We start from the raw sequence: 144,179 nt of genomic DNA, 5'->3' as shown, positions 1-144,179 counted from the left end.
ATTGGATATGATTGTACACAACAAGTCAGCAGTTCAAGGTCACTTATTTATCAATGCTGATATATATGTGATATCCAAATGCAGTGCAATAAGCCTCTGCCAAGCCAGAGACATATTGGGAAAGTGTGCATTAGGGAAAAAACATCATAGGGGAAGGAAGAATCAACATGGCAGAAAATCAAGCAATGGCACATCAATCAAAACAGTGGTACATTAAACACATATAAAAGACTACAATATTTTTTTAATAAAAGCTCATGTTTCCCTACATAGGAACAAAATGTTGAAGTTCTGCTTTAATAAATGAACATTTAATTACGAAAAAAGACAAATGTATACAACAATCATCATAATTTGTTTCATGTGTAACATTTGAAATGCATAGGTTACATGGCTGAAACGTAAATTTATTAAAACCAGTATCATTTGAAAGGAACTCTATTTGTGAGCTTCTATTATATTACAGAAATGTGGAGGAAACCATGCCATTCCTGACCTGCCATTGTTCTAAGCCTTTGTCAAATTCATCAGCCTGATATCCTTTTTGCCAGTGAATCTGGCACACAGTATTTACAAATTTTTGCCCATTATGGCAGCTATAAAATAAGCCCAAAAAACATTTTTTTTAAAGAACTTTATATTTTATAATATAATAATGTGTATTCGACATACATTCTATAAGATCTATACATTAACTACAAAGCAATCAAGGAACAAATAAAAGAACATACCTCTATTTAATAAAGCTTTGCTTTAAAGGGCAAACTCCTATCTACCTTCAACAAAAGGCTTTTATAGAAAACAGAATCTTTTTATACGTTACTCACTTTGTGATTTAAATTTGTGTTGTTAGCTTTGCGAGTGCACCACTCTACCACTTAACCTCAAAAAGTCAAAAACAATTTGTATCAGTTCTGATTCATTGCAAATGCTTGATTTAGTAGCTTTGTGTAAATTAGAGACAAGGGCAGCATGGGTATTTTTGAATAAGTTTTATTTCTTATAATCAATGTACATTGCATCTTTCTTAAAATTTGTTTTTCTTCCTATGTACATTTAAGAATTTAATTGACTTTTACTCTTCATTGGGTTTGCTCATTTTAATTAATTTAAAGGAAATTTATTATATTCATTATTTTCTATACCGTATTAACTGAATTGTTTAATTGGACTGAATTGGATATCTATTTAAAAAGTAAAAAGTATTAAGTTGTCAACAAAATATAAAAGCTGTCAACAAAATATAAAAAGAACGTATATCAAAAGATAAAATAAAACAGAAAAAAAACCTGAAGAAATCATATACATCTACTAATACAAGGCAGTTTGGTGCTGTTTTGATGTAGTTTTCTTTCTCTTGATCAAAGCAAAGAGAAGTTTGTAAGATCTGAACAACAAAACAAGCCCTAAATGCAATTTTTATGTTAATTTGAAAGTACCACAGCCTGGGCCTTGTTCATACCTGCAGTTTCAACATAGGGTTTATTTTATGTGATTTTCTTTATTTTCTTTATTTTTTTTTTTGGGGGGGAGCAAACAAGAATTAGATTACAGAAATAATTTAAATATTTTCTTTATACCTGTCTTGCTTTTGAATTCACTTATTTTCCACTGCACGAAAAAATGGAGTGTACAAGGAATCGATAACTTAGGGGGCTTTACACACTGCGACATCGCTAATGATATATCGTCGGGGTAACGGTGTTTGTGACGCACATCCGACGTCGTTAGCAACATTGCAGCGTGTGACAGCTAGGAGCGACGATCAACGATCGCAAAAACGTCAAAAATCGTTGATCATTGACACGTCGCTCCTTTTCATAATATCGTTAGTGGTGCATGCCGCTGGTTGTTCGTCATTCCTGCGGCATCACACATCGCCATATGTGACACCGCAGGAACGACGAACATTTCCTTACCTGCGTCCACCGGCAATGAGGAAGGAAGGAGGTGGGTGGGATATTCCACCTGCTCATCTCCGCCCCTCTGAATCTATTGAACGGCTGCCGTGTGACGTCGCTGTGACACCGCCCAATCCGCCCCCTTAGAAAGGAGGCGGTTTGCCGGCCACAGCAATGTCGCAGGGAAGGTAAGTCCGTGTGACGGGTGTAAGCAATGTTGTGCGCCACGGGCAGCGATTTGCCCGTGACGCACAACCGACGGGGGCGGATACGCTCGCTAGCGATATCGATAGCGATATTGCAGCATGTAAAGTGCCCTTAAGAGACAGTAATAAATTAAAAAGTCACCCTTATACATTTGATGAGTTAAGACAGTGGAACCCCATACCTTTAATTTTCTTCCAGCTTGCATTTATGTTTTTTTACTTTTTGTACCTCAGCTCGGATAATCCAATTCCTTATTAATACCTGTTCCCCAATTGAGAAATAAGGAAATTATTGGCCTTGAAGAACTCTGACATATAACCTGTTCTTGTATACTGGGCACACAACCCAGAAAATATAACAAAGGATAGTCTGTTTTCAAGTATAAATGCTGGTAAATATCTCTTTAATGCTGTGTATTAAAAAATAGAACTAGAAATAGCTAACTAAAAACCTATATCCTTCATCCTTTCCCACAGAGGATTCTTTTGGAAAATTTGGCAAATCAACTTAAAGGGGATTTAAGGCCAAAAAAGAAACAAAATATCTGACTATCCATCTAATGAGTACCGACAACCTTATCTTACCTTTATATCTTATCTTTAATTATGTAGTAAATAGTTTACGTTCTGAATTTTCTGCCAGTGCTACCTCTGTGCTTTTAGATTATGCCTTAAGAGACAGAGAAATATGTGTTCAAGAGGTCTCTTACTCCCACACTATGTTCCCCCTTATAAAGAAATGGAAATGAGGACTAAACTCCCCTTAAGGCCCGATTCACACATCAGTGAAAAACACTGACGTTCTTCACTGACGTGTAAAACACGCACATGTCCCTCCGTGTTCCGTGATTCACGGCACACGTGGGTTGTCCATATGCAATCCGTGATTGCAAATTGACATTAATCACCTGCCTTCGCTCCTGCTGTCCATGGTGCTGAACTCCTCGGCTCTGCAGCGTCCACCCACCGCTCTCTGCAGCTACTTCTGGGTCGGCTGTTCCTGCTTTCATGAATATTCATGAGCCGGGCAGGAGTTGCAGAGAGCGGAGGCTGCACAGCGAATCGCTGGAAAGGTTAGTTGAAAATGTTTATTATTTTATATGTCAGTATTCTTCTGGTACATGTTTCACAGATCACACACGGATCGCACCATAGTGTGGTCCGTGGGTAATCAGTGATGCCAGAACAAAACGGACTTGTCTCCGTGCAGAATCACGGACACGCGTGTATGCTGCACGGAGACACGTTCAGTGAAAAATCACTGATGTGTGAGCAGACCTATTGATTATAATGGGTATGCATATGTCAGTGATTCTGGTACATATTAAACAAAGCACATACGCACCTGAATCACTGACGTGTGAAGGGGGCCTAAGGCACAACAATCACCAGGATTTTCCTATATAACCTAAAGCCAGTCTATACAGGTACTATCAGGCTGATTCTCTACATACCTTTAGTTGTTAGCGAGCATGTATAGGTTTTGAAGCACAAGCAAGTAAAGTTTGTAAAATGAGCAGCTTTATGAATGGCAGCAGCTGCCGATCAGCTGATAGCTGGGGTGGGTTTTGATAGTGATTCCAGCCCCCCTGCCGGTCAGTCCTCCCTTATTCATACCACCCATCTGTTGAAGAATAGAAAGAGGGACAAAGTCTGCAAATTTTGACCATGCCCCTAGCCAAACCCCTAGCCACAACCATTTGGCAGTAAGGCAGGCTTTGCACACTACGACATCGCAGGTGCGATGTCGGTGGGGTCAAATTGAAAATGACGCACTTCCGGCATCGCATGCGACATCGTAGTGTGTAAAGCCTAGATGATACGATTAACGAGCGCAAAAGCGTCGTAATCGTATCATCGGTGCAGCGTCGGTGTAATCCATGATTACGCTGACACGACAGTTCGATGTTGTTCCTCGCTCCTGCGGCAGCACACATCGCTGTGTGTGAAGCCGCAGGAGCGAGGAACATCTCCTACCAGTGACACTGCGGCTTCCGTAGGATATGCGGAAGGAAGGAGATGGGCGGGATGTTTACATCCCACTCATCTCCGCCCCTCCGCTCCGATTGACCGCCTGGCGTGTGACGTCGCTATGACGCCGCACGACCCGCCCCCTTAACAAGGAGGTGGGTCGCTGGCCAGAGCAACGGTCACAGGGCAGGTGAGTCCATGTGAAGCTGCCGTAGCGAGAATGTTCGCTACGGCAGCTATCACAAGGAAATCGCTGCTGCGACGGGGGCGGGTACTATCGCGCTCGGCATCGCAGCATTGGCCTGCGATGTCGCAGCGTGCAAAGTGCCCCTAAGGGACATTCAGCAGATGCCCTGGACTGTTGATTCATAGTCGTAGCAACGAAAATTTTCTTATATTTCTATAAGCGTCACTATATGACATGTTGCTTATTTGTGCCTATAAGGCCATGTTCACACGTTGCATAAATCAGATGATTTTTGTTTCTGCCGCTGTCTGCACCAAACTACACAATAACAATCTTCTCTGGTTATTCCATTTTTGCTGCATTTTTTATTCATTTTCTCCATTATTTAATGCGGTTTTGGTTCAGATGTGAATCTGCATTTTTAAGTGTTTTTTTTTATAGTACAGTAAAGCTTGGATTCTGCTCTTATAAAAGTTTTCTGCTGCTTTTTTTTTAATTTCCTCATTGAAAATTGTAGAGGAAAAAACAGCACTAAAACCACAGAGTTCAGTGTACATCTTTTCATGAAATCACTTCCACTTTGCTTGGACATTTAGGGCGGCTTTGCACACTACGACATCGCAGGTGCGATGTCGGTGGGGTCAAATTGAAAGTGACGCACATCCGGCATCGCATGCGACATCGTAGTGTGTAAAGCCTAGATGATACGATTAACGAGCGCAAAATCGTCGTAATCGTATCATCGGTGCAGCGTCGGCGTAATCCATAATTACGCTGAAGCGACGGTCCGATGTTGTTCCTCGTTCCTGCGGCAGCACACATCGCTGTGTGTGAAGCCGCAGGAGCGAGGAACATCTCCTACCGGCGTCACCGCGGCTTCCGTAGGATATGCGGAAGGAAGGAGGTGGGCGGGATGTTTACATTCTGCTCATCTCTGCCCCTCCACTGCTATTGGCCGCCTGCCATGTGACGTCGCTATGACGCCGCACGACCCGCCCCCTTAGGAAGGAGGCGGGTCGCCGGCCAGAGCGACGGTCACAGGGCGGGTGAGTGCGTGTGAAGTTGGCGTAGCGATAATTTTCGCTAAGACAGCTATCACACGATTTTGTACATGCGACGGGGGCGGGGACTATCACGTGCGACATCGCAGCATCGGCTTGCGATGTCGCAGCGTGCAAAGCCCGCCTTACACACAGCAGAATTTATTTGCAGCAAAATACCCGGCATTTGTGCTACATGTGAACACGAACTAAATGTCGAATCAAAGTGGATGAGACGTCATGAAATCTCCACCCACTGAGCATCTAAAGACGCCACTGAACTGTGTGGATTTGAGGTTTTTTTTTCTTTATAAGCTTCAGGATTCACATCTGCAACAAACATTTATCAAATAAAGGTGACAGTGCATAAAAAATAAGGCAAACATGCAATAATCAGAGAAGATTGGAATTGTGTTGTGTGGTACGGACACCTGCAGAACAAATGTAGCATTTATGCTAGGTGTGAACACGGCCTCAGCGATACATTTTTATTACATTTTTTATGGGTTTAATAGAGAAAAATAATCAATTGCGGTTCTTTTTTACTCCATTTACCGATCTACCATAAATAATCTGATTGCTTTGTTGTTCGGGTTGTTACGATTACAGGGACACCAAATCTGTCTATGTTATTTGATGATGTGTGATATTTATTATATTACTAGCTGTAGTACCCGGGCGTTGCACGGGATAGTAACTGTCTCTCTGTCTCTCTCCCAGTCTCTGTCTGTGTGTCGCTGTCTGTCTGTCTCGCTGTCTGTCTCTTTCCTTGTCTGTCTGTTTCTATCTCTGTCTGTATTTGCATCAGTCTATCTGTCTCAATCTCTGTATCTATCTGTCTGTCTCTCTCTCTCTCTGTCTCTTTGCCCATCTGTCTCTTTCTCTGGCTGTCTTTTTGCCTGGCTGTCTCTTTCCTGGTCTGTCTCTTTCCCGGTCTGTCTCTTTCCTGATCTGTCCCTTTCCTGGTCTATCTCTTTCCCGGTCTGTCTCTTTCCCGGTCCGTCTCTTTCCAGGTCTGTCTCTTTCTAAGTCTGTGTCTTTCCAGAGCTGTCTCTTTGCCGGGCTGTCTCTTTGCCAGGCTGTCTCTTAGCCAGGCTGTCTCTTTCTAGGCCTGTCTCTTTCCCCGTCTGTCTCTTTGCTCGTCTGTCTCTTTGCCCATCTGTCTCTTTGCAGGGCTGTCTCTTTCCCCGTCTGTCTCTTTCCCCGTCTGTGTCTTTCCCGCTCTCTTTCCCGGTCTGTCTCTTTCCAGGGCTGTCTCTTTCCCCATCTGTCTCTTTCCCCGTCTGTCTATTTCCCACTCTGTCTCTTTCCCGCTCTGTCTCTTTCCAGATCTGTCTCTTTCGAGATCTGTCTCTTTCCCGGTCTGTCTCTTTCCTGGACTGTCTCTTTGCCCGTCTGTCTCTTTTCCCATCTGTCTCTTTCCAGGGCTGTCTCTTTCCCCGCCTGTCTCTTTCCCCATCTGTCTCTTTCTAGGTCTGTCTCTTTCTAGGACTGTCTCTTTCCAGGGCTGTCTCTTTCCAGGGCTGTCTCTATCCAGGTCTGTCTCTTTGCCCGGCTGTCTCTTTGCCCGGCTGTCTCTTTGCCTGGCTGTCTCTTTGCCTGGTCTGTCTCTTTGCCCGGCTGTCTCTTTCCAGGGCTGTCTCTTTCCAGGGCTGTCTCTTTGCCAGGCTGTCTCTTAGCCAGGCTGTCTCTTTCTAGGCCTGTCTCTTTCCCCGTCTGTCTCTTTGCTCGTCTGTCTCTTTGCCCATCTGTCTCTTTGCAGGGCTGTCTCTTTCCCCGTCTGTCTCTTTCCCCGTCTGTGTCTTTCCCGCTCTCTTTCCCGGTCTGTCTCTTTCCAGGGCTGTCTCTTTCCCCGTCTGTCTCTTTCCCCGTCTGTCTCTTTCCCGCTCTGTCTCTTTCCCACTCTGTCTCTTTCCAGATCTGTCTCTTTCGAGATCTGTCTCTTTCCCGGTCTGTCTCTTTCCTGGACTGTCTCTTTGCCCGTCTGTCTCTTTTCCCATCTGTCTCTTTCCAGGGCTGTCTCTTTCCCCGCCTGTCTCTTTCCCCATCTGTCTCTTTCTAGGTCTGTCTCTTTCTAGGACTGTCTCTTTCCAGGGCTGTCTCTTTCCAGGGCTGTCTCTATCCAGGTCTGTCTCTTTGCCTGGCTGTCTCTTTGCCCGGCTGTCTCTTTGCCCGGCTGTCTCTTTGCCTGGTCTGTCTCTTTGCCCGGCTGTCTCTTTGCCTGGCTGTCTCTTTGCCTGGCTGTCTCTTTGCCCGGCTGTCTCTTTGCCCGGCTGTCTCTTTGCCCGGCTGTCTCTTTGCCTGGTCTGTCTCTTTGCCCGGCTGTCTCTTTCCAGGGCTGTCTCTTTCCAGGGCTGTCTCTTTCCCGCTCTGTCTCTTTCCCGCTCTGTCTCTTTGGGCGTCGGTCTCTTTGCCCGGCTGTCTCTTTCACTCTATATGTCTCTTTCCCCATCTGTATCTTTCCCCGTCTGTCTCTGTCTTTCTCTATCCGTCTCACCACCGACATCTTTTTACCTCACACATAAGCTTCGTATACTAACAGTTTATTTTGTTCCTATAGCAACCACTGACAGTTACTATTTATAGCCTGGAGCTCCCAGCTTCATTCAAATTAATGGAGGCAGGATTTTTGTAGAGTAACTGGAAAGGACAGGGTTAAATTTTCCCTCCCAACATAGTCTATGATGTTCTCTGAGTCACATGGGGCGTCTGTGCAAAATTTCGTGATTGTACATGCGACGGTGCGGATTCCTTTAGCGGACATACACACATACACTCAGCTTTATATATTAGATAAAAAAGCGTAATCAAAATTACATTGTTATAATTTTTTTATTATTATTTTTATTAATTTTATTAGAAGAAAGAAAAAATCCCTTTTCCTCTCCCTCTAGAATACAGGACACAGAGATGCTACTCTGTTCAATGGATCTCTATCTCCTGTGTGAGAGGCAGCATTTTAGGTTCATCTACATAAAATTGTCCCTCTGACATTGTCATTCCTTGTGGCTCAACAGCTATGGGCTGCAAGACACATGTGTGAAAGTTGCTGGTTTGAATCCAAGGGGGTGAAAGTGAAGATGATAAATATTTGTATTTTTTTCTCAATTCTTTATAGTAGTTTTATGGGAACAAATGAATCTGATTCTTACCTTCACCTATACAGAGAGGCAGTATCTATCTATCTATCTATCTACTATCTATGATTTATCTATTATCCATGTATTAGCTATCTATTATCCATCTATTACCTATGATCTAGCTATTATCTATTATCGATCTATCTGTCTATCTATCATCTATGATCTATCTATTATCTATTTTATCTATCTATCCCTCTATCTATCTAGCTATTATTTTTCATCTATCACTCTATTATCTATCTAGCTATCTATCTAGCTATCCATCAATCTGTTATCTATATATTATCTATCTATCTATTATCTATCTATCGATCTATCTCCATCCATCTATCAACTATCTATCCATATATCCCTCTCTCTAACTATCTATTATCTATCCCTCTCTCTCTCTATCTATCTATCCATCCAGCTATCTATAAACTATCTATTTATCCATCTATCTATAAACTATCTATCCCTCTCTCTAGCTATCTATTATCTATCAATCCCTCTCTATCTATTATCTATCTATCTGATATCTAACTATTATGTATCTCAATAATCTCTGCTTCTGGTTTCTCTGCTGCAATACAAAGGTCAAGATTACTAAATCTTCCTATGTCTTTCATTAGAGGCAGCAGCTCAGTGGTAGAGCTGCTGGCTATGGTCCATGAGTTCATGAATTTGAGTCCTGGAAAGCCAGAGCAGATGAGAATTTAATTTATTCACTACACGGGACGAGCCGGGACAACAGCTGTGAGCCGCAGGACTGTGGGAGAGAGCTCTCAAATTGGGACAGTCCCGCAGAGTCCGGGATGATTGGGAGGTATGCCTTATCTGTTATTTATGATAATTCTATTATAGAATCATTTTACAAAGTGGCTAGAAGGACCTGTGCTGATGTCATGCCCATGTAACAAGAAGGGGTGGGGCCTAAGCCAATATAGTTGATACCAGGAAGCAACATTTTTTTTCTGTTGGCTGAGGCCTTGCTCATTCTGACTTCGGTCCCTAGTAGCTCCTCCTGGCAGATCTGTGTTCTCTGCCAGGAGGAGCTGCCGAGACACCCCAGGCAGCTGACAGCAGATTGCAGGCTGTGATTACCACTCTCCCTGGATGGCATTTTCAGTGTTGAAGTGCTGGCGGGGAGTGGGACACGGCACCGCAATTTAACAGTGACAATGCTGTTCAGGGAGCGCGGGCAGCCCACGCCTCCTTGTTGGCATGGTCACTGTTAAAGTACTGGCAGGGTGTGGGATACGGCCCCACATTTTAAGAGTGCTTCAGGTCACCCGGATATGAGCTCTGATGAACTGAGTGACATCCTTGCTGCCAGCCGGGTCCTTATTTTCAGTGTTTCCCGGGGCCTGGAGAGATTAGACATGTTTTTTGTCTCTCCAGGTACGGATGTAGCAGATCTAGGACTGTCGTGGGACCTTGTGTGGATTACGTCTGACTTGGGTGTTGTTAGGGTGTGGTGTATTTTATTCCAAATAAAGGATTTTTCTCAGTGTATGTGTATTTCTTTTTACTTATAGGATTAGTGATGGGAGTATCATAGAAGACCCCTTCGCATCACGAATTCTGTGCTTGATAACAGCTGTGCTCTGTTATTAACCTCTCATTACCCCAACTCCCACCGCACCAGGGCAATCGGGATGAGCCAGGTAAAGTCCTGGGACTGTCACATCTAATGGATGAGGCAATCCGGGCGGCTGATGGCTGATATTTTTAGACTGCGGGGCTCCCAATAACGGCAGTCTCCCCAACCTGAGAATAGCATCTCTCAGCTGTGAGGCTTTATCTTGGCTGGGTATAAAAATTGGGGGGAAAGCACATTGTTTTTTTAAAATGATTTATTTATTCATTTTACTGTACGATATAGACCCGCCCACTGGCGTCTGTGATTGGTTGCAGTCAGACAGCTGTCACTCTTAGTGGGAGTAGGTCTGACGGCAACCAATCACAGCCACTGGTGTGCGGGGGAAGGAGTGAATATGTATCAGCCTAATGACCAGGTGCAGTAAATACTGTATGTGATGAGGCTAATGAGCGGGTAGGGAAGAAGAAGAGAGGCAGCGGAAACATTGTGACAGCCGCGCCGTGCCATGAACGGTGAGTATGAACCTGAGACAGAGAGAGAATAACTGGCATAATACTGTGACATCCTCATTCCCAGAAACCATATGTGAGTCAGAAATGCATGCAGGCATATTCTGAATGCTCTCCCAATTCACTTTCATCACTTTCCCATACATTTCAGCCTTTTCCTCAGGCCCCCAGACCTCTTTGTTGGGTCCAGCAGAAAATGACTCACATTTCCCATTGACTTGCATTATACTCACTATTCGTAAGAAATATGTGAGTATTACAAAGTACTCGTTATGAGTATAGCAATTACGACTAATATGGTATGCGCTTATCTCTAGTTACTAACAAGTGCCTTGAAGGGGCAACAATCAAACAGTGTGTTCACGGCAGTGACTTTTGCAATTTGGCTTTTATATATGTATGAAACACCTAATATTCCTCCTTGCATGAAACAGCTAATATTCCTTCTATTCCTCCTACTTTTGATTCCTCCTGAGTCACAACGACCGGCCCTGTCTGTTGCATGACCCATACTTGACTGCTATGCAAAGGGACTATGAGTACTGTGGGTCAATTGATGCCACTGTCCTACTGTCTGCCTCTAATTTTTGGAAATGTGGAGACTCAAAGATGTCTCTCCAAGCTGTATCTTGTCTGTAGTGGCAGGGATCTCAGAGCAACAGGCCTACTCCTACCACTCATCCACCTCTTGATTTGAAAGCTCTAAATGCTAAGCCAGACCCTGTTTCATGTATGACCCATGCTTGACTGCAATGATAAAAGATAATGTCGGGCACTTCCAAGATTGTATTCATTCAGAGGAAATTTTATTTGTACAGTAAGTCCAGTAAATATTAAAGATGTTTTGGTCTTGAATCAGACCTTCATCAATTTAACTGGTAAAAAAGTGAAATGGTACTAAATATGAATGTGAAGAACATGATGTGTTCAATAATAACAAAAAGGAACTGTATTAATATAATTGAAAGCAGCAGCAGCTATATACAACTTAATGTACAAAGGTATATAAAAATAGAAATATTAGAATTCCTATCAATGTATTCTATACAATAAACATATGCCTGGCTTGCTAAATTCTCAAAAAAAGGGTCTGAAAGCCCGTACTTATGAAGCGCTCACTGATATCCTAATCAGGCACGAATACTAAGATTCTTTATAGCAAGATATTATTTATTTAAATAGCACATGTATAATCAATGGTACATAGGCATTAGCACTACTTTACAGTCAAAGAATCTTATACAATAACAGAAATATGCATCAACATTACCGTATGTTGTAGCACGCCTTTCTCATCAGAGGGACTCGATTAGTGGAAGGAAAACAACCCGGCCTCTGCATCACAGGAACAGTGCGTCCACTTGAGCGTCCTGGAAATGTCCCTATCTCACTGAGCGAGCCCTGTATTTTTATACCAACTTTGTACATCGTGTGCACCGAGTATTGCAATTGGTGACCAGCATGTGACTGCTGAGTCATGGTCATGTAATCTGACAAGCTGCTGTGGGCAGGGCCGGCTCCAGGTTTTTGTGGGCCCCGGGCGGAAGAGTCTCACTGGGCCCCATCCACACGCAGACACGCACATACAGACACGCACACACACATACAGGCATACGCACATATACATATTTGAAGACAAACTCACAAAAATACTTATAAACAGACAAATCTATAGTCATACACACTGACATACATAGATACACATCATTGCATACAGACACATACCCGCTTGTCTCCATCCAGCTCCTCCTAGACATGTGGCTGTGCTGCATGATGGTCGTAACAGACATGGCTGTGCACAGAGCACACTGACACTGCTGTATATACATCACAGGAGGGGCAGGGGGTATAGACATTACTGGGGGGCATAGATGTTACTGGAGTAGCAAACAGCTCTGGGGGTATACACATTACTGGGGTGGGTTGCACATACGGCTCTGGGGGGCTGCACACATGGCTATGGGGGGGGCGCACGCACAGCTCTAATCCATACATACACACTCACACAGCTCTGCTACACACACCCCTTGATAGCACTGTTGCACACCTCTGCTGCATATGTACAGACACAAACACACACACAGCTCTGCTGCATATATACACATCCCTGCTGACCGAAGACTATATACACACAGCTTTGCTGCACACATCTCTGCTACGCTGCCCAAACAGCACATAGTCATAAAGCTCTGCTGCCCAGAGTAAATACACACTCTGCTGCCCAAAGAGTATATATACACACAGCTCTGCTGCAGACACACACTCGGCTCTGCTTCACCCGGACACACACTCGGCTCTGCTTCACCCAGACACACACTCGGCTCTGCTTCACCCAGACACACACTCGGCTCTGCTTCACCCAGACACACACTCGGCTCTGCTTCACCCGGACACACACTCGGCTCTGCTTCACCCAGACACACACTCGGCTCTGCTTCACCCAGACACACACTCGGCTCTGCTTCACCCAGACACACACTCGGCTCTGCTTCACCCAGACACACACTCGGCTCTGCTTCACCCAGACACACACTCGGCTCTGCTTCACCCGGACACACACTCGGCTCTGCTTCACCCAGACACACACTCGTCTCTGCTTCACCCAGACACACACTCGGCTCTGCTTCACCCAGACACACACTCGTCTCTGCTTCACCCAGACACACACTCGGCTCTGCTTCACCCAGACACACACTCGGCTCTGCTTCACCCAGACACACACTCGGCTCTGCTTCACCCAGACACACACTCGGCTCTGCTTCACCCAGACACACACTCGGCTCTGCTTCACCCGGACACACACTCGGCTCTGCTTCACCCAGACACACACTCGTCTCTGCTTCACCCAGACACACACTCGGCTCTGCTTCACCCAGACACACACTCGGCTCTGCTTCACCCAGACACACACTCGGCTCTGCTTCACCCAGACACACACTCGGCTCTGCTTCACCCAGACACACACTCGGCTCTGCTTCACCCAGACACACACTCGGCTCTGCTTCACCCAGACACACACTCGGCTCTGCTTCACCCAGACACACACTCGGCTCTGCTCCACCCAGACACACACTCGGCTCTGCTTCACCCAGACACACACACTCGGCTCTGCTTCACCCAGACACACACACTCGGCTCTGCTCCACCCAGACACACACTCGGCTCTGCTTCACCCAGACACACACTCGGTTCTGCTTCACCCAGACACACACTCGGCTCTGCTTCACCCGGACACACACTCGGCTCTGCTTCACCCAGACACACACTCGGCTCTGCTTCACCCAGACACACACTCGGCTCTGCTTCACCCAGACACACACTCGGCTCTGCTTCACCCGGACACACACTCGGCTCTGCTTCACCCAGACACACACTCGGCTCTGCTTCACCCAGACACACACTCGGCTCTGCTTCACCCAGACACACACTCGGCTCTGCTTCACCCAGACACACACTCGGCTCTGCTTCACCCAGACACACACTCGGCTCTGCTTCACCCGGACACACACTCGGCTCTGCTTCACCCAGACACACACTCGTCTCTGCTTCACCCAGACACACACTCGGCTCTGCTTCACCCAGACACACACTCGGCTCTGCTTCACCCAGACACACACTCGGCTCTGCTTCAGCCAGACACACACTCGGCTCTGCTTCACCCAGACACACACTCGGCTCTGCTTCACCCAGACACACACTCGGCTCTGCTTCACCCAGACACACACTCGGCTCTGCTTCACCCAGACACACACTCGGCTCTGCTCCACCCAGACACACACTCGGCTCTGCTTCACCCAGACACACACACTCGGCTCTGCTTCACCCAGACACACACACTCGGCTCTGCTCCACCCAGACACACACTCGGCTCTGCTTCACCCAGACACACACTCGGTTCTGCTTCACCCAGACACACACTCGGCTCTGCTCCACCCAGACACACACTCGGCTCTGCTTCACCCAGACACACACTCGGCTCTGCTTCACCCAGACACACACTCGGCTCTGCTCCACCCAGACACACACTCGGCTCTGCTTCACCCAGACACACACTCGGCTCTGCTTCACCCAGACACACACTCGGCTCTGCTTCACCCAGACACACACTCGGCTCTGCTTCACCCAGACACACACACTCGGCTCTGCTCCACCCAGACACACACTCGGCTCTGCTTCACCCAGACACACACTCGGCTCTGCTTCACCCAGACACACACACTCGGCTCTGCTCCACCCAGACACACACTCGGCTCTGCTTCACCCAGACACACACTCGGCTCTGCTTCACCCAGACACACACTCGGCTCTGCTCCACCCAGACACACACTCGGCTCTGCTTCACTCAGACACACACTCGGCTCTGCTTCACCCAGACACACACTCGGCTCTGCTCCACCCAGACACACACTCGGCTCTGCTTCACCCAGACACACACTCGGCTCTGCTTCACCCAGACACACACTCGGCTCTGCTTCACCCAGACACACACTCGGCTCTGCTTCACCCAGACACACACTCGGCTCTGCTTCACCCAGACACACACTCGGCTCTGCTTCACCCAGACACACACTCGGCTCTGCTTCACCCAGACACACACTTACTGTTGTAGTTATCTCCTTTTAATGCAAGGGGTTTTAGATTATGATGGGACATGATCTGAGACATGTGCAAACGCGGCTCTGGGGGCCCCACACACTCGGCTCTGGGGGGCCCCACACACGCGGCTCTGGGGGACAGCACATAGTTGGGGGCCAGGACATACATCTCAGGGGGAAAAAAGCCCATGCAGCTCACTGGGGCCCATAAATCGGGGGGCAGGGAGGGTTGTAGAACATACCACTCAAATCACTGTGGAGAGGGGGCCCACACAGCGCTGGAGGGCAGCGTTGTGCTGGGGGTCGCTGGCTGCCACTGTTCCTTATCTTCATCTGTGGGACAGTGACTGGAGCAGGACGCTGTGTGATAGCTCCGCCCACAGATGAAGTTCAGAAAAGGAGTTTACAGGGAACGCTGTGGACAGCGTGCCTTAAAGGGACAGCACCTGCAGTTTCCTGCAGAGGACTGTGGTTCCCAGAACTCGCGAATGGGCCCCCCCGGCTGTCTAGGGCCCCGGCATTTGCCCGGGTATGCCGGGTGGTGACGCCGGCCCTGGCTGTGGGCACCAGTAGCTTCCTGCACATGTTGCCAACTGACCACTGGCTGACCATGAGTTTTCTGCATATGTTCAACTGTAAGTGTTCCTTCCTCATAATCAAGACCTTCTCATCATGGTGAAATTGGGTCAACCAGAGGACACCTCTCTGATATTGAGTTTTGGATGGCTCAAATAATACCTGTGATCACTATCTTTTGATTAGGATCCCTATCTAATCACACTCATTCTTCAGTCATATCACATTGGTATCACAATGCCATATAGAGTAAATGATGGTTGAAGAACCAACATCCTATAATGCGTAAATATCTGAGACGGCAATGCGTTGGAAGAGAGCACACACTATTTTAAAAGACTGTAAGAAGAGAAGAAGAGGGAGAATGGAGAGAAAGAGAGAGGGAAAGTAAGAGGCAGTCAGTGCAGAAGGAAAGATATGGTGTGAGGAAGGAGGGAATAAGAGGCTGAAGTGGAAGAAGAGATTACAGCTGAAACCAGAAGTTTACATACACTATCTAAAAAGACACATCTGCATGATTTTCTCCCTATCTGACATGGGAAATCTGAATAAACCTTTCCAATTTTAGGTCAATTAGGAACCAAAATTATTTATAGTTGCCAAATGCCAGAATAATGAGAGAGAGAGAGAGAGAGAGAGAGAGAATGTATTAAGGTATTAAGGCATTTTTATTACTTTCTGCAAAGTCAAATGAAAAAAAACATTGGTATGTGACTTAAGAGGGTTGTTCAAGACATTTATAGAATAAGACACTGACTGTAAACTTGCAGAATTCTATTTGTGTGTAATGTACTCGCTGTGTGAGTTCCACACTTTCCAGACTTGTCATGTGACATGGAGTGGTCACATTAAAAGAGCAGGAACTGTAGAAAAATTGAACTCTTAATAGTGAGTACATTACAGTTGTAGAATTCCACACAGTTAAAGTCATTGTCAAATTCCAAACCTACACCAAATAATCCCTCTAATAAGACACTATAAACTTATTGTTTGAGAGCTTGTGATATTAGAATGAAGAAGACACCTTAAGGACAATGCTGGATACCTGAATAAGATTTCAGAGTTGGAGAGCAAATAGAAAATTGAAGAAATCGCTGTGCATTAAAATATTTAATTTTTGCTGGAGTTTCAATGATGCTCTTCTATGTGAGTAATTTCACTCCCCTGTGTAAAGTTTGATGATGGTAAATTACTCATTGAAATGTTTTCGAACTACAGAACAGGAGAAGGACTTGGGTATTCTTATTACAGATAAGCTGAGCAGCAGCACTCAATGTCAAGCAGCAGCTGCTAAAGCAAACAAGATTTTAGGGTGTATAAAAAGAGAGATTAGATCCCATGATCCCAACGTATTGTTACCTCTCTATAAATCATTTGTAAGGCCATATCTGGAATATGGGATCCAGTTTTGGGCTCCACATTTTAAAAAGGACGTTCAGAAGTTAGAGTCAGTTCAAAGGCGGGCAACTAGACTACTACAAGGAATGGAAGGCCTCCCATATGATGACAGGTTGAAAAAGTTAGCTATGTTTAGCTTAGAAAAAAGACGTCTCAGAGGAGATCTCATTTATATGTATAGATACATGTGTGGTCAATATAAAGGACTGGCACATGACTTATTTCTTCCAAATACAATACTAAGGACCAGGGGGCATACACTGCGAGTGGAAGAAAAGCGATTCCGGCAGCTAAATAGGAAATGGTTCTTTACAGTTAGAGCAGTCAGACTGTGGAATGACCTACCACAAGAGGTAGTAATGTCAGATACTATAATGGCTTTTAAGAAAGGGCTGGATGATTTCCTCAGTACACACAACATTGTTGGTTATAAGTGACTTAGGGACAAAATGTAGAATTGGTGGAGGAAGTTTGAACTAGATGGACCTAGGTCTTTTTTCAACCTTAGTAACAATGTAACTATGTAACTATGCAATGTGTCACTAATAATACAAATATTGGAAAGTATTTTACTGCACCACTTTCTCTTCAATGAACCTTTGTTCAGCTCTGCAGTGCTGACATCTTATCCAGATATCCAACAGCACCCTAAACGTACGACACGGTACGATATATCGTGCAATCGCATGAGCGATCGCACCCGCCCCCGTCGTTTGTGCGTCACGGGCAATTCGTTGCCTGTGGCACACAAAGTCGTTAACCCCCGTCACACGTACTTATCTCCCTAACGATGTCACTGTGGGCGGTGAACATCCTCATCCTGAAGGGGGAGGGGCGTTCGGCGTCACAGCGACGTCACACAGCGGCCGCCCAATAGAAGTGGAGGGACGGAGATGAGCAGGACGTAACATCCCGCCCACCACCTTCCTTCCACATTGCCGGCGGGACACAGGTAAGCTGTGTTCATCGTTCCCGGGGTGTCACACATAGTCATGTGTGCTGCCTCGGGAACGACGAACAACCGGCGCGCAGAAGGAGGAACGACATTATGAAAATGAACGACGTGTCAACGAGCAACGATAAGGTGAGTATTTTTGCTCGTTAACAGTCGTTCGGAGCTGTCATTCGCTATGACATCTCTAACGATGCCGGATGTGCATCACGAATTTCATGACCCCGACGACATATTGTTAGATATATCGTAGCGTGTGACGGGGCCTTAAGGATGCTGCACCTGTACAATGTGCAGCAACAACGGAAACTCCTGTCCTCCGCCTTATGTGGAATAGAAACAATTATACGTCTTACATAAGGTAACCTACCCCAATTTAATCCTAATAAGTATTTCCATGCAGCTGACTGCTCTTGTTCTGAGAGCGTCATGCTTTGTTGGGTGATGCAAATCTAGACGCAAGTGCAATCATACCCTCACTGTCGGCCTGCTTCTTATTATATACGTAATGTACACAATATATAGTTGTATAAAAATAAATTAAAAAAATTACATAGTGCTCTGCAGTATTTTTGATTCTTAGGGCAGATAAAGCGGACGGCTATGGGCTATCACCCCTACCCCCATCGGCCTGGCTTTACCTTGGCTGTCAATCAAAATACAGGAAACCCATTCATTTTTTTTAAATTATTTAAAAAAATTAAAAAAAATGCATGGGCTCTCACCGTATTTTGATCGCCAGTCAGGTAAAGCCAGGCAGCTGGGGCTGGGATTCTCAGCAGCCCACAGCTGCCCCTGGAAATGGCGCATTGTTTCTTAACACCATTTCCAGGTGCGTTACCTGCGTTACCCAGTGGTTTTATGCAGATTTGTAAAGTACTAACCACAGTATATGTAATTAATTATTTACAATTAAATGTCGAGGATATGTAAGTACATTTTGTAGAACTGAATGTTTTTAGATTAAGGGTGTTACTAGATTGGTGGAGGAGAAGGATACAGATACAATTGACAATAATGACACATGATTGTCATGAGATGCAAAACACAGGATAAGTCAGGATAGTCAAAAGAAAAAGTGTGTTACGTTCTGTTGCTCTACCGTGACCACAAAGATGGAAATAAATGAAATATATTGGTTTTTAAAAATGTTCAATCTATAAAATAAGTAAAAATTCACATTATGTAGCACATATTTTTTAAGTATATCCATTTTACTTAATATAGACTTGTATAAAAGTTGTCATCTAATGGTAATAATGTGTAACTATTGTCTTCATAAATGCATTTACCTGCACATTACATCTTATGTGAGGAGTAAGGAGAAGTAAATTTGATTTGTTTTACAGATAAGGAAAGAATGAGATATAATATGAGTGATGAGCTGGAGAGGAACCTTTGTAACCTCCGGAAGGTTAGCTATAGAGGTTATAGGAAGTCAGAAGCTGACTAGAAGATAGTATGGGATGAAGGTTTCATGTTGAGAGGGTTTGTTTAGCGATAAAAACCTGGCTGCGGCATTAGAAGAAGAGGTATACCTAACAGTGAAATATAGATAATAACCCAAAGAATAAAGCATACTGGCAGTGTAACATTTTCTGGTGTAATAGAGGAGAGCTACCTGCAATAAGTCAAGCTCTAGAAAAACATACTGTAGTAATGAGATAGAGAAATCAATTTGGAGAGATGATAAAGGGACAATGATAAATGGGAATTGTTCAAGCAGACCAGTGAAGAGGTGCACAGAGGTATTAGAAGACTTTACAATAGATGCACACTATAAAAAAAATATATATATACTTTATTCTCATTCAATAGTTATTTCTCCTGGTGCTGTCCATTCTATCACGGCACTGTACTTTGATGCATTCATAAACTTACAAAGGAATGACTTGCTTGAACTTGAGTTTTTAAAATATTTATATTCACAGTTTCATAGTGTTATAGTTTCAAGGTTAAAAGAAGATACAAGTCCATCATTTTCAACCTATGCCCTAACATGTTGATCTAAAGTAATACAAAACCCCATGAGTCAGATGTCAATTGCCCCATTTTATAAAAAAGAAACCCTCCCTGACTCCACAAAAGGCAATCAGATTATATCCCTAGATCATCATCCCATCATAGAATCTAGTACTCATACCCTGTAAGGCTATGTTCCCATGTCCTATAATAACGGATCAGTTGGCTCCCCAATGACTTTAGCCATAATTGCTCTGTTAACAGATGTGACAAAATTTGTCATCCGTTAGGTTCAATCCTTTAGCCATCTGTTGTTAAAGATGGACGAAAGGTTCTGCTTGCAGGACTTTTCTCCAATGGATCCAAATACTGATGTCTAACGGATCCGCTAAAGCATAATGGGAGTCTATGGGCAACAGAACCATTAGTAAAGCATTTGTTCACCAATCAGTTAACGGATCTGTTGCCCATAGACTCCCATTATGCTATAACGAATCCATTGCCCATAAATGCTAGATAGAATAGAATACAAAAGAATAAAATAGGATAGGGTAGAATAGAATAGTATAATTGATAGATAGAACAGATAGAAAACATAGAGAGATACCTAGATAGAAAGATAGATAGATAAATAGATAGATAGAATGATTGATAGAAAGATAGATAGATACAGTTAGGTCCAGAAATATTTGGACAGTGACACAATTTTCGCGAGTTGGGCTCTGCATGCCACCACATTGGATTTGAAATGAAATCTCTACAACAGAATTCAAGTGCAGATTGTAACGTTTAATTTGAAGGTTTGAACAAAAATATCTGATAGAAATTGTAGGAATTGTACACATTTCTTTACAAACACTCCACATTTTAGGAGGTCAAAAGTAATTGGACAAATAAACCAAACCCAAACAAAATATTTTTATTTTCAATATATTGTTGCGAATCCTTTGGAGGCAATCACTGCCTTAAGTCTGGAACCCATGGACATCACCAAACGCTGGGTTTCTTCCTTCTTAATGCTTTTCCAGGCCTTTACAGCTGCAGCCTTCAGGTCTTGCTTGTTTGTGGGTCTTTCCGTCTTAAGTCTGGATTTGAGCAAGTGAAATGCATGCTCAATTGGGTTAAGATCTGGTGATTGACTTGGCCATTGCAGAATGTTCCACTTTTTTGCACTCATGAACTCCTGGGTAGCTTTGGCTGTATGCTTGGGGTCATTGTCCATCTGTACTATGAAGCGCCGTCCGATCAACTTTGCAGCATTTGGCTGAATCTGGGTTGAAAGTATATCCCGGTACACTTCAGAATTCATCTGGCTACTCTTGTCTGCTATTATGTCATCAATAAACACAAGTGACCCAGTGCCATTGAAAGCCATGCATGCCCATGCCATCACGTTGCCTCCACCATGTTTTACAGAGGATGTGGTGTGCCTTGGATCATGTGCCGTTCCCTTTCTTCTCCAAACTTTTTTCTTCCCATCATTCTGGTACAGGTTGATCTTTGTCTCATCTGTCCATAGAATACTTTTCCAGAACTGAGCTGGCTTCATGAAGTGTTTTTCAGCAAATTTAACTCTGGCCTGTCTATTTTTGGAATTGATGAATGGTTTGCATCTAGATGTGAACCCTTTGTATTTACTTTCATGGAGTCTTCTCTTTACTGTTGACTTAGAGACAGATACACCTACTTCACTGAGAGTGTTCTGGACTTCAGTTGATGTTGTGAACGGGTTCTTCTTCACCAAAGAAAGTATGTGGCGATCATCCACCACTGTTGTCATCCGTGGACGCCCAGGCCTTTTTGAGTTCCCAAGCTCACCAGTCAATTCCTTTTTTCTCAGAATGTACCCAACTGTTGATTTTGCTACTCCAAGCATGTCTGCTATCTCTCTGATGGATTTTTTCTTTTTTTTCAGCCTCAGGATGTTCTGCTTCACCTCAATTGAGAGTTCCTTAGACCGCATGTTGTCTGGTCACAGCAACAGCTTCCAAATGCAAAACCACACACCTGTAATCAACCCCAGACGTTTTAACTACTTCATTGATTACAGGTTAACGAGGGAGACGCCTTCAGAGTTAATTGCAGCCCTTAGAGTCCCTTGTCCAATTACTTTTGGTCCCTTGAAAAAGAGGAGGCTATGCATTACAGAGCTATGATTCCTAAACCCTTTCTCCGATTTGGATGTGAAAACTCTCATATTGCAGCTGGGAGTGTGCACTTTCAGCCCATATTATATATATAATTTAGTGATGAGCGAGTATGCTTGTTACTACTCGGTACTCGCACGAGTATCACTGTACTCGGGCTACTCGGCGGGGACCGAGTAATCTCGCGATACTCGTGCTGTACTCGTGGTCTTCATCCCTGCATGTTGGCGCTCTTTTGAGAGCCAGCCCTCATGCAGGGATTGGCTGGCAGACCACTGCAATGCCACAGCCCTGTTAGTTGTGGAATTGCAGTGATTGGCCGGCCTGCACAGCGTGACCGAGCCTTTATACCGGCGGGCGCGCTGTGCTCTGCACACAGCCATCCAGACAGTGAGTGCAGGGAGAGTGTTGCTGCTTCAGGGAAAGGTTTGCGGCCCTTTATAGTTATTTCCGGAGCAGGGCTGCAAACAGTGTGACCAGAAGTCCTTCTCAGGACTATTATAGTTGTATACAGGCAGGCAGGGTATAGCCAGGTCGGAGTACAGTAGCAGAGTCCTTCTCAGGACTATTGTTGCTGTATACAGGCAGGGTATAGCCAGGTCGGAATACAGGCTAGTGACCAGAAGAGTCCTTGTCAGGACTATTGTAGCAGTATACAGGCAGGCAGGCAGGGTATATAGCCATTCCTAGTGGTCACCGTATACCAGCCTTCATCATATCTGGGGCTGGTGTACACAGTCTAAAACAGTCCTGATAGTGTCAGACTTCTCAGTAATCGTCGCTCCTAAAAACCTGTTAGGTTCTTAGTGCGTCCGTGCTTGCATTTAAAAACCGCACGTGTGTGCCTGTCGGTGGCAGCGTACAGGTGCACGTTTTGCACAAACTATTATATAACGCACAAGTCTAGTGTATAATACACGTCAGTCAGCAGTGTCTGATAGTGTCAGACTTCTCAGTAATTGTCGCTCCTAAAAACCTGTTAGGTTCTTAGTGCGTCCGTGCTTGCATTTAAAAACCGCACGTGTGTGCCTGTCGGTGGCAGCGTACAGGTGCACGTTTTGCACAAACTATTATATAACGCACAAGTCTAGTGTATAATACACGTCAGTCAGCAGTGTCTGATAGTGTCAGACTTCTCAGTAATTGTCGCTCCTAAAAACCTGTTAGGTTCTTAGTGCGTCCGTGCTTGCATTTAAAAACCGCACGTGTGTGCCTGTCGGTGGCAGCGTACAGGTGCACGTTTTGCACAAACTATTATATAACGCACAAGTCTAGTGTATAATACACGTCAGTCAGCAGTGTCTGATAGTGTCAGACTTCTCAGTAATTGTCGCTCCTAAAAACCTGTTAGGTTCTTAGTGCGTCCGTGCTTGTATTTAAAAACCGCACGTGTGTGGCAGTCGGTGGCAGCGTCAGGCTCCATATTGTCCCTGGATAGAGACGTGCATGATGGCCTGTAAACCTGAAGCGCCCATTGTAAGGAAGTGGGTCTATTGTAGTATAGCCCTTAGGCAGGGCAGCCAAAAATTTGGAGGCTCCACATTGTCCCTGGATAGAGATGTGCATGAGGGCCTCAAAACATTGTTCCCATTGCAAAGGAGCGGGTCTCCTGTCGTTGTAATGCTCATTCTGAAAGAATGGGCGAAAAAATTTACCACTGGGGGTATACCTGAAATAACGGCCTAACTATTGTAACGATCATCATGATGGCGCATGAGGAGAAGGAGGAGCAGTCCAGCGATTAGCCAAAGTCCAGAAGTGTGTTACCATGTGTGAGTGGAGGTACATGGCAAATTTCCGTTACAAACTTTAAATTCCGCTGTCATTTGCTGGTGGTGTGGTGAAGTCTGGCCACATCCAACCCTTGTTCATCTTGATCAGAGTCAGCCTGTCAGCATTTTCAGTTGACAGGCGGGTGCGTTTATCTGTAATGATTCCACTAGCGGCACTAAAAACACGCTCTGACAAAACGCTAGCGGCAGGGCAGGCCAGGACTTCCAAGGCGTAGAGAGCCAATTAATGCCACGTGTCCAGCTTGGATACCCATTAATTGTAAGGCACAGAGGAATGTCGGAGTACAGTTGTTTGATCTGCAAGGTACTCCTTGAGCATCTGGGCAAACTTAGGATTTCTTGTGGCACTATCCCGCACCTCAGGGGCTGTGGTATGTGAGGGGCTGAGAAAACTGTCCCACATCTTAAAGACTGTTCCCCTACCTCTGGCGGATTGGACTTGTGCCCCTCTTGGCTGTACGCCTTGGTTGTCCACTGATTCCTGACCTATGCCGCTAGCGTTTTGTGAGGGGAATGCTTTGCCTACTTCCGTGACTATGGCCTTCTGGAACTGCTGCATTTTGCCTGACCTCTCTGCCTTGGGAATAAGAGACATAAAGTTCTCCTTTTAGCGTGGGTCTAACAGTGTTACCAACCAGTAATGATTGTCGGCCAAGATGTTCTTAACGCGAGGGTCACGAGACAGGCAGCTTACCATAAAGTCAGCCATGTGTGCCAGACTCTTAACAGCCATCACTTCAGTATCCTGACCAACACGATGACTGAACATGCTGTCCTCCTCCTCCTCCTCATCATCTACCCTGTCCTCTGGCCAGCCGCGCTGAACCGAGGATATGACTGCATGTCATATCCTCAATTTGGCCGGAGAGTTGCTCCATGTCTTCATCCTCCTCCTCGTCATAGTCCTCCACTGCACGTTGTGATGAGACGAGGCTGGGCTGTGTGTTATCACCCACACCCACTACTGTTTCTTGCTCCAACTCATCGCGCTCCGCCTGCAATGCATCATGTTTGTTTTTGAGCAGAGACCATTTTAGAAGGCAGAGAAGTGGTATGGTGACGCTAATAATGTCATCATCGCCGCTCACCATCTTGGTGGAGTCCTCAAAGTTTTGGCGGATAGTACATAGGTCGGACATCCATCTCCACTCCTCAGGTGTTATGTGTGGAGTTTGACCCATTTCCCTACGGCTTAGGTGATGCAGGTACTCAACAACTGCCCTCTTCTGCTCACATATCCTGACCAACATGTGCAGAGTTGAATTCCAACCCGTGGGGACATCACACACCAGTCTGTGAGCCGGAAGATGCAAATGGCGCTGAAAGCCGGCAAGGCCGGCTGAAGCAGTAGGTGACTTTTGAAAATGTGCAGACAGGCGGCGAACTTTTACCAGCAGATCAGACAGCTCTGGGTATGACTTTAGAAACCGCTGAACCACGAGGTTGAGCACATGGGCCATGCATGGACCATGTGTCAGCTGGCCTCGCCTCAAAGCCGCAACCAGGTTCCGGCCATTGTCACACACAACCTTTCCTGGCTTTAGGTTCAGAGGTGTGAGCCAGTGATCTGCATGCTATGCATCAACAAGAGAAAAGAATGTGCGAAAAAAGTGGGATCACCACAATGAATAAATATACAAAAATATCTTTATTATAGAAATAGGCACAAATACCAACAACCGATTAAAATCAATTAAAAAAAGCAAAACAGCTTATGGGAAACACACATACTGAGAGTGCCAATGGTCTGACACCCAAAGAATACCTCACACCCTCAAAGAGCCCCAACCCCACAAACATATAATAATGCAATGATTAAAGACACAGTGTCCATAAACTGGGACCACCAAATAAGCAGATGGAAAATGCAAAATCAATCAGACAGATCAGAGTCCCAGTAGATGCCGTGGTGGTTTGGCAATGCAGCAATATCGCCACCAATAAGCATGATTTAAAGCAAAAATAGCCCATACAATACCACCTACGGATGGACACACAACGGGGTGCAGGCAAGGAGTGGAGGGGTGAGGTATGATCCCCACGCGTATCGCTACAAACAAGGTGTAGCTTCCTCAGGGGAGATGTGCAATGATGGAAGCAATGTGCCTTTTTATTTAGTACAACATAATTAGAACATAATTACTAAATTGCCTACCAGCGTGTGGAGAAAGAGGCAAGGAGAGGTTGCTGTGGAAATGGAAGACGCCCGATGGAAGCTGCCATTTTGCCACGTGATCTTTTTCTTCAAAAAATTTTTTTGGGGGTTTCCATTGTTGGCCTCTTCTTGTTGTTTTCTTGTTCCAGCTCTACTAAATTATTCTTACATTCTATCCTAGTTGGCAGTTTTCCTGTTTAAAAATCGATAGGATGGATTGCTGGATCGCCTGCATCTTGACATTTCCATGGTTACAACGTTAAGAAGAAAGGAATTGGATTGAGTCTTCTTGTTTGACCTTCATGTTTTTTTGTATATTTTTTTTTTTTTTTTTTTTTGTATTACTGTATCTGTAATGCTTTGTCTGTATATATATCCCCTTCACCCCCTGTTTGTCTTTTGCCACGTGATCCGGTACATTATATATATTTTGGGTAATGCATGTATGTGCAGCAGCCTATGTATGTAAACAAACTGCTTGATTTTCCGGTTTGCCTGGTCCTGTATGCAGAAAGGGTGCAGGCTTGCACATATTTTCATATCTCTCTGTCATTGGTACATTATATGGTTCTATATAGCATTACATGCTGCTTAATGGCCCTTTAGTGCCTGTAATATGACCATGGTTGCACCATATGATAAGATTTGGTGGGCTTTATATGGCAAAGAGAAAAAAAAAAAAAAAAAAAAAAAAAAAAAGGTGATTCATTCCATGTTTTATTAACCACTGAGTTATATTTTGTTGATATTACATATTATTTGTATTGATCCATTTGTATTTTTGATTTTTGTTTCTTCTCCCAAATAATGTAAAACAATAGCCTATATGGCACCTGTGTTTAAATCTAAATATAGCTCGTGGGTGGTTGAATATGCGCAGTAACAACTTATCTTGGCATTCTGCTTGTTTTCGGCGTTTCAGCTTATTGCGCATGCGCCGGTTACGATATTTGCGCAACTAGTGGTATTCTTCACACTAGTTGGTGGAATATGTGTGGGGACCATCTATTTCAGCATCTGCTTATTGCGCACGCGCCGGCTACGATGCTTTACGCTGTTAGTATGATTATCTACGCCGCCTGCTATTTGATGTTGCTAACGCATGCGCATACTACATTTCCTGTGGCTCTTTCCCATTCACATGACTGTGATCACGTGGCAAAATGGCAGCTTCCATCGGGCGTCTTCCATTTCCACAGCAACCTCTCCTTGCCTCTTTCTCCACACGCTGGTAGGCAATTTAGTAATTATGTTCTAATTATGTTGTACTAAATAAAAAGGCACATTGCTTCCATCATTGCACATCTCCCCTGAGGAAGCTACACCTTGTTTGTAGCGATACGCGTGGGGCTCATACCTCACCCCTCCACTCCTTGCCTGCACCCCGTTGTGTGTCCATCCGTAGGTGGTATTGTATGGGCTATTTTTGCTTTAAATCATGCTTATTGGTGGCGATATTGCTGCATTGCCAAACCACCACGGCATCTACTGGGACTCTGATCTGTCTGATTGATTTTGCATTTTCCATCTGCTTATTTGGTGGTCCCAGTTTATGGACACTGTGTCTTTAATCATTGCATTATTATATGTTTGTGGGGTTGGGGCTCTTTGAGGGTGTGAGGTATTCTTTGGGTGTCAGACCATTGGCACTCTCAGTATGTGTGTTTCCCATAAGCTGTTTTGCTTTTTTTAATTGATTTTAATCGGTTGTTGGTATTTGTGCCTATTTCTATAATAAAGATATTTTTGTATATTTATTCATTGTGGTGATCCCACTTTTTTCGCACATTCTTTTCTCTTGTTGATGCATACTAGTTTTCTAATGTGCTAAGTGGCTTTGATCCCCTCATATTGTTCATTAATCTGTTTTGGTGCCCTCCCCTCCCACTGTTGTACACAGTTTTAGCTGTGAAGGTCTTTCTCCTTCTTTCCTGGGAGTGTGGCACATGTGTTGTTGATTGTTGTATTTGCCTTTTGTACAGCATGGATTTAGAGGCTAGGGAGGCTGCTTGGAACAATCAGTCTGTTGATTTATTTGGGTCAGCTCCTGACGTGGTTGTTCAGGATTCTTTCCAGCAGCTCACTATTGAACTTACTAATTTGCATAAATCAGTCACCAAAATTTGGTGGAATATTAAGACTCTTGAGGAGTATTTGAAGATGGGGATTGTGCCCAGGGGTTTACGGGTGCAAATCTTTCCAGCATGGGAGCCCGATGGGGAGTTCAAGAGTATTTGGGAAGCTGGACTTTTAAAATGCTCAGCTATTATTCTCAACATGCTCATTGAGCATGATAGGGTTATCCTTAATAACATCAAGGATAAGATTAGAACCAGCGAATCCAAGCTTAAAACCTTTGACTTAAATGTGCAGGTTCTTCCCTTCCAACAACAACTTAAGGAATCTGTCGATAAGTATGAAAGGGATATTATCAAGGGCAAAAAACAAAAGTTTTTTAGGGATAAGAAAGATTTTGAGAATGGCTCCGCCTTCAGGTGGACACACCATGGCAACCAGAGGTCCCGGAGGCCTGGTGGAATGGGTCACATTCCTTCCAATATGTCATCTAGGGACTTGTCCTCCAGTGATTTTTTGTCCTCGGACACCAGCGATCGAGAAGGCCCACCCGACGAGGCAGACGCAAATCCAGCAAATCCATCAGGTGCTGTGTTGAACCAAACGAAACGCAAACAGTGGCTTCCATCGTCCAACAGGGTGACCAGGCACAATACCAGGAAGAAATGGTGATGGAATCAAGCACTTTGTGTGCTGACCCAGAGATTGATCCACAAGGTAACTTGCAGATCATTAATTTGACTGATTACCATTTGTCTGTTGATGAAGTCAGCCTTCTATCCAAAGGCCTTTCCTTTTCGCCCACTAAAGTGCTTGACAAATTTGAGCTCACCAAGGATGTATACCTCTTCTGCAGGCAATTGGTCTTCAAACTTTTATATCATCAACCAGGTGTCGTTGATACTCTACCTGCAGAGGATAGACAAGTCTTCCGTGATTTGCTGGATCTGTTGGAAGAAAGTGGGGACCTAGGAGGTAAGAAGATCCCGTTTACATCCCGCTTACCATCACAAGCCACACCCTCCTTCTCTCTGTTCCCAGCAGTACAAATTTTCTATGAGACAACATGTCGTGACATACAGAAACTTAAGATTGTTCCTTTCCAGCAGAACAATCTTACTGCTGCTGAACAGAGAGCCTTGTCTGATCTTAAAAAGAATAACACCTTCATTGTAAGAGAGGCTGATAAAGGAGGAAATGTGGTGTTGTGGCCTGTTGATCTATATACCAAGGAAGCCCATAGGCAGCTTAAGAACTCAACCTCCTATGCGGTTCTCCCTTCGGATCCCACTGATTCCTATAAAAAACGGTTGGACAGACTATTGGGTCGAGCTTTTGATTTGGGCATAATTTCTAAACGTGAAAGAGAATTTCTCACAACACGTTTTCCCATCACACCCACATTTTATATGCTCCCCAAGGTGCACAAGTCCTTGGTGGACCCACCTGGTAGGCCAATAATTTCGGGCATAGGGGGTCTTTATGAACGTGTGTGTGTTTACCTGGATTTTTATTTGCAGCCTTATGTTTTTGCTCTCGACTCTTACGTCAGGGACTCTTCACATCTCATCACCCAATTGGAACAAGTTGAACTGAATGCTGGTACTTTATTGGTCACCATGGACGTCGAGTCATTGTACACCTGCATCGAACATGACTTGGGGCTTCAGGCAGTCACCTACTTCTTTGATCGACGGTCCACAGGTGACAGAAAGCATGATTCTTTTCTTTTGGATTTGTTACAACTTGTCCTACACAATAGTTTTTTTGTTTTTGATCGTGTTTTCTACAAGCAGGTTTCTGGGACCGCGATGGGTGCCCGTTGTGCCCCCTCCTATGCCAACCTTTTTCTGGGTTGGTGGGAGGGGACACATGTGGCACTCACCGCCCCCTTCCAGCACAACGTGGTGAAATGGTTTCGTTATATAGACGATATCTTGTTTTTTTGGACAGGTGATCGATCATCCTGTGAAGAATTCATCGCTCAACTCAATGATAATCCATGGCACATTAGGCTCTCATCGAGTATTTCGACCATTTCTGTGGACTTTCTTGACTTGAAGATCTCCTTGGAAGGAAATCGTGTTGTTACCTCCCTGTTTCGGAAACAGACTGCGACCAATAGTGTATTACACTATTCATCTTTCCACCCCAGGCATGTGCGTGATGGCATACCCAGGGGTCAATTCCTCAGGGTACGCCGCAATTGTACTAATTCCATCACTTTCAGGAACGAAGCTCAGGCACTCACCACACGTTTTCTTCAAAGAGGCTATCCCCGCAAAGTGGTTACAAAGGCTTTTGAACATTCTGCCAATATTCCAAGGTCTGATACCTTTCGGGGCAAACAACGCAGTGAGCCTTGCACCATCAATCTCACCACTGCGTATAACAACCATTGGGATAAGATTTGGCGGATTTTGGAGAAGAATTGGGATATACTACTGAGCGAACCCAGGTTGGTTCCATTTATCAGTACCCGCCCTAAGCTTACCGCAAAACGGGCCAAGAATTTAAAAGATATCCTCTCCTCCAGCCATTTTCTTAGGCCTACCGTCTCCTTGGGTCGAGGGCACAGATTGATTGGCTCTTTTCCCTGTGGAGACTGTACTATTTGTCCCTTTATGGCTGCCAATAGACGCATTGAAATTTCCATCTTTCCAGGGTCCATAACGACTAAGATTTATTCCAATTGCCGGACGAGGAACGTGGTATATGTCTTCACATGTGGTTGTCCGAAACTATATGTGGGGCAGACCACTCAGGAGCTTCGACGGCGGATACAGCACCACTTCTCGGATATTGGACGAGCAAAGAAAGATCAGGCCCAAGGTAAGCCTATCACATCAGTGGCAAAACACTTTTTGGAAATGCATAATGGCTCACTACAGGGTGTCCGGATTTTGGTGTTGGAGTCCGTGCCCTCTAACATTCGTGGAGGTAGATTGTCGGATGAATTGTTGAGAAGAGAGGCAAGATGGATCTACCAATTACGGAGCCTTTCTCCTAACGGACTAAATGAGGAGCTTCTGTTCACAGGCTTCTACAAGAAATAAGAATGGCGTCTGTGATTTTTTCATGGACGGCACCGTGGACAAGGGGCCTTTTTATACATTATTCGATTATTGGGCCTTTGTCCACGTTGCCACATTGTTTTGCAGCATTGGTTCAACGCTCAGTTTGGGTTTCGGTGTTCTTTTCTGGCCTTCGGGTATGGCCCATCTCCACATGATTGGATGGGTTTCTCTGGTTATCTTATTCTATCCAGGGTGGTCGGGGCGTCTTTCTCTTTCTTTTTCTTCAAAAAATTTTTTTGGGGGTTTCCATTGTTGGCCTCTTCTTGTTGTTTTCTTGTTCCAGCTCTACTAAATTATTCTTACATTCTATCCTAGTTGGCAGTTTTCCTGTTTAAAAATCGATAGGATGGATTGCTGGATCGCCTGCATCTTGACATTTCCATGGTTACAACGTTAAGAAGAAAGGAATTGGATTGAGTCTTCTTGTTTGACCTTCATGTTTTTTTGTATATTTTTTTTTTTTTTTTTTTTTTGTATTACTGTATCTGTAATGCTTTGTCTGTATATATACCCCCTTCACCCCCTGTTTGTCTTTTGCCACGTGATCCGGTACATTATATATATTTTGGGTAATGCATGTATGTGCAGCAGCCTATGTATGTAAACAAACTGCTTGATTTTCCGGTTTGCCTGGTCCTGTATGCAGAAAGGGTGCAGGCTTGCACATATTTTCATATCTCTCTGTCATTGGTACATTATATGGTTCTATATAGCATTACATGCTGCTTAATGGCCCTTTAGTGCCTGTAATATGACCATGGTTGCACCATATGATAAGATTTGGTGGGCTTTATATGGCAAAAAGAAAAAAAAAAAAAAAAAAAAAAAAAAAAAAAAAAAAAAGGTGATTCATTCCATGTTTTATTAACCACTGAGTTATATTTTGTTGATATTACATATTATTTGTATTGATCCATTTGTATTTTTGATTTTTGTTTCTTCTCCCAAATAATGTAAAACAATAGCCTATATGGCACCTGTGTTTAAATCTAAATATAGCTCGTGGGTGGTTGAATATGCGCAGTAACAACTTATCTTGGCATTCTGCTTGTTTTCGGCGTTTCAGCTTATTGCGCATGCGCCGGTTACGATATTTGCGCAATTAGTGGTATTCTTCACACTAGTTGGTGGAATATGTGTGGGGACCATCTATTTCAGCATCTGCTTATTGCGCACGCGCCGGCTACGATGCTTTACGCTGTTAGTATGATTATCTACGCCGCCTGCTATTTGATGTTGCTAACGCATGCGCATACTACATTTCCTGTGGCTCTTTCCCATTCACATGACTGTGATCACGTGGCAAAATGGCAGCTTCCATCGGGCGTCTTCCATTTCCACAGCAACCTCTCCTTGCCTCTTTCTCCACACGCTGGTAGGCAATTTAGTAATTATGTTCTAATTATGTTGTACTAAATAAAAAGGCACATTGCTTCCATCATTGCACATCTCCCCTGAGGAAGCTACACCTTGTTTGTAGCGATACGCGTGGGGCTCATACCTCACCCCTCCACTCCTTGCCTGCACCCCGTTGTGTGTCCATCCGTAGGTGGTATTGTATGGGCTATTTTTGCTTTAAATCATGCTTATTGGTGGCGATATTGCTGCATTGCCAAACCACCACGGCATCTACTGGGACTCTGATCTGTCTGATTGATTTTGCATTTTCCATCTGCTTATTTGGTGGTCCCAGTTTATGGACACTGTGTCTTTAATCATTGCATTATTATATGTTTGTGGGGTTGGGGCTCTTTGAGGGTGTGAGGTATTCTTTGGGTGTCAGACCATTGGCACTCTCAGTATGTGTGTTTCCCATAAGCTGTTTTGCTTTTTTTAATTGATTTTAATCGGTTGTTGGTATTTGTGCCTATTTCTATAATAAAGATATTTTTGTATATTTATTCATTGTGGTGATCCCACTTTTTTCGCACATTCTTTTCTCTTGTTGATGCATACTAGTTTTCTAATGTGCTAAGTGGCTTTGATCCCCTCATATTGTTCATTAATCTGTTTTGGTGCCCTCCCCTCCCACTGTTGTACACAGTGATCTGCATGCTATTTCAGAGCTGTCCACACCTCTTCTGCATTGTGGGGTTTGTCACCTATGCAGATTAGCTTCAGCACAGCCTGTTGCCGCTTCGCCGAGGCAGTGCTGCAGTGCTTCTGTGTCGCCCTGGACAAGCTAGGGGCAACAGAGCACAACACTTACACACCCCACACTCCCTGCAGGCACATCATAGTCAAAACACAAAATCCTTGTTGCCTTCCCCAGGGGCTGTTGTCCACACCAGGGGGTGGAGCCAGGCGGTTGGTCTCCACCCACCAAGGAGTTCACAGTCCTGGAGGAGGGAAAACACAGGCAGTGAGAGTTAAGCTAAGGAAGTGGAAGGAGGAAAGTAGTAGAGAGGAGAAAAGTGACAGAAAAGAGCCTGAAGTTGGTCCGGGTGTGTGGCCCGGACAGGACAGCAAGGTTGGCAGGATGTGGTGACCGTCTGCAGTGGAGGCCGATTGGAGTCTGCCGTAAGGACCATGGACGGGTGGTGACCCGGCGGTACCGGACCGGTATACAAAGAGAAGCCAGCACCATTGGCAGGGGCCTTTCGGATCCCGGCAAGGCTTGGAGTCGCCGTGAATTTGCCAAATCCATTAGTGAAGGGGACCTCCGGGTTTCCAAACAGCCAAGTCCCGATAGAAGGCAAACGTCCAACCGTGAAGGGGAGACACCAAGGGCAACCGTCTCCCAGGGCCAGCGCCTGTGGGCAAAAGGGGCTCCTCCGGCCCATATCCAGGTCGGGGAGCGGGTTATCGGTGGGAACCCATCGCTACCAACACTGAACTTAGGTGCAGGGAGAGACAGTCATCACTAACCTGCAGGGAGGAACAACCGCAGCCGTCCGAGGGACCCATCCATCCAGCCGCTTGTTTTACCGTGAACTGTGTCATCATCATTGGGCTGAGTGAGTACCTCCGTGCCGTGCGGCACAGCGCTGCCCCTGCGACCCTGCACCTCATCAGGCCCCGCAACCCGCCTGTCATCCATCTCTACCCCATAACCGGGCCCCGGGACAACCAACCCCCCCTACCCACGGAGGGGAGAAATAACAACAAAGCTGCTCCCTGTCACAGGCTCCCGGGATCCCCGTCCAGAGCAGCGGTGGTGTCCACACAATCACCACAACCGTGGGTGGCGTCACGGACAATATGCCCAAAACCCAAACCACCCCTTTTCACTCACGGGCGAGGAGCGCCGCTTGAGTCCCCGGGATCCGGCCATCGCTCGAGCCACCGAGCAGCAGCAGCCGTAGAGCAGCGGCAGCCGGACCCGAGCAGTGGGAGAGCGCAGCGTCCCCTCCTCCGCCCGCGACACTTCCAGCTTGGGACTGGTGTGGAGGGTAAAGTGGATGAGGATGCGCAGGAGGAGGAGGAGGCTGAGGAGCATGACATTCCGGAGCTGTAGAGTGTGGGTGAAACCCTGACTGAGGTAGGGCCTGCAAAACTTGGTGTGGGAAGGACGTGTTCTGTCCCTCGCTCAGACTGGGTCCCAGCTTCCACAATATTACCCCAGTGTGCCGTCAACGAGATGTAGCGGCCTTGCCAACAAGCATTTGTCCACGTGTCTGTGGTTAGGTGGACTTTGGCTGAAACAGCGTTGTTCAGGGCACGTGTGATGTTTTGTGACACGTGGTTGTGCATTGCGGGGACGGCACACCGGGAGAAATAGTGGCGGCTGGGGACCGAGTAACGTAGGACAGCTGCCACCATCAGGTCGCGGAATGCTTCTGTCTCCACCAGCCTAAAAGGCAACATTTCCAGCGCAAGCAGTCGCGAAATGTTAGCATTTAGAAGTGTGGCATGTGGGGCGTTGGCAGTGTATTTGCGCCTGCGTTCAAAGGTTTGCTGAATGGATAACTGAACGCTGCACTGGGACAAGGACATGCTTGACGATGGTGTTATTTCTGCATGGGCAACTGCAGGTGCAGGGCCGGAGGAGGCTTGTTCACGGGCAGCATGGACAGGGGATTGGCTCGCATGCACAACAAGCGAAGACGTAGCAGTGACATCAGCAAGCACTGCTCCTCGACTCTGTTGTACATCCCACAAAGTCGGGTGCTTGGCTGACATGTACCTGATCATGCTGGTGGTGGTCAGGCTGCTAGTTTTGGTACCCCTGCTGATGCTGGCATGGCAGGTGTTGCAAATGGCGTTTTTAGAATCATCTGGAGCCAACTTAAAAAACTGCCAGACTCGGGAAGACCTAACATTTGTACAGGCACCTTGTGTCGTATTGTTGTTCCAGGGAACGGTTGCCTGACGTCTGCCTGGGGCCACCACCCTGCTTCTTACTGCTTGTTGGGATGCTGCGCCTCCCTCCCCCTGTGCACTGCTGTCCTCGCTCTGCATATCCTCCTGCCAGGTTGGGTCAGTTACTGGATCATCCACCACGTCGTCTTCCTCTTCCGCACCCTGCTCCTCCTCCTGACTTCCTGACAATTGTGTCTCATCATCGTCCACCCCTTGTTGAGACACGTTGCCAACTTCGTGAGAACGTGGCTGCTCAAATATTTGGGCATCTGTACATACAATCTCGTCATGGCCCACTTCAACAGGAGCTGGTGAGAGGCCAGAATGTGTGAATGGAAACGTGAACAGCTCTTCCGAGTGTCCAAGTGTGGGATCAGTAATGTCCGTGGACGTGTACTTGGCCTGGTGGTAGGAAGGAGGATCAGGTTCTGAAATGTGCGGTGCAGTATCACGGCTACTGACACTTGACCGTGTGGAAGACAGAGTGTTTGTGGTGGTGCCAATCTGACTGGAAGCATTATCCGCTATCCAACTAACAACCTGTTGACACTGGTCTTGGTTCAAGAGCGGTGTACTGCTGCAGTCCCCAACAATTTGGGACAGGATGTGCGAGCGAGTAGATGTGGCCCTTTGTTGTGGCGAAATTAGAGCTTGCACACGACCTCGGTCTCTGCCTGCACCACCATCACGTCCACTTCCTTGTTCGTTGCCAACGCCATTGTGCATTTTGCAATGCTGTGCTGATGTGTATTCACTAGACTTGTGCGTTATATCCAAGTTTGTGCAAAACGCACACAAGTGCACCTGAACGCTGCCACCAACAGGCACACACGTGCGGTTTTTAAATGCAAGCACGGACGCACTAAGAACCTAACAGGTCTCTATCCAGGGACAACGTGGAGCCTCCCAATTTTTGGCTGCCCTGCCAAAGGGCTATACTACAATAGACCCACTTCCTTACAATGGGCGCTTCAGGTTTACAGGCCCTCATGCACGTCTCTATCCAGGGACAACGTGGAGCCTCCCAATTTTTGGCTGCCCTGCCAAAGGGCTATACTACAATAGACCCACTTCCTTACAATGGGCGCTTCAGGTTTACAGGCCCTCATGCACGTCTCTATCCAGGGACAACGTGGAGCCTCCCAATTTTTGGCTGCCCTGCCAAAGGGCTATACTACAATAGACCCACTTCCTTACAATGGCACTTCAGGTTTACAGGCCCTCATGCATGTCTCTATCCAGGGACAATGTGGAGCCTCCTAATTTTTGGCTGCCCTGCCAAAGGGCTATACTACAATAGACCCACTTCCTTACAATGGGAACTTCAGGTTTACAGGCCCTCATGCACGTCTCTATGAAGGGACAACGTGGAGCCTCCCAATTTTTGGCTGCCCTGCCAAAGGGCTTTACTACAATAGACCCACTTCCTTACAATGGGCACTTCAGGTTTACAAGCCCTCATGCACGTCTCTATCCAGGGACAACGTGGAGCCTCCCAATTTTTTGGCTGCCCTGCCAAAGGGCTTTACTACAATAGACCTACTTCCTCAAAATGGGCACATTAGACTCAAGAGGCCTTCATGTCCGTCTCTTCTCAGGGACATCGAAGTGCCACACAATGTTTTCACGTAAAATCTTTCATGTAATCTCCAAAAGTAACATACACCAGCTCTATCTCACTATTGGGTATGTGCCATTTCCGCCATGAAAATTCATTTTGGTGTCATTTTGGAAGGTTTTCTGGTGAGTCCGTAAAAATGGCGTAAAACGCGGAAAAAATTGTTCACAGCTGTGACTTTTGAGTGATAAATGCTTCAAGGGATCTTCCCCATGCTGTTGCCATGTCATTTGAGCACTCTTCTGAGACTTTTGTGACATTTTTAGGGTTTCTACATGCTGCCGGGGGTCATTTCATAAAAATACTCGGGTCTCCCATAGGATAACATTGGGCTCGGTGCTCGGGCCGAGTACACGAGTATCTAGGGATGCTCGGCCTGAGCCTCGAGCACCCGAGCTTTTTAGTACTCGCTCATCACTACACACGCCACAGTAGACAAATACCAGTTCCCTGTCACTCCGCTGAAGAAGCCCCTCTGGTTCGCCTCCGTAGATGGCAAACCACTCTACGAGCCTGTCCGGTATACCACCGAACCCGTGAAACTCCAGGTTGGTACTTCGCATGCAGAGACCATCGCCTTCTATGTGATCCCGAGGATGGCTCCTGAGCTCCTGTTGGGCCTGCCCTGGCTGAAACTCCATGACCCTGTTATTAGTTGGCGCTCTGGCACGATTACCCGCTGGAGTACCTTGTGCCACGAAACCTGCTTGCAGCCTGTTCCTCAGCCCCTGGCACTTGACTCAGTCAAGCTGCAGGATCCTGAAGAAAAGACGACGCTATCTAGCGATGTTCTACCACCCCAGGCATCTGAGACTTTGATTCCACCGCCTTCTGGAGTTGAGACTTTGAGTCCACCGGCTACTGAGGATGAGACACTGTCCTGTACCTGGTCTGAGACGCTCGATCCGGTCGTCCAAGATTCCAGTCCTGCTTCTGACTGTCCTTCCCTTTCCGTTGCCTCCCTTGCCGCTGACATGGGTTCGCCGATATGGGACATAGTAGCCATGAAAACGGTCTGGGGTAAGCAGTCCTTCCTGGTCGATTGGGTGGATTGCGGTCCTGAGGCCCGATCCTGATTGTCCCAGAAGTACGTTGCTGCCTCTCTTCGGTGTGCCTTCATGTCCCGGCCGCGGAGAGGGGGGGCTTCAAGGGGGGGGTACTGTCATGCTCCCGGTGTCCCAGCAGTGCTCCTTACCTACTGAGCCAGTTTCACCATCCAGGCACCGCTCCGTACCCACTGATCCGGTCGCACATGCATTACACCGCTCCATGCTCACTGATCCAGTCTCGCCATCGCACCACCGCTCCTTGCTCACTGGTCCAGTCCATGCATCCACCGGTCACGCCTGCCGCTCCCGCTCTTGCTCTCCTGAGTCCTGTTCCAGGTCTCAGGAGTCTGACTCTGACTGATGCCTCTGTATAGGACCGAGCCGCGCCCACTCACCTGGTCTTATGGATCCAGTGGATCCACCTCCTGGGCCTACCAGCCCTCACAGGGTCTCATGCTTATTTTGTTAATTATTGAATAATTTAAAAAAAAGGCGTGATGTCCTCCCCATTTTCCCCAAATCAGCCAAGGGACAGCAGACAACCGGGGGCTGATTTTATTAGGGTGCAAAGGGCCATGGTTATTTGGTCCTTCCCAACCTAACAATAGCAGCTTGCAGCCACCCCAGAATCAATCAGATGTGCCAATTCTGGTGCTGTACTCGGCTCTTCCTATTGCCGTGCCTTGCTGGCAAATGGGGTAATACATGGAGTTGAAGCTAGCTGTCAATTGCCAGCTGGCATCAAGCCCTGGTATAAGAAATGGGTGTGCATCTAGCAGACACTGCCATTAGTAAATCCAGTTGGAGTTATAAGAATTTTTTTTTTTATTTGGACAAAAAAAACCTCGACTCAAGCCCTTGTTCACCAATTTATTAAAAAAAAAATCAAAAAATTTCCGACGTAATCCATAGCAAAGTCCCATGGTGACCTGAAAAGCAAACCTGAAACACATAAAGGGAGAAAATTAGTAAAGAAATAAAGACAAGAGACACTCTTTTTCGCTAATTTATTTCCCTGTCAAATCCCTAATCCAATGTAATCCAATTAGGGAGTCCCAGGACCATCCCATACTCATTGTCACAGTCAATGAAGACTAAGGGGTGCTTCACACACAGCGAGCTCGCTGCCGAGATCGCTGCTGAGTCACGCTTTTTGTGACGCAGCAGTGACCTCATTAGCGATCTCGCTGTGTGTGACAATGAGCAGCGATCTGGCCCCTGCTGCGAGATCGCTGCTCGTTACACACAGCCCTGGTTCGTTTTCTTCAAAGCCGCTCTCCTGCTGTGACACACAGATCGCTGTGTGTGACAGCAAGAGAGCGACAAATGAAGCGAGCAGGGAGCAGGAGCCGGCGTCTGACAGCTGAGGTAAGCTGTATCCAAGATAAACATCGGGTAACCAAGGTGGTTACCCGATATTTACCTTAGTTACCAGCCTCCGCAGCTCTCACGCTGCCTGTGCTGCCGGCTCCGGCTCTCTGCACATGTAGCTGCTGTACACATCGGGTTAATTAACCCGATGTGTATAGCAGCTAGGAGAGCAAGGAGCCAGCGCTAAGCAGTGTGCGCGGCTCCTTGCTCTCTGCACATGTAGCTGCATTACACATCGGGTTAATTAACCCGATGTGTACAGCAGCTAGGAGAGCAAGGAGCCAGCGCTCAGTGTGCGCGGCTCCCTGCTCTCTGCACACAGCGCTGGTAACTAATGTAAACATCGGGTAACCATACCCGATGTTTACCTTAGTTACCAGTCTCCGCAGCTTCCAGTCGGCGGCTCCGTGCAAGCGCAGCGTCGCTTGCACGTCGCTGCTGGCTGGGGGCTGTTCAGTGGTCGCTGGTGAGATCTGCCTGTTTGACAGCTCACCAGCGACCATGTAGCGATGCAGCAGCGATCCTGACCAGGTCAGATCGCTGGTCGGATCGCTGCTGCATCGCTAAGTGTGAAGGTACCCTAACCCTAACCCTAACCAGCTGTCCAAATTATCTCTCTTTCTCCCTTTCTTGACCTGTTAAACCATTTTTTAACTGATTAACAACAGATCCGTTTTTGGCTTCATTGACTTACATTATAACGGATCCATTAAAAATGTCATCCATTGTAACGATTCATTAATGGATCAGTTATTAAATTTTTTAGAACGTAGACAAAGACAAAATCAGATTGAACAAAGGACATGGGAACCATGTTATCCAGGCCCTCCTTGTGCTTGTTTAGGTTATTAACTAGTAAAGAATTGACATTTATGGTGATGATAAATGTTCTTTTCTCTTGATTTCATTATCGCCTTCACACTGTTGAAGGACTAGGTGTAAAAATATCATGAGAAAGATACTTGAACTGACTATTCATATATGAGTACATTGTATTAAGGTCAGCCTTCAACTCTTATTTTTTCCAAAATGAATAACCCAAGATTGATCTGCTTTGGTATTTTAGTCAACTTATTCCCTTAATAACCTTGGTTGCTCTTCTCTTTACCTGCTTTAGTTCATGTCCTTATATGCTGGAGCTCAAAATTCTACACAGTATTCAAAGTGTGGCCACCCTAGTGACTGGCAAAGCTCGACGTGAGTGTCTATACCTCTTTTAATTGATCCCATAAATGTATTTGACTTGGCAATATCTGCATGACACCGGTCATTAAAGTTGAGTCGTCTGTCCGCCAATACATTGTAGTATTTTTAGTGACAATTCTACTAAGCAGGTTACTATTCATTGCATAACTGTAAATTTGGATTCATTTAGTCAAGTACTAGTGATGAGCGAGTACTAAAAAGCTCGGGTGCTCGAGGCTCAGGCCGAGCATCCCAAGATACTCGTGTACTCGGCCCGAGCACCGAGCCCAATGTTATCCTATGGGAGACCCGAGTATTTTTATGAAATCACCCCCGGCAGCATGTAGAAACCCTAAAAATGTCACAAAAGTCTCAGAAGAGTGCTCAAATGACATGGCAACAGCATGGGGAAGACCCCTTGAAGCATTTATCACTCAAAAGTCACAGCTGTGAACAATTTTGTCCGCGTTTTACGCCATTTTTACGGACTCAACAGAAAACCTTCAAAAATGACACCAAAATAAATTTTCATGGCGGAAATGTTAAGGGCACATACCCAATAGTGAGATAGAGCTGGTGTATGTTACTTTTGGAGATTACATGAAAGATTTTACGTGAAAACATTGTGTGGCACTCCGATGTCCCTGAGAAGAGACGTACATGAAGGCCTCTTGAGTCTAATGTGCCCATTTTGAGGAAGTGAGTCTTTGTAGTATTTTCCTTTGCCAGGGCAGTCCAAAATTGTGAGCTTCACCAATGCCCCTGCATACAGACGTGCATGAGGGCCTGTAAACCTGAAGTGCCCATTGTAAGGAAGTGGGTCTATTGTAGTATAGCCCTTTGGCAGGACAGCCAAAAATTGGGAGGCTCCACATTGTCCCTGGATAGAGACGTGCATGATGGCCTGTAAACCAGAAGTTCCCATTGTAAGGAAGTGGGTCTACTGTAGTATAGCCCTTAGGCAGGGCAGCCAAAAATTGGGAGGCTCCACATTGTCCCTGGATAGAGACGTGCATGAGGGCCTGTAAACCAGAAGTGCCCATTGTAAGGAAGTGGGTCTATTGTAGTATAGCCCTTAGGCAGGGCAGCCAAAAATTGGGAGGCTCCACATTGTCCCTGGATAGAGACGTGCATGAGGGCCTGTAAACCTGAAGTGCCCATTGTAAGGAAGTGGGTCTATTGTAGTATAGCCCTTTGTCAGGAGAGCCAAAAATTGGTAGGCTCCACATTGTCCCTGGATAGAGACGTGCATGATGGCCTGTAAACCAGAAGTGCCCATTGTAAGGAAGTGGGTCTATTGTAGTATAGCCCTTAGGCAGGGCAGCCAAAAATTGGGAGGCTCCACATTGTCCCTGGATAGAGACGTGCATGAGGGCCTGTAAACCAGAAGTGCCCATTGTAAGGAAGTGGGTCTATTGTAGTATAGCCCTTAGGCAGGGTAGCCAAAAATTGGGAGGCTCCACATTGTCCCTGGATAGAGACGTGCATGAGGGCCTGTAAACCAGAAGTGCCCATTGTAAGGAAGTGGGTCTATTGTAGTATAGCCCTTAGGCAGGGCAGCCAAAAATTGTGAGGCTCCACATTGTCCCTGGATAGAGACGTGCATGAGGGCCTTTAAACCTGAAGTGCCCATTGCAAGGAAGTGGGTCTATTGTAGTATAGCCCTTAGGCAGGGCAGCCAAAAATTGGGAGGCTCCACGTTGTCCCTGGATAGAGACGTGCATGAGGGCCTGTAAACCAGAAGTGCCCATTGTAAGGAAGTGGGTCTATTGTAGTATAGCCCTTAGGCAGGGCAGCCAAAAATTGGGAGGCTCCACATTGTCCCTGGATAGAGACGTGCATGAGGGCCTGTAAACCAGAAGTGCCCATTGTAAGGAAGTGGGTCTATTGTAGTATAGCCCTTAGGCAGGGCAGCCAAAAATTGGGAGGCTCCACATTGTCCCTGGATAAAGACGTGCATGAGGGCCTATAAACCAGAAGTGCCCATTGTAAGGAAGTGGGTCTATTGTAGTATAGCCCTTAGGCAGGGCAGCCAAAAATTGGGAGGCTCCACATTGTCCCTGGATAGAGATGTGCATGAGGGCCTGTAAACCAGAAGTGCCCATTGTAAGGAAGTGGGTCTATTGTAGTATAGCCCTTAGGCAGGGCAGCCAAAAATTGGGAGGCTCCACATTGTCCCTGGATAGAGACGTGCATGATGGCCTGTAAACCAGAAGTGCCCATTGTAAGGAAGTGGGTATATTGTAGTATAGCCCTTAGGCAGGGCAGCCAAAAATTGGGAGGCTCCACATTGTCCCTGGATAGAGATGTGCATGAGGGCCTCAAAACATTGTTCCCATTGCAAAGGAGCGGGTCTCCTGTCGTTGTAATGTCCATTCTGAAAGAATGAGCGAAAAAATTTACCACTGGGGGTATACCTGAAACAACGGCCTAACTATTGTAACGGTCATCATGGTGGCGCATGAGGAGAAGGAGGAGCAGTCCAGCGATTATGCAAAGTCCAGAAGTGTGTACCCATGGGTGAGTGGAGGTACATGGCAAATTCCCGTTACAAACTTTAAATTCCGCTCTCATTTGCTGGTGGTGTGGTGAAGTCTGGACCAATCCAACCCTTGTTCATCTTGATCAGAGTCAGCCTGTCAGCATTTTCAATTGACAGGCGGGTGCGTTTATCTGTAATGATTCCACCTGAGGCACTAAAAACACGCTCTGACAAAACGCTAGCGGCAGGGCAGGCCAGGACTTCCAAGGCGTAGAGAGCCAATTCATGCCACGTGTCCACCTTGGATACCCAATAATTGTAAGGCACAGAGGAATGTCGGAGTACAGTTGTTCGATCTGCAAGGTACTCCTTGAGCATCTGGGCAAACTTAGGATTTCTTGTGGCACTATCCCGCACCTCAGGGGCTGTGGTATGTGAGGGGCTGAGAAAACTGTCCCACATCTTAAAGACTGTTCCCCTACCTCTGGCAGATTGGACTTGTGCCCCTCTCGGTCTGTACGCCTTGGTTGTCCACTGATTCCTGACCTATGCCGCTAGCGTTTTGTGAGGGGAATGCTTTGCCTACTTCCGTGACTATGGCCTTCCGGAACTGCTGCATTTTGGCTGACCTCTCCGCCTCGGGAATAAGAGACATAAAGTTCTCCTTGTAGCATGGGTCTAACAGTGTTACCAACCAGTAATGATTGTCGGCCAAGATGTTCTTAACGCGAGGGTCACGAGACAGGCAGCTTACCATAAAGTCAGCCATGTGCGCCAGACTCTTAACAGCCAGTACTTCAGTATCCTGACCAACATGATGACTGAACATGCTGTCCTCCTCCTCCTACTCCTCCTCATCATCTACCCTGTCCTCTGGCCAGCCACGCTGAACCGAGGATATGACTGGTGTGCATGTCATATCCTCAATTTGGCCGGAGAGTTGCTCCATGTCTTCATCCTCCTCCTCATCATAGTCCTCCACTGCACGTTGTGATGAGACGAGGCTCGGCTGTGTGTTATCACCCACACCCACTACTGTTTCTTGCTCCAACTCATCGCGCTCCGCCTGCAATGCATCATGTTTGTTTTTGAGCAGAGACCGTTTTAGAAGGCAGAGAAGCGGTATGGTGACGCTAATAATGGCGTCATCACCACTCACCATCTTGGTGGAGTCCTCAAAGTTTTGGAGGATGGTACATAGGTCGGACATCCATCTCCACTCCTCAGGTGTTATGTGTGGAGTTTGACCCATTTCCCGACGGCTTAGGTGATGCAGGTACTCAACAACTGCCCTCTTCTGCTCACATATCCTGACCAACATGTGCAGAGTTGAATTCCAACGCGTGGGGACATCACACACCAGTCTGTGAGCCGGAAGATGCAAACGGCGCTGAAAGCCGGCAAGGCCGGCTGAAGCAGTAGGTGACTTTCGAAAATGTGCAGACAGGCGGCGAACTTTTACCAGCAGATCAGACAGCTCTGGGTATGACTTTAGAAACCGCTGAACCACGAGGTTGAGCACATGGGCCATGCATGGAACATGTGTCAGCTGGCCTCGCCTCAAAGCCGCCACCAGGTTCCGGCCATTGTCACACACGACCTTTCCTGGCTTTAGGTTCAGAGGTGTGAGCCAGTGATCTGCCTGCTGTTTCAGAGCTGTTCACACCTCTTCTGCATTGTGGGGTTTGTCACTTATGCAGATTATCTTCAGCACAGCCTGTTGCCGCTTCGCCGAGGCAGTGCTGCAGTGCTTCCAGCTTGTGACTGGTGTGGAGGGTAAAGTGGATGAGGATGCGCAGGAGGAGGAGGAGGCTGAAGAGCATGACATTCCGGAGCTGTAGAGTGTGGGTGAAACCCTGACTGAGGTAGGGCCTGCAAACCTTGGTGTGGGAAGAACGTGTTCCGTCCCTCGCTCAGACTGGGTCCCAGCTTCCACAATATTAACCCAGTGTGCCATCAATGAGATGTAGCGGCCTTGCCCACAAGCACTTGTCCACGTGTCTGTGGTTAGGTGGACTTTGGCTGAAACAGCGTTGTTCAGGGCACGTGTGATGTTTTGTGACTCATGGTTATGCAATGCGGGGACGGCACACCGGGAGAATTAGTGGCGGCTGGGGACCGAGTAACATGGGACAGCTGCCGCCATCAGGTCGCGGAATGCTTCTGTCTCCACCAGCCTAAAAGGCAACATTTCCAGCGCAAGCAGTCGCGAAATGTTAGCATTTAGAACTGTGGCATGTGGGGCGTTGGCAGTGTATTTGCGCCTGCGTTCAAAGGTTTGCTGAATGGATAACTGAACGCTGCACTGGGACAAGGACGTGCTTGATGATGGTGTTATTTCTGCGTAGGCAACTGCAGGTGCAGGGCCGGAGGAGGCTTGTTTGCAGGCAGCATGGACAGGAGATTGGCTCGCATGCACAACAAGCGAAGACGTAGCAGTGACATCAGCAAGCACTTCTCCTCGACTCTGTTGTACTTCCCACAAAGTCGGGTGCTTGGCTGACATGTGCCTGATCATGCTGGTGGTGGTCAGGCTGCTAGTTTTGGTACCCCTGCTGATGCTGGCACGGCAGGTGTTGCAAATTGCCTTTTTAGAATCATCTGGAGCCAACTTAAAAAACTGCCAGACTCGGGAAGACCTAACATTTGTACAGGCACCTTGTGTCGTGTTGTTGTTCCGGGGAACGGTTGCCTGACGTCTGCCTGGAGCCACCATCCTGCTTCTTACTGCCTGTTGGAATGCTACGCCTCCCTCCCCCTGTGCACTGCTGTCCTCGCTCTGCATATCCTCCTGCCAGGTTGGGTCAGTTACTGGATCATCCACCACGTCGTCTTCATCTTCCGCACCCTGCTCCTCCTCCAGACTTCCTGACAATTGTGTCTCATCATCATCCACCCCTTGTTGAGACACGTTGCCAACTTCGTGAGAACGTGGCTGCTCAAATATTTGGGCATCTGTACATACGATCTCCTCATGACCCACTTCAACAGGAGCTGGCGAGAGGCCAGAATGTGCGAATGGAAACGTGAACAGCTCTTCCGAGTGTCCAAGTGTGGGATCAGTAATGTCCGAGGACGTGTACTCAGCCTTGTGGTAGGAAGGAGGATCAGGTTCTGAAATGTGCGTTGCAGTATCACGGCTACTGACACTTGACCGTGTGGAAGACAGAGTGTTTGTGGTGGTGCCAATCTGACTGGAAGCATTATCCGCTATCCAACTAACAACCTGTTGACACTGGTCTTGGTTCAAGAGCAGTGTACTGCTGCGGTCCCCAAGAATTTGGGACAGGACGTGCGAGCGAGTAGATGTGGCCCTTTGTTGTGGCGAAATTAGAGCTTGCCCACGACCTCGGCGTCTGCCTGCACCACCATCACGTCCACTTCCTTGTTCATTGCCAACGCCCTTGCGCATTTTGCAATGCTGTGCTGACGTGTATTCACTAGACTTGTGCGTTATATCCAAGTTTGTGCAAAACGCACACAAGTGCACCTGTACGCTGCCACCGACAGGCACACACGTGCGGTTTTTAAATGCAAGCACGGACGCACTAAGAACCTAACAGGTTTTTAGGAGCGACAATTACTGAGAAGTTTGACACTATCAGACACTGCTGACTGACGTGTATTATTCACTAGACTTGTGCGTTATATACTAGTTTGTGCAAAACGTGCACCTGTACGCTGCCACCGACAGGCACACACGTGCGGTTTTTAAATGCAAGCACGGACGCACTAAGAACCTAACAGGTTTTTAGGAGCGACAATTACTGAGAAGTTTGACACTATCAGACACTGCTGACTGATGTGTATTATTCACTAGGCTTGTGCGTTATATACTAGTTTGTGCAAAACGTGCACCTGTACGCTGCCACCGACAGGCACACACGTGCGGTTTTTAAATGCAAGCACGGACGCACTAAGAACCTAACAGGTTTTTAGGAGCGACAATTACTGAGAAGTCTGACACTATCTGGACTGTTTTAGACTGTGTACACCAGCCCCAGATATGATGAAGCCTGGTATACGGTCACCACTAGGAATGGCTATATACCCTGCCTGCCTGCCTGTATACAGCTACAATAGTCCTGAGAAGGACTCTTCTGGTCACTAGCCTGTATTCCGACCTGGCTATACCCTGCCTGCCCTGCCTGTATACAGCAACAATAGTCCTGAGAAGGACTCTGCTCCTGTACTCCGACCTGGCTATACCCTGCCTGCCTGTATACAACTACAATAGTCCTGAGAAGGACTTCTGGTCACACTGTTTGCAGCCCTGCTACAGAAATAACTATAAAGGGCCGCAAACCTTTCCCTGAAGCAGCAACACTCTCCCTGCACTGACTGTCTGGATGGCTGTGTGCAGAGCACAGCGCGCCCGCCGGTATAAAGGCTCGGTCACGCTGTGCAGGCTGGCCAATCACTGCAATTCCACAACTAACAGGGCTGTGGCATTGCAGTGGTCTGCCAGCCAATCCCTGCATGAGGGCTGGCTCTCAAAAGAGCGCCAACATGCAGGGATGAAGACCACGAGTACAGCACGAGTATCGCGAGATTACTCGGTCCCCGCCGAGTAGCCCGAGTACAGTGATACTCATGCAAGTACCGAGTAGTGACAAGCATACTCGCTCAACACTATCAAGTACATGACCTTACATGGATCTATGTTAAACTTCAATAGCTTTGTCTTGGCCCAAGCCTCCATCTTATCCAAATCTCTGTAAAATGAAATTATCTCTTCTGTGTTGATTATCATGCAGAGTGCATTATCATATGCAAATATTGAAATTCTATTTTTTTTGTCCCCAATTAGGTCATTAACACCTTCACCCCCCAACCTGTTTTCACCTTCATGACCAGGCCATGTTTTACAATTCTGACCAGTGTCACTTTGTGATGTAATAACTCTGAAACGCTTGGACAAATCCCAGTGATTGAGACTTTATTTTTCCGCCACATATTGTACTTCATAATAGTGGTAAATCTAGGATTATAGTTTTGGTGTTTATTTGTGAAAACATTGGAAATTTGTTGTATATGTAACATTTCTTGCAATTTTCAAACTTTGAATTGTTATGCTCTCAAACCAGAGAATTATGTCACACAAAATAGTAAATAAATAACTAGTGATGAGCAAATATATTCAACGCTATACATTACTCACACGAATATTAAGGCATTCGTGATATCCGTTACTTGCCGAATATTTTGGTATTCACCTTTAGAGATTTGAGACCCCTTCCCAGCATGTTTGGCGCCTGATTTTCAGAAACTAAACATACTGGAATTGCCTTTCAATCACAGTAATGTAAGGTTTGCTACTGGTATTACTTTGATTAGGAGGTGCAGTGAAAAAAAAAAGACTTACTGAGATTCCCCGTGGCTGTCACACTACTTCTGGGTCTGCTCATTAGATCTCATTAGATCTCATGCTTTGCTTCACCTGCCCACTGTCTCTGCCGGCATCTGTGACTGGCTGCAGTCAGACTCTTGGTGTGCTGGCATCTCTGATTGGCCACCCCAATTTTGATACCCAGCCAAGATAAAGCTAACAGCTGGGGGCTGTTATTCTTAGGCTGTGGAAGCCAATGGTTATTGCCCCCCAGGCTAAATATATCAGCCCAAAGCCACCTACAGTAGAATAGTCTCATCCCTTAGATTTGTCAATCCCAGCGCTTTAACCAGCTCATTCCGATATACCTGATGTGGTGGCAATAAGGGCATTTTTAGGGGTTAATGATATCCGTGATTTGTCAAAAACCACAGCTGTCACTAAACTCTGGATCAGTAATGTGGAGGGATCTACGAGACCTCCCCATTACTGAACCTGTAAGTAAAAATCCTTTCACCAATTTATTAACCCCAAAAACACCCCCTGCATATCCAACATAATCCATACGAGGTATCATGATGATAGGTAACTGGAGATTACAACCACCAGGTCTTGCGTCAGCTGTCAATCTGGAAACTTTAAGGGAACCTTTAAGAGAGCCCTTAAGAAAGCCTTTAATTTCCTTGAATTTCCAGCTTCCGGGACACCTGGAGGCTGTGAACTGTTACCAGAATTTACAGTCTCCAGGTGTCGCAACAGCAGGGAACTCCAAGAAACTTAAAGGCTCTCTTAAAGGCTCCTTTAAGGTTTATGGACCTCACATATACCAGACTCCTGGGCCGCCGTGTCCTGCAATCCGACAGTCGGGCAATCCGGCAGTAAGTTCACTGAAGTTAACACTCGAGGCCTCCCCTGCTGTTCTCTGTGAAATCAGTTGACCCTGCTGCGGGATTGCCAGATTAGGCAATGTGCGCACATTGAGTATTTGGTTGCAGACATTTCTGCACCAAATCTGCATCTCCTGGCAAAAAAACCATCAAAACTGCATTGTGGTTTGATGCATTTTTTTTTTCCAGAAGATGCAGAATTGGTGCCAGAATTTGGTGTATTAATTTTAGCACCAAAGCTACATCTCTTAGAAGAAAACTCCCACGGCTTTCTGCCAGGAGATGCAGGTCTGATTGAACTCAGCTCACCTGAGGTGAGGTCACTGAGTTCAATGAGGTCACCTGAGCTGAATTTACTTGCAGTTTCAGGTGGAGTACTGTGGGAATCTCCAGCTGTGACCATACATTAACTCAGTGACATCACCCCTCACAGCTGTAGCTCAGTCAGCCTACCATATCATATCCATAGTACTCCTCAGTTCCTGATGCACGGAAACAACCAGGGCTTGGACTCCCAGAGGTAAGTAGCTTCAGACACCATAAGACAATAATCCAGCACCAGGGAAAAAAGGCTTCATCATAAATGAAAATGTAACTTTTATTGGAACTCATATTAAAATCCATAGACAGATATATTAAAATTCTAGGAAACTTAGGTTTCATGTTTTCTAATGTGCCCTGCAACTTTAGCATGTAGCAAAGCTGGGATCATCCTGGGATGTTGTGGTAGGGATTATTTGGACCTTAGTGTTTTGGGTTAATTAATGGAAAAGGAGGATGTGGTTTATTTAAATAAAGGATTTCCCTCTGCATGTGTTTATTTCTTTCTACTTACAGGATTAGTAATGGGGGGTCTTATAGATCCCTCCCCATTACTAATCTGGGGCTTTATCTGTGATTGGTATCAGGATATAAGGCAACATTTTTTTATTTATTTATTTTTACATACCATTAGGTGACTCAGAAAGTTACTGTGAAGGCAGCCAATCAGAAATGACGGCACGCCAGTATTCTGACTGTAGCAAGTCACAGACGCGGTCAAAGATGGTGGGTGGGGAAACAAGTGCATATGTATGAGATATAATGAGCGGACCCAGATGTAATGTGACCAATGCGGGAAATCTCAGTAAGTATAATTCTATTACAATATTATTCCCAGAAACAAAACGTGAGTCGGAAATGCTTCCAAGCATCTTCCTCATGCTACTCCCATTCAGTTTCAATACTTTTCCATCCACTTCAACAATTTTACAGCCCTCACAGACCAACTTCCAAGGTCCTCCTGAAAATTATTTGCGTTTCCCATTGACTTACATTGGGGTCGTTATTTGTGACGAATACACGAATAATAGAAATTATTTGGCTTGAATAATCCAAACCCAAATATTTCACTATTCACCCATCTCTATCAAAATCACTTACCACATCTCTACTTTACATCAGCCCAAGTTTTGAAAAATCTTTTTTTTTTTGTTGTGAAATTAGAAGGCTTAAAAGTTTGTCAGCAATTTCTAATTTTTCCTACAATATTTTGAAAACAATTTTTTAGGGACTACATTTGAATTCACTTTGAGAAGCCTAAGTAAAAAAATGCCCAAAAGTGACACCATTTTAAAAACTGCACCCCTCAAACTGCTCAAATAATGTCCAAAAAGTTTATTAAGCCTTAGGTGCTTCACAAGAACTAAAATAATTTGGAAGGAAAAAATTAAAATGTTACTTTTTCCCACTAAAATGTTACTTTAGCCCTAAATTTTCCATTTTCACAAGGCTATCAGGAGAAAATGCTGCATAAAATTTGTTGTGCAATTCCTCCTGAGTATGCCAGTACTCTATGTGTGATGCATGGCCAATGTACAACATGTCACATTTCGAGAGCCTCCTTGGGGTCAAGTGATCTCCCACACATGACCCCAAGGAATTTAACTACATGTTTGTTGAACACCTTGAAGCACCAGGTGCTTCAGAGAATTTTATAATGTTGAGACGTGAAAATAAAAAATATACATTTTTCCCACAAAAATGTTGCCTAAACTCCAAATTTTTCATTTTTAATGGGGGTAATAATACAATGTGTTGAGCAAATTCTCCCGAGTTTTCCAATACCCCAAATGCTGTTGAAAATTACCTTTGAGGCACAGTTCAAAGTGAACAAGAAAAGGAGCACCATCTTTGAGTCCAGATTTAGTTAGAATGGTTTGGAGTTGCCATGTCACATTGGCAGAGCCCCTGAGGTGCCAGAACAGCAGAAATCACCAAAAGTGATCCTATTTCACAAACTGAGCTCCTCAATATGGTAAAGTGAGCATACTGACACTACAAATGTGTCACAAAATGTTATACTACTAGGTGGCGAAGAAAAATAATTACATTTTTACCATTAAAATTTTGTTTTAACTCCTGATTTTCAATTTTTACAAGCGGAATAGTTAAAAAGGGCCCCATAAAGTGTTACATAATTTCTGCTCAACGTGGCAATACCCCACATCCCCACATGTGATTGTACAGTACTGTTTAGCTCGGGAGGGAAGTAGCGTCATTTGACTTTTGTAGCATAGATTTTCCTAGAATAGATTGTGGACTCCATTTACAGAGTTCATAATTACCGTAACAGCAGAAACCCCCTCAAGTGACCAAATTTTGGAAATTACACCCCTCTGGGAGTTCATCTGATAATGTAGTGGTGATTTAGTATGTAAAAAATACCTGTGGAGTCAAACGCAGTGAATGTTGCAGAATTAAATTTGAAAATAAACCCTTGTAATGCTCAGTACATTGTAATGCCTGAAAATTGTGACCAGCTCTTGCTTCTGGAGACACACACCCCATTAATGTCACAATAACTCTGTGATAGCAGGAATTGAGGCCCCTAAGCTGTCACTCAAGCTACGGGGCCCTTTGCTATCCCTATTCTCAGGGATACACCTTTTGATGGGGATGCCCGAGTCTTCTTCCTGGCTGTGCTTCTGACCAGTCCTAATCTGTTTTTCCTCCCCATCACCCCAGAGAGGGACAGGACAGGAGTGTAGTGAAAGTCACAGACATGGGAAAAAACAAACCTCTGTCACAAAAGGAGCACACACATGGTAAATACAATAAGAGATTCAGAGGAAACACCAGAGAAGGAATGAAGATACAAACAAATGGGGTAGACTTACATAACCACAACAAGCAAAAAGCAGAATTTTCACCAGAAATTTGGGAAACCACACCTCACAGACCAAGATAGAATCTTTAGCTGGCATGAGTAGAAGATTTCATCCAGCATAAATAGAAAGGGAGTAGATGTGATTGGCCTCCCCACCATATGTGATGAAATGAACCTAAAAAGCAGACTGGCAGAGATTAATTCTTGCTAGCCTGCCTATGATTCAGCACACAGCAGTTTGCACCCTAGTCTGTCTGTGTTGATCCTAGACACTGGAGAAATCATCTGGTGGAGTCTCAGAATCTGCAATGTGAACACAACCTGACACCACCATGAAAGTCAGTGACGTTTGTGCAAAACTACGTGTGACAGTAAATTAAGGGGGCTTCTTCACTACAACAATGCCAAACATGTGGACAATAATTGTGCTTTACACACACTGTGGTGCTCAAACAGGATGGGGACATTTAGATTTGGGTGCACAGACTTTCCTGGATTTCTTTGGGGCGGGATGTGGGAGGCATAGTGCTTTTCCAGAGCATTTGTGCAACTAGCAATATGGAAGCCCCCAATATTTCTGTTAACAGATGATAGATCTAAGTGGTTCTTGTTTTTATGTGGGGTGAGTTCAATGCTATTTTGTGGCAAATTGAGTACAGAACATTTTGGATCAGTTCACAGTTATCCTGTCCTCTTCCCTGAGCACTTATATTGGGGTTTCCATCTACATCTACAAGATATGTGATTCAGGTGAAATCCCTGACTGATCCATTTACTAATGAGGCAGCAGAGTAACTCCAGATGACACAAAAGTCTTTTCAAAGGTGCACAAAAGTGTTGTTGACTGCACGTTTGTGAGCGCCTAAAGAGACATGTTAAGAGATAGACACTGCTAGATCACATGCCAGACAGGAGTTCAAAGTGACTTCCTCTGCCTCATAACAGTGAATTTTCCATTGGGAATTTTCTCTGAATCACATTTTTCAGACATTTGCACATAATCCCCAGTGTAAGCGCTCAGCGTAGAGCACAGACAAAAATGTGAGTCCCGCCTTACTGCTATCTTTGGGAGGTAGAATAAAAAAAATCAACAGTAGTTGAAGATTTCAATTTATGACTATTTTTTATGCTTTACACCATCTATTAGATGTGATTAGGTGACTTTATTCAACAGGTCACTATGATTACAATACCAAATTTTGATAGGTGTTTTTAGGCTTGGCTACTATCACACTGAAAACACTTCTTACAATATAAACGTTTTTTGCATCACCATATTTTGAAGGCACTAGTTAGAGTTTTTTGTGGGATGAGTTGGTGTTTTTAATGGTACCATTTTGGGGCACTAAATATTTTTGGATCGCTTTCTATTCTGCTTTTTGTGAGGCAGAATCAAGAATTAACAGCCACTTAGAAATTGTTTTCTTTCTTATGCTGTCCACTGTGTTGTAAAAGTGATAAGACAGCTTTATTCTTTGGGTCAGTACGATTACAGCTATTCTACCTTTATATATATATATTTTAAAATGTTTTGACGCTTTTACACCATAAAAATATTCTATAGAAAAAAAATAGTTTTTGCATGAGTGCATTCTGAGAGCTATAGCATTATTATTTTTTCACTGATGGAGCTAAGTCAGCCTTTTTTTGAGGGACAACATGATGTTTTCAGTGATACCATTTTTTTTACATCTGACTTTTTGATTGCATTCTATTTCACTTTTTTTCTGCTGTATCATGAAAATATTTGCTTTTTTAATTTATTTATTTTTATGCTATTCACACAAAGGTTTAACCAGTCTTACAGATTTATAGACTGAGATATTACGGACGTGACAATACCAAATATGTGTACTTTTTTTTACATAAATATACATATTAATTGGAATAATATTCTTTATTTTTTGATTTTCTGACTTTTTTTTACAATTTTTTAAAACTTTTTTGCTTAGCCCCTATATGGGACATTGCTTTTTATTGTCCTAGTTGCTGATCTAATGTATTGCAATGCACTAGCATTGCATTACATTAGATATTTCATTACAGCACTGACAAGCCTCTGTGATCATGCTTTCCATAGCTGAGTGACTCCTAGGTCATCATGGGGGAACCAATCGTAGTAGGGGAGAGGGAGCACGATTCCTCTCCAAGCGTCATAAGTACTGTGATTATTATCGATCACGGTATTCAGGAGGTTAAACAGCCAGGGACAGCCTGGGTCTGTGATTGGTATAGACACTATTTAAGACTTTGGACACTGTCCATCTTGCCGCATGACATTAGTATGTGCTTTTACATTGCAGTTAGAGATATAGAGGAAACTTGTCAGGAATGCTATCTTTAATGAACAAGTTACATTGCTGAGTAACTAGAGAAAGACAAATTACAACATATCTTCCTGGCCACAAATGGGTATTTCATTAACTAAACAATCAGTTTTGACTAAAAGATGTGAAAGGCTAAAAGTAGATTTAACAGGACTATTCGCAGTCAGCACATCATTCCTTCTTATCATTCCCCACCTAGTGTCATCCCGTATTTGACATATTGTCATTGTACAGCTATCAGTTAAACTCATGAGGGCAGTGTTAGGTGAGAAATAATGGAGAGATTGGGTACATTTTCCTTCATGAACAAATATGGAGTTTGAGCTCGCCAGGTGAAAGTGCACAGTGCAAAAGAGCTCCAATAACAGTCGAAGGGATAATAATAGCACCAGCACAATTTCCATAAAATCTAAAAATATTCCATACAAAAAGGCATAAAATCAAAAGGTAAGTGACTAAACATAGAAAAAAAAACTGTCCAGAAATGCGTTACCTGTCTAGCTAAAGTTTTTCCTATTGTTATTCACTTACCTTTTGATCTTATGCATTTTTGTATGGAATAAAGATATCTTTGGATTTAATGGAAATTGTGCTGGTACATTTTCCTTCAGCACAGTTTGTATAAAGTTTTAAAAGTTAAATTTCTTATCAATGAAATATCTTTCTGCAGACACAAAGGTATTGGTGAATTTGTCTTTTAATACACAGCAATACAAATATTTTGTTGATTATGAGGCTCCAGACAGGTTTACCAATAGGTATTAGGTATTTAGATAATATCTTAAATTATGCCTCAAGAATTTGTGGAAAGTGTTGTCTAGTAAGTCATTTTGAAAATTTGGCGTGCCTAATAAGCCTTGTAGTAAGCAGGAAAGAAGTCTGATGGTATGTTCAACAATGCCACCACTAGAGTAATAATGATAAATCTTGGCCAAGATTATGAAAATACTTTCTGAATCCAAATAGAAAAAACCAAAAGTACAAACATGGAACATATTGTATCATCCAATTGCCCAAACAACATAAAAACATTATATATGTTTCATGCTTGCCGGGGGTAGCAATCATGGTGAGGTGCGTTTAGACCTACATAAATCTGATGCACAAGAAAACAGAAGAAAAGAGAGGCACTGGGGACGTAAAAACAACGAGAGGCCCTGGAACTAGTGAGCAGGTAGATTGGCTCCTCTTGACTTCACCTGAGCTGTCCCTCCCCTCCTCATCAGTCCCTAAGCAGTCTCTAACTGTTGCCAAACAGGAACCTGAGACCCTCGGAAGACCCTATAGTAGTCTTGACTAGTGAGGAGCAGGTGGGGTTCACTAGACCTCAGTGCTGCACTAACAACATACAAGGGAAGTAAAGACAAACAGGGGGGAAAAACAACCAAAAGGATGTAACCTGAACACAGGAAACTTCTACTGCAGAACCTTCCTCCAAGGCAGCCAGAAACCAAATGATTTTGTATCTTCAGCAGGGATTGCTGGGATACACCACTATTTAACCCGAAAGAGTGTGACTACAAAGTAAGTGCAGCTGAAAAAAACTCAGCAGGGAACTGCTTGGAATGGCTACAAGAGAAAAACTGACACTTAACCACTTTAGTGCTGAGAGAAATGAAACTGATTTAAATGTAGAGAACCAGATGAAAGGCTCCAGCCAAAAGCTGCCACTGGTCCTTTCATGCAGGGTGACGAATATAACAATATGTAATAAATTTCATAAAAAGAAGCATAAGGAAATGGTAAAAAAATGCAAAAAAAAATAGAGAAGTATAATGAGAGAAAATGTATTAATAGTATTAACAGGTTTACAGAGAACACATAACTAAGACAGCAATGTGGAAAATGGGGAGAATTTTTAAACACAATTTCACATCATTTTTTTGGCCTGAAAACATTCTCCGCTTTGAGTCTTGCTAAAAATTAAAGTCATTTCTGCGAAAATTATTCCTTTGTCTAATTTTACGTGTAAAGGTTATAAATGATTCAATATGCAAATCATAAAATATGGGGAACTAGCACTGAAAATGTCTAAAACCATCCGGATCTTAAACAGAAATTCATTGAATACCGACAAATAATGTAACAAATTAAATTCAAAACACTGTTAAAATATTATACATAATCTTACTTTTCAATCTTTCCCATTTAAATCTATGCTACATTTTATATTCCTTTACATCTGCATTTTCTTTAGAAAATGCATTTGAATAATAGCAATAATTGGTAGCAGAGTTAAAGTTTTCAAAGGTCTAATCTGTACAACCATCAAACCAATGATGACTCACATGCTTCAAGATGCACCTCATTTAATGTAACAGACCTTTCATTTCTCAACTAACAATGAAAGATAATGGATTTTGTCTCAAAATGTATAAAGATGAGCAATGCTCTGAGCCGAGTTGTCAATCAAAAGAGAAATCAATGCATTTCTTTCTACATTTTCCATTATAAATACATTTGCAGTTAAGCAACATTTTTATGATTTATTTGTTTCTGTATTTTATGTTCCAGCCAGGTTCTATGGTTTCACATATTGAACACAATGGCCAAAATGATACTAGGCTATGACATGACAGTGTCATTTCAAGGAGAGAACTATTTTTTAAATATATTTTTTTACTATTATTATTGCTATTATTATGATACAGCCTAGTCAAGGTCACCTGAAGCTGCCGAGAAAATTTAGCATTATCATTTATGTCTAAGTACACCAATAAATCTAAGCCACTCAATTAGAATTTTAAATCTAGAAAGACATATTAAGAATGATTGTTATGTTTGACTTCATACAAAATTAAACATTCTCTTCTTTTACCTGACATAAAACATTTTTTACAGCAACTGAATTTGTTCCACGCACGTAAATAAACATTGACCTTCAATCTGAGTTACGATATTGTTCTCTCTTCAAAAAGAAATAAAAAGCAAATATAATATGACATTACCGTTTTTTGTTTAACATTATAACTCACTATATATTTGGCAAACCAACCTGAAAATTTAATATTATAGCACAGTATTCTTGCTTATGTCTTTCCATCAATCAGTTATATTACGCTCATGTTATGTCAGTCTCTTTAGAGAGCAAAATGGATTGAATGTAATGGTTTTACATTTCACAAAAATGTATTGGGACTTTTTTTTTAAATCAAAAGTTTACATTGTTTTTCTAAAGTAAATACAAAATATTGAGCAGTGACTGATTCCCAACAAGTGTTTGTTATATCAGATTCATGGAAGGCAAATTTTTCCAATACAGTAAATGAGTTAAGGCATTAAGATTCCCAATTAGCAAGGTGACTCTGAAGCTGGTCATATTACTGGCTGGAGTACAGGCACAGAGTAATTTGATATTACAAAATGTGTGATCACTTCACAGAAGATCATATTACAACTGTTTTAGACTGAATTTACACTGTGGAAAGATTGAATATGTGTAAAGCCATTCCCATACTGTCTCACCTGCTTCTTTTTTGCCTCAAATTGATATAATCTGGAATTTTTAAAAATATTTTTTTGTGCTACTGTATGTTTTGATCCACCTTGGGCCTCATTTAGATGGAGAACTAACTGACTGCATTACTGAGATCAAATCTGGATATGCCTCATCCCACTCCATGATTTTAGTGATCCAGATTTACAGAACATATCAATGTGTAAAATAATTTCAGAAGAACTAAGGACAACTGGGTATAGGATGTCTCTCTGAATGAAGCCTGCACTTCTGTGATGTGTTAGTAGAGTGTCCTGCTGAGGCAGTGATCAAATGGATTACTAACTGACTGCATTATAGAGGTAAAAACTGGATATCCCTCATCCCACATCATGACTTTACTGATCTAGATTTACAGAACCATATCAATGTGTAAAGCCATTTCAGAAGAACTGTGGACGACCGAGTATAGGATATGTTATGGTTAGGAGACCGCTGACATTCCTGTAGATATCCCATTCAAGAGTAAACACCTTTCCTTATCCAGAGATAGTGGCAACCCAAGAACTGAGATCCACTACCCCAAGAGTCCAGGAGGAAAAGACAATGGGAAACCCACAAAAAAGAGCACAAGAGTGGTTGGTAACGAACAGACGGCAACCCCCTGACTATTTATGCACAACTAGAAGTTGTGGTGGAGCGTGCCTACTCTACCTAGACACCTCGTCACCGCCTAAGAGGCTAGCTAGCCTCAAAGATGAAGAAAGGAATTCAATTCTAACCTGCCTCAGTGCAGCCCCAAAGGAATAGTTAAAGCCCCCAACACATATTGACGATGATATGAGAAGCAAACAATATACAGCTGGTTAGAGATAGACTTGAGCAAAGAGAGGCTCTGCTCTGCTAACTAAGACACCAAAGGATAGGATAGATCACTGGGTGCAGCCAGCAAAACCCTAATATATGCCAACTCCTGATGATCAAAATTCTCTTAGGAACACACGATCCTCCATCAACTATATCAAGGAACTCTTGTGCTGGGCTCTAAACAGGATTAGCATCCAGGAAACGTTATCTCAAAAATCGGCTAAATAGCGACTGCCATAGGCAGAAAAATATTAAATGTCCAACAGGACTAATAGTGAGCAGTCCATTGTTGTAGTATAATAAACTGTATACTATGCACAACAAAAGTAAATATGAAAAAGTAATGGAAAAGGGTTTTCACTAGATTCTCAGCAATATCCTTTTGTTAAAGTACATCAGCGGAAACCCAATGGAGCACAAAATGCATATATGACCCAAAAAACGCAGAACCATGTTCAGACAGAGAGAAAAAACTCCACTATGCATTTTTTCACTGAGAATGAACAGTCTTCATAGCATTTCAAAGCTAATTAAAGCAGAATCAAAATAAACATTACACATAAAAGAAAATTACATGAAAACTATTCAGTCACAGGCTAGAAAACAAAGTACTTATCTCAGGCTCCAAAGTCTAGAACAGGATGACTAGGGAAAAGGCAAAACTTGAATCCACAGAAACAAACAAACTGTAGCAAACAACACTCCAAGAGAAAAAGACAAGCTGGAACATGTTGGAGACGTGTCCGGTGGGTCACAGGCACATGGCCGACATCACAAGAGGACCTGGTGTTCAAAACATATTCACTGGAGAAAAACTGACACAGGAAATGATATCACCAGCATCAGCTTGAAGCAGGATCTCTTCCTTTATACACCAAAGCCCTGCACCTGTTCCACTGACAAGCAGAGAACCTGATTCACTTCCACCACTGGCCACTAGAAGGAGCCCAGAAACATCCTTAGGAAGAATCTTCAAGGAAAAAAGACGCCGGTCTGATGGAGCGCTATTTCTGATTAAATGTTTCACCTGCGGAAGACAACACTGTTGCTGAAACACGCTGTGATTATAAGGGACTACTAATAAAAGGATTGTTTTTTAAAAACATCTCTAAAAATACATTCCCTGGTTTCCCTTTAATCAGAAATAGCGCTCCATCAGACCGGGGTCTTTTTTTTCCTTGCATATAACTATTCCCATGTGGGAAGCCTGGCAGGAGCAGTTTAGATTAAGGGAGATCGTAAATCTAACCAGCATTATACACATCGGACACCAGACGTGTACTTCGAGACCAGAGAATCACACTGCGTTTGGTTACATGGAGTCTGGACGTTAGCATACCACAGATATAATACTAACCTGTGGTCCGAGGAGGAACTCTGCTACTAATATCAAGCTTAATACTGGGGTTGTGCGGGGGCGCACAACCCTTTAAGGTGAGCAATATAATAAAGAAAACTTAATTAATTACCACTGGTGCTTTTCATTTTGCACCCTATTTTCTTATTTTGTTTTGTTAGGAAGAATCTTAACCCCTTCACAGCCAGCAACAGCTAAACCAACAGAAGCACCATCTATAACAAGGATGTCTCTCTGAATGAAGCCTCCACCTATGTGATATGTTAGTGGATTGTCCTGCTGAGGCTGCTTTCAGATGGATAACTAAGTGCATTACTGAGGTAAAATCTGGATATCCCTCATCCCACACCATGAGTTTACTGATCCAGATTTACAAAACCATATCAATGTGTAAAACCAATTTGCAAAGAACTGTGAAGGACTGGGTATAGGATGTCTCTTTGAATGAAGCTTCCACCTTTGTGATATGTTAGTGGATTGTCCTGCTGAGTCCGTGGTCAGATGGATAACTAATTGACTGCATTACTGAGGTAAAATCTGGATATTCCTCATCCCACACCATGAGTTTACTGATCCAGATTTACAAAACCATATCAATGTGTAAAACCAATTTGAGAAGAACTGTGGAGGACTGGATATAGGATGTCTCTTTGAATGAAGCGTCCACCTTTGTGATATGTTAGTGGATTGTCCTGCTGAGTCCGTGGTCAGATGGATAACTAATTGACTGCATTATTGGGGTAAAATCTGGATATCCCTCATCCCACACCATGAGTTTACTGATCCAAATTTACAGAACCATATCAATATATAAAACTATTTCATAAGAACTGTGGAAGACCGGATATAGGATGCCTCTTTGAATAAAGTCTCCATCTTTGTGATATGTTAGTGAATTGTTCTTCTGAGGCCACAGTCAGATGGACATGGATTCTCTAATGCCATAGAATCAGACTGATTATGATAATAATAACTCTCTAATAAAACTCTGATTGGAGTTTAATTAGACTGTCAGCTTAGTGTGATCCGATCCTCTATCATGAGAAGATCAGAGTACACTCTCAAGAAAAAATGGAGAAGAAAAATTCTTCACTTTCTCTGTTCTTTGAGTCGCCCAAGTGAAGTCCGGTGATTTCCATACACCCATAGACTTGAATGGGTGCACACTGTCTGATTTGAGCTGCCACTCACAGCATGATGTGCTTATTTTCTCATGCCGAACCGGCATAAGAAATAAAGTGCTGATCGGCACTGCCCAACAGTGTAACATTGGCTCAAGTGCTATCCGATAAAAAACTTTGAACAGCACTCATCTGATGTATATGCTCATGTGAGAATTTTCTTTTCAATTCATTTCAGTTTAAATAGAGGTGTTTACCAGCAACTCCTGCTGAAGATACAAACTCATTTGTTCTCTTGCCTCCTTGGAGGAAGGTTCTGCTGAGGAGTTTCCCTGTTCTTAGACTTTATCCTTTTTATTGCTTTTCCTCCCTGTTTGGGTTATCTTAGTGCAGCAGTGGGGTCTAGTGAACCTCACTTGTCATTCACTAGCTTTGCATCTATAGGTTCTTTTCAGGGTCTCAAGTTTCTGCTCGGCAACAGTTATGGAGGCTGTATAGCGACTGACTTGGAGAGTAGGGACAGCTGCAGGTGAGGTTAGGAGGTGTCCCATCTACCTCTCTCACCAGTTCCAGAGCCTCCCACTGTTATTTGTCCCAGATCTCTCCTTGTTTGTTGTGTTTTTGTTGAGGGTCAGACGCACGTAAGTCTGTAACGCCCCTACCACGCTTTTCACACCTGGTAAGCATGACAGAAGGTCTACCAGAAATAAAAGCACATAATACATATGTGAAGAGAAATAGTTTTCATATGTTTTTAACATTCATTAGAAATTTAATTTTAAAACAAAAGAGAAAAAAAATAGTTAAAGATAACATCATACACAATGGAAAGTGTAAGCAAATAAATATGATACAGAAAACCCAAATTTACATCAAAACAGTTAAAATGGGGAAAACATTTCTAGTCACTGCAATGTAAACTGATGTAAAGAGATTATCTGAAGTATATTAGAATAGCTGAATAGAGGAATAAGGGAATCCATCTTTTACAAAAAGAAAAGTTTAAGATGAGGAAAACATAAGAGCAGAGAAAATAAAATCTGCAATAGAAACCTTTTAAGGAAATTATAAATTATGTAAAATACAGGCAGGAAAGTTAGAGGCAATGAGAGTCATGAAAAAGAGTAAAACTGATCCTAATATGTCCTTCAATTTTATAAATTGTAAAAATAAGGTAGAATTGTTCTCTTCAAGAATAATATAGAAGGGTAGATAGATTGTGTATGATGGTTATTTATAAGAAAAGAGGCAAATACCTTCTTCTCAACTGTGTCTAGAAGAAAAAAATAATACGAGGTAAAATTAATGTCTCCATCACCTGTTAGAGCTAAAGCTGGAGGAAGAACAGGGCCACCTTGGAAAGATTGATATTCACAAGGGGCCCAGATTGTTTACACCATTGAGTTATCACAGAGGACCTGTCACCAGGTCAAATGTGGCCAGCATTTGCTCTTCCCGTTGCTCCTCTGAGTAATCTTTTTTTAAACTGCCATACAGTTTCAGAGCTTTTTATTTTCTGCTCATTTTTATGGTCTTTTCCAAGGGGTGGTTCTCACAGGATTCTTTGGGGAAGTCTTTAGGCTGCTTTGTACGATTACTCGGTGAGCAATACTCCCTCGGTAAAGAAAAGTAAAAAGGTTTTTTTCAGCTCACCCGGTAATCAGTAGAACTGGTTCCTCTGTCCAGGACGGTGCAAGAAGGTGGGCTCCGTGTTCAGGAGTGGAATGGCAATAGGTTTTGGAAAGGTGTTTCCTGTCCAGCAACACGTCCAGAGATGGTTTAATTAAAATTTTATTTTATTTTAGAAAAAACATAAAACTAACATGATGTTAGATGGACATCCAGAGAAGATAAAAAAAGTCTTACGCGTTTCAAGCGTATCAATTTTGTCAAAACATCCTCTAGGTACCTACCGGGGTCTTCCTGGATTCTGACCAGGTTTATATGATACCACTGTGATTAGGACCTATTTATGAGGATTTGATTTGGGCTATATCTGATGCCCTTTTGTAGAGCATGAGTTATATCATCGCTTCACGGTTTTTAATACATCCTTGAGCGTTTAGCTCTTTTAATTGGTACTTATTAAAAGTTACGTTTTAGGTCTTATTTGTGTTCAGACCATTTGGCTCTTCTTGGATCCAGCTATTTACTTTGTGGATACTGTGGGTCCCCCTGGTATTTTGCTAATTAAACTACTGTTTTGAATTGAAATGGGCATTGACTTGGGTAATAAAAGTTTTTTTTCAAACTTTATTTTGCAAGGGATTATACTGTACCTCCAATGTATGTCATATATTGGACCACCAGTAGACGCAATTGTTCCATCCATTATCCATATTCTTCCAGCACAATAAGTCGTAAGCATTAGAATCTTAATGAAGATCACCTCATCTGAAAACTAAAACTAAACAGTTTTAAAGTATGAAATGTAACTAAAGTAAATAGAATGCACCAATTTTAGTGCCAAGAAGATTATCAATATTGTATTTATTCAGTATGGAGGGTAGACATCTTAATCCTCAACTGGTGAGGTGGGGTTTGCAACACCCCAGGGAAATTTTGTTCAGCTGGCATTCATTGGAAAATGCTGGTATGAATCATCAATGTATTACATTTTCCGATACTTGTGGGTGTAAAAAATTTGGTATACTCATGTGTAATCAATCGCCAATAAGAAAATGATTAAAACAAACGTGATCCTTGCATTTTCTGTAAAAATTAGAGATTTCTAGACACTGGGGTATAGGAAGCCCCACATCACCAGTTGCGTGACAAAAATCCCACCTCACCAGTTGAGGGTTAAGGGGAAGCCTAATTGCAATGTATACATTTATTAACGATCAGTACAACGAGTTGTCTAATTATCAATTTACACCCAGAAGTGTAAATATGAAAGGGTATAGCATGAGAATTTGTTGAATTAGGTGGACATTTTTCAGCCTTTCTAACTACCGTATGCTTCTAGCTCAAGGATAGGAAAAAGCAATTAAATGGCAAGTCTCACATTCCTTATCTTTCGCTGCATTCCTTCTATGGCTCTGCAAAATGTATTGGCATATAAATAATAAATACCTATAGAAGTATTATTTAAAATACAATCATTCTAAAAATATATTAACTTGGCACTTTGCCAGATCTGAACAATGCAGAAGTTTTTACAGTAGCTTCCTTGTTAGTGAACATGCATTCATTTTCTGAATTATGCTATTTATCGTAATACTTTAACAGTAATGTATCATAATATTGCTCATTTTGCTGCTATGTTTTGTGTGCTGTCATGAGAAGTAGGAATACTTATTCATCACTGCAAACCTACTAGTGATATTAATGTAATATTGTTCGGATTTATGCTGTAAACTAAGGAATTCATTTTTTACATAAGATAATAGGCAGTATCTTGAAAGTGAAAACTTAAAGCTCTACCTTTTTTATTGCACCGCTGGAGTGGTGCTTTATATCTAAGTCCCCTGACCGCTTTCTGATTCTCACCTTCCAGCGGCATCGCTTTCTATTGCCGCCACTCTAGTCAGTCTCTGTGATTTGTAACCGGCCGGCTACTCCAGTGTTTCATGGAGCGCACGGAGGTCACCTTAATGCATCTCTATGAGAGCTTCATTCCAGCTTTGTTTTGTCTCTCATAGAGATGAATTGAGTTCTTGTGATGTAACTTCCAACTTCCGGCAAGTCAGAAGTTACTGTCACAATATGGTTCCTCGGACTGGAGCAGCATCTGTAAAAAGTGAAGATGCCAGAAAGTGAGTATACGTCCAGGGGCAGGGGCTGACATTTAAAGCACCACTTCAGTAGTGAAGAAACAAAACACTGGAATGGGGCTTTAAAAGATGTTTCCCACAAAGTTCATTTTAAGACCTTGGAATAATAATAAATTCTATAACTGGATGTGTTTAGAAAAAAAATATTCCCGTGCTGAGAAAATCTTATATGTGTGTCCCTGCTATGTACTGTGTTAAGGACGTGTCTGACCATACAAGTACATCGTCTGATCCCACAGCTCCTGGGCAGGGGAAGAAGGAAAAGAGAGTATACAAACAGCACAGAATGGGGTCACAAATAATTCTTTCTTTGACGGAAAACGTTTTCTTAAAACAAGCAGGAAAATGTTTTATCTTACAAAAAGCATCAGCTGTGATCCCATACTATAATGTCTTTATAATCTTTTATGTTCTCCCCTGCCAAGGAAATGTGGTATGTTCAGAAGATGTCCCTGTACGGTCAGACACAGCCATTAGACAGTGCATAACAGGGGCACATATTTAAGATTATCTCAGCACAGGAACATTTTTATTAAACACATCCAATTGTAAAGCTTATTATTATTCCAAGATCTATTGATTAAAATTAACTTTAAAATTAACTTTATTTATGGGAAAAACCCTTTAAGGCTACAACTGACCTGGCACTGACTACAATTGGGATATGGCATCTAAGGAATCACGTAGATCTTCTCCAGGAATGGCCAGAGTAGGTGTGTATTTAACACCTTGATTTCTCAGATTGCAGTCCTCAGACCAGTTACTTGTTGTTGGCGGCGTATAGCTGCAATATTAGAACTTGATGTAGCCGAGGATCAGAAACATAAGTTTAACCGGGAGCAACTGTCTGTTAGTATAACAAAAAACATTTAGAAACCAGGGTGTAAAAACCATATAAGGCTATGTGCGCACTTACCGGATTTTGCCGCGGATTTTCCGCGGATTTGCTGCATGTTTCGCTGCAGAAAATGTGCATAACATCTCTGCAGTGAATCACCAGCAAATCCTATGGAGAAAAAAAATCCTGTGCGCACTGGGCGGAATTTGACAGCTGCATGTTTTGCTGCGGGAATCCCGCAGCAAAAACAAGTGCATGTCAATTCTTTCCCGCACGTCGCTGCGGGATTTCACTCCATTGACTCCAATGTTAATCATGAAATCCCGCAGGGAATAATGCAGGCAGCAAATTCTGTGCGGTTCACTGCGTTTTCCTGCGGCATTTCGCGGTTTACCTCCGGTAATGTGCATCGCTTGTCTGCGGTTTTGCAGGGAAGTGATGTCATTACAGGAAGAGGAAGCCGTGCAGAGTAAACACACACAGATCACACACACACAGACATCACAGACACATAGAACACATAGACACAGACACATAGAACACACATAGAAAGAAAATGGAAATATAGAAAACAAAGAACGTGGGCTCCGCTGCATATTTACCTTCCAGCCGAGGTAAGCACACAGCGGCGGCCCGGTATTCTCAGGCTGGGGAGGGAGAGGGGCAGGGTTAATGTCCCCCGCCTCACTCCCCCTCCCGCAGCCGAGAATATCAGCCGCAGCTGCCCCGGGACTGTCGCATGCATTATGCGGCAGCACCGGCATGTCCTCGGCTCTTCTTGCCGCCGTGTAGCAGTGGCAGCAAGGTAATACAAGGGGTTAATGGTGGTGGGGGACCACCGCCATTAACTCCAGGCTTGATCATGGCAGCGTCTATGTGACAGCTGACATGATCAACCCGTAAGTAAAGTGAATAAAACACAGACACCGAAAAATCCTTTATTTTAAATAAAACAAACAAGCCTCGTTCACCATTTTATTAACCCCTCCCGCACCAAAGCTCCGGCGTAATCCACCGCTCCGGCGTAATCCACAGGTCCTGCGCTGCTTACATCCAGCCGCGACTGTCACAGACACAGCTGAATGAAAGCAGCAGACAGCAGAGGTAATTACCGGTCATTTCCCACGGCCGGTAATGTGAACTCACTGCCGACCGTGGGAAATGCAGCAATCTGTCCTCTATCTATCTATCTATCTATCCCTCTATCTTTCTGTCTATCTATCTATCCCTCTATCTATTCTTCTGTCTATCTATCTACTATCTCAGGATTAAATGACTTTTTTTTTTTTTTTCTTCAATGTGCTTTATTGCATTGAATGCAATAAAGCACATCCCAACCCGAACGCAGCAAAACCGCGGCAATACCGCGAACAATACCACGGTAAAACCGCAACAAACCGCATGCGGTTTTTGGGTGCGGTTTCCCGCGGTTTTTTACCGCGGGTGCGGTAATCTTTGAGAGCATGCGGAATTTTCTCAAGAAAATTCCATTTCCCAGTGCGCACATAGCCTAAGAGTGATAATTCTTAAGTGAATTTTCCCCCTTCAGCATCCTGTACACCATCACTATGCTTGAATTAAAATAATATAGAAGCAGCCGGTACTCATCCTAGTGCGGCATCTCTGCCGCTGCTCTAGTAACATCACATCAGCAATGCTGCAGCCAATCACTGGGGTCTGTGCTCCTCTAAAGGGGATTGATGGCTATTTTTATTATTTGGAACACAAATATGCCAATATAGAATGCTAAAAGGGAAGACCACTTAAATGGCAAGTCAACAGGCAGAATTTAGGAAGACAGCAGTGTTAAAAGACAAACAGTCAGTATGAAATATAGCTAAAGACTGTGACAAGTACAGAAACTTATTCTCAGGCAATGCCAGGAGATGCTTCTTAAATAGGTCTCCAGTATAGGTTTCATTTGCTACGACAGAATTGTAAAGGCTGCAGTTGATCAGCTGCTGATGATTGGATGTATTTGTCCTGTGACATAACAATGTCTAGGGACCAATGGGGGACACAACGCTATGATCAATGGAACTAAAAGAGTTGGTATAGGAAGTGAATATACTATTTTTATTATTATTTGTTAAGAAGGGGTTGTCCAGTATTGAATAATCCATGTTCTCATACAGCATAGATATAATGTTACTTGCAAACAAAGTCAACTGCACTTTACCATTCAGGCAAAGTCGTTGTGATTTCCTGATTAATCATGACTATCGTGGGTTTAAAGACATTATTGAACTATGTGATTTTTATTTATTTTTTTATTATGTATTTTGTTGTGGACATCTGCAGTAAAACAGACAAAAAAGCAGGATTTTTTGCATGTTGGAACATGGTCTTAAAAAGATGCATTAAACAAATTTTTACTACTCATGTAGATTAAAAAAAGTGCTATAAAACATAGACTACAGTCCATTACATGAAAAAATAAGAAATGCTAAGTACAGCAGGTACACCGTTAAAAAGCCAGCCCCCGCAACTGGGTGCAATATTCATGCAGGAAGTACAGATGCAAAATTTGACTGGTAAAGCAGATAAGCCAAAATGAAAATATTGTGTACAACATAAATTTGGTGAGATAGACAGTTGCATTTAATTGTCTGGATTTTACGAAATTTTCTTTTGTATTTTAAAAAAAAAAATAAAACATGATTGCACAAAAAATGCCAAAATTCTGTACAATCACGTATGACAAGCAGGTACACCATTTTTGATTGACACTTATTTCAGTTATTATTTTCTGTAAAAACTAATGTGTTGTCTTGTGCCTGCTTTTTAATGCATTAAGAATGAAGAAAAAGAGGTATAATTGAAATTCACATGCAACAACACAGATGCCAGCTATACAATATCAATCACATGAAATCTGGCACTGCTGCTGACATAAAGTATGTACTATCTCTTCTCTCTCCCTATCAAACCTCTTCTTAATTGCTGCAGCTATGCTACACATTACTGTTTAGGGTATTTGTCCAAAATTTTAGGGCTTTCTCTTTTTGTTTCTATTGCTGAGTTGTGAGCACTGACACCTGGTCACTGTCGTAAAACCACACTAAAATGGTCACTGCTTTTCCTGACTTTCCTGCATTACCTGCTTTGGCTTTTATACAGGCTATGATAGTCCATCCTGATTCAATGTGCTATGCCACGTGATGCTGCAACTGACATCATGTAAATCTTCTATGATTTATGGAGCCTATTGTAATGTGTAAAAAAACGGTAGCGCATTTTTTGGCAAATCACACTAATCAAATTGCAAATTTTTTGAATTTGCTGCAACTTGGGAATTTTATAAAATTCAACTCAAATTTGATATGCAACTAATTTATTTGATAATCTCTACTACTTATACTGTTCCTGGAAAAATGCTAATGGCAGTGTTTGGAATATAAATAAATTACTTTTTACAGCATTTATCTCAATCTCGAGCTATGGCAACTTAATAGATGAATGCTCTGTAGGAAATTTGATCTTGGGCAAACCTAGATAGGTCCACTAGAGTCTTCTACTCCGTTATCATGATAGTTTCAAGCCCTTGGGTTACTGGACATCCTCTACATCTTGTTCTTTCTATTCTTCCGACCATGATGTCTTTCTACATTGACTGCTCTTTCTATCATATGTCCAAAGTAGGCAAGTCATAGCTTGGTGATCCTTGTTTCGAGTGACATGTCTGACTTGATTTGTTCCAAAATTGTTTGTTTGTTCTTCTAGCCATCCAAGGTATTGAGAACATCTTTCTCCAGGACCTAATTTCAAAGGTGTTGATTCTTCTATTGTTTTGTTTTTTTATCGCCTAGGTTTCCCATCCATATGTGACTACAGAAAATACCAGACTATGTACGAGCCATGTCTTTGTCACCAGTGAAATGTTCCTCAATTTGAGGACCTTGTCTAGTGACTTCATTGTTGATTTGCCCATAGCTATTCTTCTATTGACTTGCTGCATCTTGAGTGATCATTGATCCGAGTAGGTTGAAGTCCTTTACAACTTCCAGTTTGTCGCCATCCAGATCAAATGTGTCTCAGTTGTACCTAGCAGTAGTCAATATCTTTGTCTTCTTTGCATTCAGAAGACCCTTGTTTGAACTTTTTATCTTGACACTCCATAATAAGTCCTTCCTTCCATCTATTCTTGTTACTATCAGTGTTGTATCATCTACATATTTAAGATTGTTGATGATTCATCCAGAAATTTTGATTAAAAAAACACACGCAAAAAAATTCCACAACAACAAAAATACACATTGATTCATTCGAAAAAAGTGATGTGCACTTTAATCCATTTTGGAAAATTTTCTTTCTGCATGTTCTAGTAAGAAAAATATGCAATTTACATAAAACAGTTATATGAGATGTTATTTCCACTGTATTTCTCAGTGGCATATTTATTCTCAACAGACATGCAATTCATAGCTGAAAAACAAAGTGAGTTGTTCTGTTCTCATTGCAGTTTATTTTGAAACTATGGAAACATTGTTCAACATTATAAAGCTCAGTTTGATTCTATAGGACAATTTCTTTATTCGGTGTAGAACATGTCATATTTCAGAGTGACTCATGTTGTACAGTAATCTTTATATTAATTAATTTCTAACAGAAGAATAACTTTTCATTTATTATGGTTGGTAGGTGTGATGCAGTATTCTCCCTGTTACATCGGACAATGCAGGCCACATCAGTCATACAACTGTCATCTAATTAACCTTGACAGGTATTAAAAAAACAACAACAGATATTGACAAAAAAAATGACAGACATTACACTAAATATAAGTTGTATGCAGATTTATCTGAGAAGCTTGTATGGGTAAAGTATTGCATATTTGTTTCCAAACATTAACTACATTTGCTCCGCTGACAAGCGAATTTTCAATTTTTTGGTTTGCTTTTTCCCTCCCCCTCTTCCCAGAGTCACACTCTTTCATTTTTCCATTGATATAGCTGTACAAGGACTTGCTTTTACAAGGTGGTAAGTTGTAGTTGTGAATACTACCTTTCACTCTATCATATTGTCACAGGAATGACACGGTAACCAGGGGTAAGGGCACCTAGACCCTGAGACAAAGGGTCTTAAACTGTCCCTTATTCCAGGGGTAGGCTTGAGGGTAGCTAGGCTTGGACCGCCAATGTGACCCTAACTCCTGATCAGCACTGTTCTAACACCCCCTCTCTTCCACCCCGTTGATGGCTGGGACCGTAGTAAAGAATCCCACAAATACCGACAGACAGGGGAAAACCAAAGCTCAAACTCACTGCAACCACACACAGTGGAAGAGACAATAATAATAATATTTTATTTCTATAGCGCCAACATATTCTGCAGAGCTTTACAATTCAGAAGGGACATGTACAGACAATATGAGACAATACAAAATAACAAAATTAAGATACCAGGAGGAGTGAGGGCCCTGCTCGTAAGCTTACAGTCTATAAGGAAATAGGGGAGGCACAAAAGGTAAATGGGGGGGAGAAAAGCTTATTATTATATGGTCCAGCCATATGTGCTCAGGGAGAAATAAAGTACAGGGAGGAAATAAACAAACAACAAGAATGTTTGTACAGAACACCAAAAAGCATACAACTGTTCACCAATGACTGGGTCACCAATAATGGTGGAGCAGAGCTAGAGCTATCTTTGGCTTGGGAGGCTAGGTTCCACCATCTTTTAAATGGTGGAGGCAGCTGTGATAGGACGTCAACAACCTGTGACGCCAGCAGCCATTCACCAGCCAGCAGGAATGAATTCCTGCTAAACCGAGGTGCAGAGAGCACAAAACAGTCGACGTCTAATTCTGGCTGAGCAACTAAGAAGCATCATGTTGCCTGCCAGACTCTGCAATGTGAATAGCGTTTGGAGTCGCCATGACACAATGTACTGACAAAAAAATTCTAAGTATGTTGAAATGATTAATAAACTGCAATTACGCCATTTTTTTGGGGGGGGGGGCTTTGTGTTTAATGCCATTAATTCTTCAGTAGAAATGACATTGCATGATTCTTTGCTCCAGTATGATTATGATTATCAAACTTATATATTTTTTAATCATTTTTTGTTTGACCCTTTTACAACATGCATAACTTTATTTTTCTGGATATGATATATTGCTAATTTTTTTTTCACAATTGTGTACAAAGTGTGGAAAACAGCACTTTCTAAAAATTGCTCTTTTGGTTTTTTATTTATTTATTATTTTTAAATGGCATTTTCCATTGTGGTTTAACAATACAATTTTGTTATACATTAGATTATAACAAATTTGGCATACTGAATATGTTTTTTATTTATTCATTATTGGATGGAGGAATGCGTATGATTTAAATTTTATTTTTTAGATTTTTTTTACAATACACCGTATTTTTTATTTCTCATTGAAAAATTAAGTCTACGATCATTAGTTTTCTTGTACTACATACTGCAATACTATCAATACTATATTTTCACTATATACTGCACCACTTAAGTACTTTAGTATTGCAGTTATAGTAATAATCATGTTCTCCTGCAAAGCATAGCTTAGGGATAAGCTTCAGATGGCTATATGGATGTATGATGATGGGTGTCTGGATGCCATAATAGCATTTCACCGAGATTGACAGTGGCATATAATTAGTTAAACAGCAGTGAATAGAGCCAGCTCCACTTGCTGCTGCTAGGGGCAGTTCCGGGTTGTATTACACAGCCAGAACCTGCTCTGTACACTTGTAACTGCTCCAACATGTAGGATGGGGTTAAGCAACATTTCCTACTTTTCTTATTTTAAGAAATTGAGATAGAGGATCAGTTTCACACAAAACTGCTATGGGGCCTGAGCTGGATGGGTGACAATGTGGCGCCCCTGACCTGGTCAGGCACCACTGAGTACTGCACCCATGCTGGGGACAGTACAATACAGGTAATCCAGAAGGCTGACCGAGGTGTGACTACACAGGCGCATAGTGATCAGGTCTCACACATGTACCTTTGAGAGGACCCCTGGGGATCCCAGGAGGGGGTAAAAGCCTTCACCTCCACTTGAGGAGTGGAGGGGGCGAAGCCTCCATCTCCACTCAAGGGGTGTGGTAGAGAGCCTGGTTGCTAGGTGGCGTAGGCAAGAACAGGAGAGGAGGAGCAGTGAGCCGGTTCAGTGTGCAGTTCAGGGGGAGCAGACGTCAGGAGCAGACCCCTGGGGCTGTTGCAGTCTGACAGCGTCCGCGCAGTGGCTACCGACGGGGGAGAACGGTCACCTAGTAGTGCTACCCGAAATCCATCTTCAGCTAAAGAGAGAGCAACGGAGTGGGAAGTAAGGAGACTGCTAGGGAGTTACCAGGCCCAAACGGGTAGTAGGTCCCAGTGCAGGGATAGATCCACCTTTCCTTGCCAAACCTGCTTGAGGGGGTACTTTACACCCCCAAGAACACACTACAGAGTCCGCAGCCACGTAGCCACAGTTAGGGCCCATAGTTCACAGGAGGCAAGCAGCCGGAGTGTCCTGGTCCAGGCTACAAGCAAACGGGCCAAACGAAGGGGAGAGAGGCATCAGCAACTTCCCTGGGTGACCCCCATAGGGACTAAAAGTCGGGGTTACCCCAAAACGCAAAGGGCTAAGGAAGGCGAGTCGGTAGTCACCCTCATCAGTCAGCCTGAAGGACACCTGGTTCCAGCCTGGTTCATCCCAGCTACGCCCGGGTTACTCACCCTGCCATCAACTGTGAGTAAAACCCCTGAAAGACATTCTGCTTGTGTGGAGTTATTCTGCGCCTTGTGGTTCTACACACCTACACAGGGCCCTGGGGCTTGCCTCACTCTCAGGAGGCTATTACAACCGACTGCACCCACCATCAGCCCCAGGCATCCCTTAATCTGCAGTGGCGGTCCCCACTGACCGCAATTCTGAGAGTGGCGTCACGACAAAAAGAAGATCTCCTACCTGTGACAAGATCCAGCCGAGTGGAGTCCCTGAAGGTAATGCACCGACACTGCACTTGTGGGGCTACACATCTGGCGTCACGAACAGGATAAGGACTAGACCTGTTCAGACAGGTGACCATGTGCCTGGGCGGTCCGCTTGGAAAATTGGAAGCGCCGCCATATTGCCACCATGAAAAGCGCGCTGAAAAACAACAGCAGCCCGCGCTGGGAGAAGTTACCGCCCACGAAGAGGTGTGGCTACCCAGAGATCCCCTGCAGAGTCCTGACCTCGCCAGTGAAGAGAGCGGAGGCGTTCAGAGACGTCGGGACAGAAAGGGAGCCAGAAGCCTGCTGTTAGAGGAAATGGCGTCTGGATGCAGAGATCCCGAGCCAGGCTCCGCTGCCTGGTGGGCCCGAGAGCTTGCTCAGTGCTGCAACCAACTAGAAACCAGGGTTCTACGGCAGCTCAGCGAGGGACGCAAGGAGCTCCTGGGGATGGCTACGGCGGTACAGGCCTACGAGGAGAGGGCCACGCGACGAGTGCCAGACCGAGCGGCGACGACTCAGACCCCGATGCTGCTACCGATGGGTGAGTCCAGTGTTGCCCCTGCCAGCACGAGTGCCCCGACCCCTGCTGCCACGCCCGTAGTCCCCGAAGAGGCGCCCGCCGCGGCGACGCTGAACCAGGCCGCAGCCACACCAGGTGCGGCCCGCCAAGCCCAGGCCGCCGCAGAGATGCCCTGCCCGGCCCGTAAAGATCCGGCTGCCACCGCGACCCTCATCCATGCCGCGGGTGTGACGCTGACCCAGGCCGCCGCCTTGCTAGGCCCGGCCCGCCAAGACCCCACCGCAGCAGCGACGCTCATCCACGCCGCAGGCGAGGTGCTGAACCAGGCCGCAGCCACGCCAGGTGCGGCCCGCCAAGCTCCGGTCGCTGCAGCGACGCCCAGCCCAGCCTGCACAGATCCCATCGCAGCTGCGACGCCAATTCAGGCCGCAGCAGCGATGCCCTGCCCGGCCCGCCAAGAACCGGCTACAGTAGCGATGCCCGCTAAGACTTCAGCTGCAACAGCGACGCTGATCCAGGCCGCCGCCATGCCAGGCGCGGCCCGCCAAGACCAGGCCGCCGCCATGTCAGGCGCGGTCCGCCAAGACAAGGTTGTATCACCATTTACCCTGGCCTGCCAGGCCAGAGCAGACACCGCTCCCCAGTCCAAGGAGGTCCCTGCTAGGAAGTCTACGCTGGGGGAGGACCCCGAATACCAGAAGCTGAAGGCTGACCTAGAGGCCCAGTTCCCAAAGGAGATGGTGGACCGGTATCTGCTCCCTCCACATACCCCTCAGAAGACTCTGGAGATGTCCACGCCAAAAAGTCCACCGCCCGGGCCAGCTGATGAACACTCATCCCCAGCGCTGCCACCAAAGGAGTGCTCTGAAGAACTAAGGGGGAGAGGAGGCCAGGAAGCTGAGGAGCTGACCCTGGAGCCATCAGCAGTGGATCCATGCCCAGAGCCAGAGATGCTGCCGTATTCCCGCTGGGATGAAGAGGAAGATTTGTCCAGCAACCTCACCTGGGAGCCTGCCAGCAGTGAAGCAGCCACCCAGCAGAATCAAGCCCGCAAAACACGGCGCCGCAGTAGAACCAAGTTTTCCCCTGCACCGCAGTCTCCAGAGAATAAAGATGAAGTCACGGCCAGAGACTTGGAGGAGAAACGGTTCCTGAGAAGAGCCAAATCCCAGGTCAGAGGCCCACTTTGTCGTGGAGTTGTGGAGGATTTCAGTTTGAAGAGTGGATATGGCTTCATAGTAGCTCCTGGTATGAAGGAAGGCATCTTTGTTAATAGAAGAGACGTTAGAGCCCATTTGCCCAGAGGACATCCAGGAAGGAATCTACGGACAGGAGATTCAGTGGAATTTACCATGCACCAAGGAGAAAGGGGATGGTATGCATTGGATGTTGCACCATGTTCCAGAAATCCCTACAGTGAACCTGCTGTCTCAACAGAACAAGAAACAGATGTAGAAGAAGAAGGAAAAGACAGAGATGGAGAAAACAACAGGTGCCACAGCCCTACAGGCCCAAGCCCTGGTGAGGAGGAATCTGCATAAAGTAAAGAAAGAAGTACAGAAGTTACCAGTTTGACAAGTTTTGAAAAGTTTTGCAACGTTAATGTTCAAGAAATGTGCCCACATGAACTAATGTGAGAAACCCATGAACATTAAGGCTATGAACTGGCTATAGCCACAAACTCTCGCAGTGTAAATAGTTACCCCAGAGGTACCACCACCAGAGCCAGCCTGTTTAGGGGCCTGGCTCGCCTGCAACCAGGGAGCATGCCTGTTTATGGGGCCTGGCTCTCCACCACAAACAGGGTACCTGGTCAGCACCAACTGTGGAGGCCGCCTCTACATCCTGCCAGAAGAGGCTGAAGGCGCGGATCCACCAGGCCAGGTATACCCTGAAAACCACCAGACCCTGGAAGCCGCCTCTACATCCTGCCAGAAGTGGCTGAAGGCGCGGCCAACGGGAGAGGCAGATTGGAGGAAAGGTCTGGGGAAGTAGATGGCCCAGATCTGGTTACCAAAAGGACCGGTGACCTGCCTCCTGAAAGGGTTTGGGTGGGTTAACGGACTTGTGGGTGGAGGGTGGTGATGTATGGTACCTGGTGGTTTTAAAATGTTTTACCATGTTTTACTGTTTTATGCATTTTAAAATGTTGTCTTGCAGCCCGAGGACGTGCTGGTGATAACTAAGGGGGAATGTGGCGCCCCTGACCTGGTCAGGCACCACTGAGTACTGCACCCATGCTGGGGACAGTACAATACAGGTAATCCAGAAGGCTGACCGAGGTGTGACTACACAGGCGCATAGTGACCAGGTCTCACACATGTACCTTTGAGAGGACCCCTGGGGATCCCAGGAGGGGGTAAAAGCCTTCACCTCCACTTGAGGAGTGGAGGGGGCGAAGCCTCCATCTCCACTCAAGGGGTGTGGTAGAGAGCCTGGTTGCTAGGTGGCGTAGGCAAGAACAGGAGAGGAGGAGCAGTGAGCCGGTTCAGTGTGCAGTTCAGGGGGAGCAGACGTCAGGAGCAGACCCCTGGGGCTGTTGCAGTCTGACAGCGTCCGCGCAGTGGCTACCGATGGGGGAGAACGGTCACCTAGTAGTGCTACCCGAAATCCATCTTCAGCTAAAGAGAGAGCAACGGAGTGGGAAGTAAGGAGACTGCTAGGGAGTTACCAGGCCCAAACGGGTAGTAGGTCCCAGTGCAGGGATAGATCCACCTTTCCTTGCCAAACCTGCTTGAGGGGGTACTTTACACCCCCAAGAACACACTACAGAGTCCGCAGCCACGTAGCCACAGTTAGGGCCCATAGTTCACAGGAGGCAAGCAGCCGGAGTGTCCTGGTCCAGGCTACAAGCAAACGGGCCAAACGAAGGGGAGAGAGGCATCAGCAACTTCCCTGGGTGACCCCCATAGGGACTAAAAGTCGGGGTTACCCCAAAACGCAAAGGGCTAAGGAAGGCGAGTCGGTAGTCACCCTCATCAGTCAGCCTGAAGGACACCTGGTTCCAGCCTGGTTCATCCCAGCTACGCCCGGGTTACTCACCCTGCCATCAACTGTGAGTAAAACCCCTGAAAGACATTCTGCTTGTGTGGAGTTATTCTGCGCCTTGTGGTTCTACACACCTACACAGGGCCCTGGGGCTTGCCTCACTCTCAGGAGGCTATTACAACCGACTGCACCCACCATCAGCCCCAGGCATCCCTTAATCTGCAGTGGCGGTCCCCACTGACCGCAATTCTGAGAGTGGCGTCACGACAAAAAGAAGATCTCCTACCTGTGATAAGATCCAGCCGAGTGGAGTCCCTGAAGGTAATGCACCGACACTGCACTTGTGGGGCTACACAACAACACTGAACTTCTTCCTCTGCTTCTAATAATGCTGGTAGTGTGGCTACCTGCAATTATAACTTGGGAAGTATACTGTACACAAATTTATATTAAAGCCGCTGAAATGCCCTGCAGATCACCGGGGGTCTAAATTCTGAGATCCCCCTGCTGATCATTCCAATAACTGTGCAGAAGTGCTCAGCTAACCTTGCAAAACTGCTCAGCTCCTGCTTGATCAAGCACACAGTGATGTACTATTGAGCCCATACTCCCCTGTCCACACAGTGATGCAGGAGCTAAGTGCTTCTGGCTTGAGAGTCTCAGGACCAATCTAAAGGGCATTTAAAGGGCTAGATTGTATACACAAACTTATAAAAGTTTACTCACACTTTATAATAATAAATTAACTGTTATTCAATTGGTAAATATTCTGCTGCTCCAAATCCACAGCACCTATGGTCCCAGCAGACTTTTGGAGCGGTTCGGCAGTGTTGAGCTATTGACATTACATCATTAATAATCAGGTTATAATCACTACAGACAGATACCCTAACCCAAAGGCCAGGGGTTTTACAAGGTCAATATAAAGTATTTTATTATTTTAATTAATTCTGAGGTTTTCACTACTTTTCTAAAATTTAGAACAACCTTTATAATATAAGCTGTATAAAACCATGCACCATTAGCCTCCCCTAAATGCAGTCAACATGTCCTGCCCCCGCGTCAGCAGCCGGACTGCATGGAGTCGGATCCGTGGTGGCTCGAGGGGTCTCCGGACCCGGGGGTGATGTGGCCGCTCAATACAGGAGGGCTATGTACAGAGGATGGTATGGACAGTTTGTGATGAAATCTGTGGTGTGTGGTAGGATGGAGTACCACCGCTGCGATTGGGAATACCCGGTGGCGATGGTATGGGCAGCCAGGTGTTTAACCCCTCCATGGGTAGGGGGGATGCCCCGGGACTCTGTGATGGTAGGGGGAGCCGTGGGCTGTAGGTCTGGGAGACAGGGAGCAGAGAAACTCACAGTTGGTAGTCATGGTGCTGGATGAGGCTGTGCTGCTTGGGAAGTCAGTAAACACACAGACTGTGATTAAACCAAACGTCCTGCAGTATCGCTGCCGCTGTGGGAAGCACATCCAGGTGACCATTCCCTATGATGTTGTTTGGTGTGTTCCAGTCTATTCCAACTCTCCGGGAGCTTCTACACCTCAGCCCCTCACTCTCTGAAGGCTGCTTTCTTACGCTGTTCTGGGAGCTTCAACTTCCCAGCTTGCTCTCCTCCTGAGAGCTACTTGAGAGCCCACTGCTCTCCTTGCTCCCCTGCCGATGACTGCCTAGTCACCTCCCACCCAGTCTGCTTAACCCTTCGGTGGGCGTCCTTTTCCTCACTGGACCTAACCACTGGTGTCTGTGACTGGGATTTTGCATGCTGGTCTTAGCAACATTATTGGGTGGCACCTGGAACCAAGGAGGAGATGGATACTGCACGGAAGGGAAAATTGTGCAATACCCTGTGATGACCTGATAGGCCAGGGTGTCACAAAAATTATATAAATCATTACATAATAAACATAGATCTCCCTATATAGACATATAATGATATGATGTTGCTTACAATTTTTGACCTAAAGTGTAATCATATTTGTGAATTGAGCATTGCTGATGATCCCCTTTGATTTATTTGTATGTGTATCAAGTTAAGCAGTTGTTCGGTGATTCCGGAAATTATTAAACGTCTTGTTTAACCTTATTCTTGTATCTCACATGGTTGACACAAAGAAGACAGCACCAATGAAAGCCGCTGAGGAATCCAAACGGCTAAGTGAATGTTTTCACTGCAGAGCTGTACTGAGACAAAGAAATAAATTATGGATATTTATTTTTACATATAACATTTGTGCTTTTGTGTTCCTTAATGTTAAACTCTGTTTATTAAAGGTGTGGTCCGAAGGCAATAGAAAATTTAATTTAAATCCTTATCTATTGGATGCTATATTCTAAGCTATTTTCTAATATGCTTGTATTATAAATTCCCTACCGTTTCCTAACTACAGTTTCTAACTAATATGCTATTTCTTTTTCTATTTCCTGTCTGATGATGGTTCATTTGGTCAAACAAAGTGTCATCAGGGGGCAGAGTCTGTGGCAGTGACTGCAATATCTTTCCTGTCCCTGAATTGAAACCTGCATGCTATGCTCATTTCAGGGGCTGGTCTGTTGCTCTGTGACCCTCCCTGCTCTGTTCTTGCTGTCCCTCCCTGCGCTGTACAATGTGTGATCTGCACTGTGCACAGGGTGCGCTCTATTATCTGCTCAGATCTGAAATAATCACTCAATATCAGAAATGTGTCTACATGCAGACCAGTGATGTCACCAGCGGCAGAGGCGCTAGTCTCCTGCATGTCAGGTATGGACAGTGCTCTGTTACCAGCTGATTATTACAGATCTGACCAAATGAGTGCTGCACACTGTGCAGGTCACACAGTGCCCAGCACAGGGAGGGACAGACAAAGCTGGGGCAGAACAGGGATGTGTATAGGGGGACAGACCAACCACTGAAGTGAGCATCATGATGCCGAGCGACAGAGGCGGCAGTCACTGCTACTCAGTCTGCCCCCTGATGACACTTTGTTTGAGTATCCCAGCATGCACTGGGATTCTCAAATGAATCGTCATCAGACTGGAACTACAAAAACAAATACAATGTCAGTCAGATACTGTAGTTATGGTAGGGAATTATTAATACAAGTATATTAGATAATAGCTTATATTATTGCACCAAATAGGTATTTAAATAAAATTTCCTTATGGCTTTTTGAACAACCCTTTAAGTTAAACAACAAAATATCTTACATTTCTCTTATTGGTTATTTGGTGTCACAAGTAATGGATTTGAAAACCAGATGGTTGTCATACAAGCTCATACTAAACATTTTTCTTTTTTCAGCTTAGAGAAAGGCTGATTGAGAAACAGTATATGGTTGTCATAAAAATTATCTATTGCTCTATCATTACTTTGAGTAAGGATTCTAGGAAAGAAGTAGATGAATGCTATAGAGATTAGAAGAGTGACTGTCAGGATATTTAGCATAACAATTTCATGCATACCTGAATGGCCCCAAAGTAATATGACAGTGTGGAGAAAACCTAATAAAGTTTATATTATTGAGCCTGGAAGTGTGTAGAGGAGTAAACAGGGGTGAATGGAGTATATATGTGGAGGTGGTTTTCGTTTCTTTTGTTCTCCATGTCTTTCTATTATTCTTTCAGTAGTTAATCTGTATGTCCTGTGTCTACAGATTCTGTATCTGTGGCCTCGAGGTTGGTAATCTGTGATTTGATTGGATGAAGTATTCTGTCAATGGTGGTCAGTGAGTGACAGAAAGTAAAGTCCCCGTTACACATAGTGAGATCGCTAGCGAGATAGCTGAAACGTCACAGGCTTTGTGACGTTTCAGCGACCTCGCCAGCGATATCGCTGTGTGCAGGCCCGCCATCAGGGCATTACTACTGTGCCTGGTATATCGGGCCCCGTGAAGAACGGGGGCCCGGTCAGGCCCGGCTAATTATTTGGGTTTGTTAAGCCCCAGGCAGGACTGGCCCCTTCTCTTCACCGGGCCCCAATCACAGGCGCAGAAGAGGGGCCCGGCCGTGTCATTTCTGCCCCTGCACACACGGCTAACTTGCAGGCAAAGCCCTTCTAGAACATCGCATGCAAATTAGCCATGTGGTCAGAAGCGAGTAGAGCAGGGATGCGGTGCGTCATCAAACAGCACTGTGATGAGGTCATCACTCTGCGCCTCATCACAGTGCTGTGGACAACGCGGAGGTGGCGAGGACATGGCATCCGGCGGGGACAGGCAAGAGCTGTAGCTGAAGATGATCGTCGGGGGGTGAGGTGGTGGGGAGGCCCACCCGCTAATCCAAGCCCGGGGGGGCCCACTAAGCTCTCCCTGGGGCCAACCACAGACCCGCCGACTGGAGACCCGCAGACCCGCCGGCCCGCTGACCGCCGGCCCACCGACCGCAGACAAACCGACCACAGGCCCCGCCGACTGCAGACCCGCCGACCGCAAGCCCACTGACCACAGACCCGCCAGCACAAGCCCACAGACCCACAGACCACAGGCCCCCCCGACCGCAGACCCGCCGACCGCAAGCCCGCCGACCACAGACCCGTCGGCTGCAAGCCCGTCTGCCCACCTACCACAGACCCGCCGACTCCTGCCCCTGTCTTGCTTCAGCTAGATCTGGGGTGGGAAACCTCCGGCCTGTGGTCTCATGCCTCCCTGTTGTGAGCCTCCTGCATTCCTGCTGTGAGCCTCCTGCCTTCCTGCTGTGAGCCTCCTGCCACTCTGCTGTGAGCCTCCTGCCCCTCTGCTGTGAGCTTCCCTCTGCTGTGAGCCTCCCGCCACTCTGCTGTGAGCCTCCTACCTCTCTCCTGTGAGCCTTTTGCCTCTCTGCTGTGAGCCTCCTGCCACTCTCCTGTGAGCCTCCTGCCCCTCTGCTGTGAGCCTCCCTCTGCTGTTAGCCTCCTGTCTCTCTGCTGTGAGCCTCCTGCCTCCCTGCTGTGAGCCTCCTGCCTCCTTGCTGTGAGCCTCCTTCATTCCTGCCATGAGCCTCCTGCCTCCCTGCTGTGAGCCTCCTGCCTCTCTTTTCTGAGCCTCCTGCCTCAACTCTGAGCTGCCTGCCTCTCTGCTTTGAGCCTCCTGCCTCTCTGCTGTGGGCCTTCTGCCTCTCTGCTGTGGGCCTTCTGCCTCTCTGCTGTGAGCCTCCTGCCTATCTGCTGTGAGCCTCCTGCCTCTCTGCTGTGAGCCTACTGCCTCCCGCTGCTGTGAGCCACCCTCCCTCCATTGCTGTGTGCCACACCCTCCAGTGCTGTCTGTGCTCCCTCAGTCCTGTTCATATCCTCCAGTCCTGTTTGTGCCCCTCTAGTGTTGTCCATGCCACTGCCAGTTCTGTCCGTGCCCAGCAGTACTGTCCGAGCCCCAGCCCCTTCTGTGCTGTGTATATGCCCCCAGTCCCACCTGCTGTGATGTATGTATATGTCTCCAGCCCCTCCTGTGATGTATATACATGTCTACAGCCCCCCATGCTGTGATGTGTGTATATGTCCACAGCCCCTCCTGTGATGTATATACAGTTAGGTCCAGAAATATTTGGACAGTGACACAAGTTTTGTTATTTTAGCTGTTTACAAAAACATGTTCAGAAATACAATTATATATATAATATGGGCTGAAAGTGCACACTCCCAGCTGCAATATGAGAGTTTTCACATCCAAATCGGAGAAAGGATTTAGGAATCATAGCTCTATAATGCATAGCCTCCTCTTTTTCAAGGGACCAAAAGTAATTGGACAAGGGACTCTAAGGGCTGCAATTAACTCTGAAGGTGTCTCCCTCGTTAACCTGTAATCAATGAAGTAGTTAAAAGGTCTGGGGTTGATTACAGGTGTGTGGTTTTGCATTTGGAAGCTGTTGCTGTGACCAGACAACATGCGGTCTAAGGAACTCTCAATTGAGGTGAAGCAGAACATCCTGAGGCTGAAAAAAAGGAAAAAAAAGAAAAAATCCATCAGAGAGATAGCAGACATGCTTGGAGTAGCAAAATCAACAGTCGGGTACATTCTGAGAAAAAAGGAATTGACTGGTGAGCTTGGGAACTCTAAAAGGCCTGGGCGTCCACGGATGACAAAAGTGGTGGATGATCTCCGCATACTTTCTTTGGTGAAGAAGAACCCGTTCACAACATCAACTGAAGTCCAGAACACTCTCAGTGAAGTAGGTGTATCTGTCTCTAAGTCAACAGTAAGGAGAAGACTCCATGAAAGTAAATACAAAGGGTTCACATCTAGATGCAAACCATTCATCAATTCCAAAAATAGACAGGCCAGAGTTAAATTTGCTGAAAAACACCTCATGAAGCCAGCTCAGTTCTGGAAAAGTATTCTATGGACAGATGAGACAAAGATCAACCTGTACCAGAATGATGGGAAGAAAAAAGTTTGGAGAAGCAAGGGAACGGCACATGATCCAAGGCACACCACATCCTCTGTACTACATGGTGGAGGCAACGTGATGGCATGGGCATGCATGGCTTTCAATGGCACTGGGTCACTTGTGTTTATTGATGACATAACAGCAGACAAGAGTAGCCGGATGAATTCTGAAGTGTACCGGGATATACTTTCAGCCCAGATTCAGCCAAATGCCGCAAAGTTGATCGGATGGCGCTTCATAGTACAGATGGACAATGACCCCAAGCATACAGCCAAAGCTACCCAGGAGTTCATGAGTGCAAAAAAGTGGAACATTCTGCAATGGCCAAGTCAATCACCAGATCTTAACCCAATTGAGCATGCATTTCACTTGCTCAAATCCAGACTTAAGACGGAAATACCCACAAACAAGCAAGACCTGAAGGCTGCGGCTGTAAAGGCCTGGCAAAGCATTAAGAAGGAGGAAACCCAGCGTTTGGTGATGTCCATGGGTTCCAGGCTTAAGGCAGTGATTGCCTCCAAAGGATTCGCAACAAAATATTGAAAATAATTTTTTTTTCTTTGGGTTTGGTTTATTTGTCCAATTACTTTTGACCTCCTAAAATGTGGAGTGTTTGTAAAGAAATGTGTACAATTCCTACAATTTCTATCAGATATTTTTGTTCAAACCTTCAAATTAAACGTTACAATCTGCACTTGAATTCTGTTGTAGAGGTTTCATTTCAAATCCAATGTGGTGGCATGCAGAGCCCAACTCGCGAAAATTGTGTCACTGTCCAAATATTTCTGGACCTAACTGTATATATATATATATATATATATATATATATATATGTATATATGCCCCCAGTCCCTCCTGTGATGTACATGCCTTCAGCGTCTCCTACATAATGCATATGATTTACCAATCTGTTGACATATATACCGGGAGGAGGACATATTCACCAGGAAGGGTCAGAAATCAGGCTGGGAACATATATACCCGCATGTGCCCAGGGGGGGTATATATATATATATATATACACACATGTTTTTCCAAGAGTGGCAGTGAGAATGTGGAGAGTTTGAGGGGTGGAGGCGGAGCTGGGGTGGAGCCTGGGCGGAGTCCCAAGGGGGCCCAAATATTTTGACAGTATGGGGCCCTGAAATTCCTAGTGGTGGCCCTGGCTGTGTGTGACAAGCAGCAGGAAGCAGGCCTCTGCTGCGAGGTCGCTGATCGTGACAAAACGATCAGGACCATTTTTTGCTTGTTGGTCTCCCGCTGTGCAGCACGCATCGGTGTATTTGACGGCGGGAGACCAACGAGCACTGGTTCTGAGTCTGCAGGGAGCCATCGTTACACGGGTCGCTGGTGGCTGATGGCTGGTTGCTGGTCACTATGGAGTTCTGTCTGATTGACAGCTCAACAGCGACCATGTAGCGATGTAACAGTGATCACTGCCAGGTCGGATCGCTGGTGGGATCGCTGGTACGTCGCTATGTATAACGGGACCCATAGAAAACAAACATAAGTGGCAACAAATATATAGAGGCAAAGTGAATAAGATAACTACTGTTTTAAGCAATGCCAGCGTGAAGAGTTAGCCATGTGAGCAATTGATGATGGTGATGATCATTACTGTAGGGATTGTATAAACCTATGAACAATTGAATGTGACTGTAAAGGAATATATGCAAAGTGTTTACAAATAATTACTTGTTCAACAACATTTTTTACTGTGAGACTTTTGAACAAAAGTCACATTTTGTAAAGATCCTTATTATGAACTGTTTTATGGATTAGATAAATAAAACTCAGATATCACTTGACAGCTGGCAGTAACTCCTTTGTGAGTAAGTAATTAAATTAGTGATGAGTTAGTCAGTTTACAGGGAGACCAAATGCTCTTTGTGTGATTACTCACTAAGAAAGAAGTTGTAAACTTGCCAGGAAAGATCATTGCCTCTAGGTAGACTGGACGTTTCGAGCCCATACCAAGAACATCTCATAGCACAATGTTATTGGGATGTCTGTCTCAGGCCACTGGCTAAAAATGGCTATACTTTAATCAGGGATCTGGATTTACAAGGGGGTCCAAGAGATTTCTGGATCTACATCAGGGTCCTGGAGATTGCTGCCTATGGATGGCCTGCCATCCAGAGGTACGAACCAAAGGCAGAAATGATTGGCAAGCATTATCAAAGCTGGGAGACCATGAAAAGGACAAAATTAGAAGAAATTAGAGAAGTTGGGGAGCTAGGTCAAAAACCAGATGGCAGCAAGGTACAAAATCAACAGGCAGGAGAAGCGTTCAAAAAACAGACAAAGGTCAAACATAAAAACAATGCAGAGCAGTAGAACTACCAGATCTAACCAGAGAAACACAAGCTGTGTCTGGCAGTTTCCAGTGGAAAGCTGGAAGCTTACATAGGGTGTGGTGCCTTGCTTGATGTTGGGTGTATTAAGTCAGAAATAGCATGACTATTTAAAAGTGGAAAATCCAAGTGCACCTTTCATGCACAGGCTACCTTAAATACACAAAAACGTTCATCCCCCACCTATGCGACCAATAATTTCTGGTATTAATTTTGTTACTGAGTCATCTTAGTGAATGGCTGCACTCTCTCCTCCTGCCGTTAGCCCAAAACACTCTGGGATTTTTAAAAGACTCACGAGATGTACTGGAGAGTTTTCAAAAAAAGGTCTGGGACAAAAAATATTCGTGGTTGGGCTGTAATGTTATCTCCTTATATATATCGATACCCCCGAGATTGCAATATTGGCACTTCAATTTTGTTTAGAAAAGAGTAAATATACTAGTGACTTATGCAACTATATTCTAAATGTAACACATTTTCTTATGTCAACATTTTTTTTTATTTTTAATGCCAATTATTACTTGCAATCCCGGGGCATATTGATGGGTGCGAAATATTCCCCTTCATTGGCCAATCTGGTAATGGCATTCTGGGAACATGAATACATATTTTCGGATAGGAACCCATTCACATCATGCATTTTTTGGTACGGCAGATACATCGATGATCTACTCTACATTTGGGGAGGTGATGTATCTGCCGTACCGAATTTTCTTTCTTACATGAACAGTAATCCATATAATCTCAGATTTACACATATTTATGATTCTGCTGTGATTTCTTTTTTGGAATTGCATCTCACAGGTGTACCGGGAGAAATAATTAGCACATCAACACATATTAAACCATGCGCAGGTAATACTATATTACACGAAAACAGCAGTCATCCAAGACATACTATTGAATCAATCCCTGTGGGTGAATACACACGTATTAAAAGAAACTGCAGCTCTCCTTTGGGTCTTGATCAAGAGCTGAATAATTCTAAAAATAGACTTTTAACTAGGGGTTATCCTCCATGGACATTAGAGAGAGCTAATCGGATTGTTTCTACTAAAACAAGAGAGGAGATGTTGAATACTGACTCTAATTCAGATTTTAAAATCCCCCACTTCTCATAGTGGGGATAATATGGAGTCCGGCCATTCTCAGAAAGTTTATAATAATAACAAAATGAGGAATAATAACGATGGCAAAAAAAATATACATTTTTTAAACCTTCCAAATCTGACAAAAATATATCTGTTGTATCATTGCAATATAGTCCACAATATAATCAGATCAAACCGATTATTACAAAAGCACTGCACATTTTATATGAGGATGAAACCATACAAAAAAATTTTAAGTTTGGAGTATCGGATAGTGGCCAAAAAAGCAAGAACCATTGGTAATATTATCTTCCCAAGCTACCTAACTCTAAATTCCCACACTAAATCATGGCTTGATACTGTGAGTTTCTATAGATGTGGCAGCTCAAACTGTAGAACTTGCATTCATGCAAAGGTATCAAAAAAAATGTATAATCATGATTCCAGTGTGACACATAATATTAAACAGTACATCAACTGCAATACGAAAAATATAGTTTATTTATTGGAATGTACTGAATGCAACCTTAAATACGTATGCTGTAGTAGACACCCGCTTAAGAAGTGACATTGTCTCATTAACTCCATGCACCAATCTATCTTCTATAGCACGACATTTTATTAATGCTCATGATAGATCCACTTCTACCCTCAAAATTTCAGGTATTGAAAAAGTGGTAACCATAGGAGAAAACTGTTAAATCGTGAAGCGTTTTGGATATTTAACTTAGGCACATGTTCTCCTTATGGATTTAATTCACGACGAGAGATCATGTACCATTATTAACCATCCTCATATTGCGACCTTCTTCCCCCCCCTTTTTTTTTTCTGAATTCTCGCTGCAAAATCGGTTGCATTCATATGTGAATCACAGATATAACAGGATGTCTCATGTTATGGGACTCCAGTTAACTCATGGAGACAGAAATAAGGGGGTCTTTACTATATCTAATTTATGTATATATCATGTGACTATAATGGTGTCCCATTGGAATGTTTATTTTGTTGTCGGTATATAATATACAAAATTGATTCACAATTTATTATTACTATTTAATGATCAATGCATTATACTTTGTATTTGTACACATTTTGTAAAGCATTTACGGGTATTCTACTGTCACAGCTTGGTAATAATTTCTCCTTCATTTGAGATTATTTGATTATACCACCTGTGTCATTCATCCCCTAAAGGTTAAAAGTGAGCCTTTATGAAACATAAGCTATACGCTATGACAAAGGACATCTTGTCTGAAACGCATTGCATTTCTAATTGCTCTTACTATTTTGGATCAAGTCCTGTTCTTTGGATTTTAATTTTTGGAATAAAAGAAATTTTATTAGAAGATTTTATGCATTTGGAAGCTGGAGATCTTTTCTATTTCAAGTGCCTTCTAATAGACTGAAGCTAGGAGCTGACGACATCAGCTGAATCTCACTGACACCCACTCTGTCAGAGTGGAAAGTATTGCAGGTCTCAGCCACTCTAAGCTCTCTAACCTTAGTGGATGGGCAGAGCTTATGCTATCCAGAGTGTTTGGTTCTGACTAGTGTTGAGCGGATCCGAACTGTAAAATCCGGATCCGTGCGGTTTCAGCGTCTGATCCGGGTCTGACCCGGACGCGGGAATCCGGGTGCACGATCTGGATCTGGGAATTTTTTTTTTTTATCTCTCTCTCTCTTTCTCTCTCTCTCTCTTTCTCTCTCTCTCTCCTCATCCCGGATCCGCTCCCCATTCATACATACATACATACATACATACATACATACATACATGGGTCCGGATCGGATCCGGACTTCTTATCAAACCCGCGACGGAACCGCCGGACCCAGATTATTACAAGTCCGCTGAACTCTAGTTCTGACTTCTCCTCTATCACAGTTACTGCCTACACAGTGAATACGGCATCGCCTGATGACAGAAGCAGATGTCACAGGAGCACATTTTGGTGGAGATGTGACAGTAATATTTCAATTTCATATAAATAATAATCTGCTGTCATAAAATCTACAGATATATCTGTGATTAGGGCATCTGCATCTTAGATTTTTCTCCTTGGGAAAACACAACATTGTACAATCAACACAAATATAAATGCAAAACTTTTGTTTTTGCTCCCATTTTTCATGAGCTGAACTCAATAATCTAAAACATTTTTGTATGTAAACAAAAGGCCTTTTTCTCTCAAATGTTTTTCACAAATTTGTCTAAATCTGTGTTAGTGAGCGCTTCTCGTTTGCTGAGATAATCCATCCACCTCACAGGTGTGACATATCAAGATGCTAATAGGACAGCATGATTAATGCACAGGTGTGCCTTAGGCTGGCCACAATAAAAAGACACGTTAAAATGTGCAGTTTTACAGTATTTTGGAGGTCTAAAAGATGATGGGGCTAGAAAATCAGCCAGTATTTGATGTGACCACCAGTTGCCTAACGCAGTACAATACATTTGCCTTGCATAGAGTTGATCAGGTTGTTGATTGTGGCCCGTGGAGTGTTGTTCCAATCCTCTTTGGCTGTGTAAAATTGTTAGATATTGCCAGGAACTTGAACACACTGTGCTTTATGCCGACTCAGAGCATCAGGGGATTTGATGTTTTTCTGCCTGTTGTCCAGAAGAAGGGAGCTGCGACTCCTGAAACGCGTAGACCTGTGCATGATATTAAAAGAAGCATTAATCTCTTCATTGGATGCATTGAGTCCTTGGCTCGGATTTTAGACCCTTCCTCTATTACTCTCTGTTATCGACTCAGAGCATCCGAAACACGCTCAGTGGGTGACATGTCCGGTGAGTTTGCTACCATGCAAGACCTATAATGTTTTAAGCTTCCATGAATTGTGTACTGATCCTTGTAACATGGGGCCATGCACTATCATGCTGTAACATAAGGTGATAGTCGCGGATGAAAGGCACTGCAAAAGGCCTCAGGATCTCGTCACTGTATCTCTGTGCTTTCAAAATGGCAACAATAAAATGCACCTGTGTTCATTGTCCATAACATATACCTGCCCATACCATAACCCCATCACCACCATGGCTGACTCTATTCACCATGCAGACATCAGCAAACCGCTCACCCACACAACGCCATACACGCAGTCTGCCATATTCCCTGTACAGTGAAAATTGGGATTGATCAGTAGACAGAAACCCTCTCTAACATGTCAGATGCTACTGAATGTGAGCATTTGCCCACTCAAGTCGGTCACAATGACAAACTGCAGTCAGGTGGAGATCCCAATGAGGTGACGAGCAACAAATGAGCTTCCCTGGGATGCGTTCTTATAGTTTGTAGAGAATTTCTTTCGTTATGCAAACCAATTGGTCAAGCAGCTGGCCGAGTAGCTGGTGGTCTCAGACGATCTTGGAGGTGAAGACGCTGAAGTCCTGGGCTGGTGTGGTTACACGTGGTTTGTGGATGTGAGACTGGTTGGATGTACTACCGAATTCTCTGAAACACCCTTGCAAATGGATTATGGTAGAGAAATGAATATTCAATTCACGGGCAACAGCTCTGGTGGGCATTCCTGCAGTCAGCATGCCAATTGCACGCTCATTCCAATCTGTTGCCTTTGGCTGTGCTATAAAACTGCACATTTTAGAGGGGCCTTTTTAATGAGGCCAGCCTAAGGCACACCTGTGCAATAATCATGCTGTCCAATCAGCATTTTGATATCCACACCTGAGAGGTGGATGGATTATGTCTGCAAGAGAAGAGCTCACTAACACAGATCTAGACAAATATGAGCAATATTTGAGAGAAAAGGTTTTTTTGTGTACATAGAAAAAGTCTTAGGGGTACTTTGCATGCTGCGACATCGCTACTGCGATCGTCAGGGTCACATCGAAAGTGACGCACATCTGGTGCCGGTAACGTCGTCGCAACGTGTAAAGCCTAGATGCGCCGATAAACGATCGCAAAAGCATCGAAAATCAGTGATCTGTGTAGCGTCTGTCATTTTCATAATGTTGCACCAATAGGAGATACAATGTTGTTCCTCGTTCCTACGGCAGCACACACCGCTGTGTGTGAAGCCGCAGGAGCAAGGAACATCTCCTTACCTGCCTCCACCGGCTATGCGGAAGGAAGGAGGTGGGCGGGATGGTTACGTCCCGCTCATCTCCGTCCCTCCGCTTCTATTGGCCACCTGCCGTGTGACGTCGCTGTGACGCCGCATGACCCGCCCCATTAGGAAGGAGGCGGGTCGCCGATCAGAGCGACGTCGCAGGGCAGGTAAGTGCATGTGAAGCTGCCGTAGCAATAATGCTCGCTACGGCAGCTATCACAAGATATCGCATGTGCGACAGGGGCGGGTGCTATCGCGCTCGGCATCACTAGCCGATGCTAGCGATGTCGCAGCGTGCAAAGTACCCCTAACATCTTTAAATGCAGTTTATGAAAAATTGGAGCAAAAACAAGAGTTGATTTTAAATTTTTGTTCATAGCATTATGAATCTTAATTATGAATGTATCATTGTCATATCTGGTGATTCCAGGATGGTGAAAGTATGGTGGGTGATATTGCAGTCATAATGTTCAAATAAGGTTTCTGTTGGAAAATATGAAATAAATTAGAATTTTTTCTTGCACCCATCTTTCCTTGCATACAATTAGCCATCCTCCTATCACCTCCTATCATCTGACCATGAGGAGGAAGGAGGGATGCAGATAAGACTTTTATAATATCTCATATGGGAAAAACTCATTGTCACATGCCAGCAGAGCAACTAGGATTGTAGAGTTTGTCCAAATTTCAAAGGCGACTCATTGCAAATAATCACTCATGTATCTAATCTATAAGAGCTTTTTTTTAATGATCTTTCCCCTTTTTATACTCTTTTGCCTTGTGTGTGTCTTTTTATTATTTCAGATGTTTGTAGCTTTATATGCACTGTACCCAGTAGCGTAACTAGAGTTTGATGGGCCCTGGTGCAAAATTTGGACCGCCCCCCCCCTCCCCCTCCACGTACACCGACACTTAGGGTATGTGATAATGACACTGACACTCGAGGTACAGAATAATGACGCTGACACTTGGCTCTTACCCTCAGCACTCAGGTTTCCCATGATCTGAAATCCCTCTATCAGAACACAGCTTTCCCATGTTCTGATATCCAGCTTTTCCTTGGCACCCAGCTTTCCCATGCTCTGCTATACATCATTCCCTCGGCACCCAGCTTTCCCATATCAGAGCATGGGAAAGCTGGGTGCTGAGAGATGTACAGCAGAGCATGGGAAAGGCGGGTGCTGAGGGAAAGAGCCTTTTTCGCTCAGCACAAAACATTCCCATCCCCTGCTTGTATCTTTATCCCCCCTCGTATATAGTTCTCCAAATACTATAATGGCCCCCACATAGCCTTCCATATAGTATAAAGGGTCCCACATAACACTTCATATATTAGAATGCACCTCCATAGTCCTCCATATATTATAATGCATTTCCCATAGTCCTCCATGTATTATAATTCACCCATAGTTCTCCATATATTATACTGCACCACAGTACTCCATGTTTTATAACGCACTCCCATAGTCCTCCATGTATAAAGTAGCCTCCATAGTCCTCCATATATTATAATGTAGCCCCCATAGTCCTATATGTATTACAATGCAGCCCCATAAACCTTCATATTGTATTATGCAGCCCCATACTCCTCCATGTATAATGCACCCATATAGTCCATGTATAAGGTGTCCTTCATGTTTATTATGCAGCCCCATAGACCTCCATGTATAATGCAGCACCATAGACCTCCATGCTTCATGCAGCCAGCCCCCCCAGGTCCTCCATGTGTCATACAGCCAGCCCCCCAGGACCTCCATGTGTCATACAGCAAGCCCCCCAGGGTCTCTAGGGGTCATGCAGCCAGCCCTTTCCCAGGCCTCCATGAGCCATGCAGCCAGCCTCCCCCCTAAGGACTCCATGTGTCCTGCAGCCAGCCCCCTCCAGGGCCTCCATGTGTCATGCAGCCAGCCCCCTCCCCCCAGGGCCTCCATGGGGCCTGGCTGCAGGACACATGGAGTTCTGGGGGGGGGCCCTGGCTGCAGGACACATGGAGGCCCTGGGGAAGGGGGGCTGGCTGCAGGACACATGGAGTCCTTGGGCTGCAGGCTCCCCCCAAGGACTCCATGTGTCCTGCAGCCAGCCCCCCCGGGCCTCCATGTGTCCTACAGCCAGCCCCTCCAGGGCCTCCATGTGTCCCGCAGCCAGGGCCCCCACAAGGACTCCATGTGTCCTGCAGGCAGCCCCCCCCAGGGCCTCCTTGTGTCCTGCAGCCAGCCCCCCCCAGGGCCTCCATGTGTCCTGCATCCAGGGCCCCCCCAAGGACTCCGTGTGTCCTGCAGCAAGCCCATCCCCCCCCACAGGGCCTCCATGTGTCCTGCAGCCAGGGCCCCCCCAAGGACTCCATGTGTCCTGCAGCCAAGGCCCCCCCAAGGACTCCATGTGTCCTGCAGCCAGGGCCCCCCACCAAGGACTCCATGTGTCCTGCAGCCAGCCTTCCCGTGTACTCACTGATTTATAAAAAAACAAAAAAAAACAAAAAACAAGTACTCACCTCTCTTCTCCTTCCACCGCAGCTCTGTCTTCACCTCTACTTGCCCGTCCTCACTTCTGTCCTCGTTCCCCCCGTGGCTCCGGTCGGCGTCCTCCTGGGCTCTGTGCTCTCACCACATACAGCAGTCGCACAGGAGTGACGTCAGTGCGCAGGCACGGGGGAAGACTGTTGATGCATAGAACGGCACCGGCCACTCTATGCAATATCAAAGCAGTGTGCGGTGGCGGAAGCGTGGTGAGTGACGGGAGCGCGATGAGTGACGGGAGCACTGATACCAGGGGGGCCCGGTGTCAGCAGCGGCGACTGGGTCATATAGCGGCCGCCTCGCTGTCTGCGGCAGAACAGCGCAGCTCCTCTCACAGAAAGGAGCTGGCTGCTGATATGCCAGGCGGCCATGGGCCCCTAACCTCCCGGGCCCGATCACAATCTCGACCGCTGCGACCGCGGTAGTTACGCCCCTGATTGTACCCCTTTTCGTATTCTAAATTGAAAATGTAATAAGTTTGTTCCATCCTGCTCTAAACATTCTCACATCCTTGAAAAGTGAAAGATTAACCTGTGTTTGCCAGAGTGCAAACAAAGTACCTGTTGTGTGCTTGGAAAGGCTGAGTGTTCATTTGCACTAGTGTGATACACAGGGCAGGCATCTTGCTAAAATAACAAATGGTGAGTGATGGCAGCAAAAGGTATGGATGGATATGTGAACTGCCTGTTTGGTGCGCATGCCACCTTGTTAGTCTATTTTGATAGGTGAATAAAGGTGAGATGCGGAGTCGCCCTTCAGAGTTATGACCGGGTCGCATGGCAGTGTTTATGTTAACCCTTTACAAGTACATTAGGAATTAGCCTATAAATGATCTGGACAACATAATTACTGGGGAACTCATAAAATTCACAGATGATACTAAGATGGAGGAGTAGCCAACACTAGAGAGGAAATAAATTGTATTCAAAGGCTCTAGACACACTTGAACAATGGGCCGAGGCAAAGAGAATGGTGTTTAACAGAGACAAATGCAAAGTCATACATCTGGGTAAAAGAAATGTAAAAAGCATATACTGTATAATATGGGAGGAATAGAACTAGGTAATAGCACTGGGGAAAAGGACTTGGGGATAATAGTAGATCTTAGATTCAATGTGAGCCAAAAATGCGGTGCTGCAGCTAAAAAGGCCAACAAAATTGTGTGATGTATCAAGACAAGCATTGAATCTAGATCAAGAGAGGTCATTATTCCCCTATACTCTGCCCTGGTCATACCCCACCTGGAATACTTTGCACAGTTCTAGGCACCACAATCCAAGAAATACTGTGATATATTGGAGCAAGTCCAGAAAAAAGCAACCAATATGGTAGAAGGTCTGCAAACCATGTGATATGAAGAACATTTAAAAGAGAAGGCTGAGAGGAGACTTAATAGTGGTCTGCAAATATCTGAAAGGTAGTCGCAGTGCAGAGGGAACTACCCTATTCTCATTAGCACAAATAATTAAAAAAAGCAATTGATGAAACTAAAAGGAAGGAGATACAGATTAGACATTAGGAAAAACTTTCTGACAGTGAGGGCAGTGAGAGAGTGGATCGGGCGACCACGGGAGGCAGTGAGGTCTCCATCAATGGAAATCTTCAAGCGGAAACTAGATAAATATATAGCTCAGATGATTAAAGAAAACCTGCACTCGCAGGGGGTTGGACCTGGTTTTGTCTTGAGGTCACTGCCAACTCTACCATTCTATGATTCTATACATATTTACAGTACCGCCCTCAGCACAACTGAGTTGAGTATATTTTCTATTTCTTTATTTGTTAATATTGCAGTATATGTAGAGACCACATCCTTGTGCAGGTTCTCATCATTAGGTAAAACACAGACAAGTCCAATCTGGAATAGTACCCCGCTCACCAGAGACCAGATACATTGGCTGCTTCAATGGTACCAATGCCATAGCTGTCCTTAAAACAACAAAAACTACAGAGCAAATAGCTGTAATTCATTCTCTTAGTAAACATTATGACTCATATCCAAATACTTTTCAATTGCATTGTTACCGGCCAAATAAAACAGTTAGTACATTATTTGTACAAGTTTTATGAAGGCTTCATCCATCACAATGCCAGTTTATAATCCCTGTTAATTACAAATACAGAGATATTTTGCTTTTTTTGACAATGTAGTATGCAGAAAATAAGTACTATTGTTTGCTTTCTATGCTTTATTGTGTAACGCCACAGTATCAAGGTTATATATAATAAGGCTAACAAATTTCTATAAAGTGATCTATATTACAATTCGTAAAAAGAAATGAGCGAATATGTGAAAATACTCTTCAAAACTTTTCAGAAACATAAAAGATTCCCTGTACCCTTCGGATTCATATTTCACTAGTTAAAAATGTAAAAAATACTGTAAAATGAACTATGAGAGTTAATAACAATGGCGACAGTATGACAATAATCAGCTGGATAAGAGCAAGTTTTATGATCTAAAGACAAAGGTTATTATCATGTTTTTTCCAGAAGTATGTCTTCCTAATACAATGCATCGTACATGGTGAGATGAAGTGCTTAGCTTGGAACTTTATGTTGCTCCATATAGTCTCTTTGCACACAGATCTGTAATGTCAATTGAACCCAACTCTGAAAACAAATTAACTTAAAAAAATACTATAATAGCGATTAAACACACTTACTAAGAGCTTAGATTGATAAGAGATCTGGTATTAAACTGTTATACTATTTAGTGTAGATGAATATGGATATATGTTCGCTTTTCCTATTAGCAAGATGGTAAAAAATTGTGCTATTTGGCTAAAAGGAGCAAATAAAAAAATTGAAAACCTTAGACACAACTATGAGACGGGGGTATTCATATGCTCCTTTAAGTTCTTGGCTTATGTCTTGAGATGTTGCTTTGTATTGGCACATAATCTTCTTTCCTCATGATACCATCTATTTTGTGAAGTGCACCCCTCTCTCCTGCAGCAAAACAACCCCACACGATAACGCTGCCACCGCTGTGTTTCACAGTTGGGATCGTCTTCTTAGACTTCAAAGGTTCTCCCTTTTTTCTCCAAATTTAAGGATGGCCATTATGGTTAAACAGTTAAAATTTAGTTTTGTCAGACCACAGAATATGTCTCCAAAGATTAAGATCTTTGTTCCTGTGTGCATATGCAAACATTAATCTGGATTTTTTATTTTTTATTGGAGTAATGTATTCTCTCTGGCAAAGTGGCCTTTCAGCAAATGTTGATACAGTATTCGTTTCACTGTGGATAATGACACAATCTTACCAGCTTCCGCCAGTATCTTCGCAAGGTCTTTTGCTTTTGTTCTTGGGTTGATATGCACATGTCTGATCAAAGCACGTTCATCTCTGGTACACAGAACCCATTTGCCCCTACCTTTCCCTGATTATCCACACCTTTTCAGGTGGTTGGGTTAAGGACAGGGTAACAATATCCTCATAAATGTACTAAATCTATAACTTTACGTCTGATGTATTCTCTGATGGATCTTACTAGCCCAATGTCAAAATACTTTTTGGAGATAATAAAAAAGCAGACCTATCCCATACTTTGCTGTCCTTACATAGGATAACATAGTCCAATGATTGGTCTTCTGAAAAAAAAAACCATTGACCCTAAATCACATTATTTTCTATATTTTGATATATAATGCAGCATTTTCTCTGGAGAGGTTGAAATACATTTTTGTTGAGCTACATTAAAATCTGAAAAAAGTAACAATGTAAATTCCACTTTGATTAGAAAACAGTGATATCAGAAAGCGACTCCCAAAGGAATGAACATTTTCACATAATTTATTTTAAATTCCGTGAGACAGAATGTAGCTGAAATGATTACATCCTTTTGGCATATGTTACTTATTACTTTTTAAGCTACATTTTCATTTTGGCTTCGGCATCTTATTTCAACAAATAGTATTTACTAGTTTAGATTGAAAAATATAAAAATGTATAATTTATCTGTTATTGTTGTCGTGTACATCATGATAACATATTATATAATCAATCTAAGGGAACAGTTTCTTAAAAAAAAAATAAATTGGGACATGCGTCACTAAATTATTTAGCCATCTGTGTAGTACAGCCAGAGTAAAATAGTAATGTTAGGAAATAGAGAAACAGATTTTTTGTTACAAGTCAATTAGATGTACTGCAGCTCTAAATGTGTAGCCTGAAAAACTATGGCTTTCCCCATCCTCTGCATTATTTTTTTTAAAAAATGTTCATCATTATGTCTATGTGATGAGTATAAATTTAGCATTCCTAAAAGGAACCAATGTGGTGTGCTATGAAGGTATTGTTTCCCGCCTACACTCTTTTATTTCGCACTTCAGCCGCTGTGCTGTTCAAATTGCATGTATTTTGCTCTTGTTACATCTGTATAGCGTTAGAGTTTTCTGACAACCCCTCTGCATCTTCTATTACCTTCTACCAGCAGGAATTTGTTTACACACATCTACAAAGTTTCATACAGTGCTTTGCAAAAGTATTCACTCCCTTTGGCTTTTTACCTATTTTGTTACGTTACAACCTGTGTTTAAATATTTTGAAATATGATTTGTGTGTGATGTATCAGCACTAAATAGTGTAAGTTGGGGAAGTAAAGTGAGAAAAATATAGGCAAAAATTTAATTTTTGGGATAAAATTAATAAAAATTGCCTTGTGAATATGTATTCACCCCTTTTGCTATGAAGCCCCTAAAAAATTCTGGTGCGAAACATTATCTTCATAAGTCACCTGCTTAGCGAAAGGAAGTTCACCTGTGTGCAATTTAAGTGTCCTGTGGTCTTGTCAGTATATACACACCTATTCTGAAAGGCCACAACACCATTAAGAAATAGGCACCACTAACAAAAAAACATTATGAAGACCAAGAAGATCTCTAAACAAGTTAGAGACAAAGTTGTTGAGAAGTACGAGTCAGGGTTGGGTTCTAAAAAATATCCCAATTTCTGATAATTCCCCGAAGCACCAGTTATTCCATTACCATCAAATTGAAAGAACATGGTACCACAACAAACCTGCCAAGAGATGGCCACCAACCAAAACTCTCAGCATGGGCAAGGATGGTATTTATCTGAGAGGCAGCACAGAAACCAAAGGTAACTTTTAAGGAGCTGCAGAGTTACCAAGCAGAGACTGGAGTATCTATCTATATGACCACAGTAAGTCATATGCTCCATAGAGCTGGCCTTTATGGAAGAGTGGCCAGAAAAAAAGCTTTACTTACAGCAAAATCTTGGCGTGTTTTAATTTTGCCAAAAGACATGGTGGAAACTCACCAAATGTATGGAGGAAAGTGCTGTGGCCAGATGAGGCCAAACTTGAACTTTTGTCCATAAAGGTACACATTATGTCTGGCATAAAATCAACAGAGCTCATCATCCCAAGAACACCATCCCCATTGTTAAACATGGTGGTGGCAGCATCATGCTGTGGGGACGTTTTTCGGCAGCAACTACAAGGAAAATGGTCCGAGTTGAGAGAAAGATGGATTGTGCGAAATACAGGGATATTCTTGAGCAAAACCTGCTTCAGTCTGTCAGTGATTTGAGACTTGGATGGAGGTTCACCTTCCAATAGGACAATGACCAAAAGCTACTGCTAAAGCAACACTCGAGTGGTTTAAGTGAAATTGTGTAAGTGTATTAGAGTGGTATAGTCAAAGCCCAGATCTTAATCCAATTGAAAATCTGTGGTCATACTTGAATATTGATGTCGACTAGAGGAAACCATCTACTTTGAAGGAGCTGGAACAGTTTTGCCTTGATGAATGGGCAAAAATCCCAGTAGCCAGACGTGGAAAGTTCATAGAGACTTATCCATAGCAACCTGCAGCTGTAATTGCCACAAAAGGAGACTCTGCAAAGTACACACTTTAGGGGTTGAATAGTTAGGCACTCTGAAGTTTTCAGTTACTTTGTCCTATTTGTGAAAAAACAGTGAAATTCCTTGTTGTGAGGTAGCAAAGCACAAAAAAAATGCCAAGGGGGTGAATACGTTCTCAATGTCCTATTGATTTATAGGAAAGTGAACAACAGGTACATGTTAAAAACAGGTTTTGGCTGGCCTGCCTTATATACACTAGAGGTGAGGAACATATTTGAAGGGAATTATTTGGTATTTTGTTTGAATGCAGATTATGCAAAATGGTGGCTGTTGGCCGCAACTTTTCTCAACCACAAAGGTCCATCAAAAGGGAAAAAAAAGCCTTATAGTCACCTTATCACTCCTCTCTCTGACTCCTCAGGTTTTCACTGTCACTTGTCTGGTTGTAACTGCACCTTCAGATCCCGCAAGCGCTGAAATCCGAGAGGCTCTTACGCTGAATTGGGAATTCTGTCTCTGATGAGGCATGGGAGGGTTCTACTCAAATAAAGATGCTTACTTCTGCGTACTTATACAGAGCTCTCCTGAGACTAATCAGAGATGGAGGTTTAGGGAGATACCCCAGAGCAGAATAAGGGACATTAAATTTGCGGAGAAAACCTTCTCAATGGATTGAATAGCTGGTAAATCTACATGAAGCGGTGAATTTGAATTTTGCTTGATCAAATAATCTCTAACGTGCACGCTTGTACTTAATAATCTTGATACTTTTTGTAAGTTTTACTGAGAAACCTGTGGGATGAGAGGGATAAAAAAATAAGGGGGTGTAGAATGAAGTCCATGTTAGAAGATTGATTTTTTAGCACAATCGTGTGTATTCAGTTTAGGTTTTCTCAACATTAATAAAATAGACAACTCTATTAACATCATTACTAAATAGTAGAGATGAGTGAACCGGCCGTGGTTCGGCTCGAGTTCGGTTCGTCGAACGGAGGTCTCGTTCGAGTTCAGACCTATCGTGATGTCAAAATAGCCATGTGACCAGTCACATGGCTATTATCTCATCGCCTACAGACTGGTCACATGGCTTTGACGTCATGTCCTGTCCTAGGTCCTGTCATTGCACTCTCCGGTACATGGTGCACATTTGTGTATCGCCGTGTACCGGCGACATGCTCTAGCACACGGTCGACTCCCCATTCCGTTAGGGACCGGCTGACACAGCCGGTCATTAACGGAGATCACCGTTGCCATAGCAACGCAGTTAGCAGTGACGTCACCGCTAACCGCGGCTCCGGGAATTACATGATCGGAGCACCGTTGCTATGGTAACGCTTCTGTCAGCGTTACCGCTGTTACCGCTAACAGCCAGCAGCACTGATCTCTCACGGAGTGAAGGCTGCACGCTGCTTCCCGTGCAGCCTTCACAGAGTGATTTCTGCACGGGAAGCAGCGTCTTCCCCCATGCAGCAGTGATGGAACAGAGATGCATTTGTTGAACGAGAAAGACAGAAGACCATGGATCGTGGAGGGCTGGCAGGGGGTACTAAAGATGGAGTCTCTAATGTGTCTGTGTATTTATTTCTATTAAAGTATTTTTTTTCTGTGTGGTGTCTTTTTTTTAACCCTTTATTGGAGATTCTTAATGGCCGGGTCAAACGTGCCTGACATTAAGAATCTCTGGCTTAATACTAGCTAGTAAAACAAAGCTAGTATTTACTCATTGTTACCCAACAAGCCACCCGGCTTCAGGGCTGTTGGAAGAGTTGGATACAGCGGCAGATGATGGCGCTTCTATGAAAGCGCCATTTTCTGGGGCGGCTGCGGACTGCAATTCGCAGCAGAGGCACCCAGAAACCTCGGGCTAACCTGTGCTGCGGATTCCAATCCCCAGCTGCCTAGTTGTACCTGGCTGGACACAAAAATGGGGCGAAGCCCACGTCATTTGTTTTTTAATTATTTCATGAAATAAGTGAAATAATTAAAAAAAACGGGCTTCCCTATATTTTTGGTTCCCAGCCGGGTACAAATAGGCAACTGGGGGTTGGAGGCAGCCCGTGGCTGCCTGCTGTACCTGGCTAGCATACAAAAATATGGCGAAGCCACGTCATTTTTTTGGTGGGCAAAAAAACTTCTGCATACAGTCCTGGATGGAGTATGCTGAGCCTTGTAGTTCTGCAGCTGCTGTCTGCTCTTCTCCATACAGACAGACAGCAGCTGCAGAACTACAAGGCTCAGCATACTCCATCCAGGACTCCATGCAAAAAGTCGATCCAGCACAGTTCCAGTAATTAAAAATAAATATCCTTTATCGAAGAAATATTAAAAATCCATTATGCCATGTTAGGAGGATGCGTTTCGGACTAGTTGTCCTTACTCAGGAGACTGAGGATATTTATTTTTAATTACTGGAACTGTGCTGGATCGACTTTTTGCATGGAATTCTGGATACCAAGGGAGCTGTCTGACTCCAAATGGATCCCTGCACGGTGAGATTGTGGTCTCCTAAAGCAGTGAGGTGAGCTGGACACACCCTTGTATATCCATCCAGGGTTGTATGCAGAAGTTTTTTGCCCCCTGAAAAAATTATGTGGGCTTCGCCATATTTTTGTATGCTAGCCAGGTACAGCAGGCAGGTATGGCTGCCCCCAACCCCCAGTTGCCTATTTGTACCCGGCTGGGAACCAAAAATAAAGGGAAGCCCTTTTTTTATTATTTCATGAATTTCATGAAATAATTAGAAAACAAATGACGTAGGCTTCGCCCCATTTTTGTGTCCAGCCAGGTACAACTATGCAGCTGGGGATTGGAATCCGCAGCACAGGTTGGCCTGAGCTTTCTGGGCCCCACTGCTGCGAATTGCAGTCTGCAGCCGCCTCAGAAAATGGCACTTTCATAGAATCGCCATCTTCTGGCGCTGTATCCAACTCTTCCAGCACCTGCCTGCTATACCTGGCTAGCATACAAAAATATGGCGAAGCTCACGTCCTTTTTTTGTAGTTTTTTTGGCAAAAAAAATAAAAAATGCTTCCCTGGATTTTCCATTGCCAGTGAAGGTAACACCAAGCAGTGGGGGTTAGCAGCCAGTAGCTGCTTGGATTACCCTTAGCTAGCAATACAAAAAATGCAGCGGGAGCCCATATATATTTTTTTTAATTATTTATTTAAATAACTAAAAACAAAATGGGCTTCCCTGTATTTTGGACATCAGAGTGCTGTAAAAATAAATCTTTAAAAAAAATGACGAAGCGCTCTGCGGTATTTTTGATTCTCAGCGCAGATAAAGCAGACAGCTATGGGTTGCCACCCCCATCTGCCTGCCGTTACCTTGGTTGGCAATCAAAATACAGGGAAGTCCATTAATTTTTTCTATTTAAAAAATAGTTAAAAAAAAAATGACGTTGGGTCCCCCCATTTTTGATAGCCAGCTAGGGTAAAGCAGACGGCTGTAGCCTGAAAACCACAGCTGGCAGCTTTACCGTGGTTGGGGATCCAATGTGGAGGTTCCCCCAGGCTCTTTTTTATAATTATTTTATAAATATTAATAATTACACAAAAAAAGTAGGGTCCCCCCAAATTGGATCACCAGCCAAGGTAAAGCGGACAGCTGTGGTCTGGTATTCTCAGGGTGGGAAGGTCCATAGTTATTGGGCCTTCACAGCCTAAAAATAGCAGGCCGCAGTTACCCCAGACATGGCGCATCCACTAGATGCGCCAATCCTGGCGCTTTACCCCAGCTCATCCCGTGCCCTGGTGCAGTGGCAAACGGGGTAATATATCGGGTTGATACTAGCTGTAAAGTCACCTGAGATCAAGCCCAGCAGTTTGTGATGTCATGGCATCTATTAGATACCCAACATCATAAACTGTCAGTACTAACAAAAACAAAATCGACAAAAGAAATTTATTTGAAAAAACAGTCCCCAAAACATTTCCTCTTTCACCAATTTATTGTAAGAAAAAAAATAACGGGGGCCCACGACGACTCTGGACCGTCTAGAATATGGGGGGAGACACTCAGGGAACATATCCCCCATTTTCTAGGAGTGCAGACCCTTCATGTGAGGAGTGTGGGTGCAATGAATCTGCACTCACTCTCCCCGGGTCCACAGCAGCAGAGTCCATGTCGTAATGGTTGCTACCAAAGCTGCAATGCCCTGCTCATGAGGTAAGGGCATGCCTAATCAGGAGAACTATTCTACATTTCCAAATATTGGTATTTGCTGATATTATTGCTATTCCACCTACTATATATTGGGGATAGGATCTTGGAGATGGAATACCCCTTTAAGTCCAGTTATCCAGCTGAATGAATACTTAACAACAGAGCTCGCTATTTAGATGTGTTTTTTTGTGGCGTATAACGGACTCTCATGTTTGGTAGTCGTTCAGCAGGGAAACTATAAAAGCAAATCCCTCCATTTGGAAATGTAGTATATAGCTCTCCTGATCAAATATGTTCCTTACCTCATGAGCAGGGCATTGCAGTAATAATAATAATTTATTCATTTATATAGCGTTATTAATTCCATAGTGCTGTATGTCTTTGGAGTGTGGGAGGAAACCGGAGTACCCGGAGGAAACCCACGCAAACACAGGGAGAACATACAAACTCCTTGCAGATGGTGTCCTTGGTGAGAATTGAACCCAGGACCTCAGCGCTGCAAGACTGCAGTGCTAACCATTGAGCCACCGTGCCGCCCATTTAGCTTACAGATGCATAACCACCACTCACTGTGTCTGAACACAGGAAGCTGAGCTGACAGCTGCTCTGTGCATGCGGCAGCGTCTATTGTGAAGGAGAGGGCCGTGGGGGGATCAACGCTGCACAGGTACCTGTGGGACACCGGGGAACACCGGTGGGGTTATAGGGGGTGACCTGGCAGGGCCTGGGGAGGAGTTTTCTGTCGCATGTGTCATGGCACATGCGACAGAAATCAGAGGAGTAGGGTGAATGCGGCCGGCGCGCTGCTGTGCGTGCGGCCATCTTGGATTTCTGGGAGGGCATCAGGGGGGGCACTTTGGCGACACCGGGGGACCGGAGGGGACCGGGGAGGAGATTTATCATGTTTGTTCATGCCAGATGGGAGATAAATAATTTTTTACCGCCGCTGTCATTTACTGTAACGTGATCATCGGTGTACGATGTATACCTGTGATCACGTGAGCGGGGACTGGAAAAACCGTCCTGAATCATGATCTCCAGGGTTTCAGCTAGCCCTGAAACCCCGGAGATTTTCTGACGCTGGGGGGCGTTATTCACTTATTTCTGCCTGCTGTTTATAAACGGCAGATCAGAATAAGGCTACATTAACATGACTGATCCATTTTTGCGGTCTGCAAAAAACAGTCCATTTTTTTTCATGGGTGCATCCGTGTGGCATCCGTTTCCGTTCCGTAGACGGTCCGTATGTCATCTGTTTGTCATCTGTGTGCCTTCCGTTTTTTTGTGTACTGCAAAAAAACTGAAGGAGGGAAAATTCATAAATTTACCCAGGATCCATAGCTTCATCCTACATGAGGCGGTCACATGTTCACTCCAGTGCCATTTTCTACTGCTTTTCACAGCGTAGAGCGCTCTGGTGATTTTCTTGTGCTTGTGCACTTCATATCAGTCTTTTCTGTCATTATAATGGCAGAAAGACACATAATGTCCCACTCTCCTGCAGTTTGTAATTTTGCACCCTTTGGTGCCTTTCATGTGGCACTAAGGGGTGCTTAGCTTTGTATTTAGCCAAAAAAATGAAAAAAAAAATGACGCAGGGTTCCCCCTATTTTTGTAGCCAGCTAGGGTAAAGCAGACGGCTGCAGCCTGCAGACCACAGCTGGCAGCCTCACCTTGGCTGGTAATCCAAAACTGAGGGCACCCCACGCTGCTATTTTAAATTAAATAAATAATTAAAAAAAAAACACGTAGGGGTCCCCCCAAAATTGGATCACCAGCCAAGGTAAAGCAGACAGCTGGGGTCTGATATTCTCAGACTAGGTAGGTCCATGGTTATTGGACTCTCCCCAGCCTAAAAATAGCAGGCCGCAGCCGCCCCAGAATCCATCAGCCCCAGCATCCATTAGATGTGCCAATCCTGGTGCTTCGCCCCAGCTCATCCCGTGCCCTGGTGCGGTGGCAAACGGGGTAATATATGGGGTTAATACCAGATGTGTAATGTCACCTGGCATCAAGCCCTGGGGTTGGTGAGGTCAGGCGTCTATCAGATACCCGACATCACCAACCCAGTCAGTAATAAAAAAATAGACGACAAACACATTTTTATTTGAAAAAACACTCCCCAATACATTCCCTCTTTAACCAATTTATTAGAAAGAAAAACAAATCCAGGTCTGGTGTAATCCAAGGGGTTGCCATGACGATCCACACTGTCCCAGTCAATGAAGAGCAGGATGTTCCCCATTGGCTGGGAGAGCAGTGCAGTGACCTGAGCTAACATCAATGGGTCAGCCCAGGTCACTGCAGGGGATGACAAGTGCTGCTGTCAGCGAGGTACATTACCTACGCTGATCTCCTGCACTGCTGACAGCACCTGTCACTGAGTTCAATGACCGCCGCCTTCACAGCCAAGTATCGCAAGCGGCCCGTGACGTCACCGCTAGTCAGTCTCGGGTCGGAAGCGAGAGAAGGTGATGTGACAAGCGGCGGCCATGGAGGACAGTGACAGCGCTGAGGTCGGGACTTCATCACCGCAGGTAAGCCAAGCGGGACCATGTGTGCAGAGTGCAGGTGGGCGGAGCCATGTGTGCTGGCGGCGGAGTGCGAAGTGGGTGGCGCTGAGGACATCAGTGTCGTGGACTGCTTGGCTGGGGACAGGTGAGTGTGTGTGTGTGTGTGCATGCCGCGTGCAGGAGGGGGCAGAGTGAACTGAGCGGGGAAGTGTGGGCTTCCTGCACGTAACTAGGATAAACATCGGGTTACTAACCAAAGTGCTTTGCTTGGATACCCGATGTTTATCTTGGTTACCAGCTTCTGGCAGGCTGCCAGCGATGGCTCCTGCACACTGTAGCTGTAAAAAGCCCTGCTCTTTGCTGCTAGAACCATTCTCGAACAAATCTAGAGCTATCGAGCTTTAGCAAAAAGCTCGAGTTCTAGTTCGATCTAGAACAGCCCCCAAAATCACTCGAGCCGCGAACTGGAGAACCTCGAACCGCGAACCGCGCTCAACTCTACTAAATAGTACGCTAATAACTTAATTTCTAATTGACCTACTATTTCTTTAGTACACTTTTTTATGGTGAAGAAACAATAAAACACAATAACATGTATTTAACTTGTAGTGGCCATCAGTTATAAAAAAATATCAATTTATTCAAGTATATGAAGTAGCAGAAATGCTTCTCCGCTTATTAATCCACTAGCTGCAGTAAACATCAGTTGTACTAATATAGACATTGGAAGAATTGACCAAAGGGGGATCCATTTTAAAATGAAGCCCATCTAATAAACGATATATCATATAAATCTTATATAGAAGGAAATAGTGACCATAAAATAGTCAGTTTTGATTTGTGTTTTAATAAAATCTACTATAATAATATTGAAAAATGCTTTTCTTTTTTAGCGTTATACTATTTTTCAGCACCTTTAGCCATATTAGCTATTACCAATATACTGACTAGGAAAATGTAGTGAAACTGAGAGTATATGAAAACCTTTTGAAAGTGTTTTTACACTTTTTGGCATCCAAGGAAATGAAGAGCAAAAGTGGCTAAGTAAAAAAATGGTCATTATAACATAACAGAAGAGACTATTAAAATATAGAGGTAATTATATACACTACAGTTCAAACGTTTGGGGTAACCCAGACAATTTAGTCTTTTCCATGAAAGATCATACTTTTATTTATCAAATGAGTTGCATAATGAATAGAAAATATAGTCCAGACATTGACGAGGTTAGAAATAATGAATTTTACTTGACATAATAATTTTCTCCTTCAAACTTTGCTTTCGGCACAGAATGCTCCCTTTGCAGCAATTCCAGCTTTGCAGACCTTTAGCATTCTGGCTCTTAATTTGATGAGGTAATCTGGAGATATTTCACCCCATGCTTCCAGAAGACTCTCCCACTAGTTGGATTGGCTTGATGGGCACTTTTTGCGTACCATACGGTCAAGCTGCTCCCACAACAGCTCAGTAAGGTTCAGATCTGGTGACTGGGCTGGCCACTCAATTACAGATAGAATACCAGCTGCCTGCGCCTTCCCGAAATAGTTCATGCATAACTTGGAGGTGTTCTTTGGATCATTGTCCTGTTGTAGGATGAAATTGCCTCCAATCAAGCGCTGTCCACAGGGTATGGCATGGCATTGCAAAATGGAGTGGTAGCCTTCCTTATTCAAAATCCCTTTTACGTTGAACAAATCTCCCACTTTACCTGCACCAAAGCAACCCCAGACCATCACATTACCTCCACCATGCTTGACAGATGGCATCAGACACTCTTCCAGCATCTTTTCAGTTGTTCTGCGTCTCACAAATTTTCTTCTGTGTGATCCACATCACACACACCAAAACCCACACAATCAACAGGCAACCCTGGCACATGAACCAGACTAAAGAATTGAGATGGGCTTCCAGAATTGCTGAGCGTAGATGGAAGAGGTCTCATTCCACTGAGCACTTCATTACATACAAACAGGGTCTCAGCACTTTCAAGTCTGCACTCACTGCTGCAAAACAAATCTACTTCTCATCCCTCATATCCTCTCTATCCCACAACCCTAAACAGCTATTCAACAATTTCAACTCTCTCCTACATCCCCCGGCACCACCTCCCTTTCCTCTCATCTCATCTGAAGACTTTGCCTCTTTCTTCAAGCAGAAGATCGACAACATCCGAGCAAGCTTTGGCTCACAATCACCACAGCCACTCCTCAAAAACTACTCAGCCTTCCTCCTACAAATCCAGCTTCTCAACCATGACAGAAGATCATCTTTCCACTCTACTCTCAAGATCACATCTCACAACCTGCCTAGTTGAGCCACTCCCATCCCACCTCATCCCCAATCTCACCACAGTCTTCACCCCGACCCTAACCCATCTCTTCAACCTATCACTAACAACTGATGAAAGAAAATCCAGCGCAGTCCTCAAGTGCAATTAAAAATGTTTTCATTTATTTGATAAATCCGTTAAAAATGGAAGGTGTACAAAGCGGTCAGCTGGGAAAGTATAGGGGACATAGAGAGAGAACCCCACAGAACAGGTTCTGTGGGGTTCTCTCTCTATGTCCCCTATACTTTCCCAGCTGACCGCTTTGTACACCTTCCATTTTTAACGGATTTATCAAATAAATGAAAACATTTTTAATTGCACTTGAGGACTGCGCTGGATTTTCTTTCATCATTCATGAGACTGGCAGCCTAACCTTCCGTGCGTGGATCCAGACATACAGCGGACCACAGCAACTCGGTGAGCTGAATTTTCACTTATATCACTAACAACTGGTGTATTCTCTTCATGCTTTAAACATGCCTCCGTCACACCCATCCTCAAAAAGCCCTTCCTTGACCCTTCCTCTGTGTCAAACTATCGCCCCATATCACTTCTTCCTTATGCCTCAAAACTACTGGAACAGCATTTCCATCTTGAACTGTCTTCATACCTCTCTTTCTGCTCCCTCTTTGACCGGTTACAATCTGGCTTCTGACCCCATCATTCTACTGAAACTGCCCTAACCAAAATCACTAACGACCTACTAACCGCAAAATCCAAGCGACACTACCTGTCCTCCTCCTCCTGGACCTGTCCTCTGCCTTTGACACAGTAGACCACTCCCTTCTACTACAAATTATCTCGTCTCTGGGCATCACAGACTTGGCCCTATCTTGGATTTTCTCATACTTAACCAACCGAACTTTCAGGTTCTCCCACTCTCACACCACTTCCCCATCTCGCCCCCTGTCTGTCGGAGTCCCCCAAGGTTCAGTTCTTGGACCCCTGCTGTTCTCCATTTATACCTTTGGCCTGGCACAGCTCATAGAGTCCCACAGTTTTCAATATCTTGTCTACGCTGATGATATGCAGATCTACCCCTCTGGACCTGACATCACCTCCCTACTAACCAGAATCCCACAATGTCTGTCTGCTATTTCATCCTTTTTCTCTGCTCGATTCTTAAAATTGAACATGGACAAAACAGAATTCATTGTCTTTCCTCCTCCTCACTCAATCCCCCCACCTGACATATCCATTAATGTCAATGGCTGCTCACTTTCCCCAGTGCCACGTGCTCGCTGCCTTGGAGTAATCCTAGACTCTGATCTCTCTTTCAAGCCACACATCCAAGCCCTCTTCACCTCCTGCCACCTCCAACTCAAAAATATTTCCCGGATCCATACATTCCTTTCCCAAGAGGCTGCAAAAACCCCAGTACATGCCCTTATTATCTCTCACCTGGATTATTGCAACCTCCTGCTTTGTGGCCTCCCTTCTAACAGTCTTGCACCCCTACAATCTATTCTAAACTATGCTGCCCGACTAATCCACCTGTCCCCCCGCTACTCCCCGACCTCTCCTCTCTGCCAATCCCTTCACTGGCTTCCCATTGCCCAACGACTTCAGTTCAAAACACTAACCATGACCTACAAAGCCATCCACAACCTGTCTCCTCCCTACATCTCTGACCTAGTCTCCCGGTACTTATCTGCACGTAACCTTTGATCCTCACAAGATCTCCTTCTCTACTCCCCTCTCATCTCCTCTTCCCACCATTGCATCCAAGATTTCTTCCGTTCCTCCCCCATACTCTGGAATGCTCTGCTGCCACACATCAGACTCTCGCCTACCTTGACAAGCTTTAAAAGGAACCTAAAGACCCACCTCTTCCGACAAGCCTACAACCAGCCGTAACCCTCAGTCTGATACAGCGCCACACAATCAGCTCTACCCTAACCTACTGTATCCTCACCTATCCCTTGTAGACTGTGAGCCTTCACGGGCAGGGACCTCTATCCTCCTGTACCTGTCTGTGTCTTGTTTTGTTTATGAATATTGTACTTGTCCCTATTATGTATACCCCTTTCTCATGTAAAGTGCCATGGAATTGATGGCGCTATAATAATAAATAATAATAATAATAATAATAATCCAAACACCTCAAACTTCGATTCGTCTGTCCATTACATTTTTTTTCCAATCTTCCTCTGTCCAATGTCTGCGTTCTTTTGCTCATATTAAGCTTTTCCTTTTATTAGCCAGTCTCACATATGGCTTTTTCTTTGCCACTCTGCCCTGAAGGCCAGCATCCCGGAGTCACCTCTTCACTGTAGACGTTGACACTGGCGTTTTACAGGTACTATTTAAAGAAGCTGCCAGTTAAGGATCTGTGAGGCGTCAATTTCTCAAACTAGAGACTCTAATGTATTTGTCTTGTTGCTCAGTTGTGCAGTGGGGCCTCCCACTTTTCTTTCTACTCTGGTTAGAGCCTGTTTCTGCTCTACTCTGAAGGGAGTAGTACACACCATTGTAGGAAATCTTCAGTTTATTGGCAATTTGTTGCATGGAATATCTTTCATTTCTAAGACCATAAAATAGACTGTCGAGTTTCACATGAAAGTTCTCTTTTTCTGGCCATTTTTAGAGTTTAATGGAACCAACAAATGTAATGCTCCAGATTCTCAACTAGCTCAAAGGAAGGTCAGTTTTATAGCTTCTCTAATCAGCAAAACTTTTTTCAGCTGTGCTAACATACTTGCACAAGGTTTTCAAGGTATTTCTAAACATCCATTAGCCTTCTAACACAGCAAACACAATGTACCATTAGAACACTGGAGTGGTGGTTGTTGGAAATGGGTCTCTACACACCTATGTAGGTATTGCATTTAAAACCAGACATTTGCAGCTAGAATAGTCATTTACCACATTAACAATGTATAGAGTGTACTTCTGTTAAATTTAATGTTAGCTTCATTGAAAAAAAAAGTGCTTTCCTTTAAAAAATAAGGAAATATCTAAGTGACCCTAAACATTTGAACTGTAGTTGTGCTCAAAAGTTTACATACCACAGCAGATTATTTGCTTTCTTAGCCTTTTTTCAGAAAACATGAATGATAACACAAAACATTTTTTTCCACTCATGGTGAGTGGATGGGTGAAGCCATTTATTGTCCAAACTACTGTGTTTTCTCTTTTTAAATCATAGTGACAACCAAAAACATCCAAATGACCCTGATCAAAAGTTCACATACTCCAGTCCTTAATACCGTGTATTGCCCCCTTTAATATCAATGGCAGCTTGAAGTTTTTTATAGTAGTTGTGGATGAGGCTCTTTATTTTCTGAGACGGTAAAGCTGCCCATTCTTCTTGGCAAAAAGCCTCCAGTTCCTGTAAATTCCTGGCCTTTCTTGCATGAACTGCACACTTGAATTCTCTCCATGAAGATTTTTGTTAAATAAATCTGTATATTGGTAAATGTTTTGTAGTGTGTACCTCTTTCGCTTTATAAGATGCACCAGATTATAAGATGCACCCCAAATTTATAGCTAAAAGAGCTAAAAAAAGGGGGGGTCCGTCTTATACACCGGTAGTGTCTTACCGGAGAGGGCGGCAGTGGTTGTGGAGTGGGGTCACAGTAGGCAGGGGCGGTGCTGGAGTAGGGTGATGCTGCAGGCATTGTGGTGGAGAATGTGCTGGTTGCTGTGGGGGCTCTGGCTGCAAATGTCGTGCTGGCTGTGTGGAGCAGTATGGTGTGGAGGGTGTCACAGATGCTCTGTCGGCAGTGCGGGCTTGAAAGAAATGGTGCCCAGAGTTGGCGCGTGCGCAGATTGAGCTCTCGGCTCAATGATAAGCTAAACTCTCATCTGCTCATGTGCCACCTCTGGGTGCCATTTTCCTTAAGTCTGCTGCTGGGAGATGAATGGGCTGGAGGCGGCACGTGCACAGATGAGATTCTGAGCCGAGAGCTCCATCTGCACACGTGTTGACTCCATGCGCCTGTTAAAAAAAATATACTCTTAAATATATTTTTCTTCAAATACGTAAAGGCGCATGAATGAAAAGACCTCAAAAATGTAAAAAATAAATGTATTTTATCTATTTAAAAATGGTTGCCAGGGTTCAGTTACAGAAAGGAAAAAATAATATACTTTGATAGCTTACGCAAAAATAAGAGTTCATTTAGTCCATACTGATCAATGGGAAGTCTTTACCCATCTTTCTTTGGGTCCTGAGTGGCAAGGCAGGGGGTGTCTTCTCTTAGCGTGTCTTCATCTTTGCAGCCTCGAGTCTTCTCACAGCAGGCAATGTGGGGAGCGACCAGTAGCCCCCTCCATCGTGCATTATATACCAGCTGTTCAGACCATATAGGGCATTCTAGTGTAACACAGTTGAATATAGTTCCATATTACGTAACCTTCTGGAAACTTCGGAAAGCTTCGGGAAGGATTCAAATATATCCCTCCATGCTCAGCACTCAAGTATATTCAATATGGGCATATTTATCCCTTATAAACTTTATTAATAACCTATGCCCTCCAACATAAACAGAACTATGAACGTATATGTCTTACTATGAAATATTTGATAACTTGATGTATTAATTTCAATCATTTTACAATTCCCCCTTGAAGTGGGTGGAGCAACCCCGAAAATTAATTAATACATCATTAAAATAACAAATCTTCTTTCCTTATTTGGCAATAACGGATTAATATCAATAATAATGATGAAGAATAATTAATTTGCATTATTCATGTAAGTTCAATAATATAATAATGTGGATTCATGTTATGACAGGCTGTGACTGATCATATAAAAATGTATAAAACTATACTTCGCTAGACCTAAAAAGAAATGCAAAAACCAAATCCGGTCACCATATGATGTCCTCTGAGTTGATGTCTTCTTATCTCCGATGTAATCCAGCATAAACACAATCTCTTAAAAATAACTCCTTTGATAAAAATGAATGGTTACCGATTTAGTACAGTCCCGTATTGCGTTTATCATTGTTAGATCAAAGTCCATAAACTTTATTCTTTATTACAAAGACCATAGCCAATGTTGATAAACTACAGTTCATGACTTGTAGAAGAATAGCAGAAGTCTTTGATGTCTGTGCAGTGCAATTTACATTAGTCACCTTTTATCCTCCATGCTGCCTGTTGTCGAATAAGACGTTCTTGGTCAGCACGACAGGGGTTAACTTTAACACGTCATTGCTCTTCTTAGTAACTTTAGGGAGGTCTTAATGCACAGACCATGTGTCATTGTCCATCCTTGAACCAAAAGATATTGCGTTTCTGAAGTGCAAGCACGGTAAGTGTATTGTATGTTTTACAGTCTTATTTGAGACGTTACCTTTTGGACCTTTTTGCAGAATCCCTTTTAACTTTAGGAAAAATATAAAGTCGTTTTATCTTTTGTAATCTTGATTGAAGATTTCACTCCCTAATCTAAATACCAAATATGGCAATAACTATCACTAATAAATGTCACAGCGTATCATAACTTCTAATACTATAATACCATGTCATTATTATTATCGTAAAAGTATTAATATAATTGATACTCAGAATGATAAAATACTGTATAATGGTATAGACGATAGTATTTTCTTGTAATGACTTTTTTGTCGTTGGTGCATTACCCTTCCAAACCCATAGGTGGCGATGTGTTGAATGTAACCAAAATATAATATAAAGTATGAAATAATATAATGTGTACCTATAACATGTATCATATTATAAATATGAAAGGCAACAATGTGGGTTTTAGTTAGATCATTTGTAAATTATAAATCAAAGCAAATAACCTTTTAGAAAAGACTGGATGATACCATCAAAACACAATAATACCCATTATAAATTATTATTGATTAAAAATATAATATATATTATTTGTAAATATAGGAAGGTAAACCTAGATGTACCTTGATCTTCCATCTTTATTACTCTAATTTAATTTATTTGATTTGTCTATTATTTATTAAATAACCTACTATAAGGAAATGTGTAACTATAAGTTAATATTTCATCCTTATTGTGTTAACATACTAATATAAAAATAATGTGTTACTAGGAAATAAACAATTGTATATCTATTGATGAAGGAAATATCTTTTCTTCCAAAAAATGGAACTTTTCCCTTTTAATATGATTCATATTTAATTCATATTTAATAAAGTAATATTCTTATATTAGATATTACTGAACTAAATATTGAAGTGTCTTCTCAATTGAGATATTTAAAATCTGAAGAAAAAATAAAAATTGTATAATTTGAGATTTTGATTAAAAATGTGAATATTAAATAATAATTAATATAAAAAATAGGAATAAAAGAAAAAATGAAAATTGGAATAAAAATAAAAAATTGAAATAAAAAATAATAGATTGAAATAAAAATAATACATAACCTTAATGTTACCAGTATCTTATAGGATTACCATGCCTATCAGTATCCTATAAAAAATAATTAAGTCATGTAACCTTGCAAATAATACACTTCTCTTAGTATATAAATGCATTATGATATACTTCAAATATATTTTTTTATTCCCAATTCTTCCTTTGTACTTGAAATATTAATTATTAAAGTATCCTGTAAACACATATATGTATCAAATATAAATGTGTGTGATTGAGACCAAACCTCCCCCTTTCAATATCATGAAATATGATATTATAAAAATTAATATGTTTAGATTAAATTAAATTAAAATTTGTGTTGCATATCTTCAATACCATATTATAAATATCACTTCCATATTTGAAAAGAAAAATGATTTTCAATCTATGTACCAATAAAAGAAGTGACTAACACAAAAGATATAAGAAAATCAAAACGTTATAACCTTATTCTAGAATGTAACTCTTCAGAATAAACCCTTAATAAAAAATCCTAATATCTCTATACTAAAGAAATGTCTAAGAATAAGATATATATATATCCGGTATAAATTCCTTCATTTATACTTATGTACAAAGCTAGGTGGAGGATACCGGGCACCGCTGATCCCCTTTGAGGCTGACAAAGCTGCGCTTCCGTGCAGGTGGAGACCTGGGTGCGTGTCCCAAAGCAAAGACGATACAAGATCCACAAGGTAGAGATGAACAGGTCGCACTCCAATGGTCAAATAAAGAATTTCTTTTATTCCACGATCACATCAGGGTACAGGTAGTGAGGGAGGATGAGGGTGTGCCACGTCGGACGACGGCAGCCGTTTCGCAAGTAACCTTGCTTCTACGGGTCCAGTGCATGCAAAGGTGCTGCATCCGCCCTTAAATAACAGGTGAAACAGATGCAGCGTCCTTGCGTGAGTGTAGTGCCAATTAAAAACATATACCAGCTGTACAAACATCAGATTCACATAGAAACTTGTTATATATCAATTCCAGAATGGATTATAAAGTTTCATTATGTACACGGGTAAGGGTAGAGTAAAGAATTGATTTAAATACAATGCTCATTATAGTCTAGCAAAAGACATCGCAAAATACAATATGCAAAGCAGGCTTAAGGAAGAAGAAAAAAAAAAAAAAACAAAAAAAAAAAAAACACCAGCATTATAAGAACACTGACAAGTCATTTTTATCATTAAGGCCAAGGGGACCGAGAGCATTTAAGTCTATAATCAGTCTTGATTCTTTTCTAAGTAAAGAACGATGCATATCACCACCTGTGGGACAGGGATTAATTTTTATTATGCCTGCAAATTTTAAAAGGCGTGGATTGCCACTATGATATTCCTGCATGTGGGCAATTAAACGTGGAGAACCTATCCCAGAGGTTATAGACTTAAAATGCTCCCGAAAACGAACATATAAAGGCCGAATTGTTTTGCCTATATAGTATCTTTGGCAAGGACAAAAAATAACATATACCAAGTAGTTAGATTTACAAGTAATCAGATCTTTTATTTTAAATAGCTCTGTACCAATTTTTAAAGTGTCTCCTATACAGTGATATTCACAAAAGGGGCAGCCACCGCACCTATAGTTTCCCTTGATTTTATTTCGATCCAACCACGTACCTAGTTTAGGGGTAGTAATACGATTATTAACAAGGATATCTCCTATGTTTTTACACCTCCTATATGAAATCAAAGGTCCCTCATTTGCCATTTCACAAAGATCCTTATCTTTATTAATTAAATGCCAATGTTTTTTGATGCTTGATTTTATTGCATCATACATAGAATTAAATTTAAAATTAAAAACGCATCTATTTATACTTTCAGTTTTCGTTTCTTTCAAGATGGTATCTATGTTTTTGTTTTTATTCTCACTTTTATTGTTAGGTTCTTTATTTTTATTCTTATTTTTATTCTTGGGATCATGATTCAAAGATTTGTCAAGGGCAGAATTGATGACTGATATCGGATATCCTCGTTCTAATAGACGTTTTTTTAGATCTAACGCTTGATGCAGAAAGGTCTCAGGATTATTGTGCACTCTTTTTAGGCGCAAAAATTGTCCATATGGAAGGGCTTTCTTCGTATGGGAGGGATGCGCACTATTAAAATGAAGAAGATTGTTCACTGCAGTAGGTTTTCTATATACCTGTCTGTCAATAATGCCATCAGATATATTGAGTGTAACATCCAAAAAATCTAGTTTTTGATTACCGTGAGTGCACGTTTTTCTTCCCTTGGCTTTATTGCTAGAATGGCAGACACATCTATGGACACAAACGAAAATGGTATACTTGCAGGGAGGGAGGACGCTGCCACGTTTTTTACCAGCTGTAACGATAAAGTGAACATAGAAATCATGGGCACTAAGAGTTTAGAGTTTAAAATTTTCAACTTGGCTGAAAAGGAGACCAGCTTGTTTTGGACAGTACAGTCATTAAAATCCTATCAGGAAAGTGGACGAGTCCCTAGAGGTCTACGCATCTCAAAAAATATATCCTTCTATCAGGATGATCTACTTTTTAAAAAAGAGTGGGACAATATACAGCAAGAATGCTCATTGCGCTTTCTGGACATTGTGCTCAAGAAAAATCAAGAGGAACATCTTAAAATTACCAATGAATTATTGAAATTGAGACAAGAAATGGAAAGTCGCATTTCAAAAGAAGCATGGTGCACTTTCCTATCAAGGTTAGACAAAAAACTTTTACCATATCAAACTTTAATTAAAGAAAATAAAAAAGAAAAATTTATCAGAGACAAGTTAGATTATGAAAACAACCAGATCTTTTCCTGGAAGAAATCTTCTACACCTGGGAATAAAAAATTCTTTCAGAGATATCAGAAAAAACACACATCAAAAACCGCCAGGAAAAATGCCTGGACTACAGACTCTGACTCGAGTGGAGCTGAAGATTTAGCACCTGCAAAAAAATTTAAAACACCTGCTGCTGCACAAGCTTCTACATCTGATAATCCCCCTTTAGAAGATCTACAAGGAGAGGAGGCAGACGGAGATGCAGGAAAAAAAACGACCCCAGGAAAACGCAAGAGCGTCTCCTGGAGGGATTAACACCTCCATGCCATGAACGTGAAACTATGGTGTCAGAGACATTTCTGGACAGTATGGTGTCAGAGACATTTTCTGTAACAAATATGGAAAATATTCCTTCTTGTTCAGTGGATAATATTATGCCATGCTTGCGTAAAATATATAATCTCACCCCACTGATATTAACACCTGATACCATCTTGAAAGAAACGAAAACTGAAAGTATAAATAGATGCGTTTTTAATTTTAAATTTAATTCTATGTATGATGCAATAAAATCAAGCATCAAAAAACATTGGCATTTAATTAATAAAGATAAGGATCTTTGTGAAATGGCAAATGAGGGACCTTTGATTTCATATAGGAGGTGTAAAAACATAGGAGATATCCTTGTTAATAATCGTATTACTACCCCTAAACTAGGTACGTGGTTGGATCGAAATAAAATCAAGGGAAACTATAGGTGCGGTGGCTGCCCCTTTTGTGAATATCACTGTATAGGAGACACTTTAAAAATTGGTACAGAGCTATTTAAAATAAAAGATCTGATTACTTGTAAATCTAACTACTTGGTATATGTTATTTTTTGTCCTTGCCAAAGATACTATATAGGCAAAACAATTTGGCCTTTATATGTTCGTTTTCGGGAGCATTTTAAGTCTATAACCTCTGGGATAGGTTCTCCATGTTTAATTGCCCACATGCAGGAATATCATAGTGGCAATCCACGCCTTTTAAAATTTGCAGGCATAATAAAAATTAATCCCTGTCCCACAGGTGGTGATATGCATCGTTCTTTACTTAGAAAAGAATCAAGACTGATTATAGACTTAAATGCTCTCGGTCCCCTTGGCCTTAATGATAAAAATGACTTGTCAGTGTTCTTATAATGCTGGTGTTTTTTTTTTTTTCTTCTTCCTTAAGCCTGCTTTGCATATTGTATTTTGCGATGTCTTTTGCTAGACTATAATGAGCATTGTATTTAAATCAATTCTTTACTCTACCCTTACCCGTGTACATAATGAAACTTTATAATCCATTCTGGAATTGATATATAACAAGTTTCTATGTGAATCTGATGTTTGTACAGCTGGTATATGTTTTTAATTGGCACTACACTCACGCAAGGACGCTGCATCTGTTTCACCTGTTATTTAAGGGCGGATGCAGCACCTTTGCATGCACTGGACCCGTAGAAGCAAGGTTACTTGCGAAACGGCTGCCGTCGTCCGACGTGGCACACCCTCATCCTCCCTCACTACCTGTACCCTGATGTGATCGTGGAATAAAAGAAATTCTTTATTTGACCATTGGAGTGCGACCTGTTCATCTCTACCTTGTGGATCTTATACTTATGTACTATAACTTTTTATCTAATATTATACATACATATTATAACCTCGAAGTTAAAATAAAAATTCCCCTTTTTTTTTTTTCTCACTCTGGATCCAAGTACTCTGACTTTAGCAGCTGCTCAACAATCAATCATTCAAAGACACATCTGTGCACACAAGACTGTCATGTTTTTTCCAACATACACTTCTACATAGAAACTGACAAACACATATCCTTTTTTTTTTTTCAATATTCTATGCGCATTTCAAAAATTATGTTACTAATTTGAAGTACTTCTCGAAAAAAAAACAAATTCCAATGTATTACACACTGTACATATGACCATGGAACAAACATTTATTTTTAGCTTTAGTACCAAGTCATGCTCTGGTTACGTGCAAGGAACACCATTCCAAGACAGCAAGCAGTTTTACTACACTTCCAAAGCTCAGATTACATTTCTAATAACTCTAAAGGAGATATATATATATTCATAAAAAAACGTTCAAGTATACTTCTCTGACCATTGGTACCTGAGAAAATAATAATTATCAATCATGCTTTCGCGAATTAACCTTACACAAGAAAATATATGTTACCTGATTGAGGACAAGAACATATGTAAAAATAAAAAGTTAATACTTCATCAATCTGTTTTACTGATAAATTCTGAGGGAAATAAAAGAATAAAATTATTATCATATTTATGATAAAAATGAAACACTTAAAATCCGTTACTTTCTCTTATTATTTTATTTTAAATATTATTATTCATATACAGAGATCAAATTATTAATTTATAACATTAAACTATCATTTTACTAAATGAAAATATGACCTTGATTTACTATCACTACCTTTAATATATATATATACATATATATATATATATATATATATATATATGCATAGATTCACTGTATATGAATAAACATATTTATCAAACAATAAAATTAATTTACCCAGAAATCCACTTTATTTAACTGAAAACCATACCTAATTTTTTCTTCAAAGATTCGCTTTATTAAATTCACTTTGAACTTATAGGAATCTCGGAACTTATTTAATTCAAGGTTTTCTGTTATATGAGAGAGAATGTCTCTCTCTGAAATACCACCCAGCTGCCGCAGTCTATCAAATCCTAACCCAAGGAGAGGATCTCCACAAGACACCTGTTTCTGTCTTTCAAAGCTATTACGCATCATTTGTCTGGGATCCTCAATCCCAGTGACCAATCCCTCCACTGGAGACAAGGGTTTTTCCTGTGAAAAAAGATTTTTAGACGATAGAAATTGGGATGGATTGTATGGTTTGTAACACGTATGCAACCTCCTACGAATCTCATACACCCTATCACAGAAATATCTGGATCTGGGAGACACTGTTGGTTTTTCAGAATTAATTAATTTCTGTTTTGATTGACTTTGGCGACTTCTAACAAAATCGATAAATGTCGTACATTCGAATAGGGACTTTTTCTTTAATGCCACCGCACAGGCGGCATTGTCAAGGAAATTAAATTTCTTGATGAATAAACGTATCATTCCATCCAATCTGACATTTGGAATGACCGCCCTATACAAACGTTCAAAAACGGACATAAATGAGAACGTACTCTCATTCTGTTCAATTTGTAATTCTTTCAACATCTCATAGTTTGGATCAGATTCATTCCTTGCACAGAAGATGAGATTTTTCAGCCTTATGATATCGTTATCATTTGAACAATCAAATGTCTCATTGTCAGAAGACTTTTTTAAAGCAAATTGTCTAAAGAAATGCTGAGGTAACCACATACGGAATAACTGATTCGTCTCACTATTGGTTAAATTAAACTTCTCAATGGAACTTTCAAATATCTCTGAATTTCTGCAAACATGTATTTTAGGATTATATGCGGGAACTAATTTGCATATGTCCATTAAATTTTTTCTAAGTTTAATCCCTAACTTAGCCTGTTCCATTTTTAGAAACTGATCGTCGCCATTTTCTCTCTCCACGTGTCTTTTCTGCACGTGTATCACTCTGGCTCCTCCCCCCTTCTGGCTTCTCTACGTCATTTCCTGCTTCTTTCCCAGTGTCCTGAAAATGACCTTGATTTCGTAGCACATGTCTGCCGCCATTATCAAGATTCTGATTTGCAAAATTACAGCCAACATTACAGTCAGAATTCACCATATCACTGACTGACATGCCAGGTTCTAAGCAGTCTTTGGATTTCTCTGTCACTGACTCTCCTGACAATTCAGGTTGTCTATTTCCACCATTTTTACACTTTCCTACGATTAACTTGTGAAAATCATAGACTAAATGACAGACATTTCTGATTTTCTGTTTCTCTCTATTAAAAGACCTTGCACATTCTATACGTGAATTCTCAAGTTCACACTCCTCATAAAAGCGTAACCAAATCTCCTCTACATTAGAAATATCTGAATAAGTGAACTGAAGTTTACTTTGCTTAACATATGAAGAGATAAAATCCATTTTCTTACCTGAAATGGTCAGATGATCCGATGGATGATCCTGTAAGACTTGATTCACCTTGTTCAGCAGGTCCAATACTTCTTATGGACTGACTTTATCTTTCTTGCTCAAAAATACGTCAAAAGTTAACTTCTGTGGCTTTACAAAGTCTTTAAAGTTCATTTAAACAAAAAAAAAAAAACATTCATGCTACTTGACTTATACGTATTTCCTAGGTTCTGCGTGATTTTTATAAATTGTCGATTCCTGATCCTTTGCAGGAGATACTTAAAATACTTATGACTTTGATAACTTCGACCCCCCTTATGCAAAGTGAAGGAACAACAAAAAAATGTAAAAAAATCACGAATAGCTGACTCGCCAAAATGTTAAAAAAAATATACTCTTAAATATATTTTTCTTCAAATACGTAAAGGCGCATGAATGAAAAGACCTCAAAAATGTAAAAAATAAATGTATTTTATCTATTTAAAAATGGTTGCCAGGGTTCAGTTACAGAAAGGAAAAAATAATATACTTTGATAGCTTACGCAAAAATAAGAGTTCATTTAGTCCATACTGATCAATGGGAAGTCTTTACCCATCTTTCTTTGGGTCCTGAGTGGCAAGGCAGGGGGTGTCTTCTCTTAGCGTGTCTTCATCTTTGCAGCCTCGAGTCTTCTCACAGCAGGCAATGTGGGGAGCGACCAGTAGCCCCCTCCATCGTGCATTATATACCAGCTGTTCAGACCATATAGGGCATTCTAGTGTAACACAGTTGAATATAGTTCCATATTACGTAACCTTCTGGAAACTTCGGAAAGCTTCGGGAAGGATTCAAATATATCCCTCCATGCTCAGCACTCAAGTATATTCAATATGGGCATATTTATCCCTTATAAACTTTATTAATAACCTATGCCCTCCAACATAAACAGAACTATGAACGTATATGTCTTACTATGAAATATTTGATAACTTGATGTATTAATTTCAATCATTTTACAGCGCCATTATTTGAAGCCCACACTACTGGCAGAGCATCTCACCTATCACACCGCCCTGCTCCACACAGCCCCCACCGCAGCCAATACAGCCCCCACTGCAGCCAGCACAGCCCCCACCACAGCCAAATGTTTGGGAGGAAAATTACGTCTTATAATCCGAAAAATACGGTACTCATCCATCGTCACCGTCTCCATGATCCAGTGCCGTTCTGCTCCTCTTCTCAGTGACATCGTTGCTCTGCAGACTCTCCAGGTTAAACTGAGCTCCACAGGACCTGGAAGTGGCTTTTACCATGTAAGCCTTTAGAGTGTCAGAAAGAGGTTCCATAAACTTAAATTACTAGAGCATAAAGTGAGCCGAATAGTCTGAAGAGCTGGGCATCACTGAGAAGAGGAGCGGACTGGTGCTGGACCCTGGTAAAGTTGGCAGTAAGTGCGTTAATCAATACATTTACACTACACTACAAGCACATACACAATCCTCTTTATGGGATTCTTATTTAAGGAATGTGTAGGTAGAAAAAAACCTGTAGCTAGTGACAGTACATATAGTTATGAATCAAATTAAAAACAAAATTATATGTATATCAATGATAATTGCTTTAGAATCCCATTGATTATTTACCACTAATAAAGTTTTTCTTTTCATCGGTCAAGGTTTCACTCTGAAATTCATATAGAACTCAAAGGGCTATAGAAGAATGCTGAACCTTTGCTAACCTCTTCTTTCAATATGTTGCAATTATCATTGAAACAAAGATTTGTTTTAAATACCTCTCTTCCAGCCCCCATCTGTCTTGAGAATACAAAGGCAGAATTATGTTATTCCTTGCTCCTTTCTATTTTTATCTTTAACTTTTTGCCATAAAAAATAATTTACAATATATATTCTGGTAGATATGAAAAGTTACATTTAGACTGTAAAACAATTTGCTGTAAAAACCCAACACTAAACAGAAGCAATATCAAACTAATAGATGCCGAATATAGATTCAGTTTAAGAAAAACTAGGTTGAAAATAACATAAGAAATATTTTGTTCATCAAAAACATGTATATAGGTTACCTAATTGTGAGCCAAGATAGTTTTATAGCAAATCATATTTCTTGTGCAGACTTTTAAAAAAAAAACAACTCCTTGCAGGTGTCTTCTGGCATCAATTGTAAGAATCTAGCCCACGGACGGATTTACATAATGACTTAAGTAGGACCTTTCACCAAATTTTTCATGTTAAACTGGACACTTGATGTAATAATAGCAGCAGAGAATTAACCTTTTTCTTTTAATTTTTGTAATTTTGCATCTCCATTGCAAATATATTAGAAATCCAAGAATTTGGCACCTAATGAGTTAACTTTTTTAAAGTCCAATTGGATATTAACAGACAGTTTCACTTGGGTCATCTATTTCTTCCTGTATGATGTTGAGCAATCATAAGCAGGCAGCAACACTAAAAAGAGAACAAGTTCCCCACAATAGCTTAGAGCAGATCTCCCAGTTTGTGAGATGTATGACAGACAGCCCAAATCTCTTGATCTAACCTCCTGCATGAGTCAGTGTGGGATGGGCAGTGCAGCTGAGTTTAGCTGTGTCACATTACAAACCTTTCTATGAGCTCAACTGATTATTGCGTCAGTAATCACACCAGTCAATCTGCAGTGAGATCAGGCTGTCATTATATCTCACACAAGAGCAGTCTGTTCTGGACTACTCCTGTGTGAGATGTAATGGCCCCCAGCTCTGATCACATTAGAGTGCAATTGCAAGTTGAGCACAGCAAACATACACTTCCTGACAGAAGTTATGTCGCTTATCAATGTTATGTAAAAAAAAGCTCATAACCTGACTTTAAATTCATCCGTTGATTTTTATAAATTACTCTTTTGAAAACTGAAACCCTCCAAAATTTGGTTTAGGTTATGAAAATAAAGTTGCTGCAAAGCTGAAATATTGATCATTTAATGAACACAGAAAGGTCAGATTTTGGCAAGACAAAAGTTTTGTCGCCCACAGAAAATAATGTGAAATTTAAACAAATAGTTAACTTCTAATACAAAGATATGTTGCATAACATTGGTGAATGAAGTTGTGGTGCTATTAGAGCCATATTTAATATTTTGTGTGACTTCCATGAGCTTGAAGGACTGCATCCATGTGGTTCAAGAATGATTCATACAATTTATTGATAAAGTCATCAGGAATAGCAAAGAATGCAGTCTTACATGCCTCCCAGAGTTCATCTAGATTTTGGTTTTGTCTTCCTCTTTCATCCTACCCCAAACATGCTCAATGATTTTAATGTCTGGTGACAGGGCTGGCCAGTCCTTGAGCACCTTGATCTTCTTTGCCAGGAGGAATTTTATTGTAGAGATGGATGTATGACATGGAGCACCATCATGCAGCAGAATTTGACCCCTTTTATGATTGAGAATGTAAGAGGTAGCTAATACGTCTTTATATTTTAGGCTATTGATATTGCCTTCCACCTTGCAAATGTTTCGCACACCCCATACTGAATGTAACCCCAGACCATGATCTTTCCACCACCAAACCTAACTGTTTTCTGGGTGTATTTTGGATCCATACAAGCCCCAGTAGGTCTCCTGCAGTATCATGTGGTGTAATTCAACTGAAGATTCATCAGAGAAATCCACCTTCTGCCACTTTTCCAGCGTCCATCTGTTTAACAGGCTGTGGGACTTGCAAATGTCACACTTTTTTTAATTGCCTTTTGTTTAGTGCTGGCTTCTGGGCACTGATGTGACCATGGAGGCCCTTTCGAGACAGAATCCTACAAACTGTTCTAGTTGATACAGGGACTTGAGGTGACCAGGCCTGTTGGAGCTCTGCTGTACTGAAAGAGGGGCTGGCTTTGGATTTTCTAACCAACAAAAGTTTCTCCTGAGCAGTTGTCTTGTGGGGTCTGCCGGACCTGGGCTTGTCAAAAACATCTCCAGTGTCTTCAAATCTTTTTTTAATTCTTTGTACTTGACTCTGAGACAAATTAAAGGTGCCAGCCACCTCTGCAGTGGATCTGGTCTTCAGGCTCTTGATAATCAAGGCTTTGGTCACAGGGTGGATTTTTGGCATGTTGTCAGAGGTCAAGTTGCAGTTCAAGTGAAGGTCTGGGGTGCTGGGTTTCTTTTTATAGACACCCACTAATTAACCGATCATATATTGAGCACAGGTGAGGATGTAAACTAGGATTGGGTGCATTATATGACAAGGCGACAAAAATTTTGTCTAGCGAAAATCTGACCTTTCTGTGTTCATTAAATGATCAATATTTCAGCTTTGCAGCAACTTTATTTTCATAACCTAAACCAAATTTGGGAGGGTTTCAGCTTTCAAAAAAGTAATTTATAAAACCAATGGATGAATTTAAAGTCAGGTTATAAGCTTTTATTTACATAACATGGATAAGCGACAGAACTTCTGTCAGGGAGTGTATGTGTCTCAGGTAGTACAGCACAGCTGTAAAGGCTAAGAGAGAAGTAATTGGAATGTGAAACAAATAAACTCAGCTCTGTTGCCACTCTACATACATGGGCATTATCATCAAATTATTAGTCATTTGTGCTTTCTAATTATGCAGGAGGTTAGACCAGGATATCAGGGCTCTCTGTCATTATATCTCTCACACATTAGAAATCTACTCTAAACTATTATCAGGTTTCTTTTGAGTGTTGCTAACTGCTTATGATTGGCCATAATCATAAAGAGATAAAAAGTATACACCCCTAGAGAAAACTGTCAGATAACACCCACTGAGACTTAACAAAAGTTAACTCATGACTTGCTAAACACTTTGATTGCTAATATCTCAAGGATAGGTGAAATTTTGACAAAAAAAAAACCCATAAAGAAATAAATGTTTTATTCTGCTCTGCAACCACTATTACATTATATTTATCCCATTCAACATGAAAAATTAGGTGAACGATCCTCTTTAAAAATGTAATCTGTATTTCATATTCTTTAAATGACTCTGTGACGCCCCTGGACTAGTCCAGGGTGTCACAGGGAACTGCACTATTCTCTATCCTTGGTGCAGGGCCCACCCTCCTTGGTTCCGGGGTCCGCAACAGTGATTCTGTACTAACAGCACAAATCCTAGTCACCCAAACACTACACTTGTCAGGCACACCAGGGGCGTGGTTCCAGCTGGGAAAGGAACCGCCCACCTATGAGTCAGACAGGCTGGTGGGAGGAGTCAGTTAGACAGTTGGTAGTAACTGAAAAAGAGAGAGGACCTGGGGATTAAGAGCTCCCTGAGGAGAGCCTGGCTGGGTCGCAGACAGTGGCCTGTACTTGACGGCTCAGAGATTAGCGGCGTCAGCACAGCGGAGGGATAGGACTTCCCACACAGAGCAGTCACAGAAAATCCCACGTGCCAGCTGCTAAGAGCAGGTCCCAATTAAAAAGAGGGACGGGACCCGAAGGTTTCAAGCCAACGGGGCCAGGGACACACACAGTATACAGTGTATGGAGGAAGGCTCCAGTCCACCACAGAATCACTGAAAGGGACCACCGCACGTGCAGTCACCGAGTGCAGCAGTACCAAGAGACTTTGTTTACCTCAGAGTCTGTGTCCACTGAATGCGTCATCACACCTGAGTGAGTACCCTGGCTCCCCAGCGCCCTGCCGGCCCTATATCAATATAGGCTGTTCCTACCTATTCCCTACCCTGAGTCCCGGGGCCCCTACCTGCGGAGGGAATCACCACCAGGCTGCCCCAACACCATCAGCCCCGGCACTCCCATACAGCAGCGGCGGTATTCCTTATTACCGCACACCGCAGGTGGCGTCACAAATATTCTCCCCCGTAAAAAACCTTTTTGTTTTTCATCAAAGTGTCTGCCGAGCAGTCCGACTGCTGCTAGGGCGTCACACATTGATTTTTGGCGTCACGAACAGGATTGGACTGGACCCACTAACCTGGGTGACGTGCGCCTTCTCCAAAACTGTTGAGCCCAAAGTGAATAAAAAAAAAAAAAATTCAGTTGCCGCCATCTTGCTGCTGAAAACCAAGGGGGCATAGAAAGATGTCGGCGCCGGGTGAAGCGAGCGCAGCGGCAGTTCCCCCTCAAGATCAAGGTGACATGGACGCACGAGCGACCGCGCAGATAATGCCAATGACTTTACCGTATGTGCCAGGCGCTACCTGGCTACCACAATATGATGGTTCCCCTGACACTCTGCAAGGATTCAAAAGAAAAATCCGCACACTCCTGGATATGTTTGGGATGAATGACCGGCAGCAAGCGTCTGTACTACTCGGCCAGTTATCAGGCGCCGCAGAGCTGGAGGCGGAGACCTGGACAGATCAGGACCGGGCCTCAGTAACTGCCATTTTTGAACGTCTGCGACTTTCCTTTGAAAACCGCACTGAGGCAGAACTCCGGATAAAGTTTTACAACTGCAAGCAGCGCCCACAAGAAAGCATTAGAGACTATGCTCTGAGGCTGCAATCAGCGCTACGGACTCTCAAACTAACCATTCCCATCAGTGAAGCTGAAGGAAACAAGGTGCTTGTTGAACAGTTTCTGCAAGGCCTGGGGTCAGTGGAGGACCGCAAGCAGCTACGGCTGTGGACTCTGGAATATCCTGCAATGGACTTTGCTGTTTTAAAAGACCGAGCCATCAAGGCTTTGCAAACCCCAGAGCCAACTGATTCTCCTGCTACGTCCTGGCAAGTCGGCACTTCTCCTCTACATGTGCCACCACCTGCTCACTACCAGTGTGCCAAAGACATGCTGAGAAGTGTGAAGGAGGCTGGGGTCATCCGTGATAGTTGCAGCCCCTGGGCAGCCCCGCTAGTCCTAGTGAAGAAGAAAGACGGCACTATGAGGATGTGCGTGGACTATAGGAGAATTAACAACATCACACATAAGGATGCCTATCCACTGCCCAGAATTGAAGAGTCCTTGACTGCATTAAGATCTGCAAATTACTTCTCTACCCTTGACCTCACTAGTGGTTATTGGCAAGTGTCCGTTGCTGAGGAGGATCGCGAGAAGACCGCCTTTGCCACCCCGATGGGATTATGTGAATTTAACAGCATGCCATTCGGGCTGTGCAATGCACCTGGTACGTTTCAACGACTCATGGAGAGCTGTTTAGGCCATTGCAACTTCGAGACTGTCCTGCTGTACCTGGACGACGTAATTGTATATTCCAAGACCTATGAGGAGCATCTGGGACATCTGGCAGAAGTATTTGAAGCCCTTTCCAGGTACGGGATGAAACTAAAACCCTCCAAATGTCACCTGCTGAAGCCCAAAGTCCAATACCTGGGGCATGTGGTAAGTGCCGAAGGTGTGGCTCCGGACCCTGAGAAAATCACAGCTATCCAGAACTGGCCCAGGCCTCAGAACATCAAAGAGGTGCGCCAATTCCTGGGATTGATGGGGTACTACCGGAGGTTCGTGAAAGGCTATACCAAGATGGCATCCCCCTTACAAGATCTCCTAGTCGGACAAAGAAAGCACGGCAAGACTTCTGGCTCTCCATTCACATGGGGTGAGGAGCAGGAGAAGTCCTTCAAGTGGATGAAGTCAGCTTTGACAGGAGATGAGATTCTGGCATATCCTGACTATAACCTCCCATTTGTGCTGTACACTGATGCCAGCAACGTGGGGCTGGGAGCTGTTCTATCCCAGGTACAGGATGGCAAGGAAAAGGTGATTGCATACGCCAGCAGGAAACTCCGTCCAACAGAAAGAAATCCTGAGAACTATAGTTCTTTCAAGCTGGAGTTCTTAGCACTTGTTTGGGCAGTGACAGAGAAGTTTAAGCATTACCTGGCTTCTGCAAAATTCACCGTATATACAGACAATAACCCGTTGACACACCTGGACACGGCGAAGCTTGGAGCTTTGGAGCAGCGGTGGGTAGCACGACTGGCAAATTACGATTTCACTATAAAGTACAGGGCTGGTCGCAAGAACGCTAACGCTGATGCGTTGTCCAGGATGCCCCAGTTGTGTGATGATGGGAGGCATGAAGATGACCTGGAGGAGATTGAGATACCTGCTTTCCATCGCCCTACTGATAGAGTGAAACCCCGATATTATAGTGATCAGCAAGAGGCGACCTTCAACCCATTGCCCCACCATGGTTGGCAAGAAGCCCAAGATAATGACCCTGCAATCAGATTGATAAAGGCATTGATATCCGAGGCTGATTCACACCTTGAACCAGATGCTCCAGAAGAAGCTAAGAAATTGTGGAAAGAAAGAAGTCGTCTGTGTTTCCATGGAGGCAAGTTGTGCAGAAGTCTCATTAATCCAAAAACGCATGAGAGAATATGCCAGATAGTAATACCCACAGCATATGCACCAGTGGTGTTGGAGGCCTATCATGATAGAGCTGGGCACTTTGGTTGGAAGAAGTTGGAAATGTTGCTGAGAAGTCGCTTTTATTGGACTGGGATGAGAGATACCATAGAAGCTTGGTGCAGGAACTGTGGTCCATGTACATTAAGGAGAAAAGATAGCACCAGTCAGCGAGCGCCATTGCAACCAATAGTAACTACCCAGCCTCTAGAACTCGTTGCCTTAGACCACGTCAAGCTCACACCAAGCAGGAATGGGTACACCTATGCACTCACCATAGTAGATCACTATTCAAGATTCCTGGTGGTGGTACCTGTCAAAGATCTAACTGCCAGCACTGCGGCGAAGGCTTTCCAGGCACATTTCTGCAGACCCCACGGTTACCCAGATCACGTCCTAACAGATCAAGGTCCCGCTTTTGAAGCAGAAATCTTCCAGGAATTTTGTAAATTGTATGGGTGTAAGAAGATACGCACTGCCCCCTACCACGCACAAACAAATGGGATGTGTGAGAAGATGAACTATGTAGTCATCAACCTGCTGAAAACTCTACCCCTTGAGGAGCGGAACGAGTGGCCTGAAAAATTGCCAGATCTTGTGGACATGTACAATAGTATTCCTGTGAGTTCCACTAAATGCACACCCGCTTATCTCATGAGGGCTAGACCTGGGAGACTGCCAGTGGATCTGGAGATGGAAGTTGAGATGCCTGAAGTTTATTCCCCAAATGCAGATTGGGATACCAAGCGTAGAGCTCAATACAGGCAAATTCAAGAGTATGTCGAGGAGAATCTGGACCAAAGTAGGGAAAAGCAAGAAAGAAGCTTTAACAAGCAAGCCCAAGCCCCTCCATTTTCACCAGGAGAAGTGGTCTTAAAAAGAAAAAGAAAGATGCATAAACTGGACGACCAGTGGGAAAGAGAGCCATATGTGGTCCAGCCTTCCAATTTCAACAACCAGAAGACCTGTCTTGTCAGCAAGGACCAAGGAAGAACCACAGCTGTAATTTCCCGTGACCACTTGAAAAAGTGCCCTGAACCCCTGAACATCCAGAAGGAAGAACAGCCCCAACCTCAAGTGACTGAGAAAAAGAAGAGAGTGATCCACACCATCCTAGGTGACTTCCCGGAAGATTGGCCTATGTACAATGGAGCAGTGATTGTGCCTGTACTCACATTCCCGCAACCCGCGGAAGAACCAGAACCAAGGAGGCCTGAAATCATTGCACCTAGAGAAGTACCCATACCAGCACCACGAACACGTAGATTACCACCTACAACACCTAGCACCAGTAGTGGGGAACAGGTAGTAGCAAACACCACAGTACAAGGGTTAGAGGGAAGCCAGGAGCTGAGAAGGTCCACCCGTGTGAACTTTGGTCAGCCCCCACATAGGTTCAGAGATGAGGAATGGTAGCGGAACCCGGAACCCTAATGTAAATAGTCTAAATATAGAGTAAATTTAAAAATGTTTAGTATTTTCCATGCTTTTAATTCTACTATTTTCCATGCTAAAGATAGTCATGTAAGACATGTTGATATAGAGTGTTGATAAGAAGAATGTTGATTTTATTTTAATTACCTGGATTCATGACCTGATTGACGACCAATGATAAGTTTTATTGAAAATGGACCTTTGGCTACAGGACTGGTGGTAGCCAGCACGAACTGGTGCTATTGTAAATGGTTATTTCCCATTCATAGCCACGGACTGCATCCCCACCTACAGGAGAAGACACAGGTGGAGGAGAGACCTGGGAGACATATGGCCCAGGTCTGGCCACCAACAGGAGCGGTGGCTTGCCTCCTTTTGGAACTTTGGGGGTGGGATGAAGGATTGGGAAAGCGAAACGTTGGGTTCAAGTGCCTCCCCTGCGTGGGATGGATAGATATGTTTTTCTTATTAAAATGTTCACTTTTTGCAGATAAAAATAAACACTCTGGGTGCACTGTAGCTCGGGGACGAGCTACGTTTAACCAAGGGGGAATGTGACGCCCCTGGACTAGTCCAGGGTGTCACAGGGAACTGCACTATTCTCTATCCTTGGTGCAGGGCCCACCCTCCTTGGTTCCGGGGTCCGCAACAGTGATTCTGTACTAACAGCACAAATCCTAGTCACCCAAACACTACACTTGTCAGGCACACCAGGGGCGTGGTTCCAGCTGGGAAAGGAACCGCCCACCTATGAGTCAGACAGGCTGGTGGGAGGAGTCAGTTAGACAGTTGGTAGTAACTGAAAAAGAGAGAGGACCTGGGGATTAAGAGCTCCCTGAGGAGAGCCTGGCTGGGTCGCAGACAGTGGCCTGTACTTGACGGCTCAGAGATTAGCGGCGTCAGCACAGCGGAGGGATAGGACTTCCCACACAGAGCAGTCACAGAAAATCCCACGTGCCAGCTGCTAAGAGCAGGTCCCAATTAAAAAGAGGGACGGGACCCGAAGGTTTCAAGCCAACGGGGCCAGGGACACACACAGTATACAGTGTATGGAGGAAGGCTCCAGTCCACCACAGAATCACTGAAAGGGACCACCGCACGTGCAGTCACCGAGTGCAGCAGTACCAAGAGACTTTGTTTACCTCAGAGTCTGTGTCCACTGAATGCGTCATCACACCTGAGTGAGTACCCTGGCTCCCCAGCGCCCTGCCGGCCCTATATCAATATAGGCTGTTCCTACCTATTCCCTACCCTGAGTCCCGGGGCCCCTACCTGCGGAGGGAATCACCACCAGGCTGCCCCAACACCATCAGCCCCGGCACTCCCATACAGCAGCGGCGGTATTCCTTATTACCGCACACCGCAGGTGGCGTCACAAATATTCTCCCCCGTAAAAAACCTTTTTGTTTTTCATCAAAGTGTCTGCCGAGCAGTCCGACTGCTGCTTGGGCGTCACAACTCCACCAAAAAGGCCACCACAAAACACTTACAAATGTACCAAAATTTACAGAATACGTGAAAAAAATCACTTGTATGTCATTATAGATAAAAAGGCAAGTCAGCTCATCACCCAATATAGTCTTTGGTATTTTGAATCGAGCTCTTAGAATGTCGAATTTAAAAAAATATGGTATAGACTTCAAAGTAAAATCTGTTTTTGATGTAAAGCATGGGCAGAAAAAAATACATACTTCAAAAAATGCTGCTTTACACTTTTCCTTCTTTATGCGAAAATTGAACTGCATTAAAACTGCATGTGTGAATACAGGAGTATATAAAGGTACATGAAATATGCTATGACCTTCACTGGACAGAAATGTAGAAGGAATAAATCTAATATTTTATTAAATTAAAAAGTAATTGCTTCTAAGAATTCTTAGGTGACGATTTTTGTTCATTTACAGATTTTTCCTGGCAAGTCACAAATCTAAGAGTCAGAAGTAAGAGAGAGAATTGTAACTATTTATTTTTTGAAAGAACAGCTAGCATCTATCACTCGTTACAGTCCATATAAATGTTTTAATTTGCCATTTATCATCAGCAGTCGTGTTTAAATCATTGCTGAATGAGCTTACTGCCAGGCATCATGTGCCAAGAGCAAAAGGGCAGGGGTATATCATTTTTTATTTAAGAAAATATAAGATTACATTTACTATCAGTATACATTTTGATACATAGCATTTAACTTGGATTTTTTTCATCTGTGACACTATCCAAATGCACTGTAAAATAATTCTAAGTGTAACTTCAGTTAGTCTAATTTCAAGACAGCATAAGCAAGGATGATTGACCTTAGGGAGATCAACATCCAGCGCCATAGAGACACCATCACGTGTTTCTCAACGCAGTGATTCTAGAACAAGGCCCCCTGGGAAAATATGCAAAACAGGACTGCCACGGAAACACCATCACATGTCTCAATGCTGGCAGGAAACTAGCCAGGTCTTTCACCGACAGGTCTTAGGCGTAGTTGCTTCTGATAGGCAGGACCGGAATGGTCAATTGTGAAATGCTAGTTGGGCTGGTACGGCCATGGGCCACATCAATTGTGCCTCTGTTACCAGTATTGCTGCCCTCAGAACACTAATACTATGAACAGCTGTTACGTAGCACAAAGCCACAGCAGCTGTAGTGGACACATAGGCTGAATTAGACGAGTATAAGATTTTTTTTGTTAGCTACGGGACCGTCATACTATATAAGGGGCTGTGGAGACTATCAAATTATATAAGGGTCCATGTGTTCCAGCATACTATATGGACAACTGTGGGGGAAAATGTTATGCTTTTTAACATGGTTATGCATAATATCATGGCATTTGTAATGGATTTTTAATGAATTGGCAGGAAGGAATGGGTTAAAAAATATTTTGGGCATCCAACAGAAACAAGATATATAATGCAATGCATTTCAACAGAACTAATATTGCTAAGTCTTATTCATGGCTGAATAATGAATAAGACTTAGCGTATTTTAATTCTTGTCTTTTGCGGACTACGTGGTACACTCCAGAGCTGGACTAAGGTGAGCTGGCTATTTTTTTATGTTAAAATAAATTTGGATTTTTTTATCACACTTCCCGGATGACTTATCATGGGAATATGCTGCCAACATTCCTGTGTCCATGCACCAACGGTGAAAAGCTGCTACCAGAGGATTGGTAAACTGGACATTTTTCTTTTATGCCCTTAAATGATCAGTATGGCGGTATTGTTACTACTGTAAATGCTTTTGTTAATCTTACATAGCGGTATTTAGGGAAATATAGGTGGTAGTAAATCTTGATTTCCATTAAGTAATAGAGAGCCCAATCTCTGGAGGACAGAGCTGGCTTGGGCCTGTGTGCTTTCAATTTTAGTCCCATTCCTTTCCTGCTGATAGGGGCTGTACATAGTGATCACTTAGAGTCCTTCTGCGCAGTTCACTTATCGTATGTGTGCTGTCAGGATGCTTGACATTATTCTAAATTCTATTGGCCTGGCTTAGAGAAGTCTTAAAGTGGGTGACTTATTGTTGTGAATTAAGCAGCTGGTCATCTGCCTTCTTTAACTCACTTTCTCGTGGGTAACATCGGCATAAACAACACTTTCGCAAAATCTGTTGCCTTTTCTGCTTGGCTTTTTTTATATTAATTGAACTGAAAGAGGTCTCAATGATGTTCGGGAGAATCCCCTTTTTTTTCTTCAACAATTGTCTTCTTATTCATGACTTTGGGACAAAATACTAAAAAGTCTTCATTACTCTTCTGTGCCCATACTCTTTGGCTGGGGAGAAAACAGGTAAGATGCTCACAATTCATTAACTACTGGAAAACAGAGGTGATCTACGTCTTGTCTAGATGGAGAAATGAGAGGAAAGTGCAATATCTTGGGAGATGAAAAATATGGTATCACTGTCTCTTCTCTTAAAGTCATAATTACTCTTGAGTTACTGAGTTGAGTTACTAAGTTTAGAAATCCATCTCAAATTGATTTTGTGACATACGATTAATGTGCATGAGAAGATATGAATATAACAATAACATTGGACAAGCTTCCTATATAAAAGTGCTCATAGTGTTATTGGATTGTTTGAACACATGGCTGAGTTGTCACCAAGTCAACAAACTAAAAAAACTAAAATATAATATATTTTTATATTTTATTTTTTTCTTTAGTTTGCTGACCTTTTAAGACCACATTTTTATTACTACATAATTCTTTTGCTTTTTGTATTGCTGCAAACCTGATAGTAGCTGACTTCACCTCCAAAGTCAGATTCCAAAAATTTCTCCACAAGTAACATAACATACAATAAAATTATCACCTATATACACTTAAAGCAATTGTTCACTACTAGACAACCTCAGCTTAATCACTTCAGGTCTCATGGCGAAGTTATGTCATGGGTCCACTGCAGCCAATTGTCATGCCCTCGGCCATTGGGTCGGTCTCCCCTGAGCAGGGAAATTGATGTTCTCTGCGCCTCCGTTCCTGCCTCTGTCACAGCTCCCGTTTTTTACTTCACTGCTACTACACATGTGTTACCCATCCTGTTTGCAGTGCTGTGCATTCACCTGCCTCCTTCTTTTCCCGGAACCTGTATTCTCTCAGCAGTTCCTCTGGGAGCGCGCTTAGGTGGCACGTGCTGCAATATGCTATAATTTAAAGGAATAGTACACCTGTTCCTTGTTCCTCTGATTCTGATTGCAGGGTTGCTCTGTGTTTATAAGGTCCTTTTCCCTGTGGGTGGTGCCTGTGCAACGTGCTCACTCCTTTGGAACGTTGCTAGGGTTCAAGCGCTCAGCTGCAGTGCTCTGTGCTCTCTGACTGTGCTCTGCTCTGCCGTGCAACATACTTACTTCTATTCCCACAGAATCTCCTGCAGCCGGTCCATCATTCCTGGCTTTACAGCATGCCTTGGATTCCACTTCTGCTGTGTTTATCTTCGGGGTCATTCTGGAACCCTCTGGATTCTTACAATGGCTGGATTTGCTTTGCCAGGAAGGTACAGAGCATTCCGAAGAGCATTCCGAATTACTTCAACTACTGCATCCACTTCCCTTGGATGGTGCAGAGCATTAAAGATTCTCTCCTCTGAGCTGGCATTCCACAATGTAGCTGGAACCCCTACTGACTGTTTGAGTCATCTCTCTGGCAAGCGGCTGTCAGACCTTCCGGGGCTGTCGGGATAATCTCTCAAAAAGGGTTCCCTGGCCAGTTGCTCCTCCGGCAGTGCTCAACATCGTGATCCTTTGGGTTCTCTTACCTTCAGCTCTTGTGCACCATCCTTTTAAATAAAACATCTTCTGCTTTCTCCGAGTTCTCTCCAGTCTCCTGCTGTATTACGTAATCTGTTGCCATCGCTCACCTAATGGTCCAGTGAGTCCACATAAATATTTCCACACCTCACTGCGTGACACCAATCAGTGGTCACTGGTTGGATGCAGCCTCTACTTTTTCATCAGAGTCGGATACCACTTGGATGGAATATCGATGAGCTACAGCCAACTAGCGGTCACTGATTGGCTGCAATAGACTTGTGACATATCCTACCAGGAATAGAGTCACCAACATCACTGGCATAGTGCTGCTTCAAGAAGAAGAAGTCTTTTTTTTTTTTTTAAATGTGGTCCTGAAATGATTGAAATGGAGTTATTTAGTGGTGAACATCACCTTTACACTAAAAAGGGTGTGAAAAATAAATGATTCATGTGAAATTATGATCAATACTATGCATTAGGAAAACATTTGTGTACATGTTTGTGGTCTAAGGAAAAAGAATCAAGCTCTGTTAATTTTCCAGTGCTTTCAATAAGATCCAGGTTTCTAAGTGCATTATCAAAGTACATTTTTCTGCTCAAGTTTTAACCTCATTGATTTCTCATAAGCAATGCCTTACCCATGCATTTCTACTCGAGTTAATTGAAATATAAATTGAAAGTGGACTGAAGAATTATAATGAAAACAGAGAAGATCTTGAACACAGTGAAAGTATTTTAAAATAAACCATGCCTGCTGGCAATTTTATGTTTTTGATTATAGCTGGTAGAGTGTTGAGACTAATGGATTATTTTTTTATGAACTAGCAAACAGGGAAAGCTTCTATGTTATAAACAGAAAGGCAGAGAATGTTATTTTACTTCAGTTTATTTTACTTTGCTTGATTTGTGTAATTTTCTAGCCCTGGTAATTATGTTTTTATATAGGAATTTACTAATTTACTGCTGATATTTAAGATGATTTAAACATCACAAATATAAAAATGTTATCTGTGATCTAATATGGGATTTCTTTATCCTTTCCTTACTAAGTGCCCTTTATATTTATAGATACATATAATTTTTCTTCCAAAGTCTAAGCCAACGTCCATATAGTAGCAAAACTGGAGAATGAGACATGAACCACATAGGCGTTTTTAATTAGCGGGAGACTGCAAAGAGGGGTTCTGCGTTGTTTGCTCTCAGTTCACACACTCGGAACTTGTGTTAGGTGAGTGTACAGCTCCTTTTACATGGTGCTACTGCTGTGTGGCGGCCTTTGTTGTGGTGGTTTTGGGTCAGTGGGGCGGTGTGGCCGGGAGTCATGGGGACTTTGCTTTGCAGCATGGGTGTTGTGAGGCACCAGGTCACCTGCCCTGCTGGTGCACTGTTGCTGCGGTGGTGGTTGACCCGCGACACCACATCTTTTGAGGCGTCATATAAGTTAGGGACCCACTCAGAGGTTCACCATGATGTGGCAGTGAGCTTCATACAGTCTGATCAGAATGTTAAACTAAGAACCTCATGTTCAGGTGTATAAATTTTGCCTATCGGCTTTAGATCAAAGTATGATTTTGGAGGTGTCTAATTTTCCAGTTGTGCTAACGTCCATATGGTTTATACTGTAATTGATAGAAAGATCTATTAAATCTGCAAAAAGCTTTGTCTGTATCACTGTAACAATTTTGTCAATTAGTAATTCAACTGAACAAACAAATTGGCTTCCAGTACCAAATTTTCCCATAACTTAGAGCCCAATTCAGCATTGCATTTCCACCAGTTTTTGGCATGAATACTAGTGATGAGCAAGCATTATCATTCTGTGGTGTTCGTACTCATAATGAACAGTTAATGCTTGGATAGACACAACTGCCCGAGTATACTAGAATTCAATTGGGAACATTTTTCTGAAAAATCTTCGGGAAAAATATTCAATTTCCCCATTGACTTCCATTATACTCAGGTAATCAAGTCGCGCCCAACTGAGCATTAACTGATACGAGTAGCGAGCACCCAAGCATGGTAGTGCTCGCTCATCACTAATAAATACCACTCAATTAGCAACTTTGTGATTTGTCACAAATTAGTCAAACAATTTTCGCTTCTTTTCAAATTGTATTTTGTTGTTTAGTTAGTTTTTACATTGATGTGGTTTTTCCAGATGTTTTAGACAGATTCGTGAAAAGTGACTTTCTTTTTTAAAATATGAAAAAATGTACACCAACTTTACTTTAATCCCTTCCTGAAAAGACTTTTCAAGAAATGCATTTTATAAAATATGTTACTTTTGGGCTCTATAAACTTGCAATACCAGTTAAAGGCACAAAAAGTAGAATTTTGGGCTTTGCGCAAAACTCATGAATCGTGTATGCTACTTTGAGATGAAGTTGGAGCAAAAAACTTCAAGTCAGAAAATGAAATAGTTTAAAAAAATACAAATGATGAATTGGCCCTTAGTTTTTCAAATTAAGGCTTAGTTTAGTGTGTCCATTATGGTATCAACATGATGATAGATATTAAAAGAAAATAAGTAGAAGAAAATACTATTTAACCTATTGAATCAGATAATAATTTACACACACACACACACACACACACACACACACACACTATCAGTTTATAACAAGGGAAACACAATTATTGGAAATAATAGAGACGTTCCAGTTTTGATCCTATTTAAACTGTGTACATAATTATTAGATCATCAAAAGGGAACTGGAGGAAAAGCAGGTTTTTCGCCGCGCTTGAAGACCACGAACATCAGTGTCAAACAAACAATTCTTTTATTTCATTCCTACGCGTTTCGGAGACCCCAACTGCCTCCTTCTTCAGGGAAAGGTCTTCAAGCGCAGCGAAAAACCTGTTTTTCCTCCAGTTCCCTTACAAGGTGCCCATTCCTTAGAGACCTGGCCAAGGTAAGGAAGGCTGAAACCTGACCACCACTGAATGAGATACAAGTTGAAATGTAAAGACTGGGACAAAAGATATCTTAAGACAGACTTTGAAAAGGTTTTATAGACTGATGAAAGTGACTGTTGGAGAACCAGATGTATAGTTCAATGGCTGTAGCAGCAATGAGCACAGACCTCCACTATGAATAAGACACCATCAATAATCTATATATATAATTGTCTAATTCTATCTATTTGTAACGGAAATCTCGCGTTGCTGATTGGTCGCGCCAGCCGCCCGCAACCAATCAGCAACAGGCGAAGTCTGGCCACGAATTGGTGCTGGATTTGAACCACACTTCGCTGATTTATCGCACACAGACTGCGCCGCACACAAACACCTCCGCACACAGACACCGCTGCACACAGACACCACCGCACACAGAAGCCTCTATATACACCCCAGCAGCCTCTATATACACCCCAGCAGCCTCTATATACACCCCAGCAGCCTTTTTATACACCCAACAAGCCAAAGCCTCTATATACACCCCAGTAGCAGCCTCCAGCACACAGTTAAAAAAAACAAAATGATTATACTCACCTTGCACTTTCTTCTCTTTTCATACTCTGTAGTACTTTCTACCTCCCCTCGCTGGCCCTGCAGGCTGGGAGATGTGGCTGCTTCCTATTTCCTCCTCGGCATGTCCTGCCCACCTCTCTGCTCAGCTGCCTCCAGATTCGATGTGGGTGTTGCTGAGGGAGTGGTGCAGGCAGACCCCTTAGATACCTGATTGCGACCTTAGCAACATGACACAGACTGTCACAGAACCTGTGTTAGAGAGCAAATGGAGGGGAGAGGGGAAATTTAGCAAATGCAGGGGAAAATAATGATTGCGGCATGATGGCATGATGTGTTTGGGTGGCGGTGGGTACTGACGCCGGCCCTGCATTATTCAGTCACATTTACTGACAAGTTCTGTCAGTCACAATGCCATGTAGTTCAGTCACATTTACTCAAGATAGTCAAAAGGCATTTACAAGAAATGTGGTGTACAAACATATTTTAGGTTGATATTGGTAACTAATATATTATAGTGTCGATGTACTTTCTTCTGTCCAATGATTCATTTAAATACAGTTAGTCATGTAATAGTTTATATATTTTGATGATCTGTTTAATAATTTCATTCATTTGTATTAAGTTCTATGAACAATAACATTTAATGCTAATGTATATATTTTAGCCTGTATATTCATTGCATTATTCTTAAATGTTCATAAATAAACTACATACATATTCTAGAATATTCGATGCGTGCTAGAATCGGGCCACCATCTAGTAATATAATTATAATCTTTATTTGTATAGCTCTAACATATCCCGCTGTGCTTTATAATTCAGAGGTTCATATACAAATAGAGTTGAGTGAGTACCTAACTATTTGTACTCACTATACTCATAACGAATACTGTCTAAAACTCACATATTCATTCCGAATAGCGTGTGCAATGCAAGTCAATGGGGAAAAACTCACAAAGTAATGTGTAACCCAAATGCTGCACTATTTGAGTGAGTAGCAAATAGTGTGAAATTCGAGTTACTCGTTACATTGCGAGTATTCCCCATTGACTTGCATTGCACATGCTTTTCTGAACGAATACGTATTAGACAGTACTCGTTATGATTATAGCAAGTACGAATAGTTAGGTACTCTCTCAATTCAATACATAAGCAATCATTCATAAGTAACACTTAAAGAAAATACAATAATTAAAGCAAAAATAAAGACAACCCTGCTTTTAAGATAAGTTGTTTAACCATTAGAGGGTGTTCCACCACAATATTTTAGTTTTATTTTTATTTTACGTCTCAAAATTATTTTAGTATGTTTATCAATGTATTTGTACATAAAACAGGTGACATTTAAAGAAACACTCCCATTCATTTTTTTTAATTAAATCTGTGTATACTCATCTGAAGCTTTTTACGCAATCAAACGCTGTTCTTAGTGACATAACCATAATACAAACTCTCAGACTCACTCTTTGCTTTATGAGTGAACCAGAAGTCTCTATTAAATGTAAGTCTATGGAGCCTCATTTTGATGTTCCATAGACTTACATTGTAAAAGCCACTTTGAGGTCACACAGAGTGCAGTGTGACCAAGAGAGTGGTGACAGCATTGAGAAGCAAAGCAGAACTGTACTAGATCCCAGAGATAGCGGCGGTAGGTGAGCTTATTAATATACTAACACTACACAACATATATATATATATATATATACAGTACACATTTAGTGAAACAAATATTCATGGGAGGGCTTCACTAAGGTTAAAAATTTCTGAAATGATTTTGGCATGACTTTTTTACATGACAAAAATCTGGCATTTTAATAGGGCTGTGTACTTTTTCTATACACTGTATGCATACCAACATGCAATTAGGTCATAAGAATCCTATTGAGAGAGACTGAGGATATTGGCCCTTGTATTATGCACCTGTGGGCATTGCTATACAGACCAAACTGACCATCAGCTTTACATCTTCTTTCTACTGATGACCATGGTGATTATGGTGATTAGGATCCATTCCTCATTTTACAATGGAGCTCCATGGTTACATGTTATGACCCAGATACAAATATTGTTACTTTTTTGTATTATTATTATTATTTTTATTTTTTCCACTGTGCACCTACATTGGTAGTACATGTAAAATTGTTGTGTGCATTTCCCCTAATTGTAGGGTGACTCTTATCCATGTGTCAATTAAAAAATGTTTTGAAAATATTAGAAACTTTAGCATACCATATTCAGTATAGTTTGCATAGGTAATATTATTAGCTTAACTTATAATAAGTTGCTAATGAAGTTTTCTTGAATAATGAACGAACTAATAAATTGCAAGTATAGTTGAAAGCATGTAACCAACAGCATAGAATCTTTAATTTGCTGTAATTTGTGCACTAAATAACCAAATACTCAAAATTCAATTAGAAGATAATCAAGCTCGTAATTATGTTAATTGCAGAAGACTTACATCAATCCTCCAGCAAAGTGATAGGGCTTCAAAGGACCATTAACATTAACACAAGTGAGGAAGGATGAAAAAAAAGGCGCAGCAGAGTAGCTGAGCCGAAGAATCAGTATGAAGATTAGTAAAGAGGGAGACTAGGGCAAGGCATGCATCCTGAAGTAATAAAGCTTGCTGTAATATAGCTAACATTCAGGGCGATAGCTGTGAAAAACATAAATTGCCAATATAACAGTATATTTTACAGTCCATGCTTGACCCGAACAAACAGCCTTATCAGAATATTTTCATTTGGGTCTGGAGACCAGCAATCAGTCCAGACTAGTGATGAGCGAGCATGCTTGTCACTACTCGGTACTCGCACGAGTATCGCTGTACTCGGGCTGCTCGGCGGGGACCGAGTAATCTCGCGATACTCGTGCTGTACTCGTGGTCTTCATTTCTGCATGTTGGCGCTCTTTTGAGAGCCAGCCCTCATGCAGGGATTGGCTGGCAGACCACTGCAATGCCACAGCCCTGTTAGTTGTGGAATTGCAGTGATTGGCCGGCCTGCACAGCGTGACCGAGCCTTTATATCGGCCGGCGCGCTGTGCTCTGCTCACAGCTATCCAGACATTCAGTGTAGGGAGAGTGTCGCTGATTCAGGGAAAGCTTTGCGGCCCTTTATAGTTAGTTCCGGAGCAGGGCTGCAAACAGTGTGACCAGAAGTCCTTCTCAGGACTATTCTAGTTGTATACAGGCAGGCAGGGTATAGCCAGGTCGGAGTACAGTAGCAGAGTCCTTCTCAGGACTATTGTTGCTATATACAGGCAGGGTATAGCCAGGTCGGAATACAGGCTAGTGACCAGAAGAGTCCTTGTCAGGACTATTGTAGCAGTATACAGGCAGGCAGGCAGGGTATATAGCCATTCCTAGTGGTGACCGTATACCAGCCTTCATCATATCTGGGGCTGGTGTACACAGTGTAAAACAGTCCAGATAG

Source organism: Anomaloglossus baeobatrachus, chromosome 6, assembly GCF_048569485.1.
Source record: "Anomaloglossus baeobatrachus isolate aAnoBae1 chromosome 6, aAnoBae1.hap1, whole genome shotgun sequence".
Taxonomy (NCBI): Eukaryota; Metazoa; Chordata; class Amphibia; order Anura; family Aromobatidae; genus Anomaloglossus; species Anomaloglossus baeobatrachus.
This window is presented reverse-complemented; position numbering follows the sequence as displayed.